This window comes from Thalassophryne amazonica, chromosome 4 (genome assembly GCF_902500255.1).
Source record: "Thalassophryne amazonica chromosome 4, fThaAma1.1, whole genome shotgun sequence".
Classification (NCBI taxonomy): domain Eukaryota; kingdom Metazoa; phylum Chordata; class Actinopteri; order Batrachoidiformes; family Batrachoididae; genus Thalassophryne; species Thalassophryne amazonica.
The window spans coordinates 101199578-101343756 of NC_047106.1; the positions used below are offsets into that span (position 1 = coordinate 101199578).

At 41.3% G+C, this 144179-nt stretch overlaps 2 protein-coding genes across 4 annotated transcripts; one reads left to right on the forward strand and one right to left on the reverse strand.

The window, feature by feature from the left end:
* Positions 1-11319: 11319 nt before the first annotated feature.
* Positions 11320-67303, forward strand: si:ch211-149e23.4. The gene is made up of 14 exons (XM_034168356.1): positions 11320-11635; positions 22734-23060; positions 26984-27292; positions 42372-42653; positions 43544-43700; positions 47979-48142; positions 48301-48582; positions 48695-49006; positions 49096-49380; positions 56340-56502; positions 57989-58149; positions 58232-58307; positions 60990-61020; positions 66602-67303. The coding sequence occupies exons 1-14, from the start codon at positions 11521-11523 to the stop codon at positions 66734-66736; spliced, it is 2799 nt and encodes a 932-aa protein (XP_034024247.1). The 5' UTR covers positions 11320-11520; the 3' UTR covers positions 66737-67303.
* A 58-nt stretch (positions 67304-67361) lies between these two features.
* Positions 67362-90130, reverse strand: rrp8 (ribosomal RNA processing 8). 3 transcript variants are annotated; one of them, XM_034168358.1, is made up of 8 exons: positions 89971-90130; positions 89731-89832; positions 88143-88395; positions 84554-85364; positions 75785-75914; positions 75589-75695; positions 75407-75503; positions 67362-67672 (listed from the first exon to the last, which is right to left on the reverse strand). In XM_034168358.1, exons 2-8 carry the CDS (start codon positions 89827-89829, stop codon positions 67559-67561), a joined length of 1611 nt encoding a protein of 536 aa, XP_034024249.1. In that variant the 5' UTR covers positions 89830-89832; positions 89971-90130; the 3' UTR covers positions 67362-67558. The 3 variants fall into 3 exon arrangements, with proteins under 3 accessions (XP_034024249.1, XP_034024250.1, XP_034024248.1); XM_034168359.1 differs by having other exon boundaries at positions 88143-88397; positions 89739-89832; positions 89967-90126; XM_034168357.1 differs by having other exon boundaries at positions 89967-90126.
* Between the last annotated feature and the right edge of the window lie 54049 nt (positions 90131-144179).

A 144179-nucleotide genomic window follows, 5' to 3' on the forward strand; every position in this document is an offset into this window, starting at 1 on the left:
AGCAGCGTTACTGGATGTTGTTGATGTTTGGCTTACACTTTGCATGGTAGAGTTTTAACTTGCACTTGTAGATGTAGCGATGAACTGTGTTAACTGACAATAGTTTTCTGAAGTGTTTCTGAGCCCATGCAGTAAGATCCTTTGCACAATGTCAGTTTTTAATGCAGTACCGCCTGACGGATCAAAGGTCACAGGCATTCAATGTTGGTTTTCTGCCTTTCCGCTTTTGTGTAGAAAGTTCTCCAGATTCTCTGAATCTTCTGATTATATTATGGACTGTAGATGATGGAATCCCTAAATTCCTTGCAACTGAACGTTGAGAAACGTTATTAAACTGTTGAACTATTTTTTTCAAGTAGTTGTTCACAAAGTGGTGATCGTCGCCCCATCTTTGCTTGTGAACGGCTGAGACTTTTGGGGATACTCCTTTTATACTCAATCATGAGTGTCCTCAGTTCCCAAATGCTTATTGAGTGTTGTTAGAAGGAAAGGTGATGTAACACAGTGGTAAACATACCACTGTCCCAGCTTTTTTGAAACGTGTTGCAGGCATCCATTTTAAAATGAGCAAATATTTACACAAAAACAAAGTTTATCAGTTTGAACATTAAATATCTTGTCTTTGTGGTGTATTCAATTGAATATAGGTTGAAGAGGATTTGCAAATCATTGTATTCTGTTTTTATTTTATTTTACACAATGTCCCAACTTCATTGGAATTGTGGTTGTACATTCAGCAGCTGTTAACAAGTTGTCTGCAGCTAATGAAGCAACCATGACTTTGTATCTAATGAGTGGTTACTTAGGAAAACTGACATAAGGAGTATCACTTGCATTGCGAGAGAGCGTCAGCTTAATATTTTGGCCATATGGTTCTCTGTGTATGATCCAGCACATAGGTGCCTGAGTATTGAAGACTTCAGTAGGTGGAGAAGGACAAGGGAATGCCCATAATGCACCTGGCTGCAGCAGACAGATGTTTACGTTCAGTAGGTGGGGATGGACTGGTTGTGTGCCTGAGTGGTTACCATCCACGACCCAAGGCCGTTCTGCGATATCACGGTACCAGTGCATGCTCCCAGACTGGACACGATTTAAAAACCAATTAGCATTCAGCCACACCTGGCAGTTTTCAGCATCAGGGGCGAGTCTTGTGCTGGTGTGTCAGACCCCTAAAATGCCCTGCGAATATTTAATCCAGATCTGACAGAGAAGCGGATGTCAGTTATATTGGCATCATTTTTTATTTATTTTTTTTACCTTTGTCAACGGTGACACAGATGACTCAGGTTACAAGCTCAGAGAGTCAACGTGGACTCTCATTTCTATACGTATGTGTGGGAAGGCTGGAAAGCTTGGAGGAAACTTGGCTCTGCAGAAAGAGATGAAAGAGTTGATCAGTGAATTTCCTCTTGCTGACAGAAGTGATGATAAGGTTTCACAGAGTTAAAGTGGTTCGCAGAACTCATCATGGACATGTTACTGGCTGTTTACCAGCAGCCTTTAAACCACGTGTGCCCACAGAGTACCTGAAAAAGCCCAACAGAGAGATGAGAGCCTCGCCAACTGTACATCTGTAAAACCAATAAATTCATCACCTGAGAAACATTAAATATTTGTCAGTAAATCACAGCTGGCACACTCTGTTTTAAATGATTTTAAACACTTTCTTTTCCATTTTCCTTTCAGGAATACCACTTCACGGAACAATCAGCTGGAAAAATGATCTCTCTGTTCATGTTGTTAAACACAACTTTAAGTGACATACTCAAATCTATGTCAATTGTTTGCCTTCAAAAGAAAATGGTGCATGTAATTTAAGTAACAGACTGAACCGTGCTTTACCTTCCGGAGATACGATCACCCACAGGAATAGCAGACTCAACTGGAAGCAGAAAGGCCCTAATCCTTCTCAAATCACCTCATGAAAATGTCTCTCATCTCATCTGTGAGGTTCAGAAGGCGGCAGCTGTGATTTCTATATGATTATAAAATATAAAAATCAGTCAAGCTATTTCTGTACAGTACAGAATGTACAGAAAACTTGTAGTGAAATGTGTATGAAATAAGTCAAAATAGCAACAAACATCTGAACATTGTTCCAAAACATGGGTGTTGGAAAAGTTTCTAAATATTCATAAAGTGTTTTGAGTTTGTCGTCACTAATCTGCAGTTCTGATGAAAGGTTTTGGTGTCATCCCTAGTCACACGGTCTATCCATTCTTTAATTCTGATTTTACTTTCATGTTGGGTTGTACATTTTGGCACTCATTATGTATGTCATATGTGTCTATATCGTAAGCCATCATCTTTCTTCCTATGACTGCTTGACATGTCAGCCGACAGCATCATGAAGGTTTGTGCCTGTGTTTGTAGTGCATGGATTTCAGTAGGTGCCACGCAAACTGCAAGTAATGTCAACCACACCTGTTTGTAAAGGCACCTTGACACTTGCACAAATTTGATCCCCACACTGGCACACAATTTGGCATGCCAATTAGTAATCTTCTCATAAACTGTTGTAAACTGCGCTTGAACTTGGCTGCGTGCCAGTGGGCAAGAGAAATTTTAAATGTTCAAAATTTCTGGCACACATTAATTTTGTGAACTAGTCGTGAACATTGCGCAACGTTTTCGAAAACACTACGCGTCGATGTGTGTTGTTGAGTGCAGATACAGATACAGGATCCAACTCATAAGAAGGAATGAACATGCAACCAATCCATTACTCTCTCTCTCTCTCTCTCTCTCTCTCTCTCTCTCTCTCTCTCTCTCTCTCTCTCTCTATATATATATATATATATATATATATATATATATATATATAAAATAAAAAATTACCTTTGAGACAAGATTCCAAATGTGTTCTCCAGCACGAGACAACCTGCAGCTGTAGATAATGTGTCTGTGATTCTGGGAGCGATGAGAGAATGATTTCATCAGCCAAGTTCTGAGCACAAATGCATCATCTTATATAGTGTGCTGTCTAGCGGCACGATGAATTGCGCAGCAGTGCAGGGATCAAATTTGTGCAAGTGTCAAGGTGTCTTAATTCATGCAGCATTGACTAAAATTCCACCAGGTGGCAGACATACCTCATTTTTTGTAGTTACTTATTCCTTTTAAGGGTTAGAGGGGGCTGGAGCTCATACCAGCAGTCATCGGGTGAGAGGCAGGGTACATCTTGGACAAGCCACCAGGCTATCGCAGGACCAACACATATAGACAATGGACATTCACCCTCTCACCTACAGTCAACTTCGAGTCACCAAGTCACCTAACCTACATGTCTTTGTAAGTGATGGGGGAAGCCGGAGCACCCAGTGGGAGGCACACAAACATGGGGAGAAGATGCAAACTTCACACTGAAAGGACCAGGCTCAAAGCAAATCTGGGACTTCCTGTACATTTGTTTTTGTCAATTGTGTCAATAGCATAGTCCAAGCAGAGGGTCACCCCTTTGAGTCTGGTCTGCTTGAGGTTTCTTCTGCAAATCATCAGAGGGAGTTTTTCCTTACCACTGTGGCCTGTGTGCTTGCTCTAGAGGTTCAACCTTACTTGTGTGAAGTGCCTTGAGGCAACTTTGTTGTGATTTGGAGCTATAGAAATTAAATGAAGTGAAATTTAATTAAATTAATTAAATTAATTCTAGCTGTGAAACAACAGTGCTACTGTCCTACCCCAGTGGAATATGATATAGACAAGACAAACTTGATTTTTTTTTTTTTTTTTTTTTTGATCTGGTGAATCAAAGTTAGCCACTGACTAATCAGTTCATCATCATTATGTGTTGATCATTATGTGTTGATTTAATTTTGTGATTTACAGTAGGATAGCTGGCTTTGAGTTATTGCTGACACAGTCTGTGTCAGCATCCACACACTCATTAATATTTTTACTGTACAAGTCCTGCACTGTTACCAGCACAGCAAATACATTTTTAATTTAATTTTCACTAAAGATTGAGCAATTTAATGGAGTTGGACAGATGAAAAGATTATTAAGGCGTTTTCAGCTTCTACAGGGAGGTCTGTTCTCAAATAAGTGGTCCTGAAAATTGACTTGGCTGTGTGTGTGTGTGTGTGTGTGTGTGTGTGTGTGTGTGTGTGTGTGTGTGTGTGTGTGTGTGTGTGTGTGTGTGTGTGTGTGTGTGTGTGTGTGTGTTAGAAAAACACACAGAGGAGGAAATACCATTTCAGTATTGTGAAAATGAGCTACAAACCCACTTTCACAGGCTACAGTTTCATACCTCCAGTTTCAAGATGCCGTTACAACCCGCATACTGTGAAAGACTTTTTTTTTCTTTTATTTTTGCCAAGTCATTTCATTCACTGTTAATCTGCTGTCTTGATGACTCAACACAAAAGTTCCAAAAGGAAACTTCACACAAATAGCAATAGAGGTGCAAAGCTGAGTCCGTGTGTTACCCACATTATTCTGTTTGTACTCATGGAACTCTACAATGGCAACTTGTGTTCAGCAATTAAGTGTGATGGGGAAAATGGCTTCAAATGAACTGAAAGGGCTTTAAAGCTGGAAAACTATGCCTAAAGTGTCGGGCATGAGGAGGAGTGAGCAGCTGACTGGCAGCCTCTGCAGGTTGCAGGAGAATGAATGATGCTCCGTGAGGTGGCTGAGCAGCAGCGGTGGGATGACAAGTTGTTATACTCAGCGACAATTAGCTACTATCTAGTTAGCTGACTGATTTTCCTATAGTCTAGTAAGTCAGATTTGTTTTGCACAGCTATCAAAAACAGAGACTGTTTCATTGAGTACAGAGATCAAGTCAGAAACAACGCAACACACATGAGCTTAGACTGAACCCTTCGCATCTACATGGGCGTGGACTCCCTCATGGAGGCCACCATGTTGATACAAGATCCCAAAATGGACATACGTACTCTGCCTTTTGCATTTTGCGACATGGACAGAAGGCTGGTGGTGGCACGGTGGCTTAGTGGTTAGCACTGATGCCTCACAGCAAGAAGGTCGAGGGATCACTTCCCACCCTTTCTCTGTGGATTTTCATTGTTCTTCCCATGTCTGCGTGGGTTCCCTCCAGGTGCTCCGGGTTCCTCCCATATCAAAAGACATGCAGGTCAAGTGGATTAGGAACTTTAACATGGCCGTCCTGTTCAGGGTGTACCCTGCCCCATGCCTCATGACTGCTGGGGTAGGCTCCAGCTCCCTTTAATTGGACTAAGTGGGTATAGAAAATGGATGGATGGACAGAAAGCTGAAGAAAAGAGAAGCGAAATCAGCAGTTGTTCTTCAAAATGCTGTCTACGAGCAGCTAGTACAGACTAACAAGTTTGAGAACCCTTATTTTTGTGACATGAATGATCATACATGTTGCATATCACAAGAGAAGGCAAGGCAGCATGAATCCCGTTTTGGATGAATGTCACCACAGTGGACTCGACACAGATCTGCATTGGGGTTTGGCACAAGTTTTACACTGGATGCCCTTCCTGATGCAACTCCAGTTTGACCTGGAGAAACCCACACAGTCCCTGGTCTGCTTATTTATTTTTTAAAATATTTTCTTCAGTCTTCAGCATAGACTGTCAAAATGGTTTTCGGCAGCGCTGAAGCACACTCTCACGAGCGCCACTAGCTTAGTTTATGACAAGCTAAAAGTGGACGCTCTCGTTATGGCCAAACAACTGTCCAGTTTCTGGGGATTCTGTGTTAGTACGCGCCAACGCCCGACATGTTTGATAAATTCCTGCGCAAAAAGTCGTTCTCAGATAAATGTGATATATTCCTGTGAGATAATGAGTATATCTCATCAAAATCAATTCTAAAATTTACTAGTAATAAAATTATAAAGATAACTAAAGTTTTAAGAGTGGCTGTAATAAATATTGAAGAAACTTAAAGTTTATGAGCAACTTCAACTGTTATTGCTCAAGCATATTGTAAACATTGACACGATGGAGTTTGATGTGGAAGAGTTCAGAAAGATACGATTGGAATGTTTTGATGACCATTTACAGTTGGCGATCCCAGACTTGGGTGTTAACTTTGTGTTAAAGTCAGAACAAGAAGCTGCACTGAAAGAGATCTGTCTGGGAAGAGACACATTCTGTGTTGTTACAGAAAACGAGAGCAGCACACTGAGCAGCTTCGCGAAGGTAGTCCGGCGAGCTCAATCTGTGGGCCCGAGCTATCCCACAATGCTAAAATAGCAGAGATGTCGGTCCATTGAAAGCGGCACTCTAAGCAGGGTGGCGCTGAAGTCCAGTGGTGTGTCAGTGGAGTCGGCTACAAGTGAAAGTGAATTACTGGGTCCTGCTGCCCTACATTACATACTTTAACCTTGCTAATTTGCTCTCTCTGTCTCACTCACTCAGTCACGCATACACAGAGTATCACTATCAATATATTTTTTTCAATTTATTTTCATTTATATGTCATCGGATGACAATAATTAATCAGTAACACTAACGTTATAGACCTGCTATAAACTGGTTAGACGGCCCCTCCCGGTGTGCTATTATTACTCTGTTATTCTACACTGGAACATGTCTAATGTATTTGAACTATGGAAATGCTTTAAAACTCACCGTGTGATGAACTGTTGAAGTTTGATGACATTGTTACATGCTGCTATCCATCCACTTCTTTTGAATTCCACCTGCGAGACAAAATTTGATTCAAAGCTTTAAATACACCAGAGTGTTTCAGCTGCAGTCTTTGCTTCAAATTATGTGATATCCAACTTTGATACCTAACGTTATCAGTCGATGACAGGGTATTGTAGATTAGTTCGTCCACTGATGGCTTCTTGCTTAGAATTCAGCCAGTGAAACATTTTCAGTCAAAGGGTGCTTCATGCTGATCTTTGCTTGAATTATGTAATGTGTAATAACTGCAAAAGCACAACTCAGCCACATGGGGTGTACAGCCAGTACATTTTGAGTGCTGGTCACAAGCCCGGATAAATGAGAAGGGTAGAAGGACACACAGGGTGCCGTTAACCTTAAAGTTTGTCCAATGTCAGCCACATGGGGTGTGCATCGAGAGTCCATCTGTGAGTGTCAGCTGTTTATGAGCTTATTTTACAGGCCCGAAAGGTGCTGTTTAACCTGTGGCATTTACATTAATTCAGGATGCAGTGCCATTTTTAATGCTGACAACCAATAAATTCACATACAGATGAATGCACACTGAATAGTGTTATCAGCTCTGTGTTATGCATTTATTTGTTTACTGGTATTTTTTTTGTGTTTTCCATTATTATTGATTAGTTGTGTCATCCAAAAGCTCACTGGCTTTTTTACAGCCCTTTAAAGTTAATATATTAGGGTCTTTTTTCTATTTGTTGGGGGGATTCCTCTGGAGGCTGCACCTTTTTAGACCTGCTCTCTCTGGTTTTCAGTTCAGTGTGAGGTGAATCCTTACACAATTGTTGTTCCTGTAGAGTCTGGAACCTCCAGCTGGAGATGATTAAATGTGTGATATTTTTTTTTTTTCTTCTGATATGTAATAACTGCAAAAGCACAACTCAGCCACATGGGGTGTACAGGCAGTACATTCTGAGTGCTGGTCACAAGCCCGGATAAATGAGTAGGGTTGCGTCAAGAAGGGCATATGGCATGAAACAAGCCAACATAACCATGCAGAGTACAAATCAAATTTCTATACCGGATCGGTCAAGGCCTGGGTTAATAACGACCACCACCAGTACCTTTGCCCAACAGGGTGCCGATGGAAATTGGGCTACTGCTGTGTGAAGAAGAGGAGGAAAACGTGTCCACAGACATTGGGAGAAGAGGAAAACTAGAAGGGTGAAAGTGAGAGTCAGGACTTTGAATGTTGGAAATATGACTGCTAAAGGGAGAGAGCTGGCTGACATGATGAAGAGGAGAAAGGTACACATATTGTGTGTGCAAGAGACCAAGTGGAAGGGAAGTAAGAGCAGGAGAACAGGCAGTGGGTTCAAGATGTTGTATCATGGTGTGGATAGGAAGATGAAAGAGTGGGGATAGGAGCAGACTTCAATGAGGAAGTATTGGGTAGATATGGTATCAAGGACAGGAATGTGGAATGGCAGAGTTGATTTTGCAAAAAGGATAGAAATGGCTGGGGTGAACACCTATTTTAGGAAAGGTCAGAAGCACAGGGTGACATATAAGAGTGGAGGAAGGTGCACTACATTCTTTGTAGGAGATGCAACAAATTAAGGATTGTAAGGTGGTAGCAGGAGAAAGTGTAACTCGACAACACAGGATGGTGGTTTGCAGGATGACTTTAGAGGTGAAGAAGAAAAGAGTGAGAGCACAAAAGGATCAGATGGTGGAACAGATGGAAGGCTTATTGAAATTCAGTGAGAGAGGCACTGGATGGAGGGGAAGCAATTTTGGACAACTGGAAAAGTATTGCAGATGTGGTGAGGGAGACAGCACAGAAGGTACTGGGTGTGACATTTGGACAGTGGAAGGAAGATGTCCAGTAAAGCATAAGGTGAAAGATGTTGGTGAAAAAGAATTGGGGTAGTTGGAGAGATGAAGAAAGTAAACAGGAGTACAAAGAGATGCAGTATAAAGCAAAAGAGGAGTGGCAAAAGCTAAGGAAAAGGCATATACCAAGCTGTACAAGAAGTTGAATAGTGAGGAAGGAGAAAAGGACTTGTACTGACTGGCCAGACAAAGGAGCAGATCTAGAAAGGATGTGCAGCAGGTTAGGGTAGTAAAAGATGCAGATGGTAATGTGCTGACAAGCAAGGAGAGTGTGTTGAGAAGATGGAGGGAATATTTTGAGGAGCTGATGAATGAAGAAAATGAGAGAGAGAAAAGGTTGGATGGCAAGAGTAAATTAGGAAGTGCAAGAGATTAGTAAGGTTGAAGTGAGGGCCGCTATGAAAAGGATGAAGAATGGGAAGGCAGTTGGTCCAGACGTCTATGAGAGATAGCAGTGGAGTTTCTAACCAGATTGTTTGATAAAATCTTGAACAGTGAGAGGATGCCTGAGGAGTGGAGACAAAGTGTGTTGGCTCCTATTTTTAAGAACAAGGGTGATGTGCAGAGCTGCAGGTACTACAGAGGCATAAAGTTGATCAGCTGCAGGATGACGGTATGGGAAAGAGTAGTAGAAGTTAGGCTTAGAAAACAGGTCTGTGAGCAGCAATATGGTTTTATGCCAAGAAAGAGCACTACAGATGCAATGTTTGCTCTGTGAATACTGATGTCGAAGTATAAAGAAGGACAGAAGGAGTTACATGACAGCACGGTGGATTAGTGGTTAGCACTGGTACCTCACAGCAAGAAGGTCATGGGATAGATTCCCGGCCTTTCTGTGTGGAGTTTGCATGTTCTCCCCGTGTCTGTGTGGGTTCCTCTGGGTGCTCCGGTTTCCTCCCACAACAAAAATATGCTTATTTGGGGTCTGCTCCTTTCTCTGCCCCTCACCAAGGCAGCATCTGCATCTGGAGTTGGTCCCCGGGCATCGGACTGTGGCTGTCCACTGCTCCTAGTGGTTGGATTGTGTCTAACTGTAATTAGGATGGGTAAAATGCAGACAAATTTTGTTGTATGTATGTATATATGTGCAATGACAATAAAGGCTCTATTCTATTCTATTACACTGTGTGTTTGTTGATTTAGAGAAAGCTTATGACAGCGTGCCAAGAGAAGAGTTGTGGTGTTGTATGAGGAAGTATGTGAACGTACTGCAGGACATGTACAAGGATAGTGTGACAGCAGTGAGATCCACAGTAGGAATGACAGATTCATTCAAGGTGGAGGTGGGATTACACCAAGTATCAGCTCTGAGTCCTTTCTTGTTCGCAGTGGTGATGGACAGGCTGATGAATGTGATCAGACTGGAGTCTCAATGGACTGTGATATTTGCAGATGACATTGTGGTCTATAGTAAGAGTAGAGAGCAGGTTGAGTCTAGCCTGGAGAGGTGGAGATATGCTCTGGAGAGCAGGGGAATGAAAGTCAGTAGGAGCAAGACTGAGTACATGTGTGTGAATGAGAGGGAGCCCAGTGGAATAGTGCAGTTACAAGGAGTAGAAGTGGTGAAAGTAGATGAGTTTAAATATTTGGGGTCAACTATTCAAAGTAATGGAGAGTGTGGTAGAGAGGTGAAGAAGAGAGTGCAGGCAGGGTGGAGTGGGTGGACAAAGGTGGCAGGAGTGATTTGTGACCAAAGAATATCTGCAAGAGTAGAGGGGAAAGTTTCCAAGACTGGGTTCAAGCCCAACACTTAACCACTAGACCATCACCACCTCATGTATTTTTAACATATTTACAATTATATTATGTACTTACATTGAACTTACTAAATAACATCACACACACACGCTTTTAACATATAGATGATTTACCGCCCCCTGCTGGAATGACATGTGAGTCCAGAATGTAATTGTTAACATCCATTATTCAGCATTATTAAGTAATATCCATAGTTTCTCTAAAAATATTAGTCTTATCAACATTCTGTTTAGGCAGCGTTCATCCTTGACCCAAGACCCAGACACGGTGGCGGAAGACATCAAATGCACTACTTGTCACTCATGGTAACGGCAACATGACACTTAACTAAATTGACTAAACCAACTAAACTACAAAAACACAATAAATCAATAATACTAACTGTTAAACTAACATGAACCACAATAACAACATTTCTCTCATGGTGCATTGTAGTACAACATCTATTGTTCTTTGTTGTTAGCTAATATCACTACTTTCTCCAAAAATATTAATCCTATCAACTAGCCATTTTGCAGCATTCATCCTTGACCCAAAATATATAAGCATACCAAACAGCTCTCCCCAGTTTCTCTGTGATCAAAGCCATACACAGAAACATATACCCACAGAGGCCACTTGGCTATTATAATATTGATATCAAATGATGCAGATCTGTTAAGTGTAATATAAAACAAATAATGAATGTTTCAGATTCATGAAGAATATTCCTATTGTTTGAAAGTTGGACTGTACCATTCAACTCATGCAAATATTCTTAACATTGCAATCATAAACATCCTTTATTTGTATACTAAATCCTACACATTGCAGCTTTAATGGGTTTGAATGAATATCTTGCATCTGGAGGTACCACGAGCAGTGTTTCCATGCAGTTCCCTGTGTTAATGCCATAATTTCAACATGTACTGTAGTTCAATAGTTGTTGTTTTTAAATCATCTGTTTCACTGCTTTGATCTGCAGTCGACTAATGATTTTTATTTGTTGTACCAGTCCTAAAGCTAAAACAGATGCATTCTGCATGGTGACTTCCAGCTGAAATGACAAAAAAACAAACAAAAAAAACAAAACAAAATGGTATCAGTTAAGTAAAATGTGTGGCAATAACTGTGGCAAACAGAAGTTCAGTAAAAGGAAGAAGTTGTATTATGCATATCAGTCGTGCATAGAACACGTATATGTGGGTGTGTGAGTGGCAGTGCACGTGCACACACAACTGCACGTGTGCAGCTGGCGAGGGTGCATGTCTCTAACCACAAACCACAGAGCACGCAAACACACATTTTAAATAGCTTTATGTATTGCACAGGTTTGCCCAGCGTTGTTTCACTCAGTGACACCATCATGGGACGCTTCAGGCTGCTGCTTTTGGGTCTCATCCTAAATGTTGCTCACTGTGTGGAAATTTTGGGTAAGTCTGCAGGGTTTACAATCCATCTGTGAGTGTCAGCTGTTTATGAGCTTATTTTACAGGCCCGAAAGGTGCTGTTTAACCTGTGGCATTTACATTAATCCAGGATGCAGTGCCATTTTTGACGCTGACAACCAATAAATTCACATGCAGATGAATGCACACTGAATAGAGTTATCAGCTTTTATTTGTTTACTGGTATTTTTTTGTGTTTTCCATTATTATTGATTAGCTGTGTCATCCAAAAGCTCACTGGCTTTTTTACAGCCCTTTAAAGTTAATATATTAGGGTCTTTTTTTTCCTATTTGTTGGGGGTCCTCTGCAGGCTGCACCTTTTTAGACCTTGCTCTCTCTGGTTTTCAGTTCAGTGTCAGGTGAATCCTTACACAAGTTTTGTTCCTGTAGAGTCTGGAACCTCCAGCTGGAGATGAATAAATGTGTGAATTTTTTTTTTTCTTCTTTTTGAGTCGCAAGAATTATTTGTTTACCAAAGCCCCAGTTTGCCCAAAATTTAAATAAATAAAAAATGTTGCTGCTTTTTGGAGGGGAGGGGGTTCTGGAAATCTAATCTAAGCTGAAAACACAATTTTCACTCTGTTGTTGCTTAGTTTGTATCCACGAGGTGTGTCTTTTCTGTGCTTGGCTGACATTTATTTTGGCAATAACTTTCAAGGGCAAATGAATTATGAACCTACTGCACATAATGGAACTAATACAGTATATTTATTTCTCCCTTACTCTCTCACACTCTCCTCTTAAGTGGCTTTGAAGACTTTCCATGTGCTGTGATATTTAGAGAGACTAACAGTGTCTCAGCCTTAGCAACGTTTGATGCAGTCGATCTAGTTTAGGCTGCAGCAGCTGCATGTGTGCCCACAGGTTTTTCATCATCATATTTTTGTGGTTTAAATAAAATACAAATTTACTAGACTTCATCTGGCAGACAGGATAACTATGACCTTGGTGAATACAGCAGAGGAATACAGTAAACTGGGCTCAGTCATGCACTGGAGTGCCACACCATGTCAGGTGGTATTAAAAGAACTCTATTCTGAAATCTTTCCTGATTTCTGATTCGGACTGCTTTCATTTCATTAGCATAATGAACTTCATTATGTTGTAACAAGAGCCTATTCGTCACCTCATCACTACGTGTATAAGCCTACAGTCAGTCAGATTAGCTACAAATGAGGGTGACAAGCAGTTGGTGTTTGTCACTTCATGGGTGTTCCCAGTGTGTGGCCAGCTTGTGGTTACTTGGCATTACTGTGCACAGTGTTTAATGATAGATTATAAAGGATGGAGAAGACAGACATGGTTACCATGAACTGTTCCTCCATTCGCCCTATTGAGATATCCCATAATCCCTTCCGCACCAGAGAGGTGCTGCAGTCAAAGTAACATGACAACAATTACAAATTAACATTATACTACCAAAATTTAATTTTTTTATGCCTTTCATAACATTTGTTAGAGACTCCATGCATGAGACCTCTGAAAACTTGCTAAAACAAATATTCAAAATATTCCATATCTGCCACCTTCAATCTGCATGGAACTTCATGAACACAAACGAATGTCAGACATCTTATCTATATTACTCTAGAACAAACAGCACAAAGTGTTGTAAAGGACAATAAGCAGGGCGTTAAAGAGCAAAGTCACTTAAATAACAGAGAAACAACCTGAGCTTCTCGCATGTTTATATAAAACAAAGACAACAACATCTAAAAGCCCAGATAATATATTCATGAGAGGTTTAGACACAATATACAAAGAGTTTTACCTTGCGAAGTTGATGCTGTTGTCCATGTGCAGCGGTTAAATTTCAGCGTTAACTGACTGTTTCAGTGCATTTCTCAATGTTGTTGACATTTTGCAGAGTGGCGACCTTTCTGAGATGTTGAGGGATTTTGAATTTTAAAGGAACCAAAGTTTGGTTGATTTGTTTCAGTCCAACATCTTTCACAGTGACTTTCCTGTATCACTTAGCATGCTACCATTTCTGATGTCTTGTAAATCACATAGAAGTACAACCCCAATTCCAATGAAGTTGGGACATTGTGTGAAATATAAATAAAAACAGAATACTATCAGGTGTGGAGGTCTGATTCGGCTGGACGCAAATGCAGGACTCACACAACAGGCTCTGTAAGTAAAAGCAGTTTACTTGGAAAGCAGTTTACAGTGGACTGGATTGACGAGGCTTAATATGGCTAACATGAAACGTGGGGTGAATTCGCATGGAAGCGGGTAACCGGAGCTGAACCGAAACAGGATTGATCATTTTAGCCCCGTGGAAGGGACCAACAAACCTGGGAGCCAATTTGTGCGGAACCTCACGGAGCAGGAGGTGACGTGTCGACAACCACACTTTCTGGCCAACGGTATAGGCCAGAGCGACTGACCGCTTACCGTCTGCCGCCATCTTATAAAGGGCTGAAGAATGGGCGAGAGCTCTTCGAGCCCGCTCCCAGATCCGTTGGCACCAAATGATCAAACCAAGGGCAGACTGAACCGAAGATTGCAGAACTGTAGGGACAAACAAAGAAGGTTGATGACCGAAAACAACATGAAAAGGCAAATACCCAGAAGAAGCTGATGGTAAACTGTTGTGCACTAACTCAATCCATGATCAATGTGAGGACCAGGTGGACGGGTGTTGTGACCACAATATTCGCAAACCTTTCTCCAGCTCCTGATTAAAACATTCAGTCTGACCGTTTGCCTGAGGATGGTACCCAGATGTGAGACTGGACATGGCCCCAAGGAGATGGCAGAATTCCCTCCAAAACCCCGAGATGAACTGCAGACCCCGGTCAGAGACGATGTTTTGTGGAAACCTATGAATATGGAAAATGTGTAAGCATCAGTTCAGCTAACTCCTTGGCAGAAGGCAATTTAGGCAAAAGTACAAACACACATCTTGGACAGTCTATCAACAACAGTAAGAATTACCATGTGTCCTTTAGAGGGAGGCAGTCCAGTAACAAAATCCAGGGAAATATGGGTCCACAGCCGTCTATGGATAGATAGAGGTAATAACGAACCGGTGTGAGGACGAGTGGAGGACTTGTGCATAGCTCAAGTCTGACAGGCATTGACAAACTCATTTACATCTTTTATCATACAAGGCCACTAGAACCATTGTTGGAGAACAAACATTGTCTTTTTAATACCTGGATGACAGGAGAAATGACTACCATGGCCCCACTTGATAACTTCAACCCTGAGGGGGTCGATACAAACAATTTATCAGCTGGACAGTCGGTAGGAATGGCTTCGCTCTCTAGCGTGGCCCTTACACAAGACTCAATTTCCCAGGTGATTGCTGAAACGAAACATGTGGATGACAGAATATTACCCGGGTCTGCTTGTGTATTGGGGTCATCGTATTGTCAACACAACGTGTTGGGTTTACCATTTTTCGACCCGGGCCAGTAAGTGATAACAAAATCAGACCTGCTGAAAAATATTGCCCAACGAGCCTGGCGGGCATTCAGTCGCTTAGCAGAATGCAAATAAGCTAAATTCTTATGATCGGTATAAACAATAAATGGCATCTGTGCCCCCTCAAGCCAATGTCGCCACTCCTCCAAGGCCATCTTGACCGCAAGCAGTTCCCAGTCGCCGATGAAATAATTGCATTCCAAGGCAGACAACTTGCAAGATAGAAAGGCACAAGGATGTAATCATGTGTCTGTGGCACACATTTGTGATAGAATTGCTCCCAGACCAATATCCGACGCATCGACCTCAACCACGAACTGACATGGGGGGTCAGGAGGGAGTAGCACGGGGGCAGTAGTAAACCGTTGCTTTAGGACCTCACATTCCAGAGTCCACTCGAACACTTGTAGCGACGAGGTCACATTATACAGCGGAGCGGCTACTGAACTGAAATTTCGAAGAAACTTTTGATAGAAATTTGCGAATCACAGAAATCTCTTAATTTCTTTACAGCTACCAGGCACCGCCCAATCCCGTACCACAACCACTTTATTGGGGTCTGTCCCGATAAAGTGGTTCACTGAGGGGAACCCCTCAGTGATAACGAATCCCAGAAAGGACACAGTAGACTTATGGAATTCGCATTTCTCTGCCTTGACGTACAGCTCATTCTGCAGAAGGGTTTGTAATACTGTCCGTACATGCCTGGTGTGAGTCTCAAGGTCAGGAGAATAAATCAGAATGTCATCTAGGTACACGAACACAAACTTATTCAAGAATTCATGCAGAACATCGTTAATGAGAATTTGCAAGATGGCTGGTGCATTAGTGAGCCTGAAAGGCATCACCAGATAGTCGTAGTATCCGGAAGTAGTGTTAAATGTTGTCTTCCATTCGTCACCCTGGCTGATCCTGACCAAATGGTAAGCGTTACGGAGGTCCAATTTGGTAAATACTTTGGCACCCTCTAGTGACACGAAAGCAGATGACATCAATGGTAAAGGGTAGCGGTTCTTTACAATTATGTCATTTAGACCTCGATAATCAATACAGGGCCGAAACGTTTTATCCTTTTTTGTCACAAAGAAAAACCCTGCCCCTGTTGGTGACGATGAGGGCTGAATTAAGCTTGCGTCCAACAATTCCTGTATGTATTCCTGCATTGCGGTGCGTTCAGGAGCAGACAGTGAGTACAACCCCTGGCAAAAATTATGGAATCACCGGCCTCGGAGGATGTTCATTCAGTTGTTTAATTTTGTAGAAAAAAAGCAGATCACAGACATGACACAAAACTAATGTCATTTCAAATGGCAACTTTCTGACTTTAAGCAACACTATAAGAAATCAGGAAAAAAAATTGTGGCAGTCAGTAACGGTTACTTTTTTAGACCAAGCAGAGGGAAAAAATATGGAATCACTCAATTCTGAGGAAAAAATTATGGAATCACCCTGTAAATTTTCATCCCCAAAACTAACACCTGCATCAAATCAGATCTGCTCGTTAGTCTGCATCTAAAAAGGAGTGATCACACCTTGGAGAGCTGTTGCACGAAGTGGACTGACATGAATCATGGCTATAACACGAGAGATGTCAATTGAAACAAAGGAGAGGATTATCAAATTCTTAAAAGAGGGTAAATCATCACGCAATGTTGCAAAAGATGTTGGTTGTTCACAGTCAGCTGTGTCTAAACTCTGGACCAAATACAAACAACATGGGAAGGTTGTTAAAGGCAAACATACTGGTAGACCAAGGAAGACATCAAAGCGTCAAGACAGAAAACTTAAAGCAATATGTCTCAAAAATCGAAAATGCACAACAAAACAAATGAGGACCGAACGGGAGGAAACTGGAGTCAACGTCTGTAACCGAACTGTAAGAAACCGCCTAAAGGAAATGGGATTTACATACAGAAAAGCTAAACGAAAGCCATCATTAACACCTAAACAGAAAAAAACAAGGTTACAATGGGCTAAGGAAAAGCAATCGTGGACTGTGGATGACTGGATGAAAGTCATATTCAGTGATGAATCTCAAATCTGCATTGGGCAAGGTGATGATGCTGGAACTTTTGATTGGTGCCGTTCCAATGAGATTTATAAAGATGACTGCCTGAAGAGAACATGTAAATTTCCACAGTCATTGATGATATGGGGCTGCATGTCAGGTAAAGGCACTGGGGAGATGGCTGTCATTACATCATCAATAAATGCACAAGTTTACGTTGATATTTTGGACACTTTTCTGATGTTTGGGGATGATAAAATCATTTTTCAAGATGATAATGCATCTTGCCATAGAGCAAAAACTGTGAAAACATTCCTTGCAAAAAGACACATAGGGTCAATGTCATGGCCTGCAAATAGTCCGGATCTTAATCCAATTGAAAGTCTTTGGTGGAAGTTGAAGAAAATGGTCCATGACAAGGCTCCAACCTGCAAAGCTGATCTGGCAACAGCAATCAGAGAAAGTTAGAGCCAGATTGATGAAGAGTACTGTTTGTCACTCATTAAGTCCATGCCTTAGAGACTGCAAGCTGTTATAAAAGCCAGAGGTGGTGCAACAAAATACTAGTGATGTGTTGGAGCGTTCTTTTGTTTTTCATGATTCCATAATTTTTTCCTCAGAATTGAGTGATTCCATATTTTTTCCCTCTGCTTGGTCTAAAAAAGTAACCGTTACTGACCGCCACAATTTTTTTTTTTCCTGACTTCTTATAGTGTTTCTTAAAGCCAGAAAGTTGCCATTTGAAATGACTTTAGTTTTGTGTCATGTCTGTGATCTGCTTTTTTTCTACAAAATTAAACAACTGAATGAACATCCTGCGAGGCCGGTGATTCCATAATTGTTGCCAGGGGTTGTATAACTTCCCTCGAGGCGGGCTGGTCCCAGGCAACAAATCAATGGTGCAATCATACGCACGATGAGGCAGGACTAACTTAGCTTTCATCTTACTAAACACAGGTGCTAAATCATGATATCAAGGCAGGACCCCAGCTAGGTCTGACTGAACTGGCACAGGCTGTGACTTGTAACTGATTAAACACCTTCCGGGGCAAGAGGGCCCCAATTCAGTAATCATACTATTCGCTCAATTGAAATTGGGGCTGTGCCATTGCAGCCAGGGGTGCCCCAGGATAACGGAGTGAGTCATTTTGTTTAATACAAGAAAACTGATTGTTTCTACATGATTCTCATTGATTATAAGGCGGACTGACTGAGTTCGATGAGTAATCTGCCCGAGCTCGTGTCCATCCACCGCCCTGACCACGAGAGGTCGCGAGATGCAAAATAATTTAAGGTGCAGGGACCTGGCGAGAGAGAGTAACATCAGATTAGTGTCAGACCCAGAATCCAAGAATGCTTGCACCATTTCAGTGTCTTGATCAGATTGCAATTTAGCAGGAATTAAATTCTGAGAGCTCGAAGCAAAAATAGAGCTGTGACTCACCCACACCGAGGCATGAGGCTTAGCAGAAGCACCCCTGACTGGACAACATGCAATCAAATGACCGGGTTGGCCACAATAAAAACAAAGTCCATCGTCTTGTCTGCACTGTTGTACCTCCTGAGATAGATGCGTGAGGCCGGCTGCATTGGTTCTTCGGTCCCTTGATGTGTGGAGTTGACGCTGGAGTGCTGGACCAGGGTGGAACTCGAGTGTGAGGTGAAGGCGCACCTGGGCAGGTGATGTGGCTCGCGACGGGAACATCCAACAGGCACGCCGGTCGATCCAGATAGCCAGGGCGATCAACTCATCCAAATCCTCTGGCAATTCGACGGCAATCAGCTGATCTCCAACCTCGGCTGCCAGTCCCTGAAAGAACACATCTTGAAGTGCAGCTGGGTTCCACTCACTCTTAGTGGCCAGGATGCGGAAATCCACAGTGTAATCAGCCACTCGGCAAGTGCCCTGCTTAAGCCTCAATAGAGAGCGCACTGCTTTGCGCCCTGGTGGGTGTGTTGAAATACCTGCAGGAGCGCTGCGGTGAATGCACTAATGGAGGAGCAAGATGGCGACTGACTGCTCCACTCCGCAGTCGCCCACACCACAGCCCGGCTAGACAGGTGAGAGATTATGTATGCTATCTTCGTCCTATCAGACGGAAACATACTGGGCATAAGTTCAAAATGTAACTCACACTGCGTGATGAAAGGCATGACATCACCTGTCTCCCCGGAGAATTGTTCAGGGCGGGAAAGCTGGGTACAGATGGCAGCTTCCAGTGTAGTGGTCAAGATGGCGGAGGGTGGATGTGACGCCGGGGAGCTAATGTTGCTCTTTGCTGGGTCTGGGCTGGCCTGAGTATCAAACTTCAATAGAAGTAGTTCTAACGAGAGCTCACGGAGGACATGAAGGCGTCCAGTCGCTGAGCTAGGTCATCAAGACCAGCGCTGAGAGCATTGAGCCGATCCTCTTGCTGGGCCAGCTGCTTACTGTGATGGCGTACCGCAAGCTGGAAAGGCATCAAGTCCACTGCGTCCATTGTTGGCCAGATTGATCTATCAGGTATGGAGGTCGGATTCGGCTGGACGCAAATGCAGGACTCACACAACAGGCTCTGTAAGTAAAAGCAGTTTACTTGAACAGTAAACAGGGTCCAATACAGAGTAAGACAGTCCAACAAGAGTAACAAAATCAGAATCATCAGGCAGAAGGCGTGGTTGAGGATACAGGCAGGTAGTCGTAACACACGTGAGACAAGCAGGTCGAGAATACACAAACAGAGCTGGAAAGAAGGGCAAGGAATGAGGCAATCTGAGGAGCTTATATACACCCAGGTGATGAGGTGCAGATTGAGAGCAGGTGTGCATGGAATGCTCCAGAAAGAGGGTGTGGCCAGGGAGAAGGAAACACCCAGCACCAAGAGACAGCAGAGACCAGCAAGAGAGAAAGGAACAGACAGACCCAAGCAGGAAAACCCCAGCAAGAGACAAAACACAACAGAATAATCAAACCAAAACCAAGAAGGCAGCAAACAGAACCCAAAGCCTGACAAATACAATGATTTGCAAATCCTCTTCAACTTATATTGAATTGAATACACCACAAAGACAAGATATTTAATGTTCACACTGATAAACTTTATTGTTTTGTGCAAATATTTGCTCATTTTGAAATGGATGCATTGCAATACGTTTCAAAAAGGCTGGGACAGTGGTATGTTTACCACTGTGTTACATCACCTTTCCTTCTAACAACACTCAATAAGCATTTGGGAACTGAGGACACTAATTGTGAGTGTCATGATTGGGTATAAAAGGAGCATCCCCAAAAGTTTCAGCCATTTACAAGCAAAGATGGGGTAAGGATCACCACTTTGTGAACAACTGCAAGAAAAAATAGTCCAACAGTTTAAGAACAATTTTTCTCAATGTTCAGTTGCAAAGAATTTAGGGATTCCATCATCTACAGTCCATAATAAAATCAGAAGATTCAGAGAATCTGGAGAACTTTCTGCACATAAGTGGCAAGGCTGAAAACCAACACTGAATGCCCGTGATCTTCGATCCCTCAGGTGGCACTGCATTAAAAACCAACATCATTGTGTAAAGGATCTTACCGTGTGGGCTCAGGAACACTTTAGAAAACCATTGTCAATTAACACAGTTCATTGCTACATCTACAAGTGCAAGTTAAAACTCTACCGTGCAAAATGAAAGCCATACATCAACAACATCCAGAAATGCTGCCACCTTCTCTGGGCCCAAGCTCATTTGAAATGGACAGACGCAAAGTGGAAAAGTGTGCTGTGGTCTAATGAGTCCACATTTCAAATTATTTTTGGAAATCATGGACGTCGTGTCCTCCAGAAAAAAAGAGGAAAAAGACCATCCAGATTGTTACCAGCGCAAAGTTCAAAACCCAGCATCTGTGATGGTATGGTACTAGACTGGCCTGCCTGTAGTCCAGACCTGTTGCCCATTGAAAATGTGTGGTGCATTATGAAGTGCAAAATAAAAACAACTGAAGTCGTACATCAAGCAAGAATGGCAAAGAATTCCATCTGCAAAGTTTCAACAATTAGTGTCCTCAGTTCCCAAATGCTTATTGAGTGTTGTTAGAATGAAAGGTGATGTAACACAGTGGTAAACATACCACTGTCCCAGCTTTTTTGAAACATGTTGCAGGCATACATTTCAAATTGAGCAAATATTTGCACAAAAACAATAAAGTTTATCAGTTTGAGCATTAAATATTTTGTCTTTGTGGTGTATTCAATTGAATATAGGTTGAAGAGGATTTGCAAATCATTTTACACAATGTCCCAGCTTCATTGGAATTGGGGTTGTATTATCTGGTTTTGAAGTGTTTATTTCTCACTAACTTTTATGAAATATAATATATGAGAAAACTACCAAGCATGTTAGATGTATACAGAAATGCAGCTGTATTTTTCACCCATCTTTGATTATTTTGTTTGAGTGAGCTGACGTCATGCTGCCTTCTCCTGGATTGGTAGTCAGCATGTCACTAAATTGTCAACTAAATTTGCACTCTAAATGGAACCAAGCTGCACTCTAAATGCAATGCAACACAAACGGGATGAATTAATCTATGTAATGTGATATACGAAGCACCAGTCAAATGACAAGGTTCCACTCAGCCGTTATGTAATGTACAAATAATGAATGTTTATGAGTGCAATGTAAGAGTATTTACATGCATGTATGTAATGTAAATATTCTTTCCATTACATGAGTGAGAATCATCCATAATTTGTTTTAAGTGGTATGCAAATAGAGCTATGTCATTTAATATTTTACTTAAAATCAGACAGGTGTTTCTTCTGGAGCAGGAAGTGGCCAGCAGTGAATCCACTGCTGTCTGTGCATCTGCCTAGCAGCTGACGTGACTTGCCGATATACTGCTAAGATTAGGTTTGCTACACTGAGGAGCTCAGCAGTGCATGTGAGACCACCTCAGCTTTTCCTTCTACTCGTATTTGCCCTATTGAGGTTTCAAATCCCACAAAATCTTGCAAAACTTCAAAGAGTTCACCGCTCTGCGAGATGTCAGTTGCATTGAGAAATGCATTGAGACTCTCTGATCAGACTGCACTTTAATCACTGCACACAGACAACAGCATTAACACTGCAGCATAAAACTCTTTGTATATTGTGCCTAAAACTGAATATATTATCTGTGTTGTGTTTCAATGTTGTTATTGTGTTTGTTTTATGTAAACATGCATGCAAGAAGTTCGGGTTGTTTCTCCATTATTTTCAATGGGAATCGCTGTGAGTGGCGATCGCTTCCTATTTATGTCATTCTGGGGGAAAGTGAAGTTTGCTCTTTAACACCCTGCTTATTGTCCTTTACAACACTGTTTGTGCTGTTTGTTCCACAGTAATATATATGAAATGGCTGAAATTCTTTTTGCGTTTATTAAATTCCATGCAAGTTAAACATAGCAGACACGGATTATTTGGAATATTTGTTTTAGCAAGTCTGCAAGCAGTCTCTTATTATTGTGACGAAAAGCATAAAAAAATTAAAATCAAAATGCACGATAGATGAAGACACTCATGCAATAGGACAAATAATGACTGTCAAGTGACATACAATTCACCATTCAAATGACAAAGATATATTCACATACATTTGGAGAATCTAACAGTGTTGTTTCTTGTCTCAAATACAGGTGACGAGCAGGTTATAGAGATCACAGCCAATGTCACAGCAATCCTGGGAGAAGATGTATACCTGAGCTGCAGATATCTGGGTGAAGGCACCATTACCAATGCCCAGTGGAAACGACAGATTGATTCCAAAATTAGAGCTAAGCGAATAACAGGGTTTGCGAATGACAAACCATTTAAACGTGATGTCGACTTCTCAATCCCAGACTCTCCTACCAACCTGACAGTAAAGATGAGAGTGTCCAGTGTGGCTGTAGAGGGAGAATACACCTGTGAATTTGCATCAGAAGATGCAGCTTTTACAGACAAACTGTTCCTCACTGTATTAGGTAAGACCATTCACTTTTTCACAATCAAGAAATTGTGTTTTCATTTAAAAAAAAGAAACTTGCTCTCAGCTCACTGAAAACACGAAATATTAGGACAAGTGATATGTCATTCAAAGCCTTATGAAAAAATGGTTATTATCGGTAAATGGTAAAAACACTGCATTTATATAGCGCTTTTCCATCTGCATCAGATGCTCAAAGCACTTTACAAGAGTGCCTCACATTCACCCTGATGTCAGGGTGCTGACATACAAGGTGCTCACTACACACCGGGAGCAATAGGGGATTACAGACCTTGCCCAAGGGCCCTTAGTGATTTTCCAGTAAGGCTGGGATTTAAACCGAGGATCTTCTGCTCTCAAGCCCAACGCCTTAACTACTAGACCATCACCTCCCCTTATTGGCATTGGTTATCGGCATTGTTCACGAGCCTTGATTCACTAGATTTGAGGGGACCCTGCCTCAGCGCATGATGTCATCATCCCGACATGACCCATCTGTTACTGTCTGTGGCTGATGGACAATAACATGATCTCATAGCAGCTCATTTGAAACAATTTTGTGTGGAAATATACATCACTTGATCAACATACATGCAGCATAATGTAACCAAAGTGGTGGCCATTCTTTAAAAGCCTGGAGTACTAAGCAGTTGGCAAGTCATATGTAAATAATCTCATATATGTAAAGCTCTATTGCTATGAGTACCATATATACAGTGAGGCAAATAAGTATTTGATCCACTGTCAATTTTGCAACTTTTTCCACCTGTGAGAGCAGGTCTCTGAGAGCCAGATTTCTTGCTGGTTGGTAGATGATCAAATATTTATTTCATGCAATTAAAAAAAAAGAATTACAGACCTCTTCATTCTTTATGGATGGAAAAACCTGCAAAATCAGCAGGGGATCAAATATTATTTTGCCTCACTGTATATGAGACTCATTCTGTAAGGGACAGCCTTCAGTAGTGGTTACACAGCTGTTTTATTTCCCCATTCATTCATCTGCATCATTCTGTGAAGATGAGCATGAGGTTTTATTATAATTTTGTTTTCTTCCAGCTGAATCTTATCTATCTATCTATCTATCTATCTATCTATCTATCTATCTATCTATCTATCTATCTATCTATCTATCTATCTATCTATCTATCATGTATTCAGAAACTATTCACAGCTCTGCACTTTTTCCACATTTTGTTATGTTACAGGCTTATTCCAAAATGGATGAAATACGTTTTTCTCTCAAAATTCTACACACAATACCCCATAATGACAATGGGGGGGGGAAATTATGAGATTTTTGTAAATTCATTAAAAAAAAGAAAAGAAAGAAATCACTTGTACATAAGTATTCACAGCCTTTGCCGTGAAGCTCAACATTGAGCTCAGGTACATCCTGTTTCCACTGATCATCCTTGAGATGTTTCTACAGCTTAACTGGAGTCCACCTGGGGTAAATTCAGTTGATTGGACATGATTTGGAAAGACACACACCTGCCTACATATAAGGTCCCACAGATAGCAGTCCATGTCAGAGCACAAGCCAAGCATGAAGTCAAAGGAACTGTCTACACACAATTCCTTTGACTGGTGTGTGATACTTATGTACATGTAATTGCTTAGTTTTTATTTTTAATAAATTTACAAAAATATTTGAGAGGAAAAATTAATTTACCCCTTTTGGAATAAGGCTGTAACATAACAAAACGTGGAAAAAGTGAAGCCCTGTGCCTTTTTGGGTGCACTGTATTTATCTCTCCTTTTGTGAACCTACTCTGACTTGATTAAATTGAGTTAAGGTGATGTGATGAGTGAAGGGAAGTGATGGTCTAGTGGTTAAATGTTGGGCTTCAGACCAGAGGATCCTCGGTTCAAACTCCAGCCTGACCGGAAAATCACTAAGGGCCCTTGGGCAAGGTCCTTAATCCCTGAGTTGCTCCCAGTGTGTAGTGAGTACCTTGCATATAAAGCGCTTTGATATCTGATGCAGATGGAAAAGCGCTATATAAATGCAGTCCATTTAAGTAAAATCAGCTGTTCTCAAACTCAAAGTTCATAGTTTGCCATCACAGGGTAAATCAACTCAGATTTCAGAGATAGATTCAGATTTGTCGAACGTCCTTTATGAAATAGGTTGCTAGTGACCTGCACAGTTTACACTGTGGCTCTTGAACAAGTGGCTAAATGAGTTAAAGTTAACATGTATGTGAGTGTGTCCTAATCAAGTTTGCATGCTAGCTAATTTATTTCCTACGGTGCAGCAAGCTAATTCATCAACAGTGGCCTTAGTAGCCACCAGGACCCTGTGATTGGCAACAAGGCTTCATAAATTGCATGCAAACAAAATACCTATTTTATATGTGTCTGCTAAACAAGCCTACACATGCCCCACTGTGTCAACATTCCTATTGAAATGATTATAAAATACGAGGTCTGTTAGAAAACTATCCGACCTTTTTATTTTTTGCAAAAACCATATGGATTTGAATCACGTGTGATTGCATCAGCCAAGCTTGAACCTTTGTGAGCATGCGTGAGTTTTTTCACGCCTGTCGGTTGCATCATTCGCCTGTGAGCAGGCTTTGTGTGAGCAGTGGTCCACCCCTCTCGTCGGATTTTTATTGCGAATAAAATGTCTGAACGATTTGGAGCTTTGCTGCATCAAATTTTTCCAGAAACTGTGAGAGACCTCCAGGTGGACACCATTCGGAAAATTCAGATGGCTTTCAGGGACGATTTTATGGGGATTACACAGATTAAGGAATGCTCCAGCCGGTTTAAAGACCGCCCACAGCGGCTGAGAGTGCGGCGCACTCTGAGTGCCGATCGACAGGCTGAAACCCCGCTGAAACAACCAGATCATTTCCAACGTGAAGGCTTTGTTGATCCGGGATGTCGTCTGACTTCCACAAAAATGGCAGAAGATGTGGACATCAGCACTTTTTCGGCACATTCCACTGTTACAGGATTTTTTGTCATGGAAAGAGAAGCGGAGGGATGTGCCACAAAGCTGCAAATGGCATGGACAAAAGCACCTCCGTGTTGGTCTCACAGGACGGCTTTCAGATGGCTTTCAGACGGCTTTCGGTGGCTTTTCAGTCGTGTGACTAGCCAAGAAATTGTGGATGAGCTGGACATGCCAGAACATGTCCTGTGAGGCTTCATCACGGCGTTGCTCTGCGCCATGCGGCTCCACCGCGACGCGCGGAATTCCTACGCACGTCTGTCTCAATGTGCCGAAAAAGTGCTGATGTCCACGTCTTCTGCAATTTCTGTGGTAGTCAGACGACATCCTGGATCAACACAGCGTTCAGTTTGGAAATGAACGGCACATTCCACTGTTACAGGAGTTTTTGTCATGGAAAGAGGAGCATAGGAATTTGCACGTCGGGACGGAGCCGCATGGCGCAAAGCAACACCGTGATGAAGGCTCACAGGACATGTTCTTATGAACTTATTTAAAGAAATTTTGTAGACTTACAAGCTCACACCCACTCACTGACTGACTGACTTTATTATTTATACTGTGCTGATCCAGCTAATCACAGAGAATTATCATTTGATCTGTAGCAGATAGATCCAATTAAAAACCAAAGCGTAAAAATCATCAGACAGACAGAAGGGTTAAATGCTAACTGCTGTTGTGGTACACTGTAGTATTTCAGGGTAATTGCTCATAAAGTGCTGTCTTGTAAGCTTGTAAAACTTTACCAGTGTCTCTGTGGATCTGCCAGCTCAGTTAGTGGTATTGTGTTACCCTGTAAGTGCAAGAAAGCATGGTTTCAACCAATTAGAAAATCAGTTTAACAAATGTTTATGTAAAATTTAGTGATTTTTGTGTGTGATTACAGTTGAAATTTAAGTAGAATATATTGTTTAACATTTTGAGGCATTCATTCAGTAATGTGACTGTTTACACAGCCCGGCCAGACATTCGTGTCCTGGTGAATTCAGAGACCATCAATGGCACTCACTACCAATTGGTGTCATGCTCTGCTCTCTGTGGCAGACCAGTTCCTCAGATCAGCTGGTTGATTGGCAGTCTTCCTCTATCCAATTACCCCTTCACTGCACAGATGAGCCACATCATTCATCCAAATGGCACGACCAGCCTGAGCAGCACCCTCCACTTCCCCACTCACCTCCAGGATGAGGACCAAGTCACCTGTGTGGTCCATCACCCAACCTTGAGCGAGCCCACTCTCACGACAGTGAGGGTGGACACCTTCGGTAAGATCACCTTCACCAAATTTTGCTTTCATGCCAGTTATTTCCTTTCGCTCTGCTTTACAAAATTAGACAATAAATCACTTAGCATATCAGAATATATTCACACGGTGATGTATTGAGCATACAGAAAACCATATTGCAATGGCAACTAAGTCAGTCATTAATTGATAACTTCATCACTCATAGATACATAGATAATTTCCATGTCATGGGTTTGTCAATTGTCCCAACAGATTCAGCTGTAAGAGTATAATAAAGTCTAATAAAACCTCACAGGATGATGTAGATGAATGAATGAGGAAGTAAAACTAATGTGTAAGAGGGAGGAGGCTAAAAGAAATTCAATTAACTGAATAAAACTTACTCCCGACCAGGTTAGGTTGATTTGATTTTTTTGATTTGTTTATTTAGCACAATAAAGCACAATAAAACAAAATAATGTATATACATAAAACAACAAAAGAGAGAGGGAGAGAAAAAAAATACAATATAAGTAATGTGCAAGGGAGTGGTGGAAGCCAAAATGCTTATAGAGAATCTACTCCCAAACAAAGCAAACATAATAGAATACAACATAATTACACCATTTTTTTCCAGATTAAAACAAATCATTGTAAATACTCCTGCAGGATCTTCGTTTTTAGTCCACTTTTATACGTATATAAGGTGATAGATGGATTCACGAGATGTACATTATTAACGCCATGATATCTGATGTGATGCTGATAACAAGTCGCTCTATGCAAAGGTAAATGCAAATGTGCAGCCTGCCTGGTTGGATAATTATGAATTTGATAGTTATGCACAAAATAATATTTCATGAAGGAAGGCCGCTTAATATCATACAGAGCTCTGAAAACAAACGTACAAATCAAGAAAATACATCCATCTATCCATCCATCCATCCATTTTTTTCCGCTTTATCCGGAGTCGGGTCGCGGGGGCAGCAGCTCAAGCCTCCCGATCCACACACACTTACCCCAGCTCCTCCGGGGGAACCCCAAGGCATTCCCAAGCCAGCCGAGAGACGCAGTCCCTCCAGCGTGTCCTGGGTCTTCCCCGGGGCCTCCTCCCGATGGAACGTGCCAGGAACACCTCTCCAGCGAGGCGTCCAGGGGCCATCCAGAAAAGATGCCCGAGCCACCTCAACTGGCTCCTTTCGACATGGAGGAGCAGCGGTTCAACTCCGAGCTCCTCCCGGGTGACCGAGCTCCTCACCCTATCTCTAAGGGAGCGCCCAGCCACCCTGCGGAGGAAACTCATCTCGGCCGCTTGTACTTGCAATCTCGTTCTTTCGGTCATGAGCCAAATCTCATGACCATAGGCAGTGGCGGTCCTAGAGTGATTTACTCCCCAGGTGAAACCCCCTGCGTGCCCCCCCCCCCCCCGCACACTAACGTGGCCACCACCTCCGCCCCACCACCCATGAAAAGACTAACTTCGTCCAGAACACCCACAATCCCACAAATTAACTCACAACAGCTATTTTCAAGAACAAATTTCTGGTTTTAATGACTACTGCAATAACAAACACAAAGAAATTGGCACAGTCTAATGTGTCATCATCCATGGACTTATCTGCAATGATCATCTCAAAAGTTTGCAGGAGGGCATCATAATTGTTTGCCACAGTGCTCACTATCCGTGATGTGAAATTCCATCGAGTAGGAGCATTTCTGGGCAACCTTGAGCAACCTGCAGACTCAAGAAAAGACATCCTCTTTGTGGATTTTGAGAAAAATGTGGGAAATCCAGAGAGTGATGCAAAAAATATTCTGCACTCAGATAAGCATTTAGCCACCTGAGAGAGAACCAGATTCAGTCTGTGTGCATAGCAATGCACAAACATTGCACTGGGTGCTATTGCTTTAACTTTGGCCTGCAAACCATTGAGAGCTGAAGCCATGACAGCAGCCATGGCTTCTTCGTAAGGAAGACTATCAAATGGTTTCACCAAAATCCGGTCCACAACATTCAAATTGTCTGCCATTATGTGCAGCTTGCTACCTAGCTCGCTCGCTAGCTGGGACTGGCACGAAGCTAGTGTGAAGTTTGTCCGCCTGTGAGTGCTTTGTGATGGTGGAGGAGCTCAGCAGCACCCGCTGCTCGGTAGGGACAGAAACTGCGATAGAAGTCAGAAAGAGTGATAGAAGTCAGTCTCCAAACACAAGCAGCTACAAAAAAACACCAGAAATAGAAGCTTGATTTGTCGCTAGTCGTTTTTAACAAAGAAAATGCCGCTAAGAGGATTAGGAAAGTCTCCGGTTCAACTCAGAACAGAATGAAAATTAAAAAATGCTCCCACGGATGTTTACACTAAAAGATCGCTGATTCGCTCATTTCGCTGTCAATCAAAAAGGGATTCAGCCTCAGACAGATCATCCAATCATCATGCAGAAGCTGAGCGTCCAGGCCAGCCGAGGCCAGCCCACTGCCCCATAGACCCCCAGACACGCTGAGCGTCCGATGGGCGGGACAAAGCCCAGCATTTATCCAATGACTTGTCTCGTTTCGCTGCACTCTTTGCTTCGCTATTGAACTCTGTGGACGCTCAGCATCCACACTGTTTAAAGCACTGTGAAGCTGCAGGTTTGAGTGAGAGAGGAAAGCCACCATGGGATGGGGGAGCGCCGCTCTGCCGTAACATAACCACGAACCGTTGACCTTTTTTTTTTCCGCACGGTCGTGCCGCCCCGCCTCCAGGACCGCCCCTGACCATAGGTGAGGATCGGAACGTAGATCGATCGGTAAATCAACAGCTTTGCCCCCCTACTCAGTTCTCTCTTCACCACGACAGTCCGATACAGCCACTGCATCACTGCAGATGCTGCACTGATCCGTCTGTCGATCTCACGCTCCATCCGTCCCTCACTCATGAACAAGACCCCGAGATACTTAAACTCCTCCACTTGAGGCAAGGACACAATAATTATATGGAAAATATTTAAGAGCTGCAATTTAAAAAAACAGAGGTGCACTTGGAACACAAGGTTTCGAACAAGTAGCTATTCGAGCAAATTTTTTCTATAGAAGAAATATTTTGTTTATATAAGTTGCAAAGGTACTTCCACATACAATATTACAATAACTTAAATATGGATAAACTAAACTATAATATAATGTCAAATGACATTTGTGATGTATTAAATATCTTATTTTGCTTATGATTCCTATTGACTTGGTTATTTTTTTACAAACATGATCAAGATGTTCTCTCCAAGACAGTTTCTCATCTATCCAAACACCCCCCAAAAAACATATAGATGAGACCCTAGATATTATTTCATTATCAATGCAAATTTTCATTACACCATGATTACATTTTTTATTGCTAGCAAATAACTAAAATTAGGCTTTTTTATATTTAATGATAATCTATTGGCTTTGAACCAGGTTGAATAATTACAAAGATCATCATTTAAAGTACTGACCAAACTGTCAATATATTTGCTGGAAATAAAAAGAGTAGTATCATCAGCAAACAACAAAGGGAATGTAGTATTAGCAACAGATGCAAAATCATTAATATATATTATGAACAATGACGGTCCCAGAATTGAACCTTGAGGTACTCCACACTCTATACAATTGATGTCCGAGTCCAGGTTTAGAGAAACATACTGTTTTCTTTCAGATAAATAATTACTAAGCCATGTGTGTACAGTTGCCTTAAATCCATATTTGTTTAACTTTGAAAGCAAAATTTCATGATTTACTGTATCAAATGCATTTGAAAGATCTAAAAACACACAATACCAAACTCATTATTTTTCCAAAGCTAAATGAATTCTATCCAATAATTCGATCAAAGCCATATAAGTTGAATGATTTTTGGTTCACTGAATAAGTTACTATACTGACTTTAACTTTCCTCCTTTTCTGAAACGGGTTTGCTTTCTTGGGTTTGATTAAAGTTCTTTTCAGAAACAGAAAACTCAGAGGTCATTTTTGCCTTTTCATTAAGCCTGCTTTCTGAAACTAGCCCCAGGAAAGTGTCAAAGGACAATTTAGGCATTCATTGCCATGATAGTGAACCACTACCAAAGACTGCCCCTTGCAGAATGGACAAACCATTTTACATGTGCTAAACGTTGATGCAACAGATCATTTCTACATGTAAGATCCTATGTAATATGTTTGCATCCTGTAAGATAGTTACTTGATGCTGGAGACATTATGGTGCATGCAGTGAATGGGGTCCGTGAGTAAGAGACTGCTTTCACACAAAAATTTGCTCAATGAGATGAAAAAACTCTTATTTTCTTATTATTGAAACAGTGGTTATTTTTGACAAGAAATGTACATGATTGTGTATATACAAACCCTGTGCTGACTGTAACCTTTAATTCTCTGGAGTTCAAGGTATAACTGGCCTTTTTTTTTTTTTTTTTTTTACTATTTTTGGTTTGACCTTCATAATTAATCTTTAAAAAACTGTTTACTTTGCCTTGTTGTTTTTTTACTGTGAAAATCACAAATATGTTTCACAAACCATTTTATAACTTAGATTGTAAATATAAATTGTAAATTTCAAAAACATGTTCAAATGTAGGAAACAACAGCTATAGTTTTGTAAATTTCAAAAACGTTCAAATGTAGGAAACAACAGCTATATATAACTATTTACATTAAAAATGTAGGAAATGCTTCAGACGTATTTTTTTTTTACAGCTATTTACAAAACAATAAGATGCCACACAAATTATATTTGTGCCACTCAGAAAAACAATCCTTGTCCAAATCAAGACTTTTCCGACTTGTGTCAGGCATGTCATAGACCTGATACTTTCTCCTGTGTCCTGTGTACCTTTTGATATGGACTTTGGAACAATGTTCCAAAGGTCATGAAATACTCCAGAGCAATGTTTCATGTTAGCTGGCAGTAATTTGTAAAACCAGCAAAACGTTTTGGTGCTATCTTCAGACACACATTCTGTATATTCCTTTGCTCTGGTTTTAGTTTCCCATTCTGTTGTATTACACTATGTAACAAATTTTTATTTTTGTTTTGTTCCTGGGTACACAGTGTGTTTTCCTAACCTGTAATGCCTTAAATAAATAGAAAATATCTGTTATTCCACAGAAACTTTGCTTTTGTGATCAGGACAATGATATTTTGAAATTTGTCTGTTTTCAAGAATATTCTCGATTCGCCTTCACGACTACTGAGTAATCTTCTAGAATATTCTTTAACTGCTAGAACTGTCCAGAATTTTCTAAAAGTTTCCAGAATTACCTAGAAATTTCAAGAAACTTCTAGAACTTTCTAGAACGTTAAAAAAATAAAATCAAAGTTTGTGCTGAATGTAGTCATTTTTCCATAGATTTTAGACATAAGCAGTTGAAATATAACACTTAGAAGCCAGGAACAAAAATTGTTATATAGTGTTATTCATGTAGAATTTGCCCACATAGAGAGCGTCATGTTTCTCCCTCTTAACTTGTTAGCTGGGCAGAGCACAGCTATGAGTTCGCAGTGTGTTCAATGTTCAGGAGAAACACAAACTACTCGTACATGTGGGTTTAAAAAACAGCTGATCATAATTTTTACAATTTATTGCATTCACTAACCATCAGTAACTTAACACTAACCATCCAGCCAGAGGTAGTACAGCTATGGGATAGTGCATAGGCAAAATAAATTTGTTTTTTCGATCAGTCTGGTGAATAAAGTTCACCAGACTGGATCTGCTGTAGTGACACGGAGCAACAGTGTGCAACCAACAGGATGACAGCATTTCTTGTTTTTTTTAGTTACTGTCTACACACTAAAAACACAAAGAACATCAAAAAACATGTTCACAAATTCACACAACACTCCAGGAAGGATTTTGCATGAATGTAGCCAAAGCACCTTAACAACCCTAAAGGAAGTACATAGGTGACAGTAGTAAGGAAAACTCCCTTCAGACTTTTTGTAGAAAGAAACCTCAAGCAGACCAGACTGAGAGGGGTGACCCACTGTTTAGGCCATTCTAAAGGTAACAAAGATCAACTGAACAAATTACAACAATGAACTATCAAACATGCAGAAGAGCAAAAAACAAATCCAATTATATGTCACTGTAAAGTGTCCACTTCACACTTCAGCTGTGTCTTCAACCAGGGCTCCAGCAGGCAGCGCTAAACTTGAGACAGCTGATCATAGAAGAGGTACCTCAAACAGAGAGAAAGAGAGCAGAATCAATTGGCCAAAACTAACAGCACATAAGACACTAATTCCCAGCAGTAAAGCAGCAGAATAGCACAAAGAATACTAATATGGTCACCTGTACCTAGCCCTTAGCTTCACTAACAGACCCAGAATTTAAATATAGTAAGGCTGAGACCTGCTTCATACTTAATGGTGCAATTCAGAAGGATGGGCATAAATGGTTCCGTACAACACAAGCATGTCAGTCATATGAAAGGGACAACAGATGAGTGTTTAGTCTGGACTTGAATGAATCCATAGATTCAGACTGTTTCATCTCAGTAGGCAGATTTTTCCACAGATCAAGTGCACAATAACAGAAAGCTCTGTGGACTGCTGGCTTCTTTTTAACATAGGGACACATAGTAATCCAGAGTCTTTTGAATGCAAAACACCAGCCGGTACAAAAGGTCTAATTAGCTTGGTAATATAGGGAGGAGCTAGACGATGAAGGATTTGTTTCATGTTAATAACAAAACGTTAAACTCTGACCTCACAGGGACAGGAAGTCAGTGAAGAGAGTCCAAAATCAGGGTAATATTGTCAAACTTTCTGCTCCTAGTCAAAGTTCTAGCAGCAGCATTTTGAACCAATTTGAGGCCTCTGATGTTGGACTGCAGTAAGACAGTGAATAGGACATTGCAGTAATCTAATCTAGAAGAGACAAAGGCATGGATCAGTCTCTGTGTCAGCCATAGACAGGATAGAATGAATCTTTGCAATATTATGGAGGTGGTAGAAGGTGGCAGAGGTTCTCTCTCTCTCTCTCTCTCTCTCTCTCTCTCTCTCTCTCTCTCTCTCTCTCTCCATATGTGTGGCTTTGAAGTTACTTGTAACTTAAAATGAGCTTGTTCATGTGTATGTTTCCCTGTTGTAATGTGTGGTGGATATGTGTAAATAATGTGCCACTACTCCCTCGCTTATCGGGGCTCTAACTCCACAGTGGTGCTGTACAAGCTAAGTTGTACTCATTCCAACATCCTGTGTCTGAACATGACCCATGCACATCTCAGCGCCGCGGTGCATTTCCCCTCTCCAGATTATAAAACAACACATATGAAGAACGCATTTGGTTTTGCAAAAGGAAATACTTCCATATGTGTCAGAAAGTGTGCTATTATTGTCCACTGTCTGATATGTGAACCACATGCTCTGTTACTACAATAAAAAAAAAGACAGAGTTAGGAAGGTTATTGCTGAATCAAACAAACACCAACTGTGCTGGTATGGTTTAATTCAAAGTGTGTAATTGCTTGATTGTTAGCCGAATGCCTCAAAAACATATGAACCAATTTCAGTGACATTTGACAGACAAGTAAGCTTTGGGGGACTGAAGAGTACATTAGGTTTTAAGATAGATGTGGGTCATTTTTTAAACTGGTATTTGTATAATATATATTTGTATACAGCCAACACCTCCTCCACCTGATCTGCCATTGAGGACTTCTTGCTGCACTGGAGTCCCGTTAGTCGTCTCATGTTCAGGGTTCCTGTTGGGCCTTCATGGTCACCATAGTGGCCACAGGGCACACAAGTTCCCCACTGTATTTCACCCCAGTAGGCTACTTAATCTGTTATCCATGTTATCCAGGTGTGACAACATGGATGCGTACCTTTTGATATTATATTATTATTATTATTACTGTATTTTCCAGCATATCAGTTGAGTATTTACCAGTTTGGGAGGGCCTGCAATTTATATTCTGGTGTAATTTCTAGTTCAAAAAATAAGGGTGTAATGGTCCACAGAAACCACAGTTTGGTATTTTTTCAATATTAAAACAACAATAAAGATATTTAGCTGATGTTCTTTAACCTAGGGTGTTACTGAATATTCTTTCCACATTGCTACAGAATGTATTTTTTTTTTTCCTTGAATTCTTGTGAAATATATGCATCAGAAATAGACGTGACTTACACTCTGGTGTGATGTATAGTCCAAACAATACGCTACTTTGGCAAAACAGCACCACACTCCAAAGCCAACTCTGTGAATTAGTGATAATCATTCATTTGCAGTGATGAAATGAATCCATTACTGACCTGCCTGCCTTATATTCAGGCATGCACATAACTGGTACTCATGGTGCTAAAAATAAATGATGTGCAGCAGAAAACACAAGGAAAGTGCTTTGTAAGAGGAAAGCAAAGACATCATTGATACTCTGCATCAATGATGTTTAGCACACATGAGCACGATGAGTACCAGTTATGTGCACCCCTGCTTATATTACAGTTTTGTCCGTTGCTTAAACATGTTTTGCAAAACGTTGCTCATAGTTTCAAAACTCTACACACAAAGAAATAAGACACAACACTGGGAAATAAACCTTTCACATCTATGTCAAATTGAAACTCTGTTATCAAAACTGGACAATCCTTTGCCAAAATGTCACTCTGATGACAAAATGATGCCCACTTGCATCATATGAATACACTTTCAAATCAGCAGCAACACACTAGTCTACTTTATATAAAACACTGCAGTCTTTCATTTTCACTGTTTTTATTCAGTTCCACATAAGGGAAGCGTTCACAACAACCAAAAAATGAAATGATCAATACTGTACATTGCAGTACTGTACTTTACAGTATAGTAAATTCAGTTAAAGAAATAAAACAAAAAATAAAACAAACAATAAAAAACAACAAAACACAGAAAAACGCAATTGTGCCTTAGCCTTGTTGGCTTATGGATCCTGGCATCTGTTGGGGTCTGTCCATAGAATCTCATCAATATCACAAGCTATGTCTTCTCTGGCTAAGCATCGGGGGGAAATATCCCCTTGTGTGTCAAATCCATCCATGGAGAGACCTCACCTCAATATCTCCACAGGCCTGCTCCATTGCCTGCAGAAGAGACATGTGGGCATGTGGTTGCCGGTCATATACACGCAATCTCCAAGTGGCAAAAATTCCTCTGTAGGATTTAAAAATGACGAGTAAGGGGGCAAATACACAACTTCAAATTGATTGTGATTGGTGAACCAGTTCCGGACCAGAGCAGCCCGATGGAAACTCATTATCCCAGACAACAACAAACCTGGGCTGCTTTGGTATGTCCTGTCCTACTACATCATGAAGTGCATCTAAGAATGTTATAATGTGTTGCATTATTATATGGACCCAGTTTGGCATTATGATGTAGTAAGCCTCAAAAGCTGATGGCGGCACACAAGGTGATATTTCCTCCACGCTGCCCCGGGACGTGCACAATTGGCCTTTGGCCAATTATATTACGTCCTCTGCGTCTATTTTTGGTCAGGTTGAATCCAGCCTCATCAATGAAATTATTTCATGAGGCTATGCAGCTCCATCCATGTCCAAGATTCTCTGTAACAACAAATATATTGCAGATGGCTTTACTCAAAGCACACAACTACAGTACAAGGCATACAGAACCTATCCACCCCACCACACAGGTACCTGTGTAGCTTTCTGAATGTGGTACTGGTCCAGCGGTACATATTCAGCTGTTACAGGACTTTAACTATTCTGTATTACATGTACTGTACACATGCACATATAAAGCACTGTAACACATACTTGTACATAGTCATGTCGGAGTTCTTTGATCCTGGCACTGTTCCTCTCAACTAGGACCTTGTACAGTTGTTTCATGGTCATGTTGTGCTTTACCAGGATGCGTCTGATGGTAGTCATGCTAACTTGATTTATGTTGTTGAACACTTGCCTATCTGCAAGTACAACCCCTGGCAAAAATTATGGAATCACTGGCCTCGGAGGATGTTCATTCAATTGTTTAATTTTGTAGAAAAAAAGCAGATCACAGACATGACACAAAACTAAAGTCATTTCAAATGGCAACTTTCTGGCTTTAAGAAACACTATAAGAAATCAAGAAAAAAAGATTGTGGTAGTCAGTAACGGTTACTTTTTAGACCAAGCAGAGGAAAAAATATGGACTCACTCAATTCTGAGGAATAAATTATGGAATCACCCTGTAAATTTTCATCGACAAAACTAACACCTGCATCAAATCACATCTGCTTGTTAGTCTGCATCTAAAAAGGAGTGATCACACCTTGGAGAGCTGTTGCACCAAGTGGACTGACATGAATCATGGCTCCAACATGAGAGATGTCAGTTGAAACAAAGGAGAGGATTATCAAACTCTTAAAAGAGGGTAAATCATCACACAATGTTGCAAAAGATGTTGGTTGTTCACAGTCAGCTGTGTCTAAACTCTGGACCAAATACAAACAACATGGGAAGGTTGTTAAAGGCAAACATACTGGTAGACCAAGGAAGACATCAAAGCGTCAAGACAGAAAACTTAAAGCAATATGTCTCAAAAATCGAAAATGCGCAACAAAACAAATGAGGAACGAATGGGAGGAAACTGGAGTCAACGTCTGTGACCGAACTGTAAGAAACCGCCTAAAGGAAAAGGGATTTACATACAGAAAAGCTAAACGAAAGCCATCATTAACACCTAAACAGAAAAAAACAAGGTTACAATGGGCTAAAGAAAAGCAATCGTGGACTGTGGATGACTGGATGAAAGTCATATTCAGTGATGAATCTCGAATCTGCATTGGGCAAGGTGATGATGCTGGAACTTTTGTTTGGTGCCATTCCAATGAGATTTATAAAGATGACTGCCTGAAGGCAACATGTAAATTTCCACAGTCATTGATGATATGGGGCTGCATGTCATGTAAAGGCACTGGGGAGATGGCTGTCATTACATCATCAATAAATGCACAAGTTTCCGTTGATATTTTGGACACTTTTCTGATGTTTAAGGATGATGAAATCATTTTTCAAGAAGATAATGCATCTTGCCATAGAGCAAAAACTGTGAAAACATTCCTTGCAAAAAGACACATAGGGTCAATTTCATGACATAGGGTTAATGTCAACGAGCAGATGTGATTTGATGCATGTGTTAGTTTTGGGGATGGAAATTTACAGGGTGATTCCATAATTTATTCCTCAGAATTGAATGAGTCCATATTTTTTTCCTCTGCTTGGTCTAAAAAAGTAACCGTTACTGACTGCCACAATCTTTTTTTCTTGATTTCTTATAGTGTTTTCTTTAAAGCCAGAAAGTTGCCATTTGAAATGACTTTAGTTTTGTGTCATGTCTGTGATCTGCTTTTTTTCTACAAAATTAAACAACTGAATGAACATCCTCCGAGGCCGGTGATTCCATAATTTTTGCCAGGGGTTGTATTTGTTCCTGTAGCTGGTGGAGACGGACTGCATTGTTTGCCCTGACTAGGTTCACTATGGCAAGTTCCTGCTGTTGGGTGAACAAGCAGGTCAGCAGGTCTTCTGGCCATTCTGTGGAAAAATGCAACCACAAATTGTTACTGTATTGGTTTGCTTCTTTTTTATGACACTGCAAATACTGTACTTTACTGTATATACCATACACAGTACTGAAATATCTCAACAGGTTATTATGGCATGTTTCACACCACTTTTGTTATAAAAGAAGCATTAGCCACTCTACAATACAGTACATGTGATACGGTATGGTAATGTGATATGGTACAGTACTGCAGATACAGTCTGAGTAGAGTATAGAGTTGAGGACATACCTGTTTTCCAATCTGAATGTCCTTATTATGGAGGAAACTGTGAAACAGCTTAGATTATAGTCAGACCATGGTTTATGACATGGTCCACCAAAGTTGCACTTATGTCATCTGAAATAATGGTCCTTGCACAGCCTCTTTGACCATGTCCTCCTCTTTCTCTCTGTCTTCCTCTTCCTCTGCCTCTATCTCTACCTCTAGCTCTCCCTGCCTCCACGCTTGCAAAGTTCTCAAAATGGCTTAACTGAGGCCTTTTTGTAGCTGGCTGGTGTTCAATTTTGTAAGCAAGTATGAATGAATGAATTTATTTGGCACACAAACTCAACAGTAACAAAAAACTGATACACAAGACAATTCCACAGTGACATGTGTGACCAAAAGGGGGTGAGCAGAAGCAAAGCTTATAAACGCTCACCCCTTATATACATACAAACATACATATATACTCATTACCATATACATACATATATACTCATTGTGTGTTTAGGTATTTTCAATTACCCAATGTGTTTTGTATTTTGAATAGATGTGTTTTCCCAATGGTAATGTAAGATTTAATTTTTGAACAAAGTGTTTTATGTAGAAAATAGTGTGTAGTGAGCACGAGCAAGTGTGTTGCAGAATTGCGACTAAAGTGCAAAGCAGCGCTTTTGCTTAAGGTATGGTTACACTGTGTTTAAGGTATAGTAACAACAACTTCGTTATGTTACTTTGGTTTAAGCATGTGTCAAAAGTGTTCAAGCAATGAACATAAACTGTAATGCAATTGTCCTCTGAAAGTGCTTATGATAAAGTGTGCACCTGTGTATGCTGCCTTTGTAGTACTAGTCAGTCACATTTATCAACTACCGCTGGCATAAAACAAACTTCATCTGCAGTTTAAACAACTGTGCACCATCCAGGTTGTTTCTACAGTCTGAAACAGGGCAATATTTAGTGGTATAATGTGACGTGCCTGCAAATTACAACCTAGTCAACAAACAGTTAGTGCTGGTCTGTTGTTTCATGCTATAACAAACTGCATTAATTGTCACATCCATCCATTGGGGTCACATGATCCCATCAAAAAGAAAGATGTGGCTGAATGTGAAATTATGAATACAAGTGGACCCAATGCAGTGAAACCATAAGAGGCTACTCATGATGTGTTTTATTGATACAAATTAGTTTATAAATTCGCTTCCTCAGAGCTGAAGACCTTTAAATTTTCAAGAAAGGCATGTCTGAAAATGATCTAAATCAAATAATATAATCTCAAGAATGACTACATCACTTCTGATTAGAAGTGCATGAGCTGTAGAAAGGGGTTGTGTGTGTGTGTGTGTGTGTGTGTGTGTGTGTGTGTGTGTGTGTGTGTGTGTGTGTGTGTGTGTGTGTGTGTGTGTGTGTGTGTGTGTGTGTGTGTGTGTGTGTGTGTGTGTGTGTGTGTTGGTGGCCTTTGATGCACAATCACTTAATAGCAAATTATTGCAGACCAAAGTTATCTATATTGTAATACCCAAGTGGCCCCTGTGTGTGTGCGTGTGCTTGGCTTCGATCATGCAAAAACTAGGGAGAGCTGACATTTCCCGTTTGGTATGCTTATGTATTTTAGGTCAAGGATGAATGCTGCGAAAACGGAAAGTTGATAGAACAAATATTTTTGGAAAAATTGACACCATGGGAATTTGAGTTTTTAAATGTTGTTATTGTGGTTCATGTTAGTTTAACAGTGTTGTTAGTGTTGTTGATTTATTGTGTTTTTGTAGTTCAATTGGTTTAGTTAGTTTAGTTATGTCTTATGTTGCCATTACCATGAGTGAGTTAAGTTTCATGTTGTCGGTACCATGAGTGAAAATTGGAGTGTGTTTGATGTCTTCTGCCACCATCTCCCTTTCTGCCTGTCTAAAATTAGAAGCACCTGCTTGTGGCAGAATGCGGGAAAGACTTCGTTCACAGAGAAGCTGGGGAGAGTTGACATTTGCCTCTTAGTATGTTTATGAAATTTGGGTCAAGGATGAATCCTGTCAAAATGGACCATTGATAGGACTAATATTTTTGGAGAAGCTATGGATATTAGCTAACAACACTGAACAATGGATGCTGCTAACTACATTCTGGACTCACAAGGCATTCCAGCAGGATGCGGTAAATCTTATTTATATTAAAAGCGTGAGTGCCGTGAGTGATTTTATTTAGTCAGTTCAATGTAAGTACATAATATAACTGTAAATACGTTAAAAATACATGGATGACACAAAAAAGTGAAAATACTTATTTCCACTGTGGCCTATTTAAAAATGACAAAATCTAAGTAATAATAATAACAATAATAATAATAATAGTGTGTATATCTTAACAAGAACCTAAACAGTTTATAAATACATTAAGACAGTAAATTAACATTTTAAAAAATTACATAATTAGCAGGAAATAAAAGGGTGGAGTTCCTCTTCTAAAACTGTGGAGGGCTAAGGTTCTAAAAACATTCTGGACTCACACGGTGTCCTCCTTTTCAGATAAAAACTCAAAGAAGAAAAATTCCAAGATAATTATGTTCTCTATGTTATAACAGTTATTTAATCAATATATACAGAGAGAGAGACAATCATTTTATATTGTTGCCCTGCACATAGGACTGTTCTGTTTTTACTGACCAATAATGTTGGCTTGTGTAATGGTGACCCTTTGTCATGAAATGACCCATTTGCTAATATCTCCTATGGTGGATTAGTGGTTAGCACTGTTGCCTCACAGCAAGAAGGTCATGGTTTCAATTCCCACCTGTGGGCTTTCTGTGTGGAGTTTGTGTAAGTTTCCTCGGGGTACTCCGGTTTCTTCCCATGTTTAAAGACATGCAGGTTAGGTGAATTGGAAACTTTATAAAAGTCCAGTCTCCCTTGCAAAAGAAGTCTCAGTCCCAATGCGACGAACCTGGTAAAATTAAAATTAAATTTAAAAAATGCATTACCTATCTGTTAGTTTGCCTGGCTAACGCCTGACAACATGACTTTTACGCCTTTGATAATCGACTGTGATCTCTGCTGATGTTCTGTGTCAGAGCCTGTGGTTCTCTCAGCTTTCATTGGACAGCAGCTGGGCTGGACATCTGCTGTGAGCTGTAGTCTGGCCAACAGATGGGACAGGTGATAAGCCGAAAATCAGCACTCTGCAAAACCAAACAGAAGTCCCTTCTGCCCCCTGTTTAGCAAACATTCAGCTCTCACTCTTTCAGAAAAACAACCAAAGCCACTACTCACTATCTGACTATTTAATGTGCTGGAATAAACATTGGACCTCATGGAGGAATACGTCTTCTCGTCTTTCTTCCTTTCCACAGTGAGGCCAAATGTGAGCATTCAAGCAGAGATGATTCAGCGAGAAGGAAACGATGTATGGGTGGTCTCTTGCATTGCATCTGGAGGGAGACCTGCCAGTGACATCTCCTTGGCACTGACCGCTGATGAAGAGCTGCAGGAAGAGGAAGACGTGGGCTCAGACATACATATAAGATCATTTCATTTCCGAGCATCAGCGTATGAGGGACGAAATGTCACATGCATGTTTGACCACCCCAAATTCACACAAAGGGAATCAAGAGTTTTAACGCTTCCATCCTTTTGTGAGTATGAGCGTGTTTTATACTGTGAGTGTGGAGGTCACAGCTCATCCAAGTTAAGACAACACTAGCAAAATGCAGGAAACACCCACATCAATTCTGCAACAGCCAGCTGCATCATAAAATGTCTTACAAATTGAGAACATGACTAAAATACAAAGAACACAAGCAAGTATAACCTGTAGCACACGCAGCAATTAATCTGATAACGTGTCTGCTTCAAATTCACACAACACACCTAAACAAGTCCACAGCACAACGGAAGTACTCCCAACACAGACAGAGGACTTTACCTGACCTCCACTGTTTAACGCATTGCAAATAAAACAAGAGCAATCACAGATTTCTGACGTCCCCATTCCAGATCTGGATCAAATCCAAAAGTCAGTGGAGTCTTCCATACCCTAATATCTATCTGTGGTGCAAATTTTGTCAAAATCCGTGCAGTACTATTGACATAATCCTGCTAACAAATAAATAAATGGCGATGATTTTATTACATCCTTGACAGATGTAATAAAAAAAGATGAAAATATCAATAGTTTAAGAATAAAATCATAAATAACGTAAACAAATAAACTTGCTCACCTCTACTGACCTTCTTTGTGTTAATACTTCCTTTGTTGGTGTGTTATATGACTTAGTGGTAGATACTTTATCAAATCAAATTGTTGCGTGTGCTGCAAGTTATACTTGTTTGTGTTTGAATATGCAAGACATTTTTTGATGCAACAACCTGTTGTTGAGTTGAAGTCAAAGTTTTTTCTTATGTGTAAATGTTTTCTGCATTTGCTAATGTTAATGTGTCTTTTTTTGGAAGTGTTGTGTAAAACCATAGTTTACATGTGGACAGCTGTGGACTCACTTATTAAATATTACGTTTTATTGTGCAGATTTGACAGCAGGGAAGTTGTTCCACTGGAAACTGGAAAACAGCAGTGTTGATGTCCGAGCCACTGAATCCTTAGAGCTGCAGGAAGGACAGAGGGACGCTGTCATTGACCTCAACATTACTGGGAATGTGCCACATTACACTGTTACTTGCACAAAGTGAGGACCGTTTCAATAAGACAATATATTTTTTGTGATTTACGCAGATTTCATTATGCTATCATATGCCAGTTGTTCAAAAAATGACATCAATACTACATCTTCCCTCACGTGTACAGTAAATGGACTGCATTTATATAGTGCTTTTCCATCTGCACCAGATGCTCAAATTGCTTTACAGTTATGCCACACATTCACACACACACCAATGTTAGGGTGCTGCCATGCAAGGCGCCCACTACACACCAGGAGCAACTGGGGGATTAAGGACCTTGCCCAAGTGCCCTTAGTGATTTTCCAGTCAGGCTGGGGATTGAATGGAGGATCCTCTTTTCTAAAGCCCAATGCTTAACCACTTGACCATCACCTCCCTGACTAGAGCATCACCTCCCCAGTACAGTACTGTTAAAAAGTCTAAAGACCCCAGTGGTTTGGCATCCGTGTAGTTTTTAGATTCTTTTTATTTATCATCTTAAGGAAAACTCAAAAAAAAAAAAAAAAAATCCATTGCTTAATTTTGAAGTATAAGTAAAATTACTGTGTTTTATGGAATATAAGCCACGCGAGACTAGAGGAAAGTCACACCTGTCAAAAAATGCCTCTTGAATTCGAAAACTATATATTAATCACACTGGTGTATAAGTCTCACCTTTTTATTTGTGGCATTTATTCTTTTATTTTACAGTTTATTTTGTGTTGTGTTTTGATTCCTGGGAAAGCTCTATATAAATACAGTGCATCCAGAAAGTATGGGTAAAACTGTCCGAAGATAGGTGCACCAAGCTTGTGGCATCATATTTAAGAAGACATGAGACTGTAATTACTGCCAAAGGTGCATCAACAAAGTATTGAGCAAAGGGTGCGAATATTTAAGTACTCTGTGTGTGTGTGTGTGTGTGTGTATATATATATATAAATTGTTTTGGGGTTTTTTTTTGCACAGTACTCTCTGTACATAAACAAACTACATACACTGTGGAAGAGGATGTGGTGACAGGTGTGGTGGAAACAAACCACAAGTGGTAGACAAACTGCACCAGATTTATACACATTTCCTGATTGACATTTTCATTAAAGATACACTCCAGCATTAATTTAAAGTCTATAAAAATAATGTTTCACTAATATTTTGTCTTATATAGTTTTCCCCCACAAATAAATAAAAAATATATAAATAAATTGTTTTGAAGAAAAAAAAGTCTTGAGAGCAAATGAACCAGCCTTCAAGCCCTGCCCACTGCTCCTGTGATTGGCTTGTACAAGTTTAGATTGTGTTGTGATTGGCCTGCTCATTTTATGACATCAATGATGTGGGTTGTTTATGCTTTTGAGAAATTCAGATTGTGGACAAAGAAGTCCACTTATAGAAGAATGCTTGTGCACCAAGTGCATCATGACTGCAACAATAAATGAAAACAACATGACACCCGACATTCACGAGAAAGAGTTCAATCTTTGTCTCATCAAATCGGAGAATTTTGTTTCTTATGGTCTGAGAGTCCTTCAGGTGCCTTTTGGCAAACTCCAGGTGGGCTGCCATGTGCCTTTTTCTAAGGAGTGGCTTCCGTCTGGCCACTCTGCCATACAGGCCTGATTGGTGTATTGCTGCAGAGATGGTTGTCCTTCTAGGAGGTTCTCCTCTCTATGCAGAGTAATGCTGGAGCTCTGACAGAGTGACCAGAGGGTTCTTGGTCACCTCCCTGACTAAGGCCCTTCTCTCTCGATCGCTCAGTGTAGATGGGCAGCCAGCTCTAGGAAGAGTCCTGATGGATCTGAACTTCTTCCATGAACTTCCATTTATGGATGATGGAGGCCACTGTGCTCACTGGGACCTTCAAAGCAGCAGAAATGTTTCTGTACCCTTCCCCAGATTTATGCCTGAAGACAATCCTGTCTCTGAGGTCCACAGACAATTTCTTTGACTTCATGCTTGGTTTGTGCTCCGACATGCACTGTCAACTGTGGGACCTTATAGACAGGTGTGTGTCTTTCCAAATCATGTCCAATCAACTGAATTTAATCCAGGTGGACTCCATTTAAGCTGTAGAGACATCTCAAGGATGATCAGTGGAAACTGGATACACCTGAGTTCAATTTTAAGCATCATGACAAAGGCTGTGAATACTTATGTACGAGTGATTTCTTAGTTTTTTATTTTTAATAAATTTGCAAAAATCTAAAAAAAAAATTCACCTTGTCATTATGGAGTATTGTGTGTAGAATTCTGAGGGGAAATTTTCAGCCATTTTGGAATAAGGCTGTAACATTAAAAAATATGAAAAAAGTGAAGCACTGTGAGTAATTTCAGGTGCACTGTATACGAGGTTTATTAGAAAACTAACCGGCAGTTTTATAAAAAAAAAAAAAACTATATGGATTTGAATCACGTGCGATTACACCAGACATGCTTGAACCCTCGTGCGCATGCATGAGTTTTTTCACGCGTCGGTGACGTCATCCGCCTGTGGGCAGGCTTTGAGTGAGCACTGGTCCAGCCCTCTCGGCTGAAATCCTTTGTCTGCGACGCTGCTGGAGACGGCGCGCGTTGCTTTATCAAAGTTTTTTCAGGACCTGTGAAGGATATCCGAGTGGACACTATTCGAGAAATTCTGCTGGTTCTCGGTGAAAAGTTTAACGGCTGATGAGAGATTGTGGAGTTTCTTTCGCTTTAAGGACAGCTCACAAAGCGGATCGGCGCGGTCGGAGGTGGCGTCCGTCTGGCTGTTCCGAGCTGAAAACATCCTAATTTAAGGCTCTGTTCACCCAGGATGTCGTCAGAGAACAGAGAAGTTTCAGAAGAAGTCGGCATGAGGAGTTTATGCGGACATTCCACTGTTAAAGGTCATTTTGTAATGAAAGAACGTGCAGGCAAATTCGCCGAGTTGGTTCCGTGACGACGTGGAAAATCCGTCTGTGCCACGACAGGAAAAACACCTCCGTGTTGAAAACCATTTGTAAAATTCAGGCGGCTTTTGATGGCTTTCAACAAGTGAGTATCTGAGAAATTGTTTAACAGCTGGGCATGTTCCAACTTGTCCGTTAAGGTTTCCAATGGAGGTGTTTTTCCTGTCGCGACCCCCCCGCGGTCGGGTCCGGCCCGACATGCGAATCTGCCCGCACGTTCTTTCATTACAAAATCTCCTTTAACAGTGGAATGTCCGCATAAACTCCTCATGCCGACTTCTTCTGAAACTTCTCTGTTCTCTGACGACGACCTGGGTGAACAGAACCTGAAATGTGGAAGTTTTCAGCTTGAAACAGCGAGACAACGCCGCCTCGGAGCGCAGATCGCCGTCAGGCGCCGCGGGCCGTCCTTAAAGCGACACTTACAGACCAAAATCTCTCATCAGCCGTTAAAATTTTTACCAAAAACCAGCTGAATTTATCGAATGGTGTCCACTCAGTTGTGCCTTACAGTTTTGAAAAAATTTTGATCAAACAAAGCAGCAGTCTCTGAGCCATTCCTAAACAATGAAAAAAATCGACGAGAGGGTGGGCGACTCCTCACTCAAAGACTGCCCAAGGGCGAATGACGTAACCGACAGGCGTGAAAAAACTCTCGCATGCCCACGAGGGTTCAAGCATGTCTGATGTAATCACACGTGATTCAAATCCATATGGTTTTTGAAAAAAATAATGTCGGATACTTTTCTAACAGACCTTGTATTTTATAGTTTTTAGTTAACTGATGCAAATTATTAACTGCTCAAATTGATTTAAGAAAAGGAATACTGTACCACCATTGTACTTGCTTAGTTATCACATGATGAGATGAAATATATGACAGAGTCTAGATCTTGACCTTGTTTGCCATTTCTTTTGCAAGTCAAACATTCAATATAATAACATCCTATTAGTTCAACCAATACTTTGTATCATTTTTTTTTCAGTATTTGTGCAACTGTAATTTTTTGACTCCTGTACAAACTAAAATTGGCCTTTGCCGTTTTTTTTTTTTTTTTTTTTTTTTGCTGTTTTTATTTCATAACTCCAGAACTGCTGGCCATAGACAGTCCAAACATTTTTACATTCTTTATGAATAAACAAATATGTGTCATGCTTTTCAACATGACTGGAACATTTTTCAGTTTTGATCCCCGGGTAATTCTTAATCAAACCCTACAATAATATAGCTGCCACTCTGGAATATTTTTGTGTCTGCCATTGTATATTGGAGCTGGATTGTGTCATTTGGTCATCATAATGTTACCATTTAGGTCAAAATGGAATTGACTGTGGTGGCACTCAAAATACAACTGCCTGTTATGTTCTCTGTAGAGATGATGGACCTTTGCCTGAAGGTGTGGAGGTATTTGGAAGCAACCTTACAGTTCCGGGTCCTGCAGACTCACAGCATGCTGGCCTTTATGAATGTGTCGCCTCCTATCACCAGCACAAAGCAATGCTACAATTTATCATCACACTTAAGCCTACACAGCCTGGTATGTGAAACGTTTTCCAAGCATTTCTCAAAAAGAAGTTCTCAATATGCTCCCTAGCATCAACTGAAATGTTGATCAAATGTTCAAAGAAAATTGGATTTTCTGCACCAACTATGAAATATTGATTCAGAGATGTCTCTGTGCTCACATCCTCTCAGTTCCTCCCACAATAAGAGTTGCTCTGCACAATGAAGACGGACAGACAGTAATTGAGTGCTCAGCAGCTGATGCTGTTCCTGCAGCCAACGTGTCCTGGCTTCTACCACAGGGTGTGTCTGGAGTCTCTCGGTTCAATTTCACTTCTCATAATGGAAGCCACTCTGTCAGAGGAGTTTTGCTCCTCCTTGCCTGCTCGCCTTGGGAGCTTGCTGTAGAATGTGTGATAAATCACCCTGCTTTTGAGAAGCCGGAGAGCAGAAGTGTAACTCTCTCTCGTTGTGGTATGTTGGACAAATCAAGCGGTGGATTGTTTCTGTCTGAGTAGCATTAACACACCACAGATTTGATCATTTTTCTTAACTTCCTGTAGCTTAACGTGTCTTTCCCACGCAGCTCAGCCCAACATCACTATGAGTTCCAGCACTGAGTGGAGAGGAGGTGAAGAGTACACGTTGGTGAACTGCTCCGTAGACAGTGCTGCTCCTGCAGCAACCATAACTTGGCACACTGGAAACAATGACAGCAGCACCAGTTACCTGAAGGAGACCAGCACGCTGCTTCAGCTCCATGCTGAGGGTTTGGTATCTGTCCGTAGCTCTGTGCACTTCTTGTCCTCTTTGTATTCTGATCAGAATTTGACCTGCACAGTGAAGCATCAAAGTCTAGAGGCCCCTGAGCAGAGAACAGTCCAGATTTTGCAGCACAGTATGTCAGTTCTTCTAACTGTTCCTCTCTGTCAGTAATGCAGATGTGCACATGTGTTCATTCCTATCCTGTTCCCACTCTTCTTTCAGGAGCCCCAATGCTGAGGGTGTTCATAGTGAGACAACAGGATTCCCCTCTGTGGCTGGCAGTGTGTGATTACCAAGGGGAAGCTGGGAGGACAAACCTGACCTGGGTCCTTCACCAGAATACTAAAGCCCAAAGATATCTGCCATCAGTGTACAAGGGTCACACACAGACATCCAGGATAACTTATCAGTTTCCACTGGCTCTTCATGAGGGCCACAACCTCAGCTGTGTTCATCAGTGTGAACATGGAATCACAGAAAAGAGGACAATTCATATTCCCAGATACTGTAAGTATTACCCAAAACTGCCATTTTTTAAATTTTAAAATCTCAGCTTGAAGTGTTTTTGCTCTATTCACATTAGGTGAAAACAGAAAAGTCATATTTGGCTGTTCTGAGATACATCCAGTGCTTTCAAATGATGGTTAGAGACAATAATAATAATAATAATAATAAATTCTTTTGGTTGTACTTCTTGCTGGGCAGATGTGTGCATGTTATGGTAAAAGGGGCAAATTTTGCAGAGACATTGTTTATGATTAAAAAATGTAGATGTCATGTCAAGCTTTTTTCCGTTTTTTTATTGTAAAAGAGTAATTGTAATTGAAATGGATTTCATGTCTTAGGGAACATAGAATATAACAATTTGTGTCTGTATGGTGTGGAGGGTTCCTGGCTCAAGGATACTCCTGCCCATTCTCCATGGAATGTGGAGTTAAATGGTAAATGGACTGCATTTATATACCGCATTTCCATCTGCATTAGACGCTCAAAGTGCTTTACACATCAATGCCTTACATTCACCCTGATGTGAGGCTACTGCCATGCAAGGCGCTCACTAAACACCGGGAGCAACTAGGGGATTAAGGACCTCACCCAAGGGCCCTTAGTGATTTTCTGGTCAGGTTGGGATTTGAACTAAGGATCCTCTGGTCTCAAGCCCAACGCTTAACCAGTAGACCATCACCTCCCCTAAGTTGTGTCAGGAATGGCATATGGCATAAAACCTGTGCCAAATCAACATGCAAATCCACACTGAATCTGTGGCAGTGACCCTGAATGAAAACAAGGGGGAAGCTGGCGGGACTTACTATTATTTTCAAGAGAAAAACTGAGCATGGCATGATATCTAATTTTTTTGGACATGTATACATAGTATATACAATAAACAGTATCTGTGCAAAATTTGCTATTTTCACCATAGCAGACTATATATATATATATATATATATATATATATATATATATATATATATATATATATACACAAGGTTGGGTAGGATTACTTTGAAATGTAGTCCAAAAGTAATCATATTACAAGTAATCCAAATGTATGTACATACATACATGTAATCCACATGTATTCTTTCAAAGCAATCCTACCCAACCTTTTGTGTGTGTGTGTATATATATATACGAGGTCTATTAGAAAAGTATCCGACCTTATTATTTTTTTCAAAAACCATATGGATTTGAATCACGTGTGATTGCGTCAGACAAGCTTGAACCCTCGTGCGCATGCGTGAGTTTTTCCACGCCTGTCGGTTGCGTCATTCGCCTGTGAGCAGGCTTTGAGTGAGGAGTGGTCCAGCCCCCTCGTCATTGTTTCATTGCCAGGAAATGGCGGAATGATTTGGGCTTTTTTTCCATCAGACTTTTTTCAGAAACTGTTAGAGACTGGCAGCTGGAAACCATTAGAAAAATTTATATGGCTTTCGGTGAAAATGTTACAGGCTTGGTAGAGAATAAGGAGTGTTACTGTCACTTTAAGGACGGCCCCCAGCGGCTGTGGGGTGCGGCGCGCTCCGAAGCCGCCATCGTCAGGCTGAATGGATGTGCCTGGACATGCCAGAACATGTCCCATGAGGCTTCATCACGGCGTTGCTTTGCGCCATGTGGCACCGCTGCGATGTGCGGAATTCCTCCGCACGTCTGTCTCAATGTGCTGAAAAAGTGCTGATGTCCACGTCTTTTCACAATTCCTGTGCTAGTCAGACGACGTCCCGGATAAAACACAGCGTCCAGTTTGAAAATGAACGGCACATTCCACTGTTACAGGAGTTTTTGTCATGGAAAGAGGAGCGGAGGCTTCGCGCGTCGCGGCGGTGCCGCATGGCGCAAAGCAACGCCGTGATGAAGCCTCACGGGACATGTTCTGGCATGTCCAGGCACATCCACAATTTCTCGGATAATCACTCGATGGAAAAACCACCGACAGCTGTCTGAACGCCATCTCAAAGCCATGCGGTGAGACCAAAACGGAGGTGGTTTTGTCTCGCTCCAGTAGCGAATCCATCGTGATGCGCGAAGCCTCCGCTTGGCTTTCCATGACAAAATCTCTTGTTAAAAGTGAAATCTGCCAGAAAATGGTTGATGTCCAGCTCTTGTGATAACCAGAGAAATGGCACACGATGGTCATGGATCCAGACAGCCATCCGTTTAGAAATGAAATGGTCGTTCAGCCTGTCGATGGTGGCTTCGGAGCGCGGCGCACCCCACAGCCGCTGGGGACCGTCCTTAAAGCGACAGCAACACTCCTTATTATCTACCAAGCCCGTAACATTTTCATCGAAAGCCAGATAAATTTTTCTAATGGTTTCCAGCTGCCAGTCTCTAACAGTTTCTGAAAATATTCTGATGGAAAAAAAGCCCAAATCATTCCGCCATTTCCTGGCAATGAAACAACGACAAGGGGGCTGGACCAATCCTCACTCAAAGCCTGCTCACAGGCGAATGACGCAACCGACAGGCGTGGAAAAACTCACGCATGCGCACGAGGGTTCAAGCTTGTCTGACGCAATCACACGTGATTCAAATCCATATGGTTTTTGAAAAAAATGTCGGATACTTTTCTAATAGACCTCGTATATATATATATATATATATATATATATATATATATATATATATGTATATTGTTATGTGTCGACGCGGGTTGAGGAGCGGACCTGCGTCAGACGGAACCCAGCGCTACAAATAACCAGAAAAGCGGTTCCAAAAACAATATATTTATTTCACCCACTGGTGCATAAAAAGTGTAAAAACGGAAATAGCGTCCTTCTGGTGGAGTGAAGGCTGGCACGCTCTCCAGCGCCCAAAAGGATCGAAGCCCGGCGCTCCTGGACCCACTACCACCGCCAAACACCCCCCAGGTGGACACGACAAACCGACTCTCTGTGAAGCATAGAAGAGGTGAGGTAAGTTAGCAGTTACAACTAATATCCTTCAAAAGACACACACTATCAGCAACACATACAGGTCTGTATTTTAAGCTTTATGCAAATAAGCAGCTTCTCACAACAGGTGGAGGACCACTTGTCCGCATGCCACAGCGAGCTGCACAATCCTCATCACAATTCAAGTTTACTGCGTAACAAAATACCAAGTTACTATCAACAATTAATCAAACACTTAATCACCTTTGATGTGTGCTGACAGCATGTGTCCCTCACCCTTCCTTGCTTCACGGGCTCGATGTGTCAAACCCAGGCGCGGTCCTCAGCGTCTCACAAACGAACATCACAAGGTCGAGTTCCCAGCAGTTCTGCTTGAATCACACATGACTTAAATGCAGAACGCCATCCAATTATCTGCTTCAGCTGATAGTCTTTAAGGTTGCATGTGAGCACCATTCACAGGTGCTGCACATGATGTTGATGAGGGTGAAGGACTCTTCAGCCAGCACCTTCTCCACAGACAAATCAGTTGTCATGCCACCTGGAGAGCAAAGAAAAGAAAAGAACACCAAAATATCCAGCCACACCCCCCAACACACAACATATATATATCAAACAATGGCTGTGCTAAATTTAGTGCTTTGACCATAAAATGGACAATTGTAGTGATATTTTACACTTGTCCGCCCAGTCAACTATCAGCACAGCTGATTCAAGCTGTTCTATTCTCTGTGAATACGACACAGACAAACCAAAAAAAAAAAAGACTTTGGTGATGCTGCATTCACATGTTGCCATTTTGTGGCAGATAGTAAACCAGATGCTCCATTGTCTTCAATGAGTGAACAATGGAAAAATCTGGTACTACCCCACTGCAGAGGACTGGGAAGTACTGTTGTACTGGACCCATTCCTCTTCATTGGATAAATATGAAGCCAACCATGAAAGAACCTGTGTCAGGACTGGACGAGGGCAGGACACAAATGCAGGCTCGACAAAAGGAAATATACTTAAAGGGTGGTTTATTCAGGCTTGGGATCGTTAACAGCAAGGCAGTCCACGGAGCAAAAGTACTTGACAAGGATTAAGCTAAAGACGTGGTCCAAAGAACAAGCAAGGTCAAAACATGAGCAAACAGGTATGTCAGAGCAGAGGCAAAAAACAGGATCCAGAACACAAAACAGAGTCCAAAAACAAGGCTAGGCAAAACAAGAACGAAACAAGAGGCTGGTACGTGAGGGAATCAACGAACGAGCGGGGAAGAAGTGAACAGACGCAGGTTAAATAGGGACAGGTGTTAATCAGGAAATGAGGTGTACGTGGAGGAGGAAAGGCCTGGAAAGGGGGCGTGGTCAGGTGACAGTTAAGAGGCCAATGATGCAGAAGGGCGGTGACAAATGGGCAAGAGAATGACAGATGAAGGGGCGTGGCTGACTGAGAGGACAAAGTGCAGGTGCGGAACTGAGAGTGCAGTGATCCGGAAAAGACTGTGGAAACAATGAGAGACTGACAAGCAGGAGCAAGAGAAAGGTGATTAGATACAAACATGACAATAAGAGATAGAACAAAGAAAACCATGAACACCACCCTAACTTGATCAAAACTGAAAAGCATACAAGAACGTGATAAGTGAATCATGGGAAATCATACAATAAACCTACTTAGAACAGACAGAAGAACTACAAGAAAACAAAACTGAAAACCAAAACCAGAAATACCCAAATACTTAACAGAAGAGAGAACAGTAACATAAGCAAACAAACACTAAATGCTGAAACATAAAAACAGACTGTGAATAAACTAGAATGGAACTAAAACATAGTTGTAAAGTAACAAAGAAAGAAAGTGACAAAGCAATGAGAACATTGAATAAACGTGAAGAAAGAGGCAATAACAAAACAAGACTAAAACATAACTGAGGTGAAAAGTAACAAAGGCAGAAAGTGACAAAGCAAAAATCAGAACATGGAAAAAAACCCCACATGAAGAAAAAGGTAATTAACAAAACGAGGCTGATGCCAAAGGAACAGAACTAAATGAAGAAGGGCCATATGGGCTGAAGCCTGGAAACGGCCGGGACATGACAACCTGACTGTAAATGCTGAGACAGTTTTGTAGTCTGTCTAACAATATCAAAAGCAGAAGCCGCAGCAACACTTAAGTGGTATCTGAATCCATAGAAAACATTAAGTCGGCCACTCACTACACGATGATGGGATACAAATGTGTATTTTGGCCACGATCATACAGAAACGTAAGTTGTATTGCAGCGTGTGTGCAGCACCAGCATTATAAATGCGCATCTAGGTAAATTCATCAATGCAGCAGTTCAAACATGCCAAAATATGTGTGTTGCAGCCATTGCCATATTTCCCATATTACATATATCACATGCACTGCGGTGTGTTACACAGATGTTATAAAAAGCAGCAAGACACGTACAGGGGTGCACAGATGTGCGTGCACACACATTGACAGACAGACACATTTGCACTTGAAAAAACAGGAGTAGCCAAAAGTAAAAATATACTGAAGCACTCACCTGTGCACAAAGTCCACCGGACTTCCATAAAGACATTGTGTGTGTGTGTGTGTGTGTGTGTGTGTGTGTGTGTGTGTGTGTGTGTGTGTGTGTGTGTGTGTGTGTGTGTGTGTGTGTGTGTGTGTGTGTGTGTGTGTAAGAGATGCATGTTTCTGCTGTTGAAACATCAAGTAAGAACAGCAGAAAGAATCTTTTAAGTATCAACAACAAACAAGGGGTTTTGGAGAGACAGCGGAGATGAAAAAAATCAGCATGCATGAGATGTATAATTTGTTTCCACTCTTTGATTTATTTATTTTCAATTTTTATATCTAATTTTCACCTGGCTGCAACAGAAAAGATGCTTATTTTAGAGATGTGGGGATGGACTAGTTGTCTGTCTGGGTGGAGCCAGGGCGGTTCCATGGTGCAGTCGATATGGAAAAGTGCAACACTAGCACATGCTGCCAATCTATAGATATCTAGATTTGATTCATTAAGTACCAGGAACTGGTGGAGGAATGTTGGGGCAGAGGTTGGAGGACACTCTATGAGCCCATAGAAGTCAGCTGTAGGGGATTTGCAGGATGTTCACCCTGCAAAAGTCAATGGAGCAGCCAAAAAGAGGGCCATTCAATCTGCAAACAAAGCCACAGAGAATGTCACATGGTGTCTTTGGGTGAAGAGGGCTGATCGGTGGGTTGCTGCTGGGACAGTAGTCAGGGCCTGATCAACCCTGGCTGGGTTGGCTGGACGAGGGTGTATGATGTTGAGAGACCTGAAACACCCGATGACTCCAGGATACATCAGTGATGAAGCATCCCAGTGCATCCAGGAGATGTTTCTTGCACAGTATGTCCATGAAGTAAATACTTGAACAATGTTGACTGCACATGTCGCAATTGGATGTAGGTGAGGTGGTGCACGTGATGCACCTTTCTCTCTGTGCAAACAGCATTATTCTGCACTCAATAATATATTTGCTTTTCTTATTATCATCCACATAAACACCAATACTATCTATCACACAGTGTTTGTATCTCAAGTCTGTGCATACTTGATAATTTGGCACAGCACAGACATCAAACATTGGAAATAACTGTATAATTTAAACATACAGTATATATATTTTTTAATTTCTCAACAGTAGAGTGATGTCATAAATGTTGACTGCAACAGTTCAAGGAGATTGTCTACATGACCCGCAAGACCCTGTGTCAGTGTTAGAAGTTCTGATCAGTTTGGAAATAATCTATATATTAATTGAATAACCTCATGAAAAATACCTGTAAGTAATCATAAAAAGCAAGAATGGGTTAACATGACACAATGCAAATTTATGGTTTGGAAAAACAGTTTTGAGTTCATTTAGAGCTCAATTGAAGTTGCCCTATTGACACTCAACAATTTGTAGCACAAGGAATTTCCTTCACAATGCAGTTGTCAAAGGTAAATGCAGCTCTCAGAGCCATGACTGCTTAATTAATTTTTAATATAACCAAGGTTGATTAAAGGAGAATGGCAGTTTAATCCAGCTGACTGTTCCACAGATATCTCCTCTGTGAGAGTGCTGAACCACACGACTCCTTTGCACAGCCACTATGGAGGTGAACCCATCACACACAGACTGACCCTCAAGGAGAATCAACACAAGCAGAGAATAATGCTACAAGTCTACGGCAATGTCCCAGAGTACAGTCTGAAATGTCAAAGGTGATGTAACGTTTTAAGACAAACTACCCTCAGTCTGAAAACATGCACTTATAACATCCTCAGTCCCCTCAGTCTGTCTTTGTAAGTGAGAGCTATCGCCTTTACACCTTAATTCTTTTGGGGGTAAAGCTGATATTTATAAATACCATCACAGTGACAGTGACAAACTTAATTTTGCCTCCATAGACCACTACAGTGGAGTTGAAATGAAACAATCAAGATATGCTTATAGTGTTGACTTTCAGCTTTAATTCAGGGGTTTTAACAAAAATATGTATTATATCCAGGCAGCACATTGGCTTAGTGGTTAGCGCTGTTGCCTCACAGTGAGAAGGTCATGGGTTCGATTCCCGCCTATGGCTTTTCTGTGAGGAGATTGCGTGTTCTCCCATTGTTTGCGTGGGTTCTCTCCACGTGATCTGGCTTCCTCCCACACACAGGTTAGGTGGATTGGAAACTTTAAATTGTCCGTAGGTGCGCGTGTGGGTGTGAATGTGTTTGTTTGTCTAAGTGTGGCCCTGCGACAAACTGGCGTCCTGTGCAGGGTGTACCCTGCCTCACACTCCATGACTGCTGGGATAGGCTCCAGCCCCCCGCGACCCTCAGTTGGACTTAGCGGTTGAAAATGAGTGTGTGTGTGTGTGTGTGTGTGTGTGTGTGTGTGTATTACATCCCTTTGTATGCACAGGATCGCCATTGTCAGAGCCATTAAATAACTGGACAAACTAAATATAAGGATTTTTTTTTTCCAATACAAATCATCACTTCACAGCCAATTTTCTTTAGCTACATTAGGGGATGGACACATGAATGAATTTCCAAGTCACTGAATATGACTTGGACTTAATTTACATCATTCATTAAGAAATACAAACAGTATGGTACTGTGCTGCTTTATGGTAGAGGATTTTCTTAAAAAAATTAAAAAAAAAACGTTTTCACATTTGACATTTCAGTTGTAGTTTGCCAGAAGGCACAGGGGAGACTTGAGCTTAAATTTGACCTGTTCACTTGTATGAAATCCTTCTCTGTTCTTCTCTGCCATAAAGCTGCATTTTTGTTGATGCAACAAACAAAAGTTGCACAATGCAGTTTTTCAATCACAGCTACAGAAACCAGTTGCTCCTTCACAGTTTCAGTAGTCTCCTTCTTGCACGGTCACTCAGGGTTTGAGAACTGCAGACTGAAGACAGATTCACCATACAGTACCACACTCTGTGTATTTCTCAATGACTGATGGAAATTCAAGTGTAAGACGTATTCAGTGACTTGTAAAAGTTAATGTATCCATCCCTTTACTCTGAGTAAAAAATGGCCGTAATTCCTTATTGGTTGATGTGATATTTTTTGTTAAAACCTCTTTAATTAAAGCTAAAAGGGCAACTTGATTGCTTCTTTTCAACTCCATTGTCCTGATAAACAGTCACTGTCCAAACACTTATGGACTTGACTATAATTGTTCATTTGAAGGTCATTTGTATTTTAGGAGTGATGGCTCTTCTGTGCGAATGGAAGGTGTCACCCTCATTTTTGAGACGGAGCTGACGGAGCGGGATGAAGGTCTGTACATGTGTCAGGCTTCCTTCTATCACCACACAGCTGCAGTCCACATTCAAGTGGAGCTCATGAGCGAGGAGAAACACTTTGGTAAGTATCTCCTGTGTCCTCTGGACTAGTAAAGGCGTCTGCGTGGTGTTGACTGTTTTTTTTTTTTTTTTTAATGTTGTAGTGCTGATGGCCCTGATCTGCTTCTCCTCGGCCTCGGCCATCGCTCTCATCGCAGTCGTCGTACTCTGGGTTTTCTGGTAAGCTGAACACCTCCACAGGTGATCACTCTCCAGGCAAACGAGCGCAACACAGTATGTGCCACGTGTTAATACACAAACAGGAAGCACAGATTGTTAACTTGACTCACCAAAAACCCACGTTTCGTGCAGTTACTCGCAAACAGGAAGGAGTGTGGCTGGAGCAGGCAGGTGTTTGTACCACCGCAGCTCCGCTTCGACACAGGTAGAAAATATTCCGCCTGTCTGGCTGAACAACACTGTTCCGTTTCCTCATCTGCCGTCTTTCAGCTTCAACAGATTGTTCTTATTTGGCCCGTTATCAGAAATGTCACATTGCAAAACTGAAGGTAAAAAGGTCCAAATGCTGTGAACTCAGCTTTCAACTTTACAGCTGCCGGGGGAAGAGTCAGTGAATTCTTTTGCGTCTAATGTGGGATATCTGTCATAGTCGCAGAAATGTTTATGGTGACTACTTGCATAACTTTCCGCATTTGGTGCCAAGTTGAACTTCTCCTGAGGTATGTGTCAGGATCAGATTAGGCCACATGGTGAAAGGAGTGCAGTGTGGATCAATGCAGGTTCAGAGGCCTTTCCAGCAGGCCGGTCACAGCGTTTAGTCAAGGTGCCATTGGCTGGATGGCAGAGCCTCTGTGCCATATTATTGTAGTGGGAGGGGCCTGTCAGACTAATTTGGGAAGGTCACTCATGCGGGGCACAGCAGTGTATGCAAGAAAACATGACTCCCCAGGAGAAAAGATATTTTTGGACTTAGCCCCTTCCACTCTCCTGTTCGATGCCGGGAACACTTTTACGACAGCTGTGTGGCTGGTGTCATAATAGACGACCAAAAGCTTCTGACACCAGAGATCAATGACAAGGGCTTGGTTTACTGTTTTGTCCCCATCAACATTCCTTTGGCACAACTCACATACCTGCAACTGTGCAAACACACTAGGCCACAGCACCATCTAGTGACAGCTCAGCAACTCCCCCATAAAAATGTTTGCAAAATGCAGTCTGCCCTCCCGAGCATGTCCAACCAGCATGCCAAACTCCTGCTCTTGCTGTTGATCTTATAAGACTTGCTGTGTCATGTCTATCCCGTAAACTGTCACAGATTGTGTTGATAACTAATATCATATTATCTGGATTAATGACTGGAATGTTAGTTACATCTGTCCAAAAGTGCATGATAAAGAGAGGAAAATAACCCATTGGTCTATAAGTCACATTTACAGGGTTTTTGAAATGTGGCATTATTTCTTCATGCAACCTGAAGCGAAATGAATTTATTCAGCAGATTTACTTATAACACAAACACCGGGTTAGCAAGCAGAAGTTAACGGGTTATGTGTTATATGAGCCCACTCGCACATCTTCAACCACTTACTCCAATCAAGGGTCATGGGGTACTGGAGCCTATCCCAGCATTCAGAGGGCATGACAGGATGCCAGTCTGTCACAGGGCCACATACAGACAAACACATTCACACTCACATCCACATGCACACCTACAGACAGTTTTAAAGTTTCCAATATAGTACCTAACCTGCATGTCTTTGGATGTGGGAGGATACCGGAGCACGTGGAGGGAACCCCCGCAAACATGGGGAGAACACACAAACTCCACACAGAAAGGCCACAGATGGGCATCGATCCCATGACCTTCTTGCTGTGAGGCAACAGTGCTGCTCACTAAATATAATTAGCTTTAAAATTTTTAAAACATTGTTAGCCGATGGGCAGCACGGTGGATTAGTGGTTAGCATTGCCCTATTACATAATATAGACAGGTGACAGAAAATATCCCAATAGGATTAATTAATTGAATTAGAAACAGTCTTGATAAAAGCTTATCAGCAACATTAACAAACTTAATTATCAACGATGTAGATTTGCTTTTTACTTTGGCAGCACAGTATTTAGTGTTTAGCACTGTTGCCTCACAACAAGAAGGTCATGGGTTTGATTCCCACCTGTGACTTTTCTGTGTGGAGTTTGTGTGTTCTCCCCGTGTTTGCGTGGGTTCTCTCTGGGTGCTCCAGCTTCCTCCCACATCCAAAGACACGCAGATTAGGACTGGAAACTTTAAAATTGTCCGTAGATGCGGATGTGAATGTGTTTGTTCGTCTTTATGTGGCCCTGTGACACAGGGTGTACCCCACCTCATACCCTACGACTGCTGGGATAGGCTCCAGCCCCCCTTGGCCCTTAATTGGAGTAAGCAGTTGAAGATGAGTGAGTGTTAGCCGATGGCATCCAGTTAATGGTACATTACTGCCATCTTCTGTTCCGGAGTGTGGATGACATACCTTATTCATTCAGATCAGTTTTCAGAAGCTCCAGCTGTAGATGGTGCCATCTTGCTGCCATCATGCAGATTTTAATAAAACATATAATATGTAAGACACTTTGAAATATAGGTAGCAGGATCAAGCATCAGACTTACAGTATGGATTATACAGTATGGAACGAGTGTACAATGTTTATTTAGCTGCATCAGTGACCTGCAGATTAGCACGTTGCGAAAAAGGCTTCCTCTGCAATGCATGGTCCTCAGAAAATAAAAAAATATCTTTTCAAATCACACTGAGCTAAAAATAATTCAGTGTTTCAGTTGAAACAACATTTTTGTGACTACACTGATTTCAGGGGAATAACCAGTTCAAACTATTTTTATTACTTATTTTTGTTTTACAGCAAAAGCAAAACCGACAGGAATCACCATAAGGTAAGAGAATTTTCCCCTGAGAATTGACACATCCTGTTTTCATTCTCAGACCATCTTAAAGGCCCTTTCACACATAACACGAAGGCTGAAACCGGCTGAAAAATGGCCAAAAAACCCCCCAAAAACAAAAGAATCTGCGAACCTCAACAAATTCCAGCCGTTGTTGGGAGGCACAGGCAGTCGGACAGCTGTGTACGGATGCACTAGGACCCGCGGCAACGGTTTCGTGTATGCTTGTGTGCACACACAAACAGTGCAACTACATGAGAGGTGTGACACCACATCATGCTCACACAGCAGTGGAAGCATTCACATGTTGTACAAACATACATAAATCGACAAAACTGTGTAAGGACCAAATAATGAGAGAGCACAGAACATTATAAGAACAATGACTGTACTGTTTAAATATAAGACAATTATTTTACTGGTAAAGATGTGTAATTGATGCCTGATGACTTGGTGGTCTGTGTTGGAAATGACAAAACAAATGGATTTCATTTATTCTGTTATAATATTTCATTCCTGTTCTAAAGAGCTGAGAATACAAGAATCATCATCCTTCTGTTCCTCTATGTTCATGAACCATGGCCATGGATGTAAACAAGGAAGTAATGAAATAACATGAATGAACTGATGCACTCATATCATGAACACATCAGCCGGCTCTGTGCGTCCAGCTGTCCAGTGCAGGGCACGCCGAAGGACACCACGTCATGTGGACTATAACTCACATGGTGGATGTGACATTTGCATCGCTAGCTGGCCATTCACATGATCAGACAGATATTTCACATGAGGCAGCCTGGCTGATGGTGTCTGCAGTGCGCACTGAGAGAGGACTGAACACGTTCCAAAGGTGATGTTTTTATTTTTTACCATATCAAGAGAACCCGGTGACACATGTGCATCACAGTGGCATGTTGATTGAGAGGTGGCACGATATGTGTTCTCCATTTGTGAGTAGTAGAGGTGGTTGATACCGGGAATTTTGGTATTGAGCCGATACCAAATAAATACAGGCCCAGTTTCGCTGATATTGATACTGATACTTTTTCATATTTAAGCTTCATAGACCCAAAGGATCCAAAAGACCTAGGATAGAATTTCGCCAAACTACGTGACAACAAAATACTTTATTATCACAATCAACATTTTTGTTTAAAAAAATATAACACAACTTAAAACAAAATCTCCTGAGGTAGAGGGCTGACAAACCACAATACAAGGATGCGCTGCTCCGTGTTGTGTGACACAGCACAGTGCTGCTCTTACAAAGAGTAGACTTTTATGAATCTGTGTGCACAGCAGTCAGTGCATGCAGGAGAGAAAAAAAGCTTGAGTATCGATCTTTTTACATGAGGATCATTCAATATCAATGCCAGTGTTGGTATCGATATTATCAATATTAAGATCGATCCGTCCACCTCTAGTGAGTAGTGATGACACAGCAGTCAGGTGCAGCTGTGACTGCATGCTCATCACTGTGCGCGCTGAGATGTGGTTGGGGCGATCCAAAGGTGATTTAGTATGTTTGTTTTTTCCCCATGTTGTCATCGTTTGCAGACACGCGTACACCACCATGCCTTGCACATGGGTGATTGGAGCACATGTGACAATATGTGTTCCCCACTTCCCTAGCTTTGCATTACAGGTGTGGCAGCTGTGATGTGGAGTGGCACAAGCCACAGGAACGCAGTCACTGGCCGTGGGCCATGGTTGGCTCAATCCCTGCTTGATTTCAAATGACATCCAACCGATGACATGATTACATGTCAACCATGGTCCCTTGACAAAAGCGTAACTATAGTGGATGTGAGCGCATGTGATCATGTCAGTATGGACATCACCAACGAGCGACATGCCCACCTGCCAAAAGCAGCAAAGCACTCACATGAATGGGATCATGGCTCCAGGTGTGGGGCAAATGAGCTGATTCGTCAGGGAGGCTGTCACATGACGGATGGGACTGTATGGAGCCATTTTTGTTGGGGGAAGGGGGGATGGCACACTCATATGCCATTTGTGTTGCTCAGGGGGAAACGGCACACTCACAGGGCACTTAGAAAAGGCGGGACCATCTGTGCAACCAGCTCGAAAGTGGTCACCTGCGCTTTACTTTTGTGATGGCTGCGCTAATGGCCCAGCCTTTTCTAAGTGCTCCGCGAGTGATGTTGGATGTTCATGGGTAGCACCTGGACTCCAGCCGAGAGTGGATCGAATGGGCACTTGACCGCCATTTGCCGTCATCTGGCCGCTGGTGTGAAGGCTGCCTCGATTACGCCATTTGGAGAGTTATCTCCCGACCTCCCAATACAACCCCTGGCAAAAATTATGGAATGACCGGCCTTGGAGGATGTTCATTCAGTTGTTTAATTTTGTAGAAAAAAAGCAGATCACAGACATGACACAAAACTAAAGTCATTTCAAATGGCAACTTTATGGCTTTAAGAAACACTATAAGAAATCAAGAAAAAAGGATTGTGGCAGTCAGTAACGGTTACTTTTTTAGACCAAGCAGAGGAAAGAAATATGGAATCACTCAATTCTAAGGAAAAAATTATGGAATCACCCTGTAAATTTTCATCCCCAAAACTAACACCTGCATCATATCAGATCTGCTCATTAGTCTGCATCTAAAAAGGAGTGAACACACCTTTGAGAGCTGTTGCACCAAGTGGACTGACATGAATCATGGTTCCAACACGAGAGATGTCAATTGAAACAAAGGAGAGGATTATCAAACTCTTAAAAGAGGGTAAATCATCATGCAATGTTGCAAAAGATGTTGGTTGTTCACAGTCAGCTGTGTCTAAACTCTGGACCAAATACAAACAACATGGGAAGGTTGTTGAAGGCAAACATACTGGTAGACCAAGGAAGACATCAAAGCGTCAAGACAGAAAACTTAAAGCAATATGTCTCAAAAATCGAAAAATGTACAACAAAACAAATGAGGAACGAATGGGAGGAAACTGGAGTCAACATCTGTGACCGAACTGTAAGAAACCGCCTAAAGGAAATGGGATTTACATACAGAAAAGCTAAACGAAAGGCATCATTAACACCTACACAGAAAAAAACAAGGTTACAATGGGCTAAGGAAAAGCAACTGTGGACTGTGGATGACTGGATGAAAGTCATATTCAGGGATGAATCTCGAATCTGCATTGGGCAAGGTGATGACACTGGAACATTTGTTTGGTGCCGCTCCAATGAGATTTATAAAGATGACTGCCTGAAGAGAACATGTAAATTTCCACAGTCATTGATGATATGGGGCTGCATGTCAGGTAAAGGCACTGGGGAGATGGCTGTCATTACATCATCAATAAATGCACAGGTTTATGTTGATATTTTGGACAATTGAAAGGATGTTTGGGGATGATGAAATAATTTTTCAAGATGATAATGCATCTTGCCATAGAGCAAAAACTGCAAAAACATTCCTTTCAAAAAGACACAGGGTCAATGTCATGACATAGGGTCAATGTCAATGAGCAGATCTGATTTGATGCAGGTGTTAATTTGGGGATGAAAATTTACAGGGTGATTCCATAATTTTTTCCTCAGAATTGAGTGATTCCATATTTTTTTCCTCTGCTTGGTCTAAAAAAGTAACCGTTACTGACTGCCACAATCTTTTTTCTTGATTTCTTATAGTGTTTCTTAAAGCCATAAAGTTGCCATTTGAAATGACTTTAGTTTTGTGTCATGTCTGTGATCTGCTTTTTTTCTACAAAATTAAACAACTGAATGAACATCCTCTGAAGCCGGTGATTCCATAATTTTTGCCAGGGGTTGTAATCTCCCAATATTAAGATTAACAAGCGAGCACCGCTGACAGATGAACAATGGAAAGCATCAAGACCCTCTGATGGGCCGCCGAGTCTGTAAAACGGAGCTATTCGTCTAGCTGGTTAATTGTGACTACGACTTAAACAAAAAATAAATAAATCGCATATTGTGTGGTAAAAAGCAGTGGCAGCAGGCGTGCGGATGTCTCAGTTATCTCCATTCAGTCCCTCGCAGCCCTAAAGTGGACTGAGCAGACAGCTAAGAATCCATGGTTCGCAACATTGTAACAGAAAGCAGAACAGACTTAGCCAATGACACTGCATGAGCTCTTCTTAGCTGCACCTGTACTCTACTGTCCCATTCCATTTTATATTTATTTAACAGTGAATAGTTTTGTCTATTTGACTCTTTCACTTCTTATAAAAGTGTTTTTATCTTTTGTTGTTGCTCCAATAACCCCAGATCAAATTCCTTGTATGTGCGAACTTACTTGGCAATAAATTAGATTCTAATTTTGATTCAAACTCCACTCAAATAACAAGGCCAGTGACTTCAAACCCACAAAAGGTGAACTCAAAGCTGCAATGAGTGGCACCTCCACTGAACTTTATTTTACTGTTTTACATACTGTACAATAAATTCTTTAATCAATTAATTGGGATTTTATAATTAATTAGGATTAATTAATAAGAAAGAAAAAAATACACGGTGATTGACAGGGCTCAAGGGTGGGTTGCACATTCATGATGTTTATGGCCTAGTTCAAAAATAATGAAGCCAAAGTGTGATATAACCATCAAAATTTAAAAGTGCTAGAGCGTAACACTTGCAACAACAGTTGGAGGTATCTTCTTTAGTCTGCAGAAGACTGAAACAAAGAAATTCTGTCCATTAGCTCCTGTATTATTGAACAAGTAATATAATTATTCTATTGAAGCAGAGTAGGAGATATAGTTAAGGTTTTGACACAAATAAATCAAGGACTTAATCTCAGCGTTACGCTTGCGAGTTTAGCTTGCTTTAGAAACATGTTTCTAGGAAATGACATTTCTACCTTTACAAAAATGTATTGCTGTGTTAGTATGAAGCACAAACAAACAAACTGACAAAATACAAGGTTATTTCTTTAACATTCAACTTTAAATGATAATGCTAAATATCAATGTCACACAAATTTATGAAAAAAGTGCTATTTTGGGGGTAAATTTCGTGCATATCTCTGGAACCGTGCGGAATTTTGCCATGAAATTTTCAGTACCTGTAGGCAACTCAAAGATAAATCTGAATGGTGCTAAATAAAATAATGGCTTGTTCATGACAAATGCAATGCAAATCAGCAGTTAGGCTTCATTTTTTTTGAACTAGGCCTTATGGCAAAAAAAAATAAAAAATCTCCCTCTCTGATATTTCCCAAAATTGTCAGTTATAGGTCTGACCTGCGTTCGACAACATGCCGTGTGAATGTTGCGAGCACGATCAGATGGCACTGCACCCTCATCTTGCCCGCTGTTCGAATGAGTTTCCAGCGTGAGCGACACACGAATGTAGAGTGCATGTGATGTACCCGAATGGACGTGGTGACTGCTGGACAAGGCATTTGAAGGTGGTTCCAATTTTTCACACGTGCCATTCGGCCTCATTCGTGTTATGTATGAAGGGGCTCTAAGCTTTTCAAAATTTTCTTAGTATATATACACTGTGGTATCATTACACCTACCATAAACCAACATTAAAAAATTTTAGGGCCCTTTTTTGGGGGGCTGACTGTTTGTTTCCCAACCAGGATTCTCTGTCGGCCCTGACAGCTCTGATGCAGGATCCTGGCTCTCCGGAGGTAAAGAAGCCCACACTGCTAGGTCAGGAATACGCTCAGCTGACCAACTACTCCATCGTCATTGATCTTAAGTCCACGGTGTGAAAATTAAAATCCCACCCAGCTTTACACTGTAAAAAGCCTTTACACGTCAGTTTGTTCCTCATGCATCCTCAACATGTAGACACCTGCAATATTATGTGTATTCTGAAACGTCAGTAATTTGCATGTTCAGAAATGGCATTAATGGTTGTAAATACTGCACAGCCCTTTAGCACTTTTACACTGTATTTTCAGTATTAAAATCAATTATGTTGCATTTAATTACTGTAATATACTTTGGCTTGGTATGACTTGAAGTTACATTTGTACTTTTACAAGTGCTGGTCAAGAATAAATTGTCAGCAATAGTTTGTCCCTATGCTGTAACAAGGGAACCATTACAGCGATCAAACTGTCAACAAAAGCAACCTTCAACCCCCCTGCCCACATCAATGCAGGGTTATACTGCCCGCTGGCAGTAAAGGATGATGCGTCTGAATAAGGTTTTTGCTCATCATTTGCACTTTTGTTCCTGCTGTAGTTGCAACAGTTTATCTGCCTTATAATGTAGCAATTAAAGCCTGTAAACAATTTCCTCACTGTGTCTCGAATTACTGGAAGTCATCACAAAGAAAACAAATTTATTTCCACTGACAGCAATCTTATTTATTGGAGGCACTTGATTGTGTTTTGTTTAATAAAGTTAAAAATTTTCAGGATTTGTGCTTTTTTTTTTTTCCTTTTTTTTTTTACTCCAACCATCATACTTTTACATTTCACTGGTGGCCGGTAACCAGCGTCACATTTAGCAGTTCCCAGTCCAACTGAGCACCAGATCCATTGATGTACTGAATATGAAAGTGAATGAATGAATGTTGTCTTCTCTCATCTTTTCTTATAAACACAAGGTTTTAACTCCAGTCCAAACTTCTTGACACTTTCTGGCGTGTTGGCCGTCTTCAGAAATTCAAAAGAGAAGAAATGAGTGTCCCCTGTGTCCTAAAAAATATAAACAGAAAAACATTTGGTTACATACAGTCGTAGGTGTGTATGAACAGCACACGGTCAAATTAATTTTACATTCAATTCATACAACTTACAATTTACAACTGCAACACTAATAATGAGCAAGAAGGGGCACAGAGTGTGTAACGCCCGTACCTTATACATGCGACAAATTCATGCAAATCAGTACACTGTGATTCAGCGATACCAGAATGTACGTTTGATCCATATCAGCTCAAAAATTTTGAGTTTGGTCAAGTGAACAACAGAAAAATGGTACATGACTTCATTAAGTCTTTAACAGTAGTCATAGGTGTTAATATGTATATGTGACAGACATGAATGAGCAAAGCTCTTCAGCATCTCACCATGTCATATAGGTCATTCAGACTTTTTTTTTTGAGTAAGTGCTTCAGGGGAGCATTAGCATGGCTAAAACCTTTCAGCTTCAGGGGGAGCTCCACCACCCCAAACCCCTACCATTTTAAGCATTTTTGTTTTTTTTTTGCTTTTCAGCCAGGGGGGCTCCACCCCCAAGACCCCCTAATTAAAGCCCTTTTAACCACCCTGCCACTTTAAGCATTTTTTTTTTATGTAGATGTAAATTAATGTTCAAAGTTTTCAGCTAGTTGACAGTAGGGCTGTACAGTATGGCCGAATTATCATATCAAGTATTGGAACTCTTGGCATTTCACACATTTGAATTTGTTTACGCCATTTCAAATACAAGAAATACAAAAAACACAAAGAATAAATATTGCTAAAATTATCTTCCTCAAAGTCAAACTAAAAGCAAATCTCTAAAACCTGCTAATACCTGTAAATAATAAGCAACTTTATTGCCAGTTTTCTTCAGACAAGTCAGGAGATGGAAACACGAACATTTCGAAGTCACTGAATATGTCTTGGACTTTATTTACATCAGTTATGAAGAAATACAAAAGTTTCTTTCACCAAAACATCAAATCTAGGCTTTCATCTCAAATGTACTTTCTGGCAAATTATAGCTGAACTATCAGGCCTTCTTTTAAACAAAATACTCCTTTACACCACTTCATCAGGAAGCTGGATTTTATATTTTTAATTAATTTATATCAAGTTGTAGAGATTTGATTTCAGTTCGAGTTTAAGGAAGATAACTTTAGACTTATTTATCTAAAGTTGTGTCACTGGTGTGTCACTCAGACAGCAAAATTAAAAAGTTATTTAAAAATAAATCCTTCAGAGAGCAAAATTAAGAGGTTACACAGGTTTTATACAGAACAGAGGAGTAAATTACCTCTATTTCTTTTAGCCTGAGTGTCTTCACGTTACAGTTGTATGCAAATGTTTGGGCACCTCTGATGATTTCCATGATTTTCCTTTATAAATCATTGATTGTTTGGATCAGCAATTTCAGTTAAATATATCATGTAGCAGACGAACACAATGATATTTGAGAAGTGAAATAAAGTTTATAGGATTTACAGAAAGTGTGTAATAATTCTTTAAACAAAATTAGGCAGGTGCATAAATTTAGGCAACAGAAAAAATACATCAATATTTAGTAGATCCTCCTTTTGCAGAAATAACAGCATCTAAACACTTCCTATAGCTTCCAATGAGAGTATGGATTCTGGTTGAAGGTATTTTGGACCATTCTTCTTTACAAAACATCTCAGGTTTGTTGGTTTCCGAGCATGGACACCTCGCTTAAAATCACACAACAGATTTTTAATAATATTCAGGTCTGGGAACTGAGATGGCCATTCCAGAACGTTGTACTTGTTCCTCTGCAGGAATGCCTTAGTAGAGTTTAAGCAGTATTTAGGGTCGTTGTCTTGTTGAAAGATCCAGCCCCAGCACAACTTCAACTTTGTCACTGATTCATGAAGACTGTTCTCAAGAATCTGCTGATATTGACTGGAATCCATGTGACCCTCAACTTTAACAAGATTCCACCAAATTTTACTCAAGGTAGCAAGCGTTTATCTTGGAATGCTGTGTTCTTTTTCAGCCATGCATACCACCCCTTGTTATGTCCAAATAACTTGATATTAGTTTCATCAGTCCACAGCACCTTATTCCAAAATGAAGCTGGCTTATCCAAATGTGCTTTAGCATACCTCAAGCGACTCTGTTTGTGGCGTGTACGCAGAAAAGGCTTCCTCTGCATTACAGAATCATACATTATCTCTTTGTGCAAAGTGAGCTGTATAGCTGAACAATGCACAGAGACACTATCTGCAGCAAGATCATGCTGTAGGTCTTTGGAGCTGGTCTGTGGGTTGACTATGACTGTTCTCACCATCCTTCGCTTCAGCTTATCTGAGATTTTTCTTGGCCTTAACTAGTACTGTGCCTGTGGTTTTCCATTTCCTCACTATATTCCTCACAATGGAAACTGACAGCTGAAATCTCTGAGATAGCTTTTTGTATCCTTCCCTTAAACCATAATGTTGAACAATCTTTGTTTTCAGTTCATTTGAGAGGTGTTTCAAGGGTCTCATTTTGCCACTCATTAGAAGAGATGCAAAGAGGAGAAACATTTGTAAATGGCCAACTTAAATACCCTTTCGCATGATTGGATTCGCCTGTGTAAGGAGGTCAAGGGTCAATGAGCTTACCAAACCAATTTTGTGTTCCAATAATTAGTGCTAAATGTATTCAAATCAATAAAATGACAAGGGTGCCCAAATTTATGCACCTGTCCAATTTTGTTTAAATAATTATTGCATACTTTCTGCAAATACGAGAAACTTCATTTCACTTCTCAAATATCAGTGTGTTCGGCTGCTATACGAGGTCTGTCCAGAAAGTATCGTACCTTTTTTTTTTTTTTAAACTATATGGATTTGATTCATATGTTTTCACGTCAGACAAGCTTGAACCCTTGTGCGCATGCATGAGTTTTTCCACGCCTGTCGGTGACGTCATTCGCCTGTGAGCACGCCTTGTGGAAGGAGTGGTCCCGCCCCATCGTCGGATTTTCATTGTCTGGAAATGGCGGAATGATTTGGGGTTTTTTTCCATCAGAATTTTTTCAGAAGCTGTTAGAGACTGGCACCTGGAAACTATTCGAAAAATTTATCTGGCTTTCGGTGAAACTTTTACGGGCTTCACAGAGAATAAGGTCTGTTAGTACAGCTTTAAGAACCCCTTTAAGGATGCTCAGCGCGCCGCGCTCCGAGCTGCGACGACACGGCACAAGCCACCGGACCATTTCTGAGCTGATGGCTCTGTGGATACGAGACCGTCGTGTGCTCTTTCTCTGGTTATCACAAGAGCTGGACATCAACCATTTTCCGGCAGATTTCACTTTTAACAAGAGATTTTGTCATGCCCAGCTCTCCACAATTTCACTGATACTTACTGGACTGGTAAGCACTGAAAGCTGAGATAGACATGTCCAAACTTGTCCTCTGACACGCTGAAACGGAGGTGTTCCTTTGTCTTGCTTCCAAAGCAAATCGGTCGTGATGCGCGAAGCCTCCGCGCGGCTTTCCATGTATGAGATATTTAAATGAAATTTATGATCCAGACAACCAATGATTTATAAAGGAAAATCCTGAAAATTATCAGGGGTGCCCAAAGTTTTGCATACAACTGTATATCTCATGAATCAACAGCTGCCTACTCTTTTAAAAATCACTGGAGAAACACTTATATACAGTAGTATTCAGAATAATAGTAGTGCTATGTGACTAAAAAGATTAATCAAGGTTTTGAGTATAATTCTTATTGTTACATGGGAAACAAGGTACCAGTAGATTCTCACAAATCCAGCAAGACCAAGCATTCATGATATGCACACTCTTAAGGCTATGAAATTGGGCTATTAGTAAAAAAAAAAAGTAGAAAAGGGGGTGTTCACAATAATAGTAGCATCTGCTGTTGACGCTACAAACTCAAAACTATTATGTTCAAACTGCTTTTTTAGCAATCCTGTGAATCACTAAACTAGTATTTAGTTGTATAACCACAGTTTTTCATGATTTCTTCACATCTGCGAGGCATTAATTTTGTTGGTTTGAAACCAAGATTTTGCTGGTTTACTAGTGTGCTTGGGGTCATTGTCTTGTTGAAACACCCATTTCAAGGGCATGTTCTCTTCAACATGACCTCTTCAAGTATTTTGACATATCCAAACTGATCCATGATACCTGGTATGCGATATATAGGCCCAACACCATAGTAGGAGAAACATGCCCATATCATGATGCTTGCACCACCATGCTTCACTGTCTTCACTGTGAACTGTGGCTTGAATTCAGAGTTTGGGAGTCATCTCACAAACTGTCTGAAGCCCTTGGACCCAAAAAGAACAGTTTTACTCTCATCAATCCACAAAATATTCCTCCATTTCTCTTTAGGCCAGTTGATGTATTCTTTGGCAAATTGTAACCTCTTATGCACATGTCTTTTATTTAACAGAGGGACTTTGCGGGGGATTCTTGCAAATAAATTAGCTTCACACAGGTGTCTTCTAACTGTCACAGCACTTACAGGTAACTCCAGACTGTCTTTGATCATCCTGGAGCTGATCAATGGGTGAGCCTTTGCCATTCTGGTTATTCTTCTATCCATTTTGATGGTTGTTTTCCGTTTTCTTCCACGCGTCTGTTTTTTTTTTTTTGTCCATTTTAAAGCATTGGCGATCATTGTAGATGAACAGCCTATAATTTTTTGCACCTGCATATAGGTTTTCCCCTCTCCAATCAACTTTTTAATCAAACTACGCTGTTCTTCTGAACAATGTCTTGAACGTCCTATTTTCCTCAGGCTTTCAAAGAGAAAAGCATGTTCAACAGGTGCTGGCTTCATCCTTAAATAGGGGACACCTGATTCACACCTGTTTGTTCCACAAAATTGACGAACTCACTGACCGAATGCCACACTACTATTATTGTGAACACCCCCTTTTCTACTTTTTTTTTTACTAATAGCCCAATTTAATAGCCTTAAGAGTATGCATATCATGAATGCTTGGGCTTGTTGGATTTGTGAGAATCTACTGGTACCTTGTTTCCCATGTAACAATAATAAATATACTCAAAACCTGGATTAATCTTTTTAGTTACATAACACTGCTATTATTCTGAACACTACTGTATAAGGCAACCTGAATTAAAGGAGAAATGCCGCTTTTAACAACCTGGACCTCATTTCTGGGATAAAATGCGATCATTTACTCACCAATATAACTTTGGTGTCATTTGGAGTCTGAGAGTCAAACATTTTTCTTCTTGTACTAAGGTGGATTAGAACGTTTTGTGGTACACAGCACCAACTACTGTACAGGAGAAACCTAGCAGAGAATATGTGTCACTTAAAGGGGATAGAGAATCAAAATCATCTTTTTCATGTTTTTGGTGTTAGTTCAGAGTCTCCCCACTGTGGGGAAAACACACGAAGTGCCAGCAAGTGTCAGAACCTCTGTTTCAAGTATTTCTCCTTTTTTGAATTGCCGCCAGAAAATTGGCCAATCCTGTGTCTGAGGGAAATATTGCGTCACATTTTCACCAATAGCCCCCCCACACACACACCCACACCCACCCCTTTTCACACACGCCCCTTCGAATTAATTATTCAAAAGGTTGTGCCCACCCATTCCTACCACTGGAAGAGGAGCAATGGTGAGCTACAGGTGTGCCTTCCCAGGCTGTCATAGATCTTTACATATTCTTCCCACGGAAAGCAATGTACGCGATCACTGGCTTTTATTCATTTTTAACTGCATCCCCAGTACATACAACCGCCGACTATTTCTTTGCTCTGCGCATTTCACGTAGGACTGTTTCACAAACCTTGCACAATTTCAAGCTGGCTTCAGTCAGCATTTAATACTCAGTAGAGGGTCAGTTCCGACTTTGCGACAAAATCAACCCCAGCAATCAGTACAGCCTGTAAGTATCACATTTTCTTTTGTTTTAAATGTGTTTTTAAATTTACTTCGGATCGTTTTTTTATTATCATTATTATTTTGTGACTGGACTTTATGTCACAGTCAGCCTCTGGCTGACTTCATGTTGGTGGGCGAGGAACAAGATTTATCACTCAACAGCAATGTTGAAACGTGATCTGTTAAATAAGTTAGTGAAGATTACTGTCACCTTGTTTTCAGAGTGGTTTTCATGGTTTTCAGTGAGAGCAAGGGCAGCCAACCAAAAAACGGGAACAGATCAGCGCCAACACCTACGTGCATTTCATAATGAGGTTGCCAAATAAGCTCCAAAACGATGCCATTAAGGGCAAACGACGCATTCTAAACCCAGCATAGTAACATAGCTGTTTCAGAGAGCCTTTTAGGAAGGTTCTGAGCCATTACAGACCCAACCAATTTTTGGGGGGATACATATCACATCACAGAACAAGGATTAATGCCCCATTCAACCTCTCTCTATCACCTTTAAAATGCAGCTCTTTTCAACTAGTTTCAGTCGTGACATGTCAATCATCTGTGTCCAATCAGATTTCAGGGGAGTCTAGTGCAACCCTGGCCTCCGCTATAGCTCCACCCATGCCAGGAAGTATGCAACAACTGGCATTTCCAGTTTCACTGTGGACTCAAAATTTGACACTTCCTGTTTCAGTGTGAGCTTGCTATTGTATTCCCAGAAGATTTCATGAGATCTCGTCTGTCAATCCAGGAAGTGTTGATCCAGAAAGTGTTTGACATTTCCTGTTTCACTGTGGACTCAAAATTTGGCACTTCCTGTTTGGGACTCCCTGTACCATGAGTGAGCTTCGCGTCGCTTCGCTCATATCATTAACTAAAGTCTCAAAACAGCTATTTCAAATATCCCCTATATACACAACCATTGCACCAAAATTTTGACCTTGACCTTTAATCAGTTTTTCACGAAAACCAAACCACTGTGCCCTTGGCCAACACTCAACCACTCCATCACATTTCATCTAAATTTGACCAAAATTTAAGTTAATTTATTCACCCATGGTCAGACGCATATGGACTGAAAACAATCCGAAATGAAAAGCATCAGAGGGCTGAAGCACTGGCACGGTGTATAAACCACAATATAAATACACAGGTAACTATACATTTGTCTGTAATCATGTTTTTTTACTGTGTATGACTAAATGTTTAAATCATTCATACAAATCAGTCAATAATATTTTGTTGTTCTATATATGCTTTAGATCCATAGTTCTCAAACCAGGTGCTGAAGTACCACCTGATCTACACATTTTCAGTCTCTCCCATAAGCTAATCCAGATGTCTGTTAGTACTGAATTGGCTGAGGACACCTGAATGAGTTCATTAGCAGGCAGAAGGAAAATACACAGGTCCGATGGTACTTGAAGACCTGGTTGAGAACCACTGCTTTAGATCATCCATCTAAACTTCTTGGTTATCGATATACACAAAAAAAAAAGGTAGTTTTTGGACCCTGTTTTCCTTGACCTTTGACCAAAGTACTACAAAATCTAATCACATGTAGATATCTATCCAAGTAATATTCGTTCAAATTTTTAAGGAAATTCATTCAGCCATTTATTTATCTTGTCCAGCTACACACACACACACACACACACACACACACACACACACACACACACACACACACACACACACACACACACACACACACACACACACACACACACACAACCAGTGAATGCAATACCCTGTTCTTAGCTTCACCGATGTACAGGGTCAAAATAAAGACGATCGGTTAAAAAACTGCAGCTCATATAATTCTGTAAAGATGTCATCTTTTGTGTTACCTTTGTCATCAATTTGAACCCAAGCTTTGCTAGTGCAGTGATGAAGCTCCTCACGTTGTCAAACCTACTCGCTACTTCTGCTATTTTAAGAACACCCCTACAATAAAAGGACAGAAAAATGATGAACATAAAGCAGATGCACAAAATTCTGAGGATGCCCATAATAAACAGAAATATTTTACCCTTTCACTAAAACACGGTTGGCCTCCGATATAAAGTCTGCCAAGTTGGTCCCCATCAGAGAAAGGCAGAACACAGCGATGTCCACAGTGCCGTCATCAAGCGGGACCTGGAGAACATCACATGGATTTACAGTACTCATGAAGATGATGCATATTTATTCAACAAATAAATTACAACACACATACACACACTCACTTTGGCCATGTCACACACAGTGACGAGCTCACACACAGCTGCTAGGTCGAAGCTGTGCACTTTGTTCTTCACGCTCCGAGCGATCTTACAGTCACCACAGCCGAAGTCAGCAACCACCAAAGAAGCAGGTCTGAAAAGAATCAGAGACATGTCAGCAGGCAGAAGACAGAAACAGAATGTGAACACACATCCACTTCACAGGGGTCAACATGCAGGGTCTGCTGCTCCACATGGATTCTGCCAGTATGATTTTACTCATGAACACACAGGTCCGTGGCTTTGCTATGAACAATGAAGTCATAATCAGCTCTGGAGTTGGACTTTTTTTTTTTTAGTATTCACAAGCTTAGAGGTTGTTTGGATCAACAGAAAAATGTTAAAACCAGCTTCCTTCAGACTGACTCGGTCATTGTGACTTCACAGTCACAGCAGCAGGAGTGATGGACATTTGTATCAATAATAAAAAAATACAAACAATATGGTACTGCAGTGGTACTGAAAAACGTGTTTGTCCCTCAGGACATCAGACTGTACAACTCCTCACTCAGGGGGAGAAGTAGTAACAGGAAGACAGAGGACGGGAAGGAGAGGAAAATTTGTAGCCAGTAAAAGCAGTATTGATCAGTATGTCTGGTATTTTAAATTTGTGTATTTATATTTGTAAACTTTTTTTTAAACTTTCACTTTTGATACGCCGTGTGCTTCTTACCCGTGTGCTGCTACGCATTGCTGCTGGAACCTCAATTTCCCTGAGGAAGTCTTCCCAAGGGATCAATAAAGTTCTATCTAATCTAATCTCTGTATGGTCAATCTGTGTCAAGTAGGCAGTTCTCACTGCTGAGCATGCTGGAAGGAGACTAGTGAGGGAAGCCACCGACACCCATGGCAGCTCTGAAAGAATTACAGGCTTCTATGGATGTGAGTGGAGAAACTGGGAATGGGTCAACATTTACCTGTTGCATTCCCATTCACAGCCTGATGTTGGGGTGGAGAAGAGGACTGCAAAACAGGTAAACAGATCAAACTTAGGCTTGGGTTTCTCATGTGCCTTTTGGCAAAAAGTAACTGAAATGTTGCACGCTCTTTTAAATAAAATCCTACTACCAATTCAAACCATGCAAGTGCAACAAACAAAAGTTGCACTATGCAGAGTTTCTCCAACCACAACATGTAAAGCATGTAACTTCTTCAGAGCTGTCTGGGTGTCTTGGTGGCTTCCCTCATTAGTTCCCTTCTAGGATGGTCACTCAGTTTTTGAGAACTGTCTACCTGACACAGGTGTAGCAGGAAGCCTGCATTCAACCTACTAAGTTTGCATTCAAAGGAAAACCCACCACATCTCAAGTTCTGGAATATATCTAAGTGCCAAAAGGAGGCTTTCCTGAGCATAGCACAGGATGGCCAGGTGTCACAAAACTGCCCCCTACCAGGATTTAAGACTCCCTAAAGTGCATTCCTCACGGAGTCTTGGGTTCTTATCAGCCCACAAAACCAGATGGGGAGAACCTCCTTTTTCATCTAAAAACACAGACCCCAGGAACACCTACTTTCCCCCAAAGTCCAAGAACTGTGCCTTTACAGAACAATTCCAATAAGACCACATAACAGAAGAATTGCCATCAACTTGGTGATCACAAGACAGTTTTTCTGGTTAAAATCCACCCCAGATTGACAGATTTCACATTTTGTGACGAAATCCAAAAACCAGCCTCTCCCAGTCTGTGGAGCAAGAGTGACCCCTTTTGGGCGAATTGGGGAAGGACATGTGACTAATTTGTGAGTGTTATGAAGTGAAGATCATATTTTTAAAAAAGGTCATACCATTGTTATTGCGACCAGAAAAAGAAAAAAGGAACAAACCTGTGATCATTTAACCTCACACATGTAATTTTTATATATCCTGTATTTTACGCCGATCATAGATTGTAGAGTTTGTCAAACATGTACTTTTTCCATATATGACTGTGTTGTATGATATTTCTAAGGAAATTGTGTATTAGAGTTTTGTAATACAGGACTTGCTTGGTTTTAAGTGGGAATTTAAGAAAGCAGACACTGATTCATTATAAAAGTAGACAAAGGAACTCAGAGAAAATCTACAGTACCCAAAATTCTTGGGGGTGGAGCTTTTAACCTTTTAAAAGCATGCGCCCCGGGGAATCACCCTCTTCTCTTTATGACCCTTTGTTCCTGCAACCACATGCTGCCAAAACTTATTTCTTGTGTGTGCAAAACAAGAAATTACTTTTTCCTACAGATAACTTTTTCTCCACTTGTCAAGTTAAACGCGCAGGCGCAGTTAACTTCCTTTGACGATTTTTCAAATTAAAACCTTTTTCTTCTTGAACTCCAAATTCACCTCATGAACATTTTTCTTACAAAGTCAACTATTTTTGTATTGAGTTGTTGATTTGACCTGGCTTCCAAAGACGATGACAAAAGACGAATTTTGTTTTTGGCGAATAGAGAATAAAGACACTCAAACCTTTATTCTGACAATCTCAGACGACAAGCGCTTGCAGAGATAAAAACATCCAGGTCAGCTTGGCCGCGACAGCGATTCGAAGCGCCGCCCAAGTCACAGCATAACTGAAAGCGCCCCTGGTAACCAATGAAATCGGGCACGGTGACAGGCAGAGTCCCTTTGCTAAGGTCCCTGAAGAAGCTGTGCAGACGGACGATTCAGCGACTGGAACAAGACAGCTCCCAACATCTGACCTCACAGAACCATCTGCACAGTGCATCCAAGTAAGACCGGGGTGTGGTGTCAGAGATAAACAGAGTGGCTCACGTTAATAAATACCAAAGTAAATCCCCTGCTGATTAGGACAGAATTTATTCTTAAACTCCCGCAACTAAACCAAATGACATAAACGTCACATAATAATTGTTCATTGAACTCCATCATCATCAAAGTGCTTACTGTGATATGTCCTGTTATTTAACTTGTCATAACGCGTCATTTGCTTGTAAGCAGACTTTGTGTGAGGATGGGTGGAGTCTCTCGTCGTTTTTTCTTTGCAAGGAAATGGCGGAACGACTGGAGCAGCGCGACTGCATCAAATTTTGCCAGAAACTGGGCGACAGCCAGGTGGAAACCATTCGGATTATTCAGACGGCTTTCGATTGCGATCCTCTGAGCATCACACAGATTAAGGAATGGTACAACCGGTTTAAAGACATCCGCACAACGGTGGAGAGCGTGCCGCGCTCCGGGTGGCCATCAACATGCTGAAATGACCGGATCATTTCCAAAGTGAATGCTGTGGCGATGTGGGACCGTTGTGTGACTATCCGAGAAATTGTGGAAGAAGTGGACATCAGCACTTTTTCGGTACATTCCACTGTGACAGAAGATTTTGCCATGAAAAGAGTTGCAGCGAAATTCATCGGCACGAAGCTCATGACACAGCAAAAGCGCCTCCGTGTTGAAGCCTCACAGGACATGTTGTGACGTGCTCACCTCTTCCACCATTCGGAAGATTCAGACGGCTTTCGGTGGCTTTTCAGTCGTGTGACTATCCGAGAAATTGTGCAAGAGCTGGGCATGTCACAACATGTCCTGTGAGACTTCAACACGAAGGCACTTTTGCTGCGCCATCAGCTTCGTGCCGATGAATTTCGCTGCAACTCTTTTCATGGCAAAATCTTCTGTCACAGTGGAATGTGCAGAAAAAGTGCTGATGTTCACCTCTTCCACAATTTCTCGGATAGTCACACGACGGTCCCACATCACCACAGCGTTCACTTTGGAAATGATCCGGTCATTTCAGCATGTTGATGGCTGCCTGGAGTACGGCTCGCTCTCCACCGTTGTGCGGACGTCTTTAAACCGGTTGTACCACTCCTTAATCTGTGTGATGCCCATAGGATCGTCACCGAAAGCCGTCTGAATAATCCGAATGGTTTCCACCTGGCTGTCGTCCAGTTTCTGGCAAAATCTGATGCAGCCGCGCTGCTCCAGTCGTTCCGCCTTTTCTTTGCAAAGAAAAAAACGATGAGAGACTCCACCCATCCTCACACAAAGTCTGCTTACAAGCAAATGACGCAATCGTCAGGCGTAAAAAAACTCATGCATGCGCACGAAGGTTCAAGGTTGGCTCATATACTGATTCAAATCCATCAGGTTTTTGAAAAAAATAAAAAGGTCGGATACTTTTCTAACAGACCTCGTATACATATAATAAATTGTAACAGTCCTGTTTGTTTTTTTGTAAAGTGTTGCATGCCTTAAAATGAAGCCAACCACACAAAACATGAACTATCTTGGGTTGATACTGTCTGCAGTGAAATAAAAGTCTAAGTAAATAGAAGCCTATGTAAATGTACGAATCACTGCATTTTGGTTTTTTCTTGGATTTTCAATATCGTCCCAAGGTCTTCTGATTTGAGGTCGTTCCAGAGATGGCTGTGGCTAAGTTGTTGGAAGTGTACTGTCGCTTCACTTTGCTTGGGGGGGACATGTAGTGTTTTTAATTCAACCTGTGTAACTGTGCTGCATTCACAACCTGAAAATAGTGAAGACGTGAACATGACTGCTGGCACAAACTGTGTGACATTCCACCAGCAACCATAACAGAAGTCCTTTCTTTGCTATCTGACCCTAACTGTATTCTTGCTACAACTTGCTCTGCTCCCATGGTACAGAATCTTCCACCTGGAGTAACTGAAGCATTCATGTACAACTCACACTCAGAAGAAAGGATACCACACATGCAAAGATGGAGTGGATGGCCCACAAAGGTTCATAGGGTGGGGAAACCTAGTATATGATTATGGATATTAAATCTGGAATCAATTGGACAGGGGTTCTGATTCAACAATGACATAATGTAGAGTCCACAGTGTTTGAGGAGGCACTGTTGTAAAAATGCTGACTGACATGGGGTAAAAGTCTATAGGTGAGGAAACATCATTCATAATTAGGCATATCAATATTGGAATAAACTGGATAAGGTGTTAAGTTATCATTTGACTTTCAGCTTCCCCCATTACTTCGGGGTCTCCACAGCAGATCTGATATGGCTCTGTATGTTGATCTGACAGTTATATGCTCGATACCCTTCCTGACACAACTTTACATTACGTGGAGAATAGGCAGAAGTATTCTTGAAACAGGAACTTCCTGCTATGGAAGCCAGAGCACTAACCGCTTGGTCACTATGTTCCTCATTGTTGCATGTTAATACAGCATCCCACTTAATGTTTACCAAGTAAGTACAGGTGAACCCCGTTAATTCGCGTATGCGTAACTTGTGTTTCGGCTTTACTCACGGTCGATTTGTCGACCCTGAAAATTTAGACGACTGAATAAAGACTACTGTATGTTTTTGGTCAACCTCATTAACTCACGGTTTCAGATAACTTGTGGTTCAATTTTGTGGACCGCAACTTGCACAGGTTAATTAGTGTCACCTGTACTACGGCAGCTATGTTAAACTAGATTCAAATTCCTTGCATGATATGCATACATACTTTGCAAGAAAAAAAGCTGATTGATTCTGATATTCAATGTGGATCCTACCCTAGACAGTCAACCATCAAATTTTGAAATATTTGTCCAACAATCAAACAAGTAAATTACATATACTAAAAACTTTACCACAAGATTATTTTGAGACATTTGGCTGAGTAATTTACACATAAATATCCAGCATTATGGCTTTGATGACTACAAATGAATACTTTAGGACAATCAAAATAAGAGTCATGTTAGAACCCAGTGATCAACATCAGGAAGAAATCTTTGGACATGATTTGGAAAGGCACACCTGTCTACATACAGGTGAGCCCTGTTAACTCGCACGAGTTGGGGTCCACAAAATTGGACCACAAGTTAATGAAGTTGACCCCCAAAAAAAAAGCATATTATACAGTAGTCGAAATTATCGTGAGTAAAGCCAAATCGCGCCTTACACATGCGTGAGTTAACAGGGTTCACCTGCATAAGGTCCCATAGTTAACAGTGTATGTGAGAGCACAAACCAGGCATGAAGTCAAAGGAATTGTCTGTAGACCTCAGAAAGGCCTGAAAAAAAATAAAATAAAATTGCATTGTCATTATGGGGTTCTGCGTGTAGAATTTTGAGGAAAAAAATTATTTTATGAATTTTGGAGTAAGACTGTAAAATATGTGGAAAAAGTGAAGTGCTGTGAATACTTTCTGGAAATACTGTAATCCCTTTAATAATTGTCTTATCTAAACAAGAGCTGAACCTGGACTAATTTCATTATAAACCTGCTCTTAAAAGATTAAAACCTGTATGAAAACTTACTGAATCATAGTTTTTCACAATTTCCTGTTTCACTGTGAGGCTGTGTGCTGAAAATGATCATTTAAGATCGTTAAGTTGCTTGCTGTTCACACAAATGATCACGTGGTCGTCTGTTAACGGTAAACAGCTTATATAGTTTAAAAACGTTCCATGAAAACTATTGGGTTTGTTTTCATGCAAATAAGTGAACCCCCCCCCTCCTTGAGTCAAACACCATCTCTGCTGTTTAGGGCTTTCTCCTGTTGAGGAAACACAAAGCCTTTAATCTCTAAAATAAACCGTTAATTACATCCACCAACAAAGGTTATGTTTTCGCCCGTTTGTTTGTCTGTTTGTTTGTTTGTGAACAGCCTGGAGCCCACAATTTTTCATATCAAATCAAATCAAATCAAGTTTATTTATATAGCGCCAAATCACAACAAACAGTTGCCCCAAGGCGCTTTATATTGTAAGGCAAGGCCATACAATAATTACGGAAAAACCCCAACGGTCAAAACGACCCCCTGTGAGCAAGCACTTGGCAACAGTGGGAAGGAAAAACTCCCTTTTAACAGGAAGAAACCTCCAGCAGAACCAGGCTCAGGGAGGGGCAGTCTTCTGCTGGGACTGGTTGGGGCTGAGGGAGAGAACCAGACATGCTGTGGAGGGGAGCAGAGATCAATAACTAATGATTAAATGCAGAGTGGTGCATACAGAGCAAAAAGAGAAAGAAACACTCAGTGCATCATGGGAACCCCCCAGCAGTCTAAGTCTATAGCAGCATACCTAAGGGATGGTTCAGGGTCACCTGATCCAGCCCTAACTATAAGCTTTAGCAAAAAGGAAAGTTTAAAGCCTAATCTTAAAAGCAGAGAGGGTGTCTGTCTCCCTGATCTGAATTGGGAGCTGGTTCCACAGGAGAGGAGCCTGAATGTTGAAGGCTCTGCCTCCCATTCTACTCTTACAAACCCTAGGAACTACAAGTAAGCCTGCAGTCTGAGAGCGAAGCGCTCTATTGGGGTGATATGGTACTATGAGGTCCCTAAGATAAGATGGGACCTGATTATTCAAAACCTTATAAGTAAGAAGAATTTTAAATTCTATTCTAGAATTAACAGGAAGCCAATGAAGAGAGGCCAATATGGGTGAAATATGCTCTCTCCTTCCAGTCCCTGTCAGTACTCTAACTGCAGCATTTTGAATTTTTTTATATATATTGTTATGAAACTTTTACTCAAGATTCCTATCCCAATAGACAAGAATTCATGCAATTTTCAAGGTCATAGGTCAAAGGGCAAAGTCAGGAAAAATCCCCATCTTTAACATTGAACGACTTTTCAAAAATTCATGACTATCAAAAAAAGATAAAATTTCTTTCATATTTGAGTGTTATGTAGGATGGTATCCTTCATCGACTGACAAAGTTTGACACCCCCCACCCACAAAAAAAAAAAAAAAAAAAAAAAAAAAATCGGTCCACCCTGCCTTCACTGCACGTCATTAGCCGCAGTTCACCACTTATCACCTCGTTTCTGCTTAAAATTGCACTCCAGTCATCATCTATCTCAGCGACAGATATCTGAAGCTTTTGTACAACAATCATTTCCACATAAATTCAGCGTTATTCCATAATAAAAGACGGAGGAAGCGATCAGAGCACCACAGCTACACAGGCTGCTAGCTGATGCGTTCAATGAGCGTGGGCCATTTCAAAGTGTCACCAAGTATCGCCTATTTTTGAAAAACTGCCTCGTTTCTGCTTAAAACTGATTTTAGAATGATTTAAGAGGGTTTATCTTGTCATCTGGTGGTTAATAATTCCATTAATACATTTGATCACTTTGGCTGAAGAGACTCTGTCTCAGACGAGCTGCTGTGGTCCGAAATGACACAGTGGCAGTGGAGGCAGGGCGGACCGATTTTTAGGGGCAGACCGTTTGGTCTGCGACACCAGATCTGATCTAGAGTACAGATTTTTTTTTTTGGCCATTTAACATTGAAAACCCCATTCAATGTGTATTTTACAATATATCTTATTCAAACATGCCCCAATCACTCTCATATTTGAAAGTGAGGTACGGACTGGCACTTCCTATGGCCTAACAAAGTTTGATCCGGATCTGATCTGAATTGCGAATTTTTGGACATTTGAATTTAATATTGAAAAGCCCATTTAGTGGTAATGGGAATTTTGCATTATATCCCAATCAAAAGTGCCTCAATCACTGTCATTTGTAACAATGAGGTGCAAACGAGCCCTCTCAGTTGACTAAGTGTGATCTGCATCTGATCAGTACTGCAGATTTAGCAGACATCTGATTTTAACACTGAAAAGCCCTTTTGATCTATATTTTCTATTATATTCTAGCTTATGAAAAGCCACTTCTAACAGGACTTAGACCTTGAAATTTTTTTCCAAGGTAGAAATTTGTGGAATTGGAAAGTAGGATTGGCAGAGGTTTGTAAAAAAGAAGTAAAAAAAAATAACAGTGACAGACACACAGAACTCTCTTACTTTTTCTGAATGTAAGCTATAATAGCATCCACTGGATTAGCTGGCCATCTCTGGACCTGTGCTGTGTAGCCCTTGTGGTAGACCCAAAATGCCTGGGGATCCTGTTTGAACATGCGCTTTGCCTGACCACTGGATGTGGTGTACAAAACTTCATTAATGTAGCGGAAACGAGCCGCCTCCAAGCGTTGCTCCATGCGAGACCTGAAGGAAGTGGGTGGGTCCTGTCTGACTTCTTGCTGTGACAGCGCCATCTGGTCTTCCTGCACTGTGGGACTCCCTGATTTGTTTGGTTCCTGACTGTGGAGAATTTTCTGCAGATTTTCTGGTTTTCGTCTCTGCTCCAGCTTCTCTTTTTTCATTGGATTGTGGTGCTCCGTTTCCTCGTTATACCCTTTTTCAGCTGCACCTCCAGCAATAGATGATTCATTTGCACTACTGTTAATTTTCTTCTTCTCAGTCTGTTGTTGTTTTCCATGTGGTTGTGTTTTTGATGTACTACATATTTTAGTCTCATCATTAGTCATTTTCCTTGTTTGTGCACTACAGTTATTTTCCATTGCCCGAGTGTTTCCAATGTGATTGCTGGTTACCTCTTTCTTTGGTTTGGGTTTCTCTGGTGATCCAGTTTTATTTTCTTCCCCCTCTGCTGTGTTTTGGCGATATTTATTTTTACATTTCCTTTTGTTCTTCATTTTGCTTTTCCAGTGTTTTCTACTCAGTCTCTCTGTCTGGTTTACTTCCATTTTTGCAGATGTGACAGGTTTTTCATCCTTTGCCTCACAGATAGGTGCAGTTATCACAGTTGGAGTACCTTTAGAAAAAGGGGAGAAAATTAATATGCGATGTAAAAGCTGTCAAAGATAATTAAAACACTGACTTCAAATCAACATATGGTAAGTCTGTTTAACAGTAAATTTCAGCATTTGTCAAACTGGTTCCCAAACATTTTCTACCGTCTCACATTTGAAACCATATAAACTCCAAATTGTTATTTTTAGAAGAGCCCAATTTTTTAAATCATATTTTTCAAATATGATACCAATATTACTGATACCAATATATCTGCTGATATATACAATTAAAAACAAAGGCAATAAACCTTTATAACAAAGAAATATAATTGAGCCTTGATGTTTTACAGTTTAAACATTACCCTTATTATAATTAAATATGAATATAACCAACAACCACCTAGTATACATCAAGCTGCCTTAAATTGAATTAGCATTTGCTGTGTCACATCAGCGTTTGCATAAAACAGACTTCTTGTCTATTTGGCCCTGTCTAGCTGGCAGGACAGCAACCTCTTGTCTCTTCTTGTGGTAAAATGCCCACTCTGACTGGAAATGAATAGGAGCTTGCTACTCTGCCGCTTGTAGCTAATGTGACCAAAGGGTGACGGCAGGCTCCCAGCCATGCTTGACAGTATTGTAATAATGCTGTTGGAGCACCCTCTGCTGGACAAACTACAAACTGACACAATTTCCATCAGCCAAAGTGTTTTTCTGCATTGTTATTTCATAAAAGTTTTTATATTGGAAAAAAACACAGATACTGATATGTTTGTGAAAGGCTCATATCGGGAGATACTGTCAGTCCATTCAGACATAGGTTTTACATATATATATATATATATATATATATATATATATATATATATACATACATATATATATATATGCATACATATACATATACACACACACATATACGTATATATAGATGAGAATAAAGTTGTCAACCCCTATGAAATTTAACATTTTCTTTAAAAACTTTTCCAAAACGCTTTTTTAACAGAGCAACAAATTTTCAACATAGCCTTTTTAAACATCCTAGTTTTATTTTGGAAGCTTACATTAACTTACTTTGCACACCAAAACAAAATTACTTCACAAAACCAAAAACTACCAGGGTTAAAATTATTAGCCCCCTTAAGAACTGACCTTTTTGTTGAACCAAAGCACAAACCACTGTTGTCCAATGATGTCCTTTAACTTTCTAATGCTCAAAGCCTGTAACGTTAAAACTGAGGGTTATCGTCAAATGTACACAGTATAAAAACTTCAGTTTGGGTTTTTGAGCTGTCACTTGAGAAAGCATAAAAAAAATCGGTTTAGACTTGAGAAAAACAACTGTTGATGCTCACAAAGCAGGAGAAGGAAGTACAGTGTCAGGAACTGAAGTGAGAAGTATCATCCAGAAATTCAGAGTGCCACACAGTACAGAACAAGCCTCACAGATGTAGGAAGAAAATGATTTCAAAGAGTCTGGAAAGAAAACTAGTGGGAGTTGTGTCCAAAGACCCCAGAACAACTGCCAAGACACAAGTGATTTGACTTAGCAATGTGGGGATTTGTTTCAAAGAAGACAATCATTAAAGCCCTGGACAGGAATGGACTGCAAGCTTGGAACCAAGGAAAAACTCCACTTTCGCAGAAGAGACATCTTCATGCCAGACTGACGTATGCTAAGGATAACCTGGAGACACTTTATGTATACTGGACAGTTGAGACAAGGTCAGTTGAGACAGGTTAGTTGAGACAAAACTAGAGCTCTTTGGCCACAGAGATGTTACTTCTGTTTGGAGAAAGAAGGGAGAGGCACAAAATCCAAAGAACACCATCCTCATAGTGAAACACCACAGTGAGTGTATTATGCTGTAGGGATGCTTCAGTGCGTCTGGAACTGGGAATCTCCTCAAGGTGGAAGGAATCATGAAGAAGATTCTAAAAGAAAACTTCAAGCAGTCAGCAGCAAAACTGGGCCTGGGTCATCGCTTTGTCTTCCAACAGGACAATGATCCAAAACACACCACCCCTGGTGAAGAACTGCCTCCAGAAGACCGAAGTGAAGACTGAGTGGCCTGCACAAAGTCCTAACTTGAATCCCAAGGTCAATGCCAGAAGACCATCAAATCTGAAGGAGTTTGAGAGATTTGACAAAGAAGAATGGGCTGGGAAGCCTCAGGAGACATGTCTTAGTCTTGTTGAAAACTATCACAAATGACTGCAGATTGGTATCCAGCAAAAAGGACAAACAACTAATGATTTTGACCCTGTTCATTTTTGTTTTTTGTTAAATAATTTTGTTATTGTGTGCAAAGTAAAATAATGTAAGCATTCAAAATAAAACTATGATATTTAGAAATGTTGTGTTGAAAATTCTTTGCTCTGTTAAAAAAGCACTTGGAAAATTTTTGAAAAAAAATGTTAAATTTCATATGGGGGCTATTAAGTCCGTCTTCATCTGTACAAGATCTTTCATAACTTACTCGCCCCCTACATATTTAAAAAGTATAATCAGGCATATATTGATGGGAGACTACTTCAATCACTTAATGAAGCAATTATCACAGTACTCACAAAAAAGAGAAGAATTTAGATGAGGTGGGTTCATACTAGAGGGCTGCATTGGTATTATTATTATTGCATTACCAAAATGCATGTAAAACACAACAAATTCGATTATTATTATTATTATTATTATTAGATTATTACTTAATTATTCCCAGTTATAGGATTATTGTGGTCATGCAAACATACTCAGTGATGTATCGGCCCAAGAGAGTTCTGAGACATCTATTATTCACCTGATGCATCTTTCTTCTTCTTGACAGCATGTTCCTCCTGCACAGTCTGATCTAATGTATCATTCACAGGTTCCTCTCCTGATGCAGCTGTACGCTTCTGCCTTTTCCTTCTTTTTTTCTTTCTCTTGGTATGTAGCGGGGTTGTTTCTATCTCACTGTCACTACTCTGTTGATGGATGTCGCACTTCCATTCTGGCACCGATCCCAGTGTCTGCAGGGTCCGCAACAGGCTCTTTTTCCCAACATCTTTGACCTAATCAAACACAATTACACACACAGTAATACCTGAGCCTACAGGCTATGAAACAAAAACTGTGTAAAATCAATGCACGTAACACAAAAACTATTCACAACATCTGTTCTGTCCCACACTACAATAAGCCTTTTCACACTCTCGCTCTCTTCTGGGGCATGTGCGCAAGGACAAAGAGCAAGAGGTATAAACTGCAGTCTCGAGGCATCATGACTGACTGTGTGAGCAGCGAGAATGACAGAGACTTTGATTATTTTTCCCGTTGGAGTGTTGATTCCTTGAAAGATTTTTTTGTGAAAACGTGGGACTGGTGTCCAAGGAAGAAAAACTGAAGATTATGTTGCACACAAACTGAAAATTCAGGTTTTGCCTGACTTGACCCACTGCTGACCCAGGCAGTGTCTATTCGTAAACACAGAATCAGCTAATCGCCGTTTCGCTTTGCGGACCTCTATAAATCTTGTGCACTACGTTAGTATTTCCGAGAGTGTGAAATAAATTATTTGTAAAGAATAAAATAAAATCAATCATGGATCTGGTTGGTGAATGGCAGTTGAATGGTGTCTCCAGTAAATAATCATGAAGTAACTGTCTGCCCATATCCCTGCATGTTCTGTGTCATTTATTGGGCTTATAGGCACATGTGTCTGTGCTTGGATCAATGCATAATGAACACAGATGGGATAAAAAAAACAACTGATCTGTATCACAACAGAGCAAGGCGACAGATTATGCTGCACTTTTAAAATATGATGACAGAAAATCATTCCCAGACACGATATCCGAACTGGAGTACTGCTGGCTGGATGAAAAGAGCGGCATGACCCGACAGCACTGCCGCGCATTAAAACCTGTGCAAATACTTCAGAATTCACTGCGCCAACGTGACCTGCTGGATGTTGCTCTGTGTGCTGCTGGACACTGCATTAAATAAAATAATTATTTCATAGGGGATTAATCAGTTGCTCTCAGAGATTGGCTGATAAAACCATCTCTATTCGCCCCGAAAGCACAAAGGAATTTTCTCCAGCAGCTTTTCTTGTGTGGATCAAGGGGTGGACAAAGTGTTTGGGATCATCTCAAAGGTAATTATTTATAATATTTATACTGTAATGGCTTGGTAAAACAGTTGCATTTTCACTCCTTATAAGCATCTGTGAAATTATGTTGTATTATGGATTTAGACAGTTCTGTGACTGACCAATCGCGTCTGTTTACGTTTTTACACGTCTCGATCTTTGAACCAACCCTGTCGCGCATGCACATTCCCAGTGTGAAAAGGTGTATACACTGGATTCCACAATAACAGATAATCAGCATAAACATACAAGCTACCTTGACAGTGATTTTTGCTCTTTGTGAGTGGCTGAGAACACTTTTTCTCAGGATTTCAGCGTCTGATTCATCATTCCAGTCCTCGTCTTCACGAAACATGTTCTGCCGATAAATGCAAGAAAAACAGATTTTATAAGAACTCAGATTCCTACAGATGGCAGAACTATTGCTGCTCGTTTCCTTTGAGCATGCTAACAGGGCTAACTCAGTTATTCACCGAGAAACGGGCTCATCACTTACGGTTTTTTTTTGTTGTTATTGGGCCTCTTAGGAGTAGAAATGGGTTTATTTCGGAAATATGCCCACACTTTTAATAAAGTAATGATTTCTTGAAAACACCATCAGCCACGTTGACTGTCAGAGGAAAAGCGTCTTCGTCTTCTTCTTTGGGGTTAAACGGCAGTTGGCATCCTTAGTGTTTCCTTATCGCCTCCTGCTGGTAGTAAATGCCCATTACTTGTGCCTCTGAATCATTCATTCCTTTTTGAAACCCTTGATTAATCAAACCGTCGTCAAACACTTAAATATCCACTTTCTTCCCTGCACAATACACCACTCTCTATCCCAGTTTTAACCATAACTACTTTTACTTTTTATGAACTACATTATATATTTTTAAGATAATAAACTTTGCTGTGGAACATTGTGCGTGTAGAAAAATAATTATGTACCTATATTACAGGCAATGTACCTGCATGAACCAACCTGACGTCTCTTTAGTGCAGCAGCTTTAGAGTGGAATCCTGCAAATGGTGATGTAAGCATCAAATTCGGCACAAATACTCCTAAGACGGTTGAGCCACCTGAATTTTCAACCAGGAAGGGGTCAATTGAAGAATTACACAAGGGTCAAACTTTTAAAATTCTCCAATCATGTTGAAAACTATACCACGTTATTTGTCTGATCATAACGTTTCCAAAAAGGTATAGTTGGAACTGTGACTGAATTCCATGGAGTTATTAAGAACAGCAAAAATGGTGACAAAGTTCAGATTCAGTTTGTACAGTGGTCAAAAGTTAAAGTTGCGCCAATTTTGGTAAAAAAAAAAAAGATGCAAATTATTGGTTGAGTTAATAGCATTTTTAAAAGGAATAGTTTGGACCATCTGTCATGCTTAGTTATGATGTTACGGGGTAACATATGTCACATGTCATAGAATCCAATGGACGGCAAACTTGTTTGACCTTTACTTTGGAGAACAAGCATTCAACACTGTCAAAACTATTCCATTTATTCATCCTATTAGCTCAACCAATAATTTCCATCACTTTTTACCAAAATTGGGGCAACTTTAACTTTTGACCCCTGTACAAACTGAAACTGACCTTTGTCACCATTCTTGCTGTTTTTACCCCATAACTCCATAACATTCAGTCATAGATAGTCCAAACTATACCTTTTTGGAATTGTTATGATCAAGCAAATAATGTGATATAGTTTTCAATATGATTAGAGCATCTTTTGACCCCTGTGTAATTCTTCAATTGACCCCTACCTGGCTGCCTATTGAAAAGGCAGGTGGCTAATCGATTATTTCAAAAGAGTAATGTCTTGTGCCAAGTTTGATGCTTGTATCACCATTTGCAGGATTGTCTCAGTTATCTGCTGCACTGCTTTATTTCTTCCTTATAACCCTGGTTAGAGTAGGTGCATGTCTCTGGATTCACCACAGCATGATGCCAGAGTCTATGAGGAACAGTTGTAGCCAGTAAGGCAGTAGTTTTGCAAATTGTTTGTTATTTTTAATTTTGATGCTCAGTTTCCCCAAGGGAGTCTTCCAAATTATGGATAAATAAAGTTCTGTCTAATCTAATCTGGTATACCAATTTCTACAAATTTTGTACTACATCCAAAGGCCAGCTGACTCCCTGTTGGAGTAACAAATTATCTACGTCAAATTTAATCCTTTTTCGTATGAACTCATTAGAAGGATAAATTTCATTTATTATTTTGAAGTGCATTTCTTTATACTTTGGAGGGAGTGGAAATTTTAGGAATTGAGTTCTAATAGACATAATTTTTTATTACAACCATTGAGATTTGGTATCTTCCTTATTGAACCAGGATACATTGAATAAATAAAGTAAATTATTACAACTTTTATGTAAAAAAAAAAATCTACATCGTTGATAGTTAAAGTTGTTATATAAGCTTTTATCAATTGTTTTATCAATTGTTTCTAATGAAATTAACGAATTTTATTGGGATATTTTCTGTCACCTTTCTATATTTTCCAATAGTGCAATTTAGGTTATATTAGCATTAAATTTGTCAATTTCGAGCAAGTCGCCATTTTTATCCAACAGATGCACAGCAAAACAGGGAAATCTCGCATGTCAAAATCCCCCCGGCCCGCACTAAAATACGAACTTTTTCTGTTACTAAAATGTATGAAAAATGTTAACGCTGATAAATTCTTAAGCCCTTGTATCTGTTTATCTTTTCTGTGTTGTTATTTACTCTTTGTTGATTTTTATCTTTTACTTATTTCTAAATTTGTTTAACTTTATTTATTTAGGTATTCTTCAATTGTTTAGTTTTTCTTTTTATTCATTTATTTATTCATTTATCACCGTGATTATTTTGATGCTTTACAAAATACTTTGCTACTGCATTTTAATGGATACAGTCCATATGACTCAATGACAAAAATGATGTAATGCAGATTGTTTTGTGTTTATCATTTTTATCTATTTTTTGCGATACTGAGAAGCGTCATTGTATTCTTTTGTTCCATTTTTGTTCTAATAAAGTTTATTTAAAAGTCCCCGTGCAACAGCGCATGCGCATTTCTGTCGACCCCGGATTTGAACAGCTCGTCCGTCGAGTTGAGCTTTTCAAGCGACGAAAGCCCACGTAAGTTTTGTCTTTACATAAAAATACAATAATAACTGTCTTTTCGATTTAAAATTATAAAGCTGTGCATGTATAATCCATATTTAAAGCTGAACTAGCGTGTTGCCTGTGATAACGTGCCTTGATTAGAGAGAGTGGCGACATGACGAGTCGAAAAAATCGGTCACGTGACTCGGGGCGCCATCTTTGGTTCAAAATAGACCAATTCGAAGTTCCGAGTGCGCATGACGCGAATCCACTTCCGGTCGCCGCTATCGTTACAAACAAACCCACGTACGCGCACGTCAGGTACTGCTTACTGTTGCATCAGGCTTTGTTTACATCAGCGTTTCATGCTTATCTCACTCTCAACACTTGGACTTCAGTGATGCACAGCTCCCAGACCAGCAGCAGATGTTCAACTGGTAGCAGAGACAACATGGGCAGGATATGTGCAGTGAAAGACTGGTGGAATAGCACATAATCTATTGAGATGGAAGCAGAGAGTGTGGTACACAACTGCAGGTTTGCATCTGGGGATTGTGATTGCCCAAGGCTATTTCAGCTATTTCCATTCCCAACTGAGCCAGCCAGGAGAGCAGAATGGACAAAGTTAATGAACAGAAAGCAGCAGCTGGAGTCCGGCAGTGTAAAGAACTGGACACCCAACAAGAATTCTTGTGTCTGCAGTGTACACTTTACTGATGGAAATGTACAGAACTGCACCCAAACCCAACATTTCAACTTGGCTATGAGCTAAAGCAGGTGTGATAATAATACAATAACATGCTTTTGGAGGGCGGTTTGCATTTTCAGAGGCCCTCCGTTCATGCCCAGTTGCCCAAAATGACAGATATTCGCCCGAGTTAGACGATATAACGATATAGTTAGATCTTTTAATGCTGTTTCCGGTGCCATAAAGTCGGAGGGGTTCTATGCCGTTTTGGGTGCCATAAAGTTGTTTGAATCGGAACAGAAAATCACCTACTGGCGGAGGGACTCTTGGACGCTAAAAGCAGCTCAAAAACGTGGCATAGCCATGCCCAAAATTATTTCCACCGGCCGGTTTGGGTGCCATAAGGTCGTTTGAATCGGAACAGAAAATCATGAACTGGCGGAGGGATTCTATGCTGTTTTGGGTGCCATTGCTAAAAGCAGCTCAGAAACGTGGCATAGCCCTGCCTGAAATTATTTCCATTGGCGCTTTTCGCCACGCGGTGGAAATAATTTCGGGCTCGGTGGAAATAATCATTCATCTCTCATCATATTTTAATAGTTTTTACAGTGTGCATGCAGATAACATTTTGATAATGGATCAGATACATTTGACAGAAAAAAGGAAATTCAGAGGAAATTTGGACCCGGCCATTAATGAGGCGCACGTCCCGATGCAGGATTTCCCGTAGATGTTCAGCACCTCCTGACTTTAACTAATCCGTTACATATACATGGCTCACATCAGATAAATGTCCTGTCCGATCACAATGTATTTCCATTAAAAACCCAGAGCAGTCTGGATGTGCAGAAGTACAAATTAAAGTTCAGCTCTGACACTCGTCGATTTGTGGAAAGTGGGAGTGGAATCATTTCTGTGATTAAAAGTCTGACCGTTTATTTTTTTTTCAAACCGTGTTCAGACTGGAACCTGAAGCCTGACGTGCAGCTGTTAAATCAGACACTAAAGGCTGTGATATGACACTTTTCTGCTTTTAATCCTTTGTCTGCCATCATTTTATATAGCGCGCACACTGATAAATGGATCAGAAAAGTCCGCACATTTACAGCTTACCTTTGATTTGGAGGTGATGATTGTAGAAAGGAAAGCTAGTTGAGGGTCAAATTAGTCCATAATAAAGTATAATCCAGAGAAGGAGAACTTTAAAACTGTCGCGCACGTCATTGCATGACACGGAGTTACAGAGCAGCAGCTACATAAATCAGGCTTTAAATTCATTTAAATAAATCATCATAAAGTGTAAATTTGATAGCTTAACTATTTTTATATTATATTATTATTATATTGTTATTAATATTACTTATTATTAATAATATTATATATTATTATTATATTATATATTTGATCGTACCTGTACCTGGATGTGTTGCTGTATATGGTTAAATGATTTAAAAAAATGTTGAAAACACTCACTCACCTTCAACTGCTTTTCCGGGTTCGGATCGTGGGGGCAACAGCTCCAGCAGGGGACCCCAGACTTCCCTTTCCCATGCCACATTGACTACCTCTGACTGGATGATCCCTAGGCATTCCCAGGTCAGTGTGGAGATATAATCTCTCCACCTAGTCCTGGGTCTTCCCTGGGGTCTCCTCCCAGATGGACGTGCCTGGAACAGCTCCCTTGGGAGGTCCCCAGGAAGCATCCTTACCAGATGCCTGAAACACCCCAGCTGGCTCCTTTCAGCGACTCTGCTCCGAGCTCCCCATGGATGACCAAGCTTCTCACCCTGTCTCTAAGGGAGACACCGGCCACCCTCCTGAGGAAGCCCATTTCGGCCGCTTGTACCCATGATCTAGTTCTTTCGGTCATGACCCAATACTCATGAACATAGGTAAGAGTAGGAACGAAGATTGACCAGTAGATCGAGAGCTTCGCCTTTTGGGTCGGCTCCCTTTTCGTCACAACAGTACGGTAGAGCGAATGCAATACTGCCCCTGCTGTGCCGATTCTCCAGCCAATCTCATACTTTTTTCTTTTTAAATTGGAGGAAGATGGAGCGCGCAGCGTGTCGACAGACAGTGAAGGTTCTGATAATGATGGAGATGATCCCTCTTTTGTTCTGGATGAGGAGCAGGTGGTCCACCAACGTGTGCACAGATCTCCAGAGATTCTGTTTGCAGTTTCTCCAGGACTCGGAGCTATGAGCTCCGTCCCAGCACCGAGTCCTGGGACTCAGAGATGCAGACACACACTGCTCCAGCTGTGGCTCCAGGTGTGTTTCGTTAAAGCGTCGAGATCGTGAGCTTTGGTTTTGTTAAGTTCCTCTTTTGTCCCTTTTGCGCTCTTGCTTCACAGACTGTTCGGTGATAAAAGCTCTTTCGTCCACCTTTTCTCAACGAATTGTGACGTTTTTTACTTTTTCCCTTCGTTCAGGAATTGTGTGCCGTGTGACTGGGCCATTAGAGGTGCTGATCCTTATCCTAGCTGCTTCACACTTGGCTGCGAACCGATCCAGTGAGTTTTGGAGGTCACCGGCCGATGTTGAAAACATTAAAGGTCCATTCAGTAGTTCAGTGCAGTTGAACCCCAAATGACGCCATGTTCTGAGTTAACCCCACTCTCCAATCAAGGCACTCTAGCCTGTGGGGGCACTCTAGATCCATAGGCTCTACATTGGGTAATGATTATAAAATAGGTAGCTGAGTATTTTTCAAGGGTGGTAATAAATTACCCAACGTTTCTATTAGGGCTGAAACGATTAGTCGAGTAATTTGATTACAAAAAATGTTCAAGGCAAATTCTGTGCCTGGAAGCCTCATTTAATATTGTAGTACATATACCAGGCCTGTGTGTGGTGCTGTAACGTCCCAAGAAAAACAAACAGAAGAAGACTAGAGCACGCATGAGCCGTGTAAGCACTAATCAAATTAGCACAATAGCTACAGCTTTCCAACACGACACAATAAAGTGTTTTAGGAGAAAAACGGTCTATGCTGATAATCTGAAATAGCTTACTGCGCATGTAAAGTGAAGCAGTGTGTTTGTCTGTTTAAAAAAAAAACAAAAAAAAACTACAAAAACAAAACACTGTTTTGTCCCCTGCCTGCACTATGTGGGGGTGGCTGCCTCTCTCTGCCCGGTGTGAGCAGCTCAAGACTGGCCTCACACATCTCCGTCCCCGGCCACACTGACAAACAGTCTCTGGAAGAAGTCCACTCTTCCTTCTGTGTTTTGCTCAGACTCGATCTGAGTGTTATGCTTTTTAATTTTTGCTTTTTTGGGCAACACACAATGCTTCACAAACACAGTAATGCAAATAAAATAATAATAAAAAAAATTGACTGTGAGGTTTGCATGTTCAACCTCCAGATGAAATGCATTGGCAGAATCACAGAGAGTGAGGAATTAAAAAAACAAAAATCACGCAGGCACCTAGTTCACCAATCTTAAAAAAATAAATACATTTAAATGGTTAAATTTTACAAGTTGGGGACAACAAAAAACAGAAAGCCACATCCCATTGCCATTTCAGCCTGACTTTGGCTGAGCTCCTGACACCAAGAAAGATCCAAAACTTTGTGAAAAATAAATGATTACCCAGGAAAACAAAAGGATACATTAAATTTGACAGTCTCTGTGATGACGCAGTGACATTCACTGTGCCATTGCTTAGGGAGAGCCAACTGTTGATGTTGTTAAAAACGCAAAAGTACTTTTTTTATCCGATTACTCGATTAAGTGCCAGAATAATCGATAGAATACTCGATTACTAAAATAATCGATAGCTGCAGCCTTAGTTTCTATAATGAGTTGGAATGGCGTGTGAGTGCAGAATGTTTTAAAATGTTAGACCGCAAGTTTTTTGAAGAAGAACTCTGCCCTTTTATTTACTTTTGAGCAAGCAGCGGTCTGGTCAAATGATGCGCTCAACTGCGGTAGAGGTGGCTGGAATAAGCTAGTTTCGCGTTCATCAATGCGCATGCGCAGAGAGCTCCTAATGGCCCAGTCACACGGCACATGACGATTCCTGAATGAAGGGAAAAAGTAAAAAACATCACAATTGTTGAGAAAAAGTGGACTAAAGAGCTTTATCACCGAACAGTCTGCGAAGCAAGAGCGGAAAAGGGACGAAAGAGGAACTTAACAAAACCGAAGCTCATGATCTCAACGCTTAAACGAAAGGTGCCTGGAGCCACAGCTGGAGCAGTGTGTGTCTGCATCTCTGAGTTCCAGGACTTGGTGCTGGGACGGAGCTCATCCCGCCTGAGTCCTGGAGAAACTTGCAAACAGAAGCTGTGGAGATCTGTGTTCATGTCAGTGGACCACCTGCTCTGGTTCCTCATCCAGAAAAAAAGAGGGATCATCTCCATTATAAATCAGAACCCTCACTGTCTGTCGACACGCTGCGTGCTCTGTCTTGCTCCAATTTAAAAAAAAAAAAAAAAAGTGCACCGTGGTCACTGCTGTATCAATGTATTATGTTCTATGATGATTGAATATATCAGAACAGTAAAGTAATCAGTGCATGTGAACACAGCGCATTGACTCACATGTGCAGTTATTCCACCAGCTGATCACTGATCCACAACGTGAATTCTGCCTTCCAGAACAGCTCTTTATATAATCATTTTGATTCATCTACCCATTGCCACATGTACAGAAGGGCTGGATTGTCATTCCTACACTCAATTGTTATATTTAATACAAAATAATAAGCGCACCCAGGAGCAGCTGCTGCTGCATTAAAGTACCGTCTGAAATTAAACAACTTTTTTGTTGTTTCAAATTCAACAGTTGCTGGTGGCAAAATAATTTATTATATCCACATAAAATATTAATTCTGGCCTATGTAAGCTGTCCCCCCCACACAGATGAAAAAAAATCCAAGCAAGCAAGCTGAGTTCGCATTGCAATTTCCAACGGTACATGAAGCAGCAGCCTCAGCACTAACAAACGGCTCCTGCACTGTGTGAAAACATTCAGCTGCTCCAACGAAGTCAAATTAAACAATAACGTTACAAAAACCACAAACGATTAAAAAACATCAAGAAGGACAGCAAAACGAAGCACAGACTTGAATTGAGGTTTTCGTTGCCCTTCATTCAAAATTTTCAACAGTTTAAAAATCCTGACGACGTGCCAGCTGCAGGAACAAAGCTCGCGAAGGTTAAACGATGCCAACGAAAGTCCACATTTCTTGTTTTGTCAGGGCTTCGTCGCCCTTCGTTAAGTGCCGTGTGACTGGGCCTTAACACTTCCGGTTCACATATAAACACACTGCCGACGCCGTTCACACTGATAAGAAGACGGTGTCTTTGAAGCAACTAGGGCTGCAACAAACGATTATTTAGATCATCGATTAATCTGATGGAGTTTCGACACGATTAATCGGATTAGCGGGGAATTTTTTAAAAATGTACCAGGGAAACACTTTTTCTCTCCTTCCATCACTTTATTTAACAACAGAACATTATTTGAAAACTTAAAATACTTGAAAATCAACAAATTGTCAAATGTCCCTTGGCTGTTGAAATATAAAATAATAAAGAATAAAACAGTTTATAATAAAGAACAAAAATAATTATTTCAAATGGCATTGCTTTATCAAAGGGCTGAGTTGCCATAAAACAACATTGAAGCATATAAATGTTATAAAATATATAGTGGAAAAAAAGAGGTATTTTTATTGCTGTAAATGATCAATTAGCATAACCAGTTAAGCATAAAACCTAAATCAAAAACTGTAGCCTATATATTTATATTTAACGTTGTTACCTCCACCAAGGAGGTTATGTTTTCGGTTGCGTTTGTTTGTCTGTCTGTCAGCAGGATAACTCAAAAAGATTCAAACGGATTTTGATGAAATTTTGTCTAGTGGTTGGAAATGACAAGAGGAACAAGTGATTAAATTTTAGTGGTGATCCGGATCGCGATCTGGATCCAGGAATTTTTTTAAAGGATTCTTTACCATTGCGGGATAGGGGAAATTTTGACATTCTAGTTTCTAACTCCACAAAAACAAGGCAGAAAGGCTTGAAAAAAATTAAGGTGTAACATAGTCAAATATTCTATCAAACAACAAAGTTTGGTGATGATCGGATCCGGATTCCGGATCTGGTGATCCAGAATATGCAAAAATATAGGGAAAATAGAAAATGTGTCAGTGTGAGGTGACAAATGAAGCTAGAGATGCACACCTAACACCAAATTGTAGCTGAATCTGTACTGATTCAGTAAGGTGGTATCAGATTTGATGTAGCTTCAAATGTTGTGGAGCAACATCCAGAAGAAAACCGCCATTACCGAAAAATCGTTTTTATACAATAACTTTTCAACTAATAAAGACATAAAAGTGATTCCAAGTTCTAGTGGTATGTTTTCATGGTCAAGGATGTCAAATATACAGGAAAGAAAAGTGTATATATCATAGTTTTGGTTGTAACACTGAATTGTTGAATAGATCACTGTGCCATGGAGGGAATCTCTTTAGGGTCAGTGACCCTATGGCCTTGGCGGAGGTTTGCACTCTGTGAGTGCTTCTAGTTAATTATGTCATGGTTATTTTCTCTTTGTATGTATCAGCTTTTCAGTTATGCAAACAACATACTAGGTTCTCATAAACATAGCTTTCTTATTTATTTTAATATATCTAATTTCTTGTCTGTTTTTTTAGTGTTTTATTTTCAACACATTGAGAGTCACATTTGTAACATTGTGTCATTGAAATAAGAAGCTTCTTTCACCTTCAGAGTTGAAAGGTCGAAACATTATTACAATCCTAGTCTGTTTACCGTAATAGATTTTTTTTTTTTTTTTTTTTTTTTTTTTCCTGGTGGGGGGATTGACCACAAATGTAGGGTTGATTGAAAGAAAGGTGTTGGGTTGACCCATAGCCAGGTTCAAGTTGACTATGAAAAAAAAAAATCTGAGCAGTTTCACCCCAGAAATGACGACGTGAACTTTTGATGTGCTGTGCCAAATTGCACATCCCTCCTCCCAGCTCAGGCATTGATCGACAAACTGTCTTGTCAAGACAGAAGTCAGACCACCAGAGCAAGAATTTTAGCTGAGGAAGCTTCTGTGATTTGAAGTGAAACGTCCTCGCGTCAAGCAACCCAGTCCAGTCGAAGATTCAAGCTTTTTCTACTATCGTATGGGATGAGTAATGTTATTTAAAAGACATTCAGCCTTGCAATTTTGAAATGGCCAAGTTTTAATACACAGGCATTGGCCAGTTTACAGTAATGGGACAGAAAATTTATTGGTGACTGAATGTGACAAGATACATTCATTAAAAATTGTCTTTTCCACAAAGTTTTGTCTTTTTGGTATATTTCATACTTACTTGTCATACTGAATGTGATAGGTAGTGGTGTCCAGTAGTGATGCTCAAGTGAAGCAATAAAGCAGTATTGAACCACTTTGCCAATTGTATTGAACATGGGTTCATTCATACAAAGTTTCATTTCAGTGACATCTAGTGGTGAAATACTAGACAACACTGTCAAAATATGTTCAGCTGATTCAGTATATGTTGACTAGTATTTTGGATTGAGAGGTGTGTTTTAGTAAACAAAGTATGTGCAGTAGGGTGCATCAAATTTGAATGGGAAATTTTCATTTCAAAATTATCAATTTGGCTGGCATTTCAAATTGTTGCAATTAACATAAAAATGACTTTTGCAAAGTTTTGAGGAATTCCATTAAGATTTAGGGGTGCCACCTAACACATGAACTTTTGTGAAATTGCCAAAAATGTGCAATTTTTAGTCTTATTGCCAAAAGGTTGACTAAGAAATGTTGAATACAGTGAACGTTTATACAGTAACTTGTTCTATAGGGTTGTCAAAGTAAAAGTTGTTTGTTTGCCCTTTGGGCAACTTGGGTGTTTCTCAGAATTCAACTTTCAAGATTCTCCATTCATTTGTCCTATAGACAAAATGAATGGAGGTCAGTGGGACATGTTCACGTGGCCTTACCCTGAGTTTTGTGCCGCAGTGATGGATGTCGAACACATATAAAGTTTAATTGACTTTATTGTTAAACACAAGGGAAAATACTGGACACCACCTCCATTGTGCACCCTACACTGGGTCAGCAAGTTAACATGGATGCTCAGCAGTGTGCGCCAGTTGGAGGAGCATTTTACAGTGGTGGTTGGAGATACAGAGCAGCTGAAACTTCTTAGTGTCCCGGTGTATAAGAAGCAGACCAATGAGGCATTTGGAGTGATCATTGAGCGGTTGACATGCATGTTGCTGCAGGACCTGTGCTGTGCTGACCAGGTTGCCAACATGGCATTTGACACCACTGCGTCAAACATCGGCCATCTCACAGCAGCCCGCATTGCCATACAGCTCTCACTGGGTCGACCACTACTTTGGTCTGGGTGTTGGTGCCACATTGGTGAGGTCCTCCTGAACCAGGTTTTCACAGATTGGAAGGTGGAGTCATCACACTCGCCAGATGTTACCTTGTTCACACATCTGAGAGAGAAATGGAACCTGTTACCACAAGAATCCAGCAGCCAATGGTCCCGCTACATTCCTGGCAACGCCAAGCAACCACTGCTAGGCAAGTTACGTGCTGAACTTGGCAGGTGCGCAAAAGAAGTGACTGACCACAAGCGAGTTGACTACCGTGAGTTTGTGCAGCTGTGTCTTGTGTTTCTGGATGCAGATGGTGAAGAGTAGACTGCAGTGACCTTCCAACGACTGGGAGTGCTCCACAAGGCACAATGGATGGCCAAGCTGCTCTTTACTCTCAAACTGGCTTTGATGGAGCAGCATATCGCATTGCTTCCCCAGGGCACAATCACCACACGGCAGCAGGTGCCGAAGATTTGGGCATTTGCCATTTTCATTACACACATCTATGCAAGTGGTGGTTGACCTGCGAGAAAGCTGTAGATCCTGCCTTGAATGACCTGACACTCTACTGCCAACTGAGGGCATACAAGGCTGTAAATGAGGGCATTGCAGCATCAGCGATCAAGGTGCTGGAGAGGCATCGCTGGTACCTGACAGGTAAGATGCTACCCCTCGCTCTCTTCAGCAGAAAGGTGCCCAAGGATGACAAGGGTGCACTTGCCAGTGCAATGTTGGAGCACAAGCCCGCTGATCTCCCCATGCACATCCCTGAGCAGCGCTTTGGCATTGGCTTTGGCAAGCCAAAGTTCACCACCCTCTTGCTAACCACCAGCTTGGATGACCTCGCCAATAAGGATTACTAGTTTTGGATGCACAAGCTGCACAATGATCCAGAATTTATGTCTCTCGATGTGAATGAATGGGCGTCCAATGCTGCATTAAAAAAAGTGAGGTCAATGTATGTGCAATGAACGTGGTCAATGACTGTGCTGAGCATGGCGTCATGCTCACATCTGACATCGTTGCAGTGGCCAGGAAGGATCAGCACCTGCAGAATGTACTGCAGGCAGTTGAACATGACCGTAGCCATTAGCCAAACCTTTGCCGCTGCAAACGCAAGTTAATCCCTGAATAGGACGGTTATTCTGGTGTGGTGGATGGGGAGACATATCTGGGGGGGAGATGCACTGGTTAGGTTCAGAGTTCAGGTTCCATTTCCTCTCTCTTTCTCCCTGGTGATGTCAGTGGAGTGAAGTTTAGTTAGTGTCACCTACTACTGTTAGGCCCTGTTAGTTGCCAGTGAGTTAGCCACTAGAGAGGGTGTGTTCTTTTCAATGTGTCAGTATCACCCTGTGTGTTGAACAATAAAGTCAATTAAGCTTTATATGTGTGTCCGACATCCATCACTGCAGCACAAAACTCAGGGTAAGGCCACGTGAACATGTCCCATTGACCTCCATTCATTTTATCTATAGGACAAATGAATGGAGAATCTTGAAAGTTGAATTCTGAGAAACGCTTCAAGTTGCCCAAAGGGCAAACAAACAACTTTTACTTTGATAACCCTATAGAACATGTTACTGTATAAAAGTTCTCTGTACTCAACATTTCCAGGTCAACCTTTTGGCAATTAGTCTAAAAATTGCACATTTTTCTAAATTTCACAAAAGTTCATGCGTTAGGTGGCACCCCTAAATCTCAATGGAATTCCTCAAAACTTTGCAAAAGTCATTTTTATCTTAGTTAAAACAAAATGCAATGCCAGCCAAATTGATTTTTTTTTTAAATATTCAAATTTTATGCACCCTAATGTGCAGGGAAGGTGGGCTGTGCTTGTGTTACTCAGGGCAGTCATGAATTTTGGGGATGGGGATTCAGAGATTGCTATTTAAACACAAAATAGGTGCAGGACCAGTGGGTTGTGCTTGTGTAACAGACTATCATTGAATTTGGGGATGGGAATTCAGAGGTTTTTATTGAGGAATAAGAGTTTTTCGACTGTTTGTGGACTCAGGCAATTTCTTTTTTTGCTGACAACTTCTCCAGCTTTTGAAAAAACACAAGAACTCACAGGAATTATACATCGGATGCCACGATTGAAGTTCAGAGATACATTACTGATCCTACCTTGCAAAGATCGGAGGATCCTCTGGTGTACTGGAATGACCACAGTAATGTTTACTCACATTTATTCTTGTTGGCTAAACAATATTTATTACAACCGCACATACAACTGTACCTAACTTACAAACTGCTACATTACTACCTTTTAAGTCGCTTGTTTAGTAATAAAGTACTCACCTTATTAGGACCGATCAGCACAAAGTGTTCCCACATTTGAGCACAGCTTCTCTTCCTGAGTGGCTCCAGGTTGATCCAAAAGCAGTGATGATGATGACAACAACTCCGACAACAAACCCACGTTTGTTGTGATGGGTGCCTTTAAGGTGTGTTTTGGCGCGCCAAAGCAAGTTTCGCGTCAACAACTCATCTCGCAATATGAAGCAATTCATTCAGGACTGAAGCAGTCACTCCTTCATCCATTCTCGCTTACGTCATTTGCTCTGCTGCAAAGCAAGCTTTAAAGCAGTAGTTCAAAGAGAACACAACTTCGAGTTTGAAGCAAGGATCGGACTGACATCACTAGTGTCCAGTCCAAGAGATATTTTGGGGCCCCCTTTCAATGTAACTCTTTGAGTTAATGCTTTCTTATTAGCACTGTACACAAAGCCAGAAACATTTAATTCTCAAAAAAAAAAATTAGATCGTGATATTGGTGGTGGGGGGGGTGCGCAGAAAGATTTAGCAGATGAGAACTTGGTCATCCGTACACTGTCACTGTAATGCATAATGTACATATTATTGGAATTGAATATTATAGTAGTACATGGGCATTTATAATACAGTTCTTGATCATCTTCCTCCCAACTCTCCAAAGGTGAAACCGTCTGATAAGACCGTAGTCTCTTACTATAAACTTTGCCTTTAACCTTGCCCACTCTTAAGGCCATCTGTTAATTACTTTTCCAGTTGACAGAGTTTGTAATCTGACCTCCCCTTGAGGTCGGGATAAGCACAAGTGTCATATGTCTAATCAGGCAAGTAAATAGGAGTTGGACATGGTCAGAAAAATTGCCAGGCAAGTAAATAGGAGTTAGAAGCAACATCCAGCAAATAAGTGCGAACTTGACACATTATTTACTTGCACTGCAAGAAATGGGACCATGTCTGACCACACCCCACTACAATTCAGTGATACAAGACTTCACCCAACTATTAACTACACCCAACTCCTATTTAGTCTTCCGAAGGTTACAGACCCAACTCCTCATTACTTTGCTGGGACGTGCTAGGCAAAAGTGGCCTTTATGAAGGCAAGTGAGTAGGACCTGGGTGCAAGAGACTAGTCAAACAAAATTTTGCCTGGGAGGAAAAGGCTGGCAATCCAAGCAAATCATTGGTAATAGGATGGTAATACACTTCCTTCAACCATTGTGAATCGAAGTATGAGTAGGCTTTTCCTTCTTTGTAGTCTGTAAGGTCCCTCTCCTCTCTGATGAGATGTTCCGATATGTCGCAGGCAGAGGTGGGACAAAGTCACCACCTAGTCATTCTCAAGTCATCAATCTGCAAGCCCCAAGTCAAGTCTGAAGTCAGCTTGCAAACAGTTGGTGGTCATTATGACTTGAGACTTGACTTGGGACTTGCAGATTGATGATTTGAGAATGACTTCATGGTGACTTCGTCCCACCTCTGGTCACAGGACATGCACGGTGGCCAGTGATGCATTCCTTTCTCCTCTCCTGAATAAGGTAAAAGTGTTTACTATAATAAAGACATGTTTTTCATTCACTGCATGACAGACAGAGGGGCCAAATATAATGTGTAAATAGAAATGGAAATAGGAATAATGGATAAAAATATAATTGATAATCAGAATTAAAATATTGACACAGATGAACATAAAGCTTATGAACTGCTAAGAACACTCATCACTCCTACATTTTTATGTAGTCATCAGTTTTGCAACAGCTGGAAAACATTAACTTAAACTTGACTTGAACTGGTCGAACAGCGCTGCCTGTTCAGTGTTAAACTTCTCTTAATCACTTTGAAATAACTTCTTCAATTGGAGTAATGACTGTTCTAAGCGTGTCATGATCTTTATTTATATTTATGATATCTTGATTTTTTTGCAAGTTGACGAGCTTCCTACTGGTGTGCAGTTTTCTGGGTAACGGCAGCCACAACACACACATGCCAGAAAAATTAAAAATATTAGAAGTGCCAGCCTGTGATAAGCCTCATCTATAGATCTCTTATAAATGCACTGGCTTCATTAGGGGACACCTGATTCACACCTGTTTGTTCCACAAAATTGACGAACTCCCTGACTGAATGCCACACTACTGTTATTGTGAACACCCCCTTTTCTACTTTTTTTTTTTTTTTTTTTTACTAATAGCCCAATTTCATAGCCTTAAAAGTGTGCATATCTTGAATGCTTGGTCTTGTTGGATTTGTGAGAATCTACTGAATCTACTGGTACCTTGTTTCCCATGTAACAATAAGAAATATACTCAAAACCTGGATTAATCTTTTTAGTCACATAGCACTACCATTATTCTGAACACTGCTGTAGGTTGAAGAGGATTTGCAAATCATTGTATTCTGTTTTTATTTACATTTTACACAACGTCCCAACTTCATTGGAATTGGGGTTGTATATGTGCGGTTGTTAACTTGTTATAATTCTGATGTGTACCATTATTATGTTCAACTAGTAATAACGGTGGATTAATTGCTGTATTTTGTCTGATGTAATTGGGTGTGAAGACAGTTTTGTTGCACTTGTTGTAATGACAATAAATGATCATTCATTACCTCCGCCAAGGAGGTTATGTTTTCAGTCGCATTTGTTTGTCTGTCTGTCAGCAGGATAACTCAAAAAGTTTTGAACAGATTTTGATGAAATTTTGTGGAGTGGTTGGAAATGACAAGAGGAACAAGTGATTAAATTTTAGTGGTGATCTGGATCACAATCCAGATCCAGGAATTTTTTAAAGGATTCTTCACCATTGCGGGATAGGGGGAAATTTGACATTCTAGTTTCTAACTCTACAATAACAAGGCTTGAAAGGCTTGAAAAAAATTAGGGTGTAACATAGTCAAATGTTCTATCAAACAACAAAGTTTGGTGATGATCGGATCCGGATCTGGTGATCCAGAATATGCAAAAATATAGGGAAAATAGAAAATGTGTCAGTGTGAGGCGACAAATGAAGCTAGAGATGCACAACTAACACCAAATTGTAGCTGAATCTGTACTGATTCAGTAAGGTGTCATCAGATTTGATGTAGCTTCAAATGTTATGGAGCTAGATCCAGAAGAAAACCGCCATTACCGAAAAATCATTTTTATACAATAACTTTTGAACTAATAAAGACATAAAAGTGATTCCAAGTTCTAGTGGTATGTTTTCATGGTCAAGGATGTCAAATATGAAGGAAAGAAAAGTGTATCATAGTTTTGGTTGTAACACTGAATTGTTGAATAGATCACTGTGCCAAGGAGGGAATCTCTTTAGGGTCAGTGACCCTATGGCCTTGTTTAGAGAGGTGTTTCATAAATGTTAAAAAATTCATATATTTGCAGTTTAGTTGAATAATAAATTGAATTTTGTCTATTTGTTTTTGTCTATAAGCACATGCAATATCAATATCAGTGCTCAGATGACAGTAGCTTCTGGGAAAGGTACAAGTTGCAGTAAACTGTGATGCCAAGCGCTAAGGATACATGCTATTCAGTCACAGCAGATGAAACTTTTTTACTACTGAGCAAACATCATTGTTAGACTTTTTTAGGTTCAATTATTCCATGGCGTGTAGATGTTATGGCATCAGTGACCCCATGGCCTTGGTGGAGGTTTGCACTCTGAGTGCTTCTAGTTCATTCATAAGTTTTGTCTTTGCATGAAAATACAACGTCAATAAGTGTCTTTTCAATTTTAAAAAGTAAAAATTTGCATGTGCCTGCTGTATTTACAAAATTGTTGGGACACTCAACAGCTCAAACCCACACCGAAGAAAACCCACGCAAGTTTAGTCTTTGCATGAAAATAAAACAGCAATAAGTGGACCTTTGTGTGTCTTTATTGCTTTGTCTAGTTATCACTTTATTGCACCATTTTTTTGTGTTACACAGTCAGGTTATTTATCTTCACAACAAAATGTGCATATTTTTTACAGTTACAGTCATTATGGAGAGTAGGTATGAGGACATTTACAACTACATCTCTCTGGGAAAATACCCAGAAGGGTATTCCAAATCGCAGAAATCTACTCTGAGAAGATATGCAGAAAAATTTACCTTAAGACGTACGTATCTTTGCAATGTGCCATTCATATATATGTTCTTTTTACCATGTCTCTTTTTAAACTTTATATGGATGCTTCCTGCAGAAGGAGAGCTCTTTTTCAAAAACAGGCAGTCAAATCGAAAGAAGATGCGAGAAAACTCTTTGATGAATTCCACTCCTCTACCATTGGGCGCCACACAGGGACAGTAAAAACACGCTCTGCCATATGCTCCAGGTTTTACTGGCATGGCATGACTGTTGACATTGACTCATGGGTATGTATCTTCAGCTTATATGTTCTGCGTAAATAAAAAAATCACCAGATCGTGACAATAATAGTTTTTTTTTTTTCTCTTAAAGGTTGCAGAATGTGACAGTTGCCAGCAATCAGCAAATCCTTTGGCAGCTGCACACTCCTTAAAAAAAATAAAGGTAAATTTTTACAGATGTTTATTTTTACTACAGATTTTTTGTATCAACTAATAACTAATTATTTTTTGTTTTGGTAGGTGTTGGCTGTCTGGGAGTTGCTGGGAATAGATGTCACTGGACCTCTCCCGAAAACTGTCAATGGCTATCAATACATTCTTACAGCCACAGATTATTTTTCCAAATGGGTTGAAGCCTTCCCCATAAAAACATCATCATCATCTGAAGTAGCTCAGAAGATCTGCCAAATTATCTATCGATATGGTTGCCCAAAGCGGATTTTATCTGATCGGGGGCAAGAATTTGTGGATGAGGTAAGTGCATTTTTAAAGTACTTTGTTGTTCACTAGATTTAAGAAATTATACATTGTGTGCGTGTCCTTTTTGCTTTAGCTCAACCACAACCTCTGTAGCCTTTTGGGGATAGCGAGTACTGTAATGGCTGATTATCATCCTCATACAAATGGCCTAGATAAAAAGACTAACGACAGCATAAAACAGTAAGTTGTTTCTCTGTTACCTCCCAATATTAGTCTTTGACATGTCGTTAGTTTATGCTGGCACCTTAAACTCTCCACTCACCTGCTCCAATCTAGAGTGCAACAGGTGAATGAAGCTACTTCACTCACCTGTTACCAGAGCTGTGAAATGAAAATTGTGAAATCCAAGGAAAATTTGCAGGGGGTCTGGGGGGCACAGCTCCCCATGAGCCAGGGTTTAGGGCCAGCGGGGCCCCAGAAACCAAATTAATTTTGTATCTAATGATACATTTTCAGCATCTCCTGGAAGAAAAAATCTCAAAAGAAGTGCATATTTAAATGATCCTAGGTTCAACCTTTCATTTGAACTGTCAATGATAATGTTGAAATAACAGCATATGACATGGAGGTAGGACCTGGAATGATTTTCCTTTTTAATTCTAAACCAAATTACACATTGACTCAGAGCAATTAAACTACATGAAATGAAGACTGAAAAGCATTTCAAAAACCACAGCTAAAGCTTATACGAGGTCTGTCAGAAAAGTATCCGACCTTTTTATTTTATGCCGTTCTTAAAGCGGTAGTAACACTCCGTAATCTCTGTGAAGCCCATAAAATTTTCACCGAAAGCCATGTGAATTTTCCGAATGGTTTCCAGCTGCCTGTCTCTAATAGTTTCTGAAAAAATTCTGATGGAACAAAGCCCAAATCATTCCGCCATTTCCTCGCAATGAAAAAATGACGAGAGTGGTGGACCAGTGCTCACTCAAAGCCTGCCCACAGGCGAATGACGCAACCGAAAGGCGTGAAAAAACTCACGCATGCGCACGAAGGTTCAAGCTTGGCTGACGTAAAAACATATTAATCAAATCCATATATTTTTTGCATAAAATAAAAAGGTCGGATACTTTTCTCAAAGACCTCATAGAATATTTCGAAAACCATGGTAAAATACTAATAACACACCTTATAATAAAAAACAAAAGTCACATATCCTTGTGTGAATTCCTGTAAATCTGTTCAAACACTGTCTTTTTTTTCCAATGAAAGAAAGTCTACATTAAATCCTGTTTAAACAGCACAATATTTATTTTCCAGAGACAAAAAAAATTCTTACCATGTTTCTTGATGGCACAAGATGCAGTTCGATGGCAAACTTTATATTCAACCCAGCGCCAGTTTCATGGATTCTTGTCCTCATTAAACTTTTTCTAACCATGTTTCTCACCATCTTCCCTCTCTCCGACGTTGCTCCGTGACGCAAACGTGCCACAAAATTCTTCTTTTAAAAACCTGATGGCTCTTAAAGTATGCGATGTACACATGCTGCGTTTAGCTTGGAGGAGCCACACAGCATCACCGTAGCAACCAGCCAGTCCCGCTTTCCAACACCTGTTGCAACAGCCGCGCTTTGAGAGAGGTATTTTCTCTGTGGACTTTGCCGGATCCGAGGACACAGATTTGTATCTGTAACACACAGATCAGTGTCCGTGGACTTATAAAACTCACATGGTCATGTCGTTTAAAAAAAAAGAACGCTGTGCAATAGATGTTTTAAAAACTCAGTGGCAATCATGATTGAGTACAACAACCCCCCCCCCCCCCCCCACACACACACACACACACACCATGAAGAAATCTGTGGAATTCCTTGGATTCAAGGAGTTTTCAGAGCTCTGTGTTACAGTCCTGAGGCTTTGCTCACTTGCTTTCAGTTACATGCTATACTCCTGAGGCTTCACTCCCATGCTTTGCTTACCTGCTATACTACACCTGCTTGTCCATTACCCCTACAGTCAAATAACTACGTTCGTTTTGTCTCTCTGTCTTTTAGAGCGCTGACAAAGTTGGTCTGTGATCGACAAAACAACTGGGATGTGCATTTGGATGCAGTACTGTTCTCTCTCAGATCAAAAGTCCACACCTCCACCAAACACACCCCTTTCATGTTGATGTATGGAAGGGAGGTGGTACTCCCCTCAGCTCCCCCTCCAAGCTCTGATCTCACCTCCAGTGTACCTCCATCTCAGACCCCCGGCTCTGCTCTCGCCTCCAGTGTCGCTCCATCTCAGACCCCCGGCTCTGCTCTCGCCTCCATTATCCCTCCATCTCAGACCCCCGGCTGTGCGCTCGCCTCCATTATCCGTCCATCTCAGACCCCCGGCTCTGCTCTCGCCTCCATTGTCCCTCCATCTCAGGCCCCTGACTCTGCTCTTACCTCCAAGTGTTCTTCCATCATAATTTTAACATGGCGATAATTGACAGAAGTATTCACTTTGTGACTTGAGAGAGTGAGGGTTTTGGGGAGGTTATGTATTGTATATTGGAAATACTATACTGTACAAAATGTATTAATTGTTTTAGCAAAATGCAGTTTTGAAAAGTTTACACTGTAATTTACCAGTCTGTATACTAGGCATGGGATCATATTGATTTTTTTTTTTTTTTTTTTTTTTTTTGTCTTGATTATCTTGGAAATATAATAAATTTTTATATTTATATAAAAAAAAATTTATATAATAAAAAAAAATAGTCCAAAGGGCATTGAGGTGCTAATAAATGAGGATTATTGTGATGAATGATTATTGCAATTATATAATAAAAATAGCCACAAATTATTTTTTTATTTTTTTATTGTGATTAACGATAATATTGTCCCATCCCTAGTATATACCATATTGAATAGAAATTCAGTCTAGTATTTTGAGTGTTTGGAGGCAGCAAGGCAAGGCAGCGTCACCCTAATGGGAATAGACTGATGCCATTATTTTTCATTTACAGGTACATATGGCTTTTAATCGCAAAAAGTGGTGTTTGATTGGTCACCCAGAGGAGAACATCACTGGAATTACTGGATTACTACATTGCTTGTTTGGGGGAAATTGTTGCTTTGTGGGGGACCCCTAAACAATGTCTGATTACAATAAAATTTGGCACAGATCTTTTATTTTATTAGTGGAACAAGAACAACATGTGGCCCAAAAGATTTTGTAACATTTGACATTTTGAATGGGTCGATTTCATATATACTGATTGCTTTATGGTGGAACCATTACATTGGAACCTAATTGTGAAACATCCATGTGACAAGTAAAATACTTGATATCCAAATTTTTATAATATCAGGGCTACAAACATACTGAGTAATAAAGAATAAAAGATCAACAGTTGAACTTAAAAATTATTTTGAGGAATTTGTTATTGTAATAGATTTCTTTATAACAGATTTCCACTGTATCATGTACCATATAATCAATTGTGCAATATTATATTTTACTGAGTGACAAATTTTGTACAGATAAGTACATGTACAGATATTTGACAATTGACAGTTGTATGGTGAAAATTGAGATAATTGAAAAATTTGATATCAAGCATGTTTTCTGTCCATTTTTTTTCCCCCCTCATTATCCAGGGAAAACAACCAAAGGTATTTTAACCTTTGGGACAGAAGAGATTTCCATTCGAGAAAAAAATGTGACACTACATATTTAATGCAGAGATTTTTGTCATAAATTTTATATAAAATGACTGGACAAAAAAACATTAGAATCCAAGTCCAAGACAGCCAGTTTCCTCGACAAGACTGCACTTGGGCTTTAAATGGATTTCATGATTATGGAGAACATGAAATACAACCCCAATTCCAATGAAGTTGGGACATTGTGTAAAATGTAAATAAAAACAGAATACATTCATTCATTCATCTTCTACCGCTTAGTCCAATTAAGGGTCGCGGGGGGCTGGAGCCTATCCCAGCAGTCATAGAGCGTGAGGCGGGGTACACCCAGGACAGGACGCCAGTCTGTCGCAGGGCCACAAACAGACACACCCACACACACCTACGGACAATTTTAAAGAGTCCAATCCACCTAACCCGCATGTCTTTGGATGTGGGAGGAAACCCATGCAAACACGGGGAGAACATGCAAACTCCACACAGAAAGGCCACGGGAATTGAACCCACGACCTTCTCGCTGTGAGGCAACACTGCTAACCACTAAGCCACCGTGCTGCCCAAAACAGAATACAATAATTTGCAAATCCGCTTCAACCTATATTTGATTCAATATGCCATAAAGGCAAGATATTTAATGTTCAAACTGATAAACTTTATTTTTGTACAAATATTTGCTCATTTTGAAATGGATGCCTGCAACACGTTTCAAAAAAGTTGGGACAGTGGTATGTTTACCACTGTGTTACATCACCTTTCCTTTTAACAACACTCAGTAAGCATTTGGGAACTGAGAACACTAATTATTGATGCTTTGTAGGTGGAATTATAGCCCATTCTTAATGTACGACTTCAGTTGTTCAACAGTCAGGGGTCTCCGTTCTTGTATTTTGCGCTTCTCAATGCGCCACACATTTTCAATGAGCGACAGGTCTGGACTGCGGGCAGGCCAGTCTAGTAACTCTCTTACTACAAAGCCACGCTGTTGTAACACATGGAGAATGTGGCTTGGCATTGCTGAAATAAGCAGGGACGTCCCCGAAAAAGATGTTGCTTGGATGGCAGAATGTGTTGCTCCAAAACCTGTATGTACCTATCAGCATTGATGGTGCCATCACAGATGTGTAAGTTGCCTATGCCATGGGCACTAACACACCCCTATACCATCACAGATGCTGTCTTTTGAACTTTGTGTACTGGTCACACTCTGGATGGTGTTTTCCCTGTTTTGTCCGGAGGACAAAACGGCCATGATTTCCAAAAACACTTTGAAATGTGGACTCATCAGACCACAGCACACTTTTCCACTTTGCGTCTGTCCATTTTAAATAAGCTCGGGCCCAGAGAAGGCGGTGGCGTTTCTGGATGCTGTTGATGTATGGCTTTCGCTTTGCATGGTAGAATTTTAACTTGCACTTGTAGATGTAGCGATGAACTGTGTTAACTGACAATGGTTTTCTGAAGTGTTCCTGAGCCCACGTGGTAAGATCCTTTACACAATGACGTCGATTTTTAATGCAGTGCCACCTGAGGGATCGAAGGTCACGGGCATTCAGTGTTGGTTTTTGGCCGTGCCCTTACATGTAGAAAGTTCTCCAGATTCTCTGAATCTTCTGATTATATTATGGACTGTAGATTGCAATTGAACATTGATAAACATTGTTCTTAAACTATTGGACTATTTTTTCACACAGTTGTTCACAAAGTGGTGATCCTCTCCCCATCTTTGCTTGTGAACAGCTGAACCTTTTGGGGATGCTTCTTTTATACCCAATCATGACACTCACCTGTTTCCAAAGAGGTGTTCTTTGAGCATTCATCAACTTTCCCAGGATTTTGTTGTCCCGTCCCAACTTTTTACCTCTGACAAGGAGGTTATGTTTTCGGTTGCGTTTGTTTGTCAGCAGGATAACTCAAAAGGTTTTGAACGGATTTTTATGAAATTTTTGTGGAGTGGTTGGAAATGACAAGAGGAACAAGTGATTAAATTTTAGTGGTGATCTGGATCACGATCCAGATCCTGATGCTAACGCGTTAGCACGTCTATGGCATTTTCAATGTTAAAAGTTAGCATTAAGCAGTTGCAGCTGCCATCACTTTCAGGTGCATTTGTTTTCAATATTTCTTAAATTTATTTTTGTTTATATATTAATAATCTAATGATTATTATATACAATTTTAGAAAAAGAGACAAAAACAAATAGATCACTGTGCCAAGGAGGGAATCTCTTTAGGGTCAGTGACCCTGTGGCCTTGTTTAGAGAAGTGTTTCATAAATGTTAAAAATTCATATATTTGCTGTTTATTTGAATACTAAATTGAATTTTGTCTCTTATTTGTTTTTGTCTATAAGCACATGCAATATCAATATCAGTGCTCAGATGACAGTAGCTTCTGGGAAAGGTGCAAGTTGCAATAAACTGTGATGCCAAGCGCTAAGGATACATGCTATCCAGTCACAGCAGATGGAACGTTTTTTACTACTGAGCAAACATCATTGTTAGTCTTTTTTAGGTTCAATGATTCCATGGTGTGTAGAAGTTATGGTGTCAGTAACCCCATGGCCTTGGCGGAAGTTTGCACTCTGAGTGCTTCTAGTTTGAAACATGTTGCAGGCATCCATTTCAAAATGAGCAAATATTTGCACAAAAACAATAAAGTTTATCAGTTTGAACATTAAATATCTTGTCTTTGTGGTGTATTCAATTGAATATGTGTTTGGGCGATTGGCATGGCCGCAAATTTTAAAATAAAAATAATTGCAGAAATAATTCATTTCCACACTTTTTGTGAACAGCTTCTTGATGTGAGGATAAACACTTTCTCAACAACAATAGTATTTTTCAAATTTCCGTTCAAGAATATAGTTGCCTCCCATGTGTTGCATGAAACAGAGCTTTAGATGGTTATGTATTGTGGCCTACGTGCTGTGGAGGCCATTCTCGAAGAGTTGAAGCGTCAAGTTGGCTTGGGACACAGCAAGCAGACACTTGGGATGCATACAGGTTAGTATTTGCTCTTCCAGAGTTAGGATTAGATTCAGCAGTTTTTTTTTTGTTTTTTTTAATAATGAAAGATTTAACATGGCTGAATGTATGGCTGGAATTCAAATCAACTTTATTTATAAAGCACTTTAAAAACAGCAACAGCTGAAACAAAGTGCTGTACACAAGGGGACATAAAAAGCAACAAACCATAAAGTACAACTAACAAAGAACAAGCCCAAAAACTAAAACTAAATCAGTTAAAACAACCAAAACAGATCGAGGTCTCATTCCAGGTTAAAAGCCAGTGCATAAAAGTGGGTTTTAAGATTGGTTTTAAAAACAAATGTGAAGAGGCCTGCCTGATGTAGAGCGGTAGATCATTCCCCATCTTTGGAGCCACAAAGCTCCGTCCCCTGTGAGCATACGCTGGCACCTCCAGGAGGAGCTGATCAGCTGGCGAGCAGGGGCGTAAAGATGAAGCAGCTCAGAGAGGTAGGGCGGGGCAAGGCCATTTAAAGATATAAAAACAAATGAAAGAATCTTAAAATTAATTCTAAAATGCACAGGCAGCCAGTGGATGGAGGCCAGAATAGGTGTAATGTGCTCCCTCTTATGTGCACCAGTTAGCAGGCGAGCGGCAGCATTCTGAACTAGCTGGAGACGTGCAAGGGAGGACTGGTTAATTCTGTAATAAAGTGCATTACAGTAATCCAGCCGGGAGGTAATAAAAGCATGGATTGCTGTTTCAAAGTGCTGCTGTGCAAGAAATGGCTTAACCCTAGCAAGCTGTCTTAAGTGGAAGAAACTCAGTCTGACTACTGCACTGATTTGGTGGTCCAGTTTAAAATTGTTATCCATCTTAAAACCCAAGCTTGTGACAGTAGATTTTGAAAAGGCTGACAAAGGCCCCAGATCGACAGGTAAAGCTGCTAGGGCCAAAAAAATCACCTCCATTTTCTTTTCATTAAAAATAAGAAAATTCAATGCCATCCAGGCTTTAACATCCTCAAGACAGGACAAGAGGAGGCTGAAGAGAAGAGGCATCATTTTTCTTTAGGGGGACATATAGTTGGCTGTCATCAGCAAAGCAATGGAAGCTGATGCCATGCTTTCTGAGAATGAACCCCAGGGGAAGCAAATACAGGGAGAAAAGTAGGGGTCCAGAATTGAACCCTGTGGGACCCCGTATAAAAGTGTAGCGGAGGAGGACTCACAAACCCCGAGGTCAATGCACATAGTCCTACCAGTTAAGTAGGACCTGAACTAGTCCAGGGCACTACCACCAATGCCCACAAGCTGCTGCAGACAATTTATCAGTGTGTTGTGGTCAATTGTATCAAAAGCATTAGTCTGGTCAAGCAGGACATGAATGACATGGTTGCCGCTATCGTTTACCATTAAAATATCATTAAAAACCTTTAAAAGGGCAGTTTCTGTGCTATGCAACATTTTAAAACCAGACTGAAAAATCTCTGAGATGTTTTGTTCATCAAGGTAAGTTAAAAGTTGTGCATAGACAATTTTCTCCAGGATTTTGGAGGCAGCTTGGAGATAGGCCTAAAGTTTGATAGTTCAGTGTTGTCAGGGACAACACCGGAGGATAGGCTGCTGTTTATATTGGTCAGAATAGACTGCCCTAAGGTAGAAAGAAGTTCTTTAAAAAAGCAGGGGGAACCACATCACGAGGGGAACCTGATGTTTCAAATGAGCCACCACATCCTCCAACATTCTCATCCTCTAACATCCAATTAAATCATTATATTGCTTCATTTTTTAGGACTTAGTCATACAGTGCATATTCACAGTGCTTCACTTTTTCCACATTGTATGTTAAGGCCTTATTCATGACAATGGTTGAAAACCATTATCAGACCAATTATCTTCCAAAACGTTTTGGTCCAATTAATTTTTAGACCACTAACATGTTTGCAGACATAGCTTTAGTTCTATCCTCTACAAACAGATAGGAGGTGGTTCCAGAAGAAACTGCTCTATCCTCTGCAAGCAAAGGAGAACTGGTCATAGAAAAGAAAAAAAACTCATTTCTTTTGACCCCATACTAATACATTGGCAATAGCACCCAAGTCATCCAGAGGCATACAGTTTTAACTTATGGTTAAAAATTTAACCAAACTAATTTAAGACAAGTTATTTAAATTAACATCACGTCTTAAGTTTTATAAAGTGAAAATATCAGATATATGTTTTAACTTTAAAGTAATGGACTGGCGAGTGGATGTACAGCTGTTCTGGGTTACCAACCCTGGAGCAGCCAACATACTGACCGTGGCAGAACACAGGCTCTGCCAGATTCAGTCCAACCACCTTAAGGGACTGTCCCTAAGCCTTGTTGATGGACATTGCAAAGTTGTGTTTGACTGGGAACTGCAGACGCCTGAACTCAAATGGCATGTCTGATGGGATAAATGGAATCCTTGGTATAAAGACATGTTCTCCCTTGACCTTGCCTGTCATTACTGTGGCCTCCAGGACTCTTGGCATCAACTTCTTATTTGTGAGTCGCATTCCATTGCAGAGCTTGGGTGGGTTGGGATTCCGCAGGAGCATGACTGGGGCACCAACTTTGAGCACCAAGCTGTGTGGTGGGAGGCCTGCTGGTGCCAGACTGTTAAGGAATTCAACTTGGTAGTTAACCACCTCATCTGAATCGGGCACTGTGTCAATTGACATGTAGCTGGAGGCCTGTCCTGGAAGCTGGGCCAGAAGCTTAGCATTGATGTCATCCACTGCCAAGTTCTTTGGAGCAAGAATAGCACGCTCGCTCAGCCGGTTGTGGTTCTGGTAGTTATGGTGGAGGTTTGGAAAGACTTTGGCCACCAACTCACATATGTCATGAACAGTGTGACCAAAGGGCAGCTTGATCTGGTCATCCAGAGTGTCAGGGTGACCAGTAACCATAAAAGATAAATAGATAAAGAGAATAGATTAAAGCATTAAATTGCTGGTTGCCCAGTAACCATAAAGAATTAAAGTGAAAGTAATTTTTGTCTAAGATTTCTAGCATTAATGATTAAAGCAGAATTCTGTAACAGATAAATAGATAAAGAGAACAGATTAAAGCATTAGTCCAGTAACCATAAAGAATTAAAGTGAAAGTTGTTTTTGTTTAAGATTTCTAGCAATAATGATTAAAGCTGGATTCTGTAATAGATCTATAGATTATATCTAGCAGTAATCAATCAACTCAATCAATCAACTTTTTTCTTATAAACCGCCAAATCACAACAAACAGTTGCCCCAAGGCGCTCTATATTGTAAGGCAAGGCCATACAATAATTATGAAAAACCCCAACGGTCAAAACGACCCCCTATGAGCAAGCACTTGGCTACAGTGGGAAGGAAAACTCCCTTTTAACAGGAAGAAACCTCCAGCAGAACCAGGCTCAGGGAGGGGCAGTCTTCTGCTGAGACTGGTTGGGGCTGAGGGAAAGAACCAGGAAAAAGACATGCTGTGAAGGGGGGCAGAGATCGATCACTAATGATTAAATGCAGAGTGATGCATACGGAGCAAAAAGAGAAAGAAACAGTGCATCATGGGAACCCCCCCACAGTCTACGTCTAAAGCAGCATAACCAAGGGATGGTCCAGGGTCACCTAATCCAGCCCTAACTATAAGCCTTAGCGAAAAGGAAAGTTTTAAGCCTAATCTTAAAAGTAGAGAGGGTATCTGTCTCCCTGATCTGAATTGGGAGCTGGTTCCACAGGAGAGGAGCCTGAAAGCTGAAGGCTCTGCCTCCCATTCTACTCTTACAAACCCTAGGAACTACAAGTAAGCCTGCAGTCTGAGAGCGAAGCGCTCTAATGGGGTAATATGGTACTACGAGGTCCCTAAGATAAGATGGGACCTGATTATTCAAAACCTTATAAGTAAGAAGAAGAATTTTAAATTCTATTCTAGAATTAACAGGAAGCCAATGAAGAGAGGCCAACACGGGTGAGATATGCTCTCTCCTGCTAGTCCCCGTCAGTACTCTAGCTGCAGCATTCTGAACCAACTGAAGGCTTTTTAGGGAACTTTTAGGACAACCTGATAATAATGAATTACAATAGTCCAGCCTAGAGGAAATAAATGCATGAATTAATTTTTCAGCATCACTCTGAGACAAGACCTTTCTGATTTTAGAGATATTGCGTAAATGCAAAAAGGCAGTCCTACATATTTGTTTAATATGCGCTTTGAATGACATATCCTGATCAAAAATGACTCCAAGATTTCTCACAGTATTACTAGAGATCAGGGAAATGCCATCCAGAGTAACGATCTGGTTAGACACCATGCTTCTAAGATTTGTGGGGCCAAGTACAATAACTTCAGTTTTATCTGAGTTTAAAAGCAGGAAATTAGAGGTCATCCATGTCTTTATGTCTGTAAGACAATCCTGCAGTTTAGCTAATTGGTGTGTATCCTCTGGCTTCATGGATAGATAAAGCTGGGTATCATCTGCGTAACAATGAAAATTTAAGCAATACCGTCTAATAATACTGCCTAAGGGAAGCATGTATAAAGTGAATAAATTGGTCCTAGCACAGAACCTTGTGGAACTCCATAATTAACTTTAGTCTGTGAAGAAGATTCCCCATTTACATGAACAAACTGTAATCTATTAGACAAATATGATTCAAACCGCCGCAGCGCAGTGCCTTTAATACCTATGACATGCTCTAATCTCTGTAATAAAATTTTATGGTCAACAGTATCAAAAGCAGCACTGAGGTCCAACAAAACAAGCACAGAGATAAGTCCACTGTCCGAAGCCATAAGAAGATCATTTGTAACCTTCACTAATGCTGTTTCTGTACTATGATGAATTCTAAAACCTGACTGAAACTCTTCAAATAGACCATTCCTCTGCAGGTGATCAGTTAGCTGTTTTACAACTACCCTCTCAAGAATCTTTGAGAGAAAAGGAAGGTTGGAGATTGGCCTATAATTAGCTAAGATAGCTGGGTCAAGTGATGGCTTTTTAAGTAATGGTTTAATTACTGCCACCTTAAAGGCCTGTGGTACATAACCAACTAACAAAGATAGATTGATCATATTTAAGATTGAAGCATTGAATAATGGTAGGACTTCCTTGAGCAGCCTGGCAGGAATGGGGTCTAATAAACATGTTGATGGTTTGGATGAAGTAACTAATGAAAATAACTCAGACAGAACAATCGGAGAGAAAGAGTCTAACCAAATACCGGCATCACTGAAAGCAGCCAAAGATAACGATACATCTTTGGGATGGTTATGAGTAATTTTTTCTCTAATAGTCAAAATTTTGTTAGCAAAGAAAGTCATGAAGTCATTACTAGTTAAAGTTAATGGAATACTCAGCTCAATAGAGCTCTGACTCTTTGTCAGCCTGGCTACAGTGCTGAAAAGAAACCTGGGGTTGTTCTTATTTTCTTCAATTAGTGATGAGTAGAAAGATGTCCTAGCTTTACGGAGGGCTTTTTTATAGAGCAACAAACTCTTTTTCCAGGCTAAGTGAAGATCTTCTAAATTAGTGAGACGCCATTTCCTCTCCAACTTACGGGTTATCTGCTTTAAGCTACGAGTTTGTGAGTTATACCACGGAGTCAGACACTTCTGATTTAAAGCTCTCTTTTTCAGAGGAGCTACAGCATCCAAGGTTGTCTTCAATGAGGATGTAAAACTATTGACGAGATACTCTAACTCCCTTACAGAGTTTAGGTAGCTACTCTGCTCTGTGTTATATGACATTAGAGAACATAAAGAAGGAATCATATCCTTAAACCTAGTTACAGCGCTTTCTGAAAGACTTCTAGTGTAATGAAACTTATTCCCCACTGCAGGGTAGTCCATCAGAGTAAATGTAAATGTTATTAAAAAATGATCAGACAGAAGGGAGTTTTCAGGGAATACTGTTAAGTCTTCTATTTCCATACCATAAGTCAGAACAAGATCTAAGATATGATTAAAGTGGTGGGTGGACTCATTTACTTTTTGAGCAAAGCCAATAGAGTCTAATAATAGATTAAATGCAGTGTTGAGGCTGTCATTCTCAGCATCTGTGTGGATGTTAAAATCGCCCACTATAATTATCTTATCTGAGCTAAGCACTAAGTCAGACAAAAGGTCTGAAAATTCACAGAGAAACTCATAGTAACGACCAGGTGGACGATAGATAATAACAAATAAAACTGGTTTTTGAGACTTCCAATTTGGATGGACAAGACTAAGAGACAAGCTTTCAAATGAATTAAAGCTCTGTCTGGGTTTTTGATTAATTAATAAGCTGAAATGGAAGATTGCTGCTAATCCTCCGCCCCGGCCCGTGCTACGAGCATTCTGACAGTTAGTGTGACTCGGGGGTGTTGACTCATTTAAACTAACATATTCATCCTGCTGTAACCAGGTTTCTGTTAGGCAGAATAAATCAATACGTTGATCAATTATTATATCATTTACCAACAGGGACTTAGAAGAGAGAGACCTAATGTTTAATAGACCACATTTAACTGTTTTAGTCTGTGGTGCAGTTGAAGGTGCTATATTATTTTTTCTTTTTGAATTTTTATGCTTAAATAGATTTTTGCTGGTTATTGGTGGTCTGGGAGCAGGCACCGTCTCCACGGGGACGGGGCAACGAGGGGACGGCAGGGGGAGAGAAGCTGCAGAGAGGTGTATAAGACCACAGCTCTGCCTCCTGGTCCCAACGCTGGACAGTCACAGTTTGGAGGATCCAAGAAAATTGGCCAGATTTCTAGAAATGAGAGCTGCTCCCTCTAAAGTGGGATGGATGCCGTCTCTCCTAACAAGACCAGGTTTTCCCCAGAAGCTTTGCCAATTATCAATGAAGCCCACCTCATTTTTTGGACACCACTCAGACAGCCAGCAATTCAAGGAGAACATGCGGCTAAACATGTCACTCCCGGTCTGATTGGGGAGGGGACCAGAGAAAACAACAGAGTCCGACATTGTTTTTGCAAAGTTACACACCGATTTAATGTTAATTTTAGTGACCTCCGATTGGCGTAACCGAGTGTCATTACTGCCGACATGAATTACAATCTTACCAAATTTACGCTTAGTCTTAGCCAGCAATTTCAAATGTCCTTCGATGTCGCCTGCTCTGGCCCCCGGAAGACAATTGACAATGGTTGCTGGTGTCGCTAACTTCACATTTCTCAAAACAGAGTCGCCAATAACCAGAGTTTGATCCTCGGCGAGTGTATCGTCGAGTGGGGAAAAACGGTTAGAGATGTGAACGGGTTGACGGTGTACACGGGGCTTCTGTTTAGGGCTACGCTTCCTCCTCACAGTCACCCAGTCAGCCTGCTTTCCCGACTGCCCGGGATCTGCCAGGGGGGAACTAACGGCGGCTAAGCTACCTTGGTCCGCACCGACTACAGGGGCCTGGCTAGCTGTAGAATTTTCCACGGTGTGGAGCCGAGTCTCCAATTCGCCCAGCCTGGCCTCCAAAGCTACGAATAAGCTGCACTTATTACAAGTACCGTTACTGCTAAAGGAGGCCGAGGAATAACTAAACATTTCACACCCAGAGCAGAAAAGTACGGGAGAGACAGGAGTAGCCGCCATGCTAAATCGGCTAAGAGCTAGTAGCTACGCAACCTAGCGGATTCCTAAAAACACACAAAGTGAATAATGTGTAAATAATCCAGAGGTGATTCAGCAGAAGGAGTGCCTTAATTAAGGCACCAAACAGGCCATGAAGCAGCACAGGCAACGCACAACAACAGCGAATGCACGACAACGGTGCCAAAACAAAACAAAAATCGACCAAACACGCTGTGGAGCAGCACAGGTAACGCACGACAACAGTGCTAAAAAAAAAATAAATAAAAAAATAAATAAATAAAATTAAAACGAAAGCATTAGCAAGCTAGTTAGCTTGCCAACGCTGATGAAAGTTAGCTGATAAAAGTGCTCCGTCGCGATGTTTCGACCGTTAGAGGTCTTCCTTAGGCGTTGGAGCACAGTAAAAAAGTAAAAAAAAGTAAAAAGGTAAAAAAGTCTTGAAAAAGACTGTTAGTTCAAAGTCCAAAGCAGCAGGTAGCAGTCTCTGTGTAAACAGTCCCAACAGAGAGCCAAAATTCTGATGCAATCTCACTCCGAAGACAGGAAGTACCTCCAGCTACCAGATCCTTCTTGATCCGCCTAACAGCATGATTAAAGCTTAATGATTAATGATTAAAGCTGAATTCTGTAACAGATAAAGAGAATAGATTAAGGCATTAAATTATTGGTTGGCCTTAATTGTGTCTTTAGGAGGTAAAAGATAGCTTACCTTTAACTTTTATGTATCTTGCCAGCTTTTTCTGTCTTGTCATAAATGGTGAAAATACAAAGTTTTCAGACAGTAAATCTTCAAACTGTACTGGGTTGTACACCAAAGGTAATTATATTTTACAGATTCAGTATAATGATATGTTAAATCAAATAACTTCTTTGGTTGATTGTATTCAGACAGGAAGGCAAACTGGGTTGTACAGGACAGTCAGGTGCTGAACAGTTGAGAAACCACATGGTACAACACTGTATGGTCTTACATAAAAGGCTATTTCTTACATTAAAGGCTATTTTGGGGGTAATTTTCAGTTCAACGTTTTAAAAAAATGGTACCAGTTTGTTCCCCATGTCATGAGGATTCAGAATATATATAGTTTTAGGGCTACATATTATAGTTTGGGTGGGGTGGAATTAGAATTGACCTCTTTATACTTTTTGTACTCAGTCTTTCTTGATGACATCATCAGGATGGGAGGGGGATTAGAATTCTGACCACTTTCTAATTATTGTACTCAGGCTTTCTTGATGACATCATCAGGATGGGGTGGGGGGGGTGGAATTAGAATTCTGACAACTTTCTAATTGTCGTACTCAGGCTTTCTTGGTGACATCCCATGATGGCGGGGGGTGGGGGGGATTAGAATTCTGACCGCTTTAGAATTTTTGCACTCAGGCTTTCATGATGACATCAAGTAACCATAATAGATAAATAGAATAGATTAAAGAATTAAATTATTGGTTGCCCAGAACTTTTAAAAAAATGGTACCAGTTTGTTCCCCATGTCATGAGGATTCAGAATATATATAGTTTTTAGGTCTATATATTATAGTTTGGGAGTTTATCCCAGACAGACAGACAGACAGAATTAGCCCATTATGTATATAAATGGACTGCATTTATATAGAACTTTTCCATCTGCACCAGATGCTCAAAACGCTTTACAATTATGCCTCACATTAACCCAATCCAATTTTCAAAATGGGAAATGGACTGCATTGATATAACACTTTTCCATCTGCATCAGAAGCTCAAAGTGCTTTACAATTATACCTCACATTCACCCATTCACACTCCAGACAGCCAGCAGAAGGCAAAAAATATAGATGCCAGAAGAAGCCCAGGTTGCTTCTCAAAGCTGAAAAGACACTTAAATTGTGATTCAGGCCGTGCTATAACCTGTGTTAAAATGCATAGAATACTGCCATCTACTGGCGACTGGTTATATCACAATGTTGTCGACCGCAGGATTTTAAAATTATCTGTAGGTTTCCAAAACCTGAGAGACCACACACGTGGAGAAAAAAAAAAAATCATAGAGCTGACAGGTTTAGTTGTACAGTGTGTGTTATCAGCCACATGGGAAAACAACACACATGAACAGCTTTCACACACAAACATTCCCAGGTCAGACACCTCACTTTCTGATTGGCTGCATGTCACATTTAGCTCCTCAAGTCCTTCTGAGCATGTCAGAGTACTCTTAACACACCACACATGGCAGGAATATCTGATAAGATGATATTTGATAATATTTAGCGTCATTGCGATTGTCGGGGCGTCCTTAAGATTGTCGGAAGGGGAAGATTGGGTCCGATATTGGCCTAATTATCTTGCTATGTGAACCAGGCTTGATGTTATGACACCTCACGGAGCAACTGACTGATCTGTTATAACACCAAACCGAACATGTTTTCACTATTATTTGATTTCTTTGTGCAACTGACATCGTTATTCAAGCATTCAAAAGACGATTCCTATCGCCACCCAACTCCAACCACACATGAAAAGTTTTTTGACAGTTCTTGTTATTGAAAGAAACCTTGTCTCCCTAACCGAATAGAGCTGTGATGTCATCACGTGTGCGCTTAGGCGCTGTCTAGTGGGATCTTGAAAATTTCTTTTTTTTTTTATACAAATGAAAGAAATGACATGACATGATATTTTACAAAAGCATATTTATTTGTAAACACCAACACATGTTACATTGATTCACTTGTGTTGGTTTTTACATAGAATGAATGAATCAACCAATCAGTATGACCGGAGGCTTAGTTACCCATAATCCCCTTTGGGCATCTGTGTGTTAATGTTCAAATCTTCAGAATTAGTGCATTATTTTAAAATTAACAGATATGTGTTATATATCACTTTGTACATTTTAAGAGTTTACATTAATGTAGTTATTCTATCCAGAATAATTTTATTTTTAATGCAAAACCATAATTCAAACCTGCTTTCCATTTCAAGACCTCTGCCTTACTGCTGGACCACTGTATCCTGTCAAGGTAAAAGTTGTTTTCATACAGTAGGAGGCAGAGGGCACAGAGTGCTCGCTCATTGGCTGTTTGGGTTTGGGTTTGCCAGCTTTGGCGGTGTTTAAACTCAAAATCAACTTTTTAGTAGCTGAATGCGTATGGGAGGTAAAATTTAAAGTTATTGGTTATAGCTTCTGATACGTTTTTAGGCAGTTTATCATTTTAGTGTTAAAAAAGATAACTTTTCAGTTAGCTGATTACCAGTTATCGAAGCTAACTTTTTGGTTAGCTGTGCCCACCACTGCACAACACCCGATATACATGAAAAAGTTTTTTTTTTCTTTAAAAGCAAATTTGTTAAAAATTAAAATAAAATCACATGTACACAAGTATTCACACCCTTTCCTCAATACTTTGTTGATGCACCTTTAGCAAATACTGCCTCAAGTCATCTTGAATATGATGCCACAACCTTGGTGCACCTATCACTGGACAGTTTTGTCCATTCCTCTTTGCAGCACCTCTCAAGCTCCATCAAATTGGGCAGAGTGTTGATGCACAGCCAATTTCTGATCTCTACAGAGATGTTCAATTGGATTCAGGTCTGGGCTCTGGCTGGGCCACTCAAGGACATTCACAGAGTTGTCCTGAAGCCACTCCTTTGATATTTTGGCTGTGTGCTTAGGGTCATTGTCCTGCTGAAAGATGAACCGTCGCCCCAGTCTGAGGTCAAGAGCGCTCTGGAGCAGGTTTTCATCCAGGATGTCTCTGTACATTGCTGCATTCATTTTCCCCTAAATTCTGACTAGACTCCCAGTTCCTGTCGCTGAAAAACATCCCCACAGCTTTCCTCCAAACAAAGAGAGCTCTTAAGGCTATGAAATTGGGTTATTAGTTAAAAAAAAAAAAAAAAAGTAGAAAAGGGGGTGTTCACAATAATAGTAGTGTGGCATTCAGTCAGTGAGTTCATCAATTTTGTGGAACAAACAGGTGTGAATCAGGTGTCCCCTATTTAAGGATGAAGCCAGCACCTGTTGAACATGCTTTTCTCTTTGAAAGCCTGAGGAAAATGGGACGTTCAAGACATTGTTCAGAAGAACAGCGTAGTTTGATTAAAATGTTGATTGGAGAGGGGAAAACCTATATGCAGGTGCAAAAAATTATAGGCTGTTCATCTACAATGATCACCAATGATCTTTAAAATGGACAAAAAAACCAGACGCGTGGAAGAAAACGGAACACAACCATCAAAATGGATAGAAGAATAACCAGAATGGCAAAGGCTCACCCACTGATCAGCTCCAGGATGATCAAAGACAGTCTGGAGTTACCTGTAAGTGCTGTGACAGTTAGAAGACGCCTGTGTGAAGCTAATTTATTTGCAAGAATCCCCCGCAAAGTCCCTCTGTTAAATAAAAGACATGTGCAGAAGAGGTTACAATTTGCCAAAGAATACATCAACTGGCCTAAAGAGAAATGGAGGAATATTTTGTGGACTGATGAGAGTAAAATTGTTCTTTTTGGGTCCAAGGGCCGCAGACAGTTTGTGAGACGACCCCCAAACTCTGAATTCAAGCCACAGTTCACAGTGAAGACAGTGAAGCATGGTGGTGCAAGCATCATGATATGGGCATGTTTCTCCGACTATGGTGTTGGGCCTATATATCGCATACCAGGTATCATGGATCATATTGGATATGTCAAAATACTTGAAGAGGTCATGTTGCCTTATGCTGAAGAGGACATGCCCTTAAAATGGGTGTTTCAACAAGACAATGACCCCAAGCAGACTAGTAAATGAGCAAAATCTTGGTTCCAAACCAACAAAATTAATGCCTCGCAGATGTGAAGAAATCATGAAAAACTGTGGTTATACAACTAAATATTAGTTTAGTGATTCACAGGATTGCTAAAAAAGCAGTTTGAACATAATAGTTTTGAGTTTGTAGCGTCAACAGCAGGTGCTACTATTATTGTGAACACCCCCTTTTCTCCATTTTTTTTTTACTAATAGCCCAATTTCATAGCCTTAAGAGTGTGCATATCATGAATGCTTGGTCTTGTTGGATTTGTGAGAATCTACTGAATCTACTGGTACCTTGTTTCCCATGTAACAATAAGAAATATACTCAAAACCTGGATTAATCTTTTTAGTCACATAGCACTACTATTATTCTGAACACTACTGTATGCACCCATACATATAAGTGGCTCTACTCTACTCTTTTCTACTCTTCTGTTTTACTCTTCCTTTTTAGATATTTAGATATACCTTAGTATACTAGCATAGTTCCACCTTAGAATTGGAATATAATATATAAGATATACCTTACTGAATTTTCATGTACACAGACACCACTTCACTTTTAATATAAAGATGATTTACCACCCTCTGCTGGAATGGTGTGTAATGCAGTTATCAATGTCCTTTCAGTGTTGTTAGCCAATATCTGTGGTTTCTCCAAAAAATATTAGTCCTATCAATGTTCTGTTTTGGTGGTGTTCATCCTTGATCCAAATACGTAAGCATACCAAATGACAACTGGCAGCTCTCACCAGTTTCTCCATGATTGAAAGTAGGTACACGCACACATGCATAGATTAGATAAGAGATTTGATAGAACTTTATTCCTTCCTTCGGAAGACTCCCTCAGGGAAATTGAGGTTCCAGCACCACACAGGGTAAGAAGCACACAGGGTATCAAAAGTGAAAGTAAAAAACAATTTGCAAATACAAATACCAGACAGACTTACTGATCGCAACTGGTTTACTGGCTACCACTGTTCCTGTCCTTCCCGTCTTCTACCTTTCTGTTACTTCTCCTTCCCTCGAGTGAGGAATTGTACAGTCTGTTGGTCCTGTACTTGTGAAGGAGCAGTCTTGGCTGAAGAGGCTCCTCTGGTTGCTGATGACGGTGTGCAGAGGGTGACTGACATCATCCATAATGTCCATCAGTTTGTCCAGTGTTTTCTTCTCTGCCACCATCATCAGAGAGTCTAGCCAACCCGCCTGATTAGTTTGTCCAGCATGGATGCGTCCTTCTTGAATGTGCTGCCGCCCACTTTCACTGAGCCATCAGCACAACCTTGGGAAAGATGCATAGCACCGTCTACTGAATCATCCGGAATGCACACAACAGTGCGCTGGTCTCAGAAAACATCAGCAGCATGCACTCTTCCCAGACCTTCTGTGGCACCTGCAGGATCACCTGTTCATGCACCACGTCTCCTGAATCTTCTAAGCCATCCTGGGTGCTGAAGCCACTGTAGCTCTCAGAAGAACACACGTCACTCAAACCGTCTACAGCACGAGCGTCTCCTGGACTTGCTGCCTGGCAAGCATCTCCTGAGTTTCCTGTCCCCATCCAATCATCTGTGTCATCACCAAAGATGACCATAGGAGTCACAGCTCTCTGGATGGTTGATGTTTCATTATTTCACATCTTGATTAATGCTTTTCTGGTTCTTTCCCCACCTATTGTGTCCTTTGGACAAGCTGTTTTGCATCCCCTGTCTTAAGTCCAATTTGGTCTCCGCTAAATACAGTAAATCTTAACGGCAGGTTTATGGCGACCATGGGTTAGCTGTATTATTAGTTTGCCTGGTTGGGTTTTTTATGCCCTGCGTGGCGCTTGCGCCGCGAGGCAGGGCATATAGCGTCCGTCCATCTGTCTGTCTGGCTGCAATTTGTTCGCCGCAACGTAGCTCGGCACCTATTGCTTGCAAAAACTTCATATTTGGTGGGTCCATGCCTTGGAGGAGTACTTCACATGGGTTCAAAGGCTGGTGACCTTGACCTACTTTTCAAGGTAACCAGTGGTCACAACTGTCAAATCCTTCGCTGCAATGTAACTTCGCACCTATTGCTTGCAGAGAAACTTCATATTTAGTGGGTACATGCCTTGGAGGAGTACTTTGCATGGGTTCGAAGGCCAGTGACCTTGACCTACTTTTCAAGGTCCCCAGTGGTCACAACTGTCAAATCCTTCGCCGCAACATAGCTTCACATCTATTGCTCGCAGAAACTTCATATTTGGTGGGTACATGCCTTGAGGAGTACTTAGTATGGGTTCGAAGGCCAGTGACCTTGACCTACTTTTGAAGGTCGCCAGTGGTCACAACTGTCAAATCCTTCACCGCAATGTAGCTTCGCACCTATTGTTCACAGGGTACATGCCTTGTAGGAGTACCTCACATGGGTTTGTAGGCCAGTGACCTTGACCTGCTTTTCAAGGTCATCAATGGTCACAACTGTCAAATCCTTCGCTGCAATGTAACTTCGCACCTATTGCTTGCAGAGAAACTTCATATTTAGTGGGTACATGCCTTGGAGGAGTACTTTGCATGGGTTCGAAGGCCAGTGACCTTGACCTACTTTTCAAGGTCCCCAGTGGTCACAACTGTCAAATCCTTCGCCGCAACATAGCTTCACATCTATTGCTCGCAGAAACTTCATATTTGGTGGGTACATGCCTTGAGGAGTACTTAGTATGGGTTCGAAGGCCAGTGACCTTGACCTACTTTTGAAGGTCGCCAGTGGTCACAACTGTCAAATCCTTCACCGCAATGTAGCTTCGCACCTATTGTTCACAGGGTACATGCCTTGTAGGAGTACCTCACATGGGTTTGTAGGCCAGTGACCTTGACCTGCTTTTCAAGGTCATCAATGGTCACAACTGTCAAATCTTTCGCCACAACGTAGCTCAGCACCTATTGCTTGCAGAAACTTCATATTTGGTGGGTACATGCTTTGGAGGAGTACTTCGCATGTGTTGGAAGGCCGGTGACTTTGACCCACTTTTCAAGGTCACCAATGGTCACAACTGTCAAATCCTTTGTCACAAAGTAGCTCTGCACTGTTTGCTTGTAGAAACTTCATACTTGGCGGGTACATGCCTTGGAGGAGTACTTCACATGGGTTCGAAGGCCGGTGACCTTGACCTCCCATTTCAGGGTCACCGTGACCAACTTTTTATGGCCACTGTTTGTCACATCCTCTAAATAAATATTATTCCAATCTCCAATTTTTTCATTGTATATCCCAGTTTACATCAAACACTTAAGGCTTCAACCAAATACCCACCCCATACAAGTACATATTACTGCACTTTGCATGGAAAATAATACTGCGCGTGGGGCATTTCATGATGAATGTCTGTAGTTTTTTCTGGTTGGGTTTATGTTTGAGACAGTTCAGTTTTTCCACATTTTTGATTGGTTACTTTGTTGGTCCTCACATTTTTTTTTTTTTTTTTTTTTTGCGTTCTTTTGTCAAGCATTTTTTCCCATGTAGCCCTTTTGTGGGTTTCTTTGGTTCCTGTGTTTCATTAATTTTTGTCTTTTTGCAATACGCAATTTATTTCTTTTTGGTTTGCACATCTCACAGTCTTTTTGTTGATTTTTACATTTTTGAGTGGTACCTGAGTTTATTTTGGTGGGTTTATCATTGTTTGCATTCTTTAATCCTATGGTTTTATGCTTTATTTTGTTTTTATTCTTTTTTGTTTTTCACTTTCACAATTCTCATAGCTTTGCGCTTTGATGGGTTTTTCAATCATTTCTTTCGATTGATCTGGTTTTTCCTCATGTCCATACTCTGTTTGCACTCATGTTCTTTTTTGCCCCCTACCTTTGCTTTGTTGGTTTTTGCATTCTTGTATGAAGCAGTTTTTACCCTCACATAGCTCCTTTGCAAGCTAATTTATTGTCTATGGCTCTCGCAGCATTTCTTTTTGTTGGTTACTTCATTTTGTATGCTCCGTAATTAAGTGGTATGTTTCCACCCATCAAAATGCCGTTTGCACTTCTCATGGTTTGTTTCTTGATTTTTTGTTAGCTTTTGAGGGTTTGTGGATCTTAGGTTCTGGAATCATCTGGTTTTTGTTTTCTGTATCATTCATTAGCTTTTCTTCACAAACGGTCAGTATACAGTGCGCTCCATGGCAGCTGCAAAGCACTGGGAGCAGAGCAGATGGAGATACACTCCTCCTAGCCAGACAACCGGCCTGAATTAGGCTGGATACTGGCCTCTCTCAACTAGCCTGTGATTGGTTGGCGGCCGAGACGTTGACGTCAGCCCATGCGTCAGCTTCACGTTGATGTGGCATGATGGCTGCTCTCCTGTTGGCCGTTTAGGAGTGGGAAATCTCACTCCAAAATGGAAGCCAGTATGCAGCCCAATTCATAGCCAGGCCGGTTGTCAAGCTAGGAGAGAGAGGCCAGTATCTGGCCCAATTCAGGGCCGGTTGTTGGGCTAGCGCAAGCGCTGCTCTCCTATTGGTCGTTCGGAGGGGGAATTCCCACTCCTAAATGGCGGCCAGTATTTGGCCTAATTCAGCCCAGTTGTCAGGCTACACTCCTCCACATTCAAAGTGCAAATGACTCATGCATGCGCGATGCTGCTGCGGCTGATTCTGCTGCGGCTGATCCTGCTCTGTTTTAAAACAAAACAAAAATAACACTGCTGCAGCAATGATCTGATCATTATTTTATTTTGAGAAGTGATGCCAATTTTAATGGCAAAATAAATAAACCAAGAATCAGGTTTATCTGTAATTCTAAATATTATTAAGGTGTTTTTACGCACTTTTTTTGTCTCTCCCACAATGTTATTATTTTTTCCTACAGTATCTGTTACATATTATGCAAATAATATACAAATTAGACAGTGACATTAAGGACAGCCAATAGCTATTTTTCTTAATGAGGAGTTGGCAACAGCGGGTACACCCTGGACAGGACACCAGTCTGTCACAGGGTTACATATAGACAAACAAACACACTCTGAACAATTTTAAGTTTCCAATCCACCTAACCTGCATTCCTTTGGATGTGGGAGAAAGCCAAAGCTCCCGGAGGGAACCTACGCAAACATGGGGATAACATGCAAACTCCACACAGAAAGGCCACAGGTGGGAATCAATCCCATGACCTTCTTGCTGTGAGCCAACAATGCTAACCACTAAATATAATTAGTTTTAAAAATTTTAAAACATTGTTAGCTGATAGCATTCAATTTAATGTGCATTACTGCCATCTTCTGTGGATCACAGTATCTTATTCATTCAAATCAGTATACAGCAGCTCCAGCTGTAGATGGTGACAGCTTGTTGCTATCATGCACGTTTTAATAAAACATATAATATGCAAGACACTTTGAAATAGAAGTCGCAGGGTCAGCCATCAGACTTATAAATAAAAATCTTTTCAAATCACACTGAGCTGAAAAGAATTCAGTGTCTCAGTTGAAAAAGGTTTTTGTGACTAAAGTAATTTGTTTCAGGGGAATAATCAGTTGAAGTTATATTTTTACTATTTATTTTTGTTTTACAGCAAAAATAAAACCAACAGGAATCACCATAAGGTAAGAGAATTTTTTTTTTTTTCCCCTGAGGATTAACACCATCCAGATTTCATTCTCAGACCATCTTAAGCTTTTCAAAGTTTTCTCAGTGTATATAATAGAGGTTAATATGAGTACTGGAGTCCGCACTCCCAGTGCTGCCTACTAAACGCGAATGTCCCTGCATGGACAGCGACATGACACCTCCTAACTGGTATCAGGGGCTCAGCAGTCTCCTAGACTCAGCGCTCCCCCTGCCTTCACTGCGTATGCGGCATGGTGGATTGCTAGTAGCGATAACAGATTATCGCCTCATTTCTCCTTAAAACTGGCCTATTTCTGCTTAAAACTGAGCCCCTCACACCAGAGGGAACCCATGCAGACACTGGGAGAACATGCAGACTCCACACAGAAAGGCCACAAGTGGGAATTAATCACATGACCTTCTTGCTGTGAGGCAACAGTTCTAACCATTAAGTCACCGTGCAGCCAAAGTAAAAAAAACAAAAACAAATCTACATTGTTGATAATTAAATCTGGTAATGTTGCTCATAAGCTTTTATCAAGATTGTTTCTAATTAAATTATTTAATTCTATTGGGATATTTTCTGTCACCTTTCTACATTGTCTTTGAAGTTGAAATTTTTCAACTTCCAATCTTAGCTTCGGAACCCAGACAGTGGGAATACCACCTCAACCGGCAACTTAGCCCCGCGACTGGACAGCAACAACGTCCGAGGCCCGCCCAACGTGGTGAATTCACTGAGGCCGCGCGCTGCGTCATTAGAGCCGCGCGTCACGAGTGCCGCTTCCCCGAGGCCTCGTGCAGCCACCGCGGATCCATCAGCGCGGAAACACCGAGGCCGCGCGGCACCAGCGCAGTGCAGATCCATCCCGGTGACAAACAACGCAGGCTGTTAACATCGGCGATCGACAAGCTGCTCATAAGTCGACCATGGGGCCTAAGAAGGTTCTGACAGCGGAGGAAGGTGACGATATTAAAAAATCTCTGGACTTTCTATCAGAGGAGATTTCTGTTGTGAAGCAGCAACAGAAATCAATTATGGATCTGGTGGAGGAGGTGAAGGCATTACGGCTCCAGAATGCCGAGAAAGACCGGCATCTGGTGCAGCTGGAAAATAGAGTGGCTGAATTGGAGCAGTACACCAGAATTAACGACGTCATCATCACAGGTCTTCACATCAAACCACGGTCCTACGCACGGGCGGTAACAGATGAGAGCGGAGGGGAGCCCAGTGAACAGGAGGTCAGCTCTGTGGAAAAACAGGTTGCTGATTTCCTCCTATCTAAAGGTATAGAAATGGATTTAAATAACATTGAAGCGTGCCACCCTCTGCCCCGGAGAAATGACGGTGATAAACGAACCGTCATCATGAGATTCATCAACAGAAAACACAAAACAGCACTGTTAAAACAAGGAAGAAAACTGAAAGGGACAAACGTATTCATCAATGAACATCTCACCAAACGGAATGCCGACATCGCCAGGAAAGCACGCTTCTTAAAGAAACAGGGAAAAATCCAGCACACATGGACTTCAAACTGTAAAATATTCATCAAACTGAACGGATCACCAGAACAAGCAAAAGTCATGGCAATAAGGAACATCGAGGAGCTGGACAAATATGAACAATAGGTATGAGGACTCAAACACATCACAGCACCATGATGCAGACTGGAGCAACCTGTTGTGTGGGCCGCTGAAGAGGAGGTACTGCTGGCCCACCACCACCAGAGGGCACCCTGCCTGGAGTGCGGGCTCCAGGCACCAGAGGGCGCTGCCGCCTCACAGGAGTAGCCGGGGTGACAGCTGACACTCATCACCTATGACAGCTGTCACCACTCATCTGATCAGCATCGGTATATCAGCAAGACGTCATCTCCACCTCTTTGCCGAGATATCGCTTTACCAGGAAGGTAACGTTCTCAGCTGGCTGTGAGATTTTTTTCGACAGTAACCTTTTGTGACTTTTTGTGTATCGTATAGCAGACTCTTTTTCCAACAAGAGGTGGAGTTGGTTTTCCTGCCGTGTGGATTGCTGGGTGCATACGCGCCCACATTTAATTGTTTTTTTGTTCCTCGCCAGCAGTACCAGGTCCGACACGCGGAGGCAGTGGCCACCTGGGAGTTCGGGACTTGGCGGCTCCAGTATTCCCGGGGTCTGGTGGCGGAGGAAATCGTGTGGTTCCGGTTCTGCTTTGGACAGACGTCTTCTATCTTCGAGCCTGCCCACACGACACCTTTTGTGATTTGACCTTTTGTCTATTGTTGTAATCTGTTGTGTTTGTTGTGCCCTTTCACAACAGTAAAGTGTTGTTATTTGACTTCCTCCATTGTCCGTTCATTTGCGCCCCCTGTTGTGGGTCCGTGTACCTACACTTTCCCAACAGGATATCTCGGCCAACGTCATGGATCCCGAGGGGCGTCAACCGGCTGTTGAACGGCCAATGGAAGAACAGGGCGCACAGGCGTCCGCAGGAGGAATGATCGGTGAATTGCAGCAGATCCTCACCGCTTTCACGGCTCGGTTGGATTTAATGACCGAGCAGAACGTCCTCCTTAACCGCAGGGTGGAGGCTCTGGTGGAAGCGCGCCCTTAGGGCGCTGCTGCGGCTCTCCCTCCTGTCGACCCTGTGCGTAACAGTGACGTTCCACAGGTCGTTCAACGACCCCTCCCACCTTCCCCGGAAGCATACATAAGCCCTCCAGAGCCGTACGGAGGTTGTGTGGAGACGTGCGCGGACTTCCTTATGCAGTGTTCGCTCGTCTTCGCACAACGTCCTGTCATGTACGCGACTGATGCCAGCAAGATAGCTTATGTAATAAACCTGCTTCGCGGTGAGGCACGCGCTTGGGCTACAGCGCTCTGGGAGCAGAATTCACGGCTCCTTCAGACATATGATGGGTTTGTGAGGGAGTTCAGAACAGTGTTCGATCACCCAAATAGAGGAGAGACCGCTTCAGCCGTGCTGCTGTCAATGAGACAGGGGCGCCGGAGCGCAGCTGCCTATGCAGTCGACTTCCGCATCGCGGCTGCGAGGTCCGGCTGGAATAGCACTGCCCTCCGCGCCGCCTTTGTAAATGGACTGTCATTGGTTCTAAAGGAGCACCTGGTGGCTAAGGACGAACCGCGGGATTTAGATGGGCTTATTGATCTCGTAATATGATTAGATAATCGGTTAGAAGAACGCCGTCGGGAACGAGACGAAGGGCGTGGCCGGGCACGCGCCGTCCCTCTCCCTTCCGGTTCCGACCGCGTTCCGCCCTCCCCACGCTCCACGGCCCCTGCGCTCCGTGTGGTTACAGCTCCCCCTGCTGACGAAGCTATGGACACGAGCAGGGCCACATTTAGGGCACCAGATAGACAGAAGAGGCTGGCCCGCGGAGCGTGTTTTGTTTGTGGCTCGATAGAGCATCAGGTAAGAGACTGCCCCGAGCGGTTAAACACCAACGCCCGCCCCTAGAAACTGGGCTAGGGGTGGGCCGAGACATTCACGTGGGACACACCCACATTGCCACACGACTCCCAGTTACAATCCTTTATGAGGATTTAACCCTGAAGGCCCCAGCACTGGTGGACACGGGCTCTGAAGGGAATCTGTTAGACAGCAGATGGGCCAGGGAGATAGGGCTCCCTCTGGTGGCGCTTACCTCGCCTGTGCAGGTGCGGGCACTAGATGGCTCCCTACTCCCTCCAATCACACATAAGACACCACCTGTAACTCTGGTGGTGTCAGGAAATCACCGGGAGGAGATCGAGTTTTTTGTGACTCCTGCTACCTCCCGTGTGATTTTAGGGTTCCCCTGGATGTTAAAACACAATCCCCGGATCGATTGGCCGTCTGGGGTAGTGGTTCAGTGGAGCGAGACCTGCCATCGGGTATGTTTAGGTTCCTCGGTTCCTCCCGGTTCACAGGCTAAGGAGGAGGTCAGAGTCCCGCCCAATCTAGGGATGGTGCCGGTGGAGTACCACGACCTTGTAGATGTGTTCAGTAAGGATCTGGCGCTCACCCTTCCCCCCCACCGTCCGTACGATTGTGCCATTGATTTGGTTCCAGGTGGTGAGTTCCCGTCCAGCAGGCTGTACAACCTCTCACGACCTGAGCGCGAATCAATGGAGACCTACATCCGGGACTCTTTAGCCGCCGGGTTGATCCGGAATTCCACCTCCCCGATGGGTGCAGGTTTCTTTTTTGTGGGTAAAAAAGACGGCGGACTTCGTCCATGCATTGATTATAGGGGACTGAACGAAATCACGGTTCGTAATCGATACCCGTTGCCCCTGTTGGATTCAGTGTTCACGCCCCTGCATGGAGCCCAAATATTCACTAAGCTAGATCTTAGAAATGCGTATCACCTGGTTCGGATCCGGAAGGGAGACGAGTGGAAGACGGCATTTAACACCCCCTTAGGTCACTTTGAGTACCTGGTCATGCCGTTCGGCCTCACAAACGCCCCCCCGACGTTCCAAGCTTTAGTTAATGATGTCTTGCGGGATTTCCTGCACCGATTCGTCTTCGTATATCTAGACGATATACTCATCTTTTCTCCGGATCCTGAAACTCATGTCCGGCATGTACGTCAGGTCCTGCAGCGGTTGTTGGAGAACCGGCTGTTTGTGAAGGGCGAGAAGTGTGAGTTCCACCGCACATCTTTGTCCTTCCTGGGGTTTATCATCTCCCCCAACTCCGTCGCTCCTGATCCGGCCAAGGTTGCGGCGGTGAGAGACTGGCCCCAACCCACTAGCCGTAGGAAGCTGCAACAGTTCCTCGGCTTTGCAAATTTCTACAGGAGGTTCATTAAGGGCTACAGTCAGGTAGTTAGCCCCCTGACAGCCCTGACCTCACCAAAAGTCCCCTTCACCTGGTCGGATCGTTGCGATGCCGCGTTCAAGGAGTTGAAACGGCGCTTCTCGTCTGCACCCGTTCTGGTGCAGCCCGATCCTAGTCGCCAGTTAGTGGTTGAAGTGGACGCCTCGGACTCAGGGATAGGAGCTGTGCTTTCCCAGAGCGGGAAGACCGATAAGGTCCTTCATCCGTGTGCCTATTTTTCCCGCAGGTTGACCCCAGCCGAACGGAACTATGACGTCGGCAATCGAGAACTCCTTGCAGTGAAAGAGGCTCTTGAAGAGTGGAGACATCTGTTGGAGGGAACGTCCATGCCATTCACGGTTTTCACTGACCACCGGAACCTGGAGTATATCAGGACCGCCAAGCGGCTGAACCCCAGGCAAGCCCGCTGGTCACTGTTCTTCGGCCGTTTTGACTTCCGGATCACCTACCGTCCCGGGACCAAAAACCAGAGATCGGATGCCTTGTCCCGGGTACATGAAGATGAAGTCAAAATGGAGTTGTCGGATCCACCGGAACCCATCATCCCGGAGTCCACTATCGTGGCCACCCTTACCTGGGACGTAGAGAGAACCGTCCGGGAGGCCCTGGCACGAAGCCCGGACCCCGGAACTGGGCCAAAGAACAGACTCTACGTCCCACCAGAAGCTAGGGTTGCAGTTCTGGACTTCTGTCACGGCTCTAAGCTCTCCTGTCATCCAGGGGTGCGAAGAACCGTGGCAGTTGTCCGGCAGCGCTTCTGGTGGGCGTCCCTAGAGGCCGACGTCCGGGATTATATCCAGGCCTGCACCACCTGCGCCAGGGGCAAGGCTGACCATCGCAGGGCTTCGGGACTGCTCCAGCCGCTGCCCGTGCCCCATCGCCCCTGGTCCCACATCGGCCTGGATTTTGTCACGGGCCTCCCGCCGTCCCAGGGCAACACCACCATCCTCACGATAGTGGACCGATTCTCCAAGGCGGCCCACTTCGTGGCCCTCCCGAAGCTCCTGACGGCCCAGGAGACAGCGGACCTCCTGGTCCACCCACCACGTCGTCCGGTTGCATGGGATCCCAACAGACATCGTCTCCGATCGCGGTCCCCAGTTCTCCTCGCACGTCTGGAGGAGCTTCTGCCGGGAACTGGGGGCCACGGTGAGTCTCTCATCCGGGTATCATCCCCAGACCAACGGGCAAGCAAAACGGGCCAATCAGGAGATGGAGCAGGCCCTGCGTTGCATGACAGCCGCGCACCCGGCGGCCTGGAGTACCCATCTGGCCTGGATCGAGTATGCCCATAACAGCCAGGTGTCGTCAGCCACCGGCCTCTCCCCTTTCGAGGTATGTCTGGGGTACCAACCTCCTCTGTTTCCGGTGGTTGAGGGAGAGGTCGGTGTGCCCTCGGTCCAGGCCCACCTACGGAAGTGCCGTCGGGTGTGGCGTGCCGCCCGTTCTGCCTTGCTGAGGGCCCGGATGAGGACGAAGGCCCATGCAGACCGTCGGCGGACCCCGGCCCCTACGTACCGGCCAGGGCAGGCAGTGTGGTTGTCTACTAAGGACATTCCCCTTCAAGTGGACTCCCCTAAGCTGCAGGACCGATATATCGGTCCGTTTAAAATCATCAAGGTACTCAGTCCAGCCGCAGTGAGGCTTCAGCTTCCGGCCTCACTGCGGATCCATCCCGTTTCCACGTGTCTCGGATCAAGCCCCATCACACCTCACCCCTCTGTACTCCGGGTCCGGCACCACCTCCTGCCCGGATCATCGATGGCGAGCCGGCTTGGACTGTGCGCCGGCTCTTAGACGTCCGTAGGATGGGCCGGGGCTTCCAGTATTTGGTGGACTGGGAGGGGTACGGACCTGAAGAACGCTCCTGGGTGAAGAGGAGCTTCATCCTGGACCCGGCCCTCCTGGCCGATTTCTACCGCCGCCACCCGGACAAGCCTGGTCGGGCGCCAGGAGGCGCCCGTTGAGGGGGGGGTCCTGTTGTGTGGGCCGCTGAAGAGGAGGTACTGCTGGCCCACCACCACCAGAGGGCACCCTGCCTGGAGTGCGGGCTCCAGGCACCAGAGGGCGCTGCCGCCTCACAGGAGTAGCCGGGGTGACAGCTGACACTCATCACCTATGACAGCTGTCACCACTCATCTGATCAGCATCGGTATATCAGCAAGACGTCATCTCCACCTCTTTGCCGAGATATCGCTTTACCAGGAAGGTAACGTTCTCAGCTGGCTGTGAGATTTTTTTCGACAGTAACCTTTTGTGACTTTTTGTGTATCGTATAGCAGACTCTTTTTCCAACAAGAGGTGGAGTTGGTTTTCCTGCCGTGTGGATTGCTGGGTGCATACGCGCCCACATTTAATTGTTTTTTTGTTCCTCGCCAGCAGTACCAGGTCCGACACGCGGAGGCAGTGGCCACCTGGGAGTTCGGGACTTGGCGGCTCCAGTATTCCCGGGGTCTGGTGGCGGAGGAAATCGTGTGGTTCCGGTTCTGCTTTGGACAGACGTCTTCTATCTTCGAGCCTGCCCACACGACACCTTTTGTGATTTGACCTTTTGTCTATTGTTGTAATCTGTTGTGTTTGTTGTGCCCTTTCACAACAGTAAAGTGTTGTTATTTGACTTCCTCCATTGTCCGTTCATTTGCGCCCCCTGTTGTGGGTCCGTGTACCTACACTTTCCCAACACAACCCACTCATCCACATCATCTACACCCTAATGACTAAGGATAATGATCCGTTTATTTCTGCCCAGGAGCTCTGTCTACATACATTTAATTATAATAACTCTGCTAACCACCCCTTCAAATCTGAAAATGATCCTGATACCTTTTTCAGTGAGAATATTGTGAGACAGTGCAAATATTTTACAGAAGAACAATTCAAAAATTATAAAATCAATGATGAAAATTTTTCAGTTATACATTTCAACAGCAGAAGTCTTTCTCGTAATCTGTCCACTATTAATGATTGTTTGAAAACATCCAAAAAACGTTTTTCAGTTATTGCAATTTCAGAAACATGGTTAAATGAGGATAATAAAGATCTGGTATATCTTGATGGTTATGAATTGTTCCTGGTTAATAGGCAGACGAGAAGGGGCGGAGGCGTTGCATTGTTTGTAAGGTCAGATTATAACTGTAAACTCATTAACAACATGTCATTTACAGTGGACTGTTGGGAAAGTGTCAGTACACGGACCCACAACAGGGGGAGCAAATGAACGGACAATGGAGAAAGTCAAATAACAAGGCTTTACTGTTGTGAATGTGCACAACGAATACAACCAATCATGGAAATGGACAACAGTCAATTCACAAAAGTGTCGTGTGGGCAGGCTCGAAGATAGGAGACGCCTCTCCAAGGTAAGACCGGAACCACACGGCTTCCTCCGCCACAGGACCCCGGGAATACTGGAGCCGCCAAGTCCCGAACTCCCAGGTGGCCACTGCCTCCGCGTGTCGGACCTGGTACTGCTCGCGAGGAACAAAGAACAGTTAGATGGGGGCGCGTTTGCACCCAAGACTCCGAACAGCAGGGAAGTTACCTCCACCTCTCGTTGGAACAGTAATCCACAATCTAAGCACTAATCCAAAAGGATACACTCCGTCAGCTTTGATACGTTACCTTTCAGGTAGAAACGATATCTCGGCAATGAGGTGGAGATGCTGTCCTGCTGATATACCCCACTGATGATTGCTGTCAGCTGTCTCAGGTGATGGGTGACAGCTGTCACCTTGGCTGCTCCTGTGAGGTGGCGGCGCCCTCTGGTGCCTGGAGCCCGCACTCCAGGCAGGGCGCCCACTGGTGGTGGTGGGCCAGCAGTACCTCCTCTTCAGCGGCCCACACAACAGTGGACAACATCATGGAATGTGTTACCATAGAAATGACATCTATAAACTCCAAAAACATAGTTGTTAGTTGCATTTACAGAGCTCCTGGGACAAATATTGACACCTTTGAAGACATTATCTTAGGAATGTACAACAAAATCAACAGAAATAAGCATTTATTTGTCTGTGGAGATTTCAATATAGATTTTTTAAACCCTCACAATCATCCACAAATTACCTCATTTATAAACACCTTGTACTGTTTAGGACTGTTTCCAACCATCATTCATCCTAGCAGAATAACTATGGACTCAACAACTCTCATTGACAATATTTTAACTAACGTTATATCCGGTAATCTTAGTGGGGGACTACTGGTCAGTGATATCAGTGATCACTTGCCAGTTTTCTCAGTCTTTGCATTGGAGGGTTGTTGTAAGTATTGAAGCAATATCAAATTCATGAGTAGAAAAGTAACACCTGAAACAATTGATAATTTAAGGGAGGATTTATCAAGTCAGAATTGGTCAGATGTTTTTGTTGATGATGTTGACAGGTCATATGATGCTTTCATTTCCATTTTTTCCAGTTTGTATAATAAACACTGTCCATTTGTTGACAAAATATATAGAAATCAATATAGCAACAAACCATGGATAACTAAGGGACTTCAGAGGGCATGTAAAAAGAAAAACGTACTATATAAACAATTCATAAAACTACGAACTAGGGAAGCTGAAAGTAAGTATAAAACATATAAGAATAAGTTAATCAATATCATGAGACTCAGTAAAAAAACATATTATAATGAGTTACTTGTCAAAAATAGAAATAACATCAAAAACACATGGAACATATTAAATGAAATAGTAAAAAAGAATAGAGTAACTAGAGATTATCCTTCATTTTTTCAGAGTAACAACTACATCACGATTGATAACGACGAGTCTATTGCTGAACACTTTAATGAATACTTCGTTAATGTGGGTAAAAATCTTGCCAGTAAGATTGACTCATCAACTAATAACTTCTGGGTAAATAATTCAACGTTTAACAAATCTGTTTCAATGTTCATTGGTGGTACTCATGAAAGGGAAATACTTGATCTGGTTCATGGTTCAAAAAGTAAGAAATCGACTGATTTTAATAATTTGGATATGGCTTTATTAAAAAAAGTTATTGATTGTATAGTAAAACCGTTCAATTATATTTGCAATATGTCACTAAGTACTGGTAAATTTCCTTCTCAAATGAAAATAGCCAAAGTAATTCCTCTGTTTAAAACTGGTGACAAACACACATTTTCTAATTATAGACCTATATCACTCCTGCCACAATTTTCCAAAATTTTGGAAAAAATATTTGCTAAAAGATTAAATGATTATTTACTGAAGCATAACATCATTTGTGAAGAACAATATGGATTCAGAAGGTCTCGAACTACATCACATGCTTTGATGGACTTTGTGGAAAGTATAGCAACTGCAATTGATAATAAACAATACACAATAGGTGTTTTTTTTTATTTACAGAAAGCGTTTGACACAATTAACCATGGAATACTATTAAGTAAACTGCAGAAATATGGAATCAGAGGTCTGGCATATGAATGGATAGCTAGTTATTTACAAGGCAGATTTCAGTATGTTCAATTCAATAATACAAATTCTGAACTCAGGGATGTCACATGTGGGGTGCCGCAGGGCTCAGTGCTGGGTCCTTTGTTGTTTATAATCTATATAAATGATATAAGTTGGGTGTCGAGTTCACTGAGATGTGTCCTTTTTGCGGATGATACAACTGTGTTCTGTAGCGGTGAAAATCTTGAACAGCTTCTGGACATAGTGGAGAAAGAACTGGAAAAATTTAAGGTTTGGTTTGACGCTAATAAGTTGTCACTCAACCTTGGGAAAAAATAAATGTATTATATTTGGAAATAAACAGGCACCCAAATGTAAAAATTTAACTATAAACAATAAGGAAATTGAGTTAGTAACAGAGAATAAATTTTTAGGTGTTATAATTGATAATAAACTTAGCTGGAAACCACATATAAATTATGTGAAATCAAAATTGTCAAAAACTATAGCCATTTTGTATAAAGCCAAAGACCTACTGCCGCAAGAAGGGTTACTTACTTTATATCATTCTCTGATGGTACCATATATGACATATTGTGTTGAGTCATGGGGAAACACTTACAAATCAAATACCAATCCAATATTCCTTTTGCAAAAACGAGCCATACGAATCATCTGCAATAAACAATATCGTGAACCAACTCATTCTC

Excerpts from the sequence above, each read along its gene's own strand:
- si:ch211-149e23.4 (XM_034168356.1), top strand. The coding sequence starts at position 11,521 with ATGTATTGCACAGGTTTGCCCAGCGTTGTTTCACTCAGTGACACCATC. Across the intron at positions 27,293-42,371 it reads AGTGAGGGTGGACACCTTCG|TGAGGCCAAATGTGAGCATT; the intron begins GTAAGATCACCT and ends TCCTTTCCACAG. Across the intron at positions 48,583-48,694 it reads TGTAACTCTCTCTCGTTGTG|CTCAGCCCAACATCACTATG; the intron begins GTATGTTGGACA and ends TTTCCCACGCAG.
- rrp8 (XM_034168358.1), bottom strand. The coding sequence starts at position 89,829 with ATGTTTCGTGAAGACGAGGACTGGAATGATGAATCAGACGCTGAAATC. Across the intron at positions 85,365-88,142 it reads GAAGAAGAAAGATGCATCAG|GTACTCCAACTGTGATAACT; the intron begins GTGAATAATAGA and ends CTTTTTCTAAAG. Across the intron at positions 67,673-75,406 it reads GGTTCAAATTGATGACAAAG|GACACAGGGGACACTCATTT; the intron begins GTAACACAAAAG and ends TATATTTTTTAG.